The 123498-nt window shown below is 38.2% G+C and overlaps 3 protein-coding genes across 4 annotated transcripts; 2 read left to right on the top strand and 1 right to left on the bottom strand.

The window, feature by feature from the left end:
* Positions 1-3166: 3166 nt before the first annotated feature.
* Positions 3167-50706, top strand: CRYBG1 (crystallin beta-gamma domain containing 1). The gene is made up of 21 exons (XM_063096856.1): positions 3167-3182; positions 3719-5325; positions 9907-12241; positions 15363-15410; positions 15498-15616; positions 17113-17275; positions 19691-19830; positions 26636-26762; positions 28510-28545; positions 29319-29476; positions 30193-30319; positions 30409-30554; positions 35803-35929; positions 36116-36148; positions 37226-37338; positions 38990-39119; positions 42039-42178; positions 43315-43438; positions 43865-44023; positions 45616-45778; positions 49887-50706. The coding sequence occupies exons 1-21, from the start codon at positions 3174-3176 to the stop codon at positions 49973-49975; spliced, it is 6093 nt and encodes a 2030-aa protein (XP_062952926.1). The 5' UTR covers positions 3167-3173; the 3' UTR covers positions 49976-50706.
* Positions 50707-53212: 2506 nt separating this feature from the next.
* RTN4IP1 (reticulon 4 interacting protein 1) lies at positions 53213-90779 on the bottom strand. 2 transcript variants are annotated; one of them, XR_010023650.1, is made up of 10 exons: positions 90060-90779; positions 84319-84470; positions 83444-83512; positions 82348-82472; positions 72658-72706; positions 70047-70183; positions 66695-66878; positions 62942-63034; positions 60656-60731; positions 53213-53342 (listed from the first exon to the last, which is right to left on the bottom strand). XR_010023650.1 is itself a non-coding variant. In XM_063097689.1 (9 exons), exons 1-9 carry the CDS (start codon positions 90331-90333, stop codon positions 53235-53237), a joined length of 1191 nt encoding a protein of 396 aa, XP_062953759.1. In that variant the 5' UTR covers positions 90334-90779; the 3' UTR covers positions 53213-53234. The 2 variants fall into 2 exon arrangements, 1 of the variants encoding a protein (XP_062953759.1); XM_063097689.1 differs by lacking the exon at positions 60656-60731.
* A 108-nt stretch (positions 90780-90887) lies between these two features.
* QRSL1 (glutaminyl-tRNA amidotransferase subunit QRSL1) lies at positions 90888-118503 on the top strand. Its single transcript, XM_063097171.1, has 11 exons — positions 90888-91008; positions 98575-98734; positions 99045-99143; positions 100163-100259; positions 103843-104019; positions 107684-107859; positions 107941-108053; positions 109471-109663; positions 110172-110289; positions 115805-116010; positions 118242-118503. The coding sequence occupies exons 1-11, from the start codon at positions 90976-90978 to the stop codon at positions 118460-118462; spliced, it is 1593 nt and encodes a 530-aa protein (XP_062953241.1). The 5' UTR covers positions 90888-90975; the 3' UTR covers positions 118463-118503.
* Positions 118504-123498: the final 4995 nt, after the last annotated feature.

The raw sequence follows: 123498 nt of genomic DNA on the forward strand, positions 1-123498 counted from the left end.
GGAGGCCCCCAGATTGCATGGGCTCTCAGAACACCCAGCCTGAGAACACTCAGGACCCTGTCCAGGCCCAGACGAAAGCCTAAGAGAGGTGAGTCTGGGGCAGCATGAAGAAGTCAGATGGGCCCTGGTGGCCTCTTTGCAAAACATTCCCTTTCCTAACATATTATCGTCAAGGCTGAGGGAGAAGATGCTGGGTCTGTGGCATCCCATCCTACGTTTAAGAGTCCAACTCCAAAGGCTTGTATCTAAGAAGGTGCCTACTACCACTCTCCAACAACTCGCAGGGCATCTAGTTTTTCATTCTCCATCTGCCATGCATCCTCCATGAGCATTGAAAAGAAACAATCCCTGACTGAAAAGAAATATGTGTTGTTTAGGAAGGGGTGTTCCTCAAAGATGTGACTTTACTCAGGAAGAATGGGGCATTCTGAGCCCTACCCTGATGATCCTGTTCAAAGATATAATCCTGGAGATCCACAGAGATCTGACCCGTTGGGGAAAAGCCTGCGTTCGCCTGTAAATGAGTCTGTCCTTTGAAATGGCATGAGACCTCCTTTTAAGAACTGTGAAATTTTTGACAGACTGCACCACACACTATATTTCTGTTCTTTATTTCCCAGGCAAAAACTTTCTTTTTAAAGCAACTTTATTCAGATATAATTTACATATACCCATTTTGAATGTACAGTTTGAGTTTTGAAAGATATGTACATGTGTGTAAACATCATCACAATCAAGCTATAGAACATTTCCATTACCTGCAAAAGTTCCTTTGTGCCTCTTCCCAGTCACACTGTCACACTCCCTCCCCCGCCATCCCAGGCCCCAACCCTCATGCAACCACTGATCTACATTCTATCATTATAGATTAGGTTTGCATTGTCTAGAATGTTATATAAATGCAGCCATATGGTTTTTAACCTTTTGAGTCTAGCTTCCTCCACTTAGCATAATGCTTTTGAGATTCATTCATGTTGTTACATGTTTTAGAAGTTTGTTGTTTTTTATTGCTAAGTAGTATTCTGTTGTATGGATGTATCACAGTGTGTTTATCCATTCACCAGAGATGGACATTTGAGTTGTTTAGTTTGGGGCTATTATGAATGAAGCTACTATGAACATTTGTGTATGAACAAATAAAATTCTGGAATTCTAGGAAACAACAGAACAGTCGGTCAGGTGATAAACAGGCTGCCCCTCTGGGAGGAGGAAGAGTCAAGTAGGTGATGAGCTGAGTAGAAGCAGCATTCAGTTTTGAAAAAACCAGCTGTAGCCATAAATGAAGAAATGCCTGTACTGGACACAGAGAGGATTGCTGACCAGGCATCTTCACTGCATGGGAAAATCGGATTGCAACATCATTGGCAGGACAGAATAATACATACACTTAGTTCTTTTATTTTGACAGGGACTGGAATTGAGCCAGTAGACTCAAACCTATTTTCCCTGGCTACTTCTTCAGGATATATTAGAAGGCCTGTCCAGGCCGTAGAAACAAAGAGCTCTATGTCAGCTCAAGTCAGAAAGACTTTACGGGCTTTGGGGCATCAGAGGAGGATAAGGAATCTCTACAAATAGGCATAAAAAGACTACCTACCTTAAGGGCTGCTGGAAGGATAAAATGAGAATCTATGTAAATCACTTAGCAAGTATCTGGCACGATAAGCATGGCTCAGTAAACATGAATTATGGTTTAAAAATCATGTAATACTTTTCTGACTTGTAAAAGAATCCAAATGTTTCCTTAGGAAGTCAAAATATTTTAATGTATTTTTCTGAAATCACACTGTGAATTCTTCCTGTATTATTTATGTAACCAAGGAAGAGCTGGATTAATCAAAATCTAGTTAGATTTTAGAAGCCACAGAAGCTCTGGGTGGCTGCACCAGTAGTCCATCCCCTCAGCAGCAGCTGCTAGTTCCAAAGCTTCCAACCAGGTGCTTCTCAGACCAGAAAAATCGCCCCAGAAGTTTGTGAGCAAATCTGATTCATGAGCACTTCCTCAGGAGCTCTGCCTCTGGGGGTGTGTCACCTGAGGTCTATTCCTCTGGCCCACTCTGGTTCTCCCTGCTCACTGAACGTTCAAGTCTCTACAAGGGGCCCCGTGGTGGAGTCAAAGAGCATGGGTTGGAAGGGGAGGACTTGGGTTTGAATCCTGACTTTATTGTCTCTACCCCCAACACACTTTGTTTCTGTCTCTTTATGGTCCGAGCTTCCTTTCCTTATCTCCACTGTGGGGTAACTGCATTACCTCACTAGGCTGTAGCAGGGTTACACGATGTCACAGTGCCAGGATGTCTCAACAAATGCTTGCTGGCCCTGTTAATTCCATGCTTTGCCTTAATAGCCTTTTATATTTCCTACCAAAGTCCATTGGCTCCATGTTACTCAAATGAAATGGAGCTAAGAGTAATTCAGGAATCTTCCTGTAAATAGTCCCGAATGTTTACCTTCCAGGACAGGTGGGGCTCAAGCTAGCACCTGGGCTTTGAGTGTAAGAGATAATTCTTAAGTTATCGTGGCCACACGAATGGGCCTGGTTTCAGTGGAGTCGTTTACCGGGAATACGCTGTCCTCCCCTGGGAGCCAAAGCTAGGCTCCCGGCCCTCCCTTTCCCAGGCCCGCCTCCCCGTCTTCCTGCCAGCCCCGTGCCTCTCGCCTACCCCTTCCCCGCAGAGGCAAACCCGGGCGCACCGCTCGCACTGATTTATTCTGAGCTCCCTCCTGGTTTCCGGCGCGGGCACCGGGTGCAGGCCGTTTTGCTCCAGACGACTTACGAAGCTCAGGTTTTACCCCTTGCCAGGAGCCGCGCGGATCGTTCCTGAGGCTGGGCCCAGCCCCCCGCGCTGCTTTCCGCCCGCGGTGAGGGTGTGCTAAGGCGGCCGCCCCTCCACGTTCCTCTCCATACCCCCCCATTCATCCCCTTCCCCACCCCGCCCTCCCCAATATTTACACTCCTGGGAGTCCCCGAGAGGCAAAGCCTCCCGGGTGAGCTCGGAAGAGGCGGGATCGGGCGGGTGGGGACCGCGGGCGTTTGAATGCTCGCGCCCCTCTCCCATTGGAGGAGCGCCACGCTGCCCCGCCCCGCCCCGCCCCACCCCGCCCCGCCCCGCCGCCGCTTTGCTAGGGGCGGGCGCAAGCGCTGCACTGCTCCAGGTTTTCCTGACGTTTCCATGTTGCCGGTATGAGTACGTTGAACCGGGTTCCTTCATGTTCTCGAGGAGAACGCTGCCATTACTGTTTTTCCTGGTCCTCCTTCCCTCCTGCAAAAACAAAGGGCTGTGTTTCAGAAAAAAATTCTGTCTTAAGACAACTTTAGTGTGTTTACTTCTGCCCTGTAGTCACACATGGCTGTTTTGAAATTGCATCTTTGTTGAGGAAGGAGGTCAAAAGCAAAAGCTAGAGAGAACTGGGATTGTGTATTTTGTATATGTGATTTTGGGGGCCTTTCTAATTTCCCTTTAAAAAGTAAGAACTATAGTTAAAGGATTTAAATGCTATTCTAAGTAGTGCCAATAAGTAGTGTTTGAGAAAAATTCAAAAGTAAAACCAGAATTTATTTGGTCGGAATGAATGTAACAAAGACAACTTTTTCACTTTCAATTAGAAATTCTGGTCTATTATCATTTTGGCTTGTGGTTTGTAATATACTACTAAAGCGGGGGGGGGGGGGACGGATTCTCATCTTTTCTCTCCCCATTTCCCTTTTGTTTTTCAGTCCCGAGCACAACCACCAGAAGAGAACAGAAGGAAGCCAGTTTTGGGGAAACTTGGCACTCTCTTCACAGCAGGCAGGAGAAGGAGCAGCAGAAACGGGTTGGACAGTCCCACCAGCTCAAGGACTGTCAAATCAGTGTCTCCCAAAGATGCAACCTCTTCTGAACTCCCTGAAAGAGAGTGTGAGAAGAGTAGATCTCAGAGCAGCCAGCCAAAGCAAACCGACACGAGCCAGGAGGGCTCCCCGCAAGAGAAGCCCCAGGAGGCAGAGGGCGAGCACGCCGAGAGCTGTGTCCAGGCAGCCCCTCCTGACGCCGAGCCGTCGTCACCTTGCTTGAGCGGCAGTGCAGCAGCTGTGCAGCAGTGCCATGATAGTCATTCAACCCAATTAGAATCTCTGGAGGCTGAGGGAGTGACTTTCCCAGATGCCACCACCACTGCCAAGCAGCTGCATTCCTCGCCAGGTAATTCCTCCAGGCAAGAGAACGCAGAGACGCCCGCCCACAGTCCAGGGGAGGACACTTCGCCAGGCGCTGGCCGTGAACAGGAGACAGCCCGGGGTGTGAGGGCTGTGCCAGGGTCGCCCACCGGGGAGAGACCCTCGGGAGGACTAGGCGAGGTCCCTGACGGAACTCCCCGCGCATGTGCCCAAGAAGGCTCTCTGGGGCCCCTAGAGGCACGCAGCCAGACCCCCGAGGACGTGTCTGCCCCGCCAGGTGACTGTCCCGCTGAGGGCGCCGAGAACAGGGCTGGCTCGGGGCAGGCCAGCGGCACAGCCCGGCCGGGAGGGCGCTCCCATCCCTCCAAAGTGTTAACTTTGGACATCTACTTGAGCAAGACTGAGGGGGCGCAGGTGGACGAGCCGGTAGTGATCACCCCCGGGGCAGAAGATTGCGGAGATTGGGACGGCATGAAGAGGTCGAGCGGTCGCAGGTCGGGGAGGCGGAGGAAGTCGCAGAAATCCACCGACTCCCCCGGCGCAGACGCCGCGATGCCGGAGAGCGCGGCGAAGGACGACGCGGTGTTCAACTACGAGGTGGCGCCAAACGCTGCTACCGAGAACGTCTCGGCGGAAAAGAAAGTGAAATCTCCGCGCGCGGCCCCCGACGGGGGCGTTGCCTCCGCTGCGAGCCCGGAGGCCAAGCCCAGTCCGGGCCCTGGGCCCAAAGGGCAACTCCGAGGGGAATCGGAGCGGAGCAAACAGCCGCTCCCGGCCTCGTCCCCCACCAAGAGGAAGGGCAGGAGCCGCGCCCCCGAGGCCGTGCCCACGCCGCCCGCCAGCGGCCCGCGGGCTCCCCCCAAGGAGTCCCCACCCAAGCGGGCACCCGCGCCAGACCCCGGTCCGGCGGCCAAGGGCGCGGCTCCCGAGAGCGGGGAGGAGGCGGCCCCGGTCATCCCCCGCGAGCTCACGGTCAAGAGCAGCTCGCTGCTGCCGGAGATCAAGCCCGAGCAAAAGAAGGGCCCGCTCGCCAATCACTTCGACGGCCGGGGAGAGGGAAGCCGAAGCAGGGAACTGGGCAGATCGGCTGGAGCTTCTGACGCCGACGGCTTGAAGCCCAGGAACCATTTCGGTGCGGGCAGGTCGACTGTGACCACTAAAGTGACCCTGTAAGTAGCCGCGGAATTGGTCGGGGCCGAGTTTCGTGGCCGCAGACGTGCGGGGGCGGGGGGCGCTCTGAGAGGCTCAGGGTCTGCGTTTGTTTAAGAAGCGTCTGTGCACTGAATTTCCTCCTCTGTGTGGAACTTAAGATAGCGAAGTGCTAGTTTACACAGCATTTAAGAAGGTGACACGTGTGGCAGCCTCATCGGTTAATTCCTATTTTAATGTAAGACTTAAATTATTATATCCTCTAGGATATCCCTTGAGGCTCAGCGTTTACATCAATAGTGGAGATAAGACTTCACGGCTTGAAACGAGCTAATTCTATTCTTTATTCACAGTGTACACGGACATTCCAGGGTAGGATGTTCTTAAAACACATAAGCCGTGAATTTGAAAATACTAATACGTTCAATATGACCCAGTAGCTTTTAACATACGAGTCTAAGAGAAGCACAGAACTTTTTATGGAACTTAGTGCATTATTGGCCTAAAGCTTAAAAGAAGTTCCTGATACAAGTATCTTGGTTATTTTTTCCCTTTATAACTGGAAGCCTGGTGATATTTTTGCCCCCAGGTCGAAAAGTAGTCTTCAGTTATTCAAATGAAGAAAGATCAGCGTTCCTACTGGAAGATTATTTGTTAAATGAAAGGACACAGAACAATAGACTGTGACTACTTGCTGTTAAGTTTACTGATTTTTTACAAGTACCTTCTGTGCATGGCTCAGTACTATGGGGGGGGAACCCACAACTATGATTCAGCACATTGCCTTTGAAAAGTTTATGGTCCCTTCGGGCACACAGGAAGCACACAAATCAAATAGCAACATGAGGTGATATAGGATTAAACTGCCAAATGGATATTACCATCTGTAAAGGCCGGGAAGTGCAAGGGAGGGAGAATCCACTATTGGTTTTTCAGAGGAGCTGGGATTTGTGCCTTGATGAGAAACGTGATTTGTATAGGTGGACAGGATAGGGAGGGCAGGGAGCTCCATAAAACTGTTAAGATCCTCCCTTCCCACACTCCTGCTGCCCCACCCACCCCCCAGTTAGCACTTGTGAAAAATGATTAAGTGCCTAAGTTTTTCCTACATTAACACATTTATTAAAAGAGCTGGCATTTCACAACATTATCATTCTTGAACTAAATGGATTCATTCTATTTGGTTCTTTGGATTAATAAGCTTTAGGGTAGGAGGTCTGTTTGGTAAATGCTTGAGAGGAAATTGTGCTTAATGAATAACTTGAGCTACCTCACCAGCTGCCAACCTGGAAACCTTTGATATATATAGTCAACTATTTATTCTGTAACGGTAGTGTCAGAGAAATAACCTGGGTGGATGATGCCCATTATTTGTAGAAGGCCAGTGTGACAAAACACCGAAACCTCCTAAGTGTGAGTCCTAGAGAAATGTCTCTGTGTACCTGATTAAATACACTTCACCTGTCTCCCATTCAGAAGACACCAGTAGAAAAACCAGAAATGTTACACTGTTAGGGAGCAGGATAAACAAATACAGGGAAGAGAATCTTAAAATGAAACTCTTCTTCATGAGCTGTTTCTTGTAATAGAACTAAACCAAATGTCTTTTTCTTAGTACTGATTATTTTCTACTTAAAAATTTTCTTTATGACTTAATTTTGTTTTGTACAGTGTCTCGCACATGGTGAATTGCAAACTACTAAAATGGAAAATTAATAATTCTTTCTAGTCCTTTGACCCTTTTCTGTTTACTGATGGGTTTGTTCAGTCCCTTTAATTCTTCCTATGACTGTATTGCAAGTAAAGATGTTATCAGATTATTTTTAAAAACAATTGAGACTGAAGAGTTAGAAAATTATTGTATATTCTCTGAAAAATGACTATGAAGCAGCATGTTTCTTGATGCAACTATTAGAAAAATAATTTCTTCAAGTTGTATACTAAGTGCCGAATGTTGAAATTCCTAAAATGGCATGTTTAGAATAAGAATTTTCCTCCTGAAACTATGGCTTTTTAGACTCCAGATTATTTTTCCCTCTCACATTATAATGAAGGCATTACAGCATGAATTTATAGGCGGCTTCCTTTTAATTAGTCTGAACTAGGTTAATTGTAGTGACTCTTGGTAGCAGAATTTAATAACACAGAAAGTATGGTTGTAAAATGTATTTTGATCTTGGTGTAAATCTTTAATGTGCAGATGTGTGTTTCCTGTCCTTAAAGTAGCTTGTTGGCTAACCTGTAAAGTTTTCCATTTACATCCTAAAATACACTTTTACATTTGACTTGAGTGCTGTTCCTAGAGCTGATTAGTGAGAATTTTTAAAAAGTGTATTCTCTGATATGTGATCATCCCTCATTAACTGTTAGCTTTTAAAAATTGTCATTATCTTGCTGGTTTTAGAATTTAAACTTTAAGGAAATACTTATAAGTTAATTTTGCTTTTAAATTTAAGATATGGACCTATAATAAGAGAGCCAAGATATCTTAGGGAGATTTCGGGGAAAGCAAAGCCTGGGAGAAATTAATGAGCATGTATCAAATTTAGTATTTAAATAAAGTTTAAAAGAATGAAAATCTAAATTCTCAGTGCTGCATTTGAGGAGGACTTGATGGTATCTAGCGCAGTCTTTTCATTTTATCCAGAAGGATAAAGCATCTCACCCAAAGTCATACTTCCTATCCCTTCTAGAGGCTGCTCAGGCCCAACTTTCTTGAAGGCCAAGTTCATGCAGTAGGCAGCATGGAATTTCAGTGCTTCTCCACTTTTCTGTTCTCATTGTCAAGGTGGCCTCTAAAGTCTGATTAGTTTATCTTATAGCTCTCATGGTAACTCAATGACTCCTTAAATGATAAAGATGGAAAGAACCAGGGGAGTTCATTCAGGTGAGTCTAGTCTGATCCTTTTTAGAGAAGCTGAATAGTATAGTGGTGTGAAACCAGAGCACTTGGCTTCAAATCCTGGTTCTGTCAGTTACTAGCTATGTGACCTCAGGCAATTTATTTACCTTCTCTAAGCCTCAACTTCCTCATCTTAAAATAGAGTGTACGAAGTTGTACATCAGGTAAGCCATATTTCTAAAGTGCTTGGCAATCAGTGACTGATAGTGGTTATTATTTATCTCTCCTATTTTGTAAGCCACTAGTTCAGTGGTTTGGGCTTTCTTTTCTTTTCTTTTCTTTTCTTTCTTTCTTTCTTTCTTTCTTTCTTTCTTTCTTTCTTTCTTTCTTTCTTTCTTTCCTCCCTCCCTCCCTCCCTCCCTCCCTCCCTCCCTCCCTCCCTTTCTGTTTGTTTTAAAGCTTTGGAACCCTTTCTTCTAGGAAAGCTTATATAGAAGTGATACATGAGGCAGATAAGTGGGAATGATTCTGGTTGAAAGGAGGGTGGACAGCCCCATCTCTCCATCCCAACTGTCCCCAACCGCAACCCTTGAAGAAAACTCAAAAGAGTCCTTGAAACATAAATTGAGGGGAAATAAAAACAACCCTGTTCTAAACCATCTGTTTTTGTTTTGTTTTGTTTTGTTTTCATAGAGAAGGTAGGGTCCAGAGAGGTAAAGTAACCTAACCAAATTCACACAGATAATTAGTGTGAGAGCCAGGACCAGAGGCAGCAAAGGCCAAACAGAGCATATTTTGTTTCTCTGAAAGAAAGCACTGTGTACATTCAAAGACATTATTTCCATTATGGGGTAATATACCCAAGAAATGTGACAGAGGGGAGTCTCTTTGCCCAAGAAGTGAGTAGTGACAAAACCAACAATTGAGTAATCAGTAAATGAATTATGGTACATTGATAAAATTGACTTTTATACAGACATTAAGAAAACTTTTCAAACAAACTTTTTAGTAACCTCAAAAATGTTAACTGTAAGGTTAAGTATTCCCTTCCTTCCTTCCTTCCTTTTTTTTAAAAGGCAGGATACCAAACTTTGTCTCAATTCTATTAAAAATATTTAACTATGCATATAAGAAGGCTGGAAATGTGCTAAAATGTTAACAGGGATATTCTCTGAGTGGTAGGATTATAGGTGATTTTAAAAATATTTTCCAGATTTTCCCTGGCGAACACACTCCTATAATCAGAGTGGAAAAAGGATGGAAAAATAAAATATCTAAAGAGATCAATAATAGATGAATATTTTTTATAACCTAGGCTTTTGAGATAATTTTTTTAAAGTTATGATAAAAATACATAGAGTAATTGGTATTTGGGGAAAACATTCACATATTTACAGTGTGGGAATGCACTAAGTAATTAAATTTGGTCTAATATTCTTCAGACCTTAGGATGTCTTCCAACTCCAGTGCTGAGTACTGTGCATACATAGTAGGTAGTTGACAATCTTGTTAAACCCTTATCCCTAGAGTTTTCTAGCTATATAATCTTCTCATCTCTCATATACAAGCAAAACATCCACTAAAAATAGTTGATAGTGTACTTAGGATTGTTTAAAAATAGTTTTATTTAAAAACAAATGTTATATACCAGGAGGATGTTGGCTTTTCATAGTTTTGTAATAAGTCGATTTGTGTGTTCACTTTTTAAAAGTAGGTCAATAACTTTATCTTACTGCTTTCTTTTTTTTTTTTTTGGCAGCCCTGCCAAGCCTAAACACGTGGAACTAAATCTTAAAACCCCTAAGAATCTTGACAGTTTGGGAAATGAGCATAATTCATTTAGCCAGCCAGTTCATAAAGGAAATACTGCCACCAAAATCTCCTTATTTGAAAACAAACGGGCAAACAGTAGCTCAAGACACGCTGACATTCGAGGCACAAGGAACACTCCTTCTTCTAATAAAACATTTGTTGGGAGGGCGAAGCTGAATTTAGCCAAAAAAGCCAAGGAAATGGAGCAACCCGAAAAGAAAGTAATGGCTAACAGTCACCAGAATGGTGTGCTGGTGGAGGAAACCTCTGCTGAAACCAAAGTTTCTCTCCCTGAAGAGATTCTACCAGCAACCAGAGGAATGGAAGGAGAGCCCAAGAATCAAACTCTGGGTCCTCAGCTTAACCAAGGAGATAAAGCAGATATGCAGGCAGATGCTGGCTGCCCTTCAGAACAAGTGGCTACTGCTCTGATTCCTGTCAAGGACCATAAGCTCTTAGGAGAAGGTGACTCAAAGACTGCTGACAGCAAAAGACTTGTACTTGAAAATACGACTGATATAGCACAAGACATCTCCACTGTTGTTGATACCAAAGATTCACCTCCAACGGCCATACCAAAGCCACAGGATAAATTTTCTGACTCACAGCCCCCAGCTGAGTCATCCAGTGGGCCTTCTCTTTCACTGCCTGCACCCATTCCTGAGGATGTTCCCAAAGAAGCATGTGTTCAGGCTCCCATCAGTTTTCCATGCACTGATCTAAAAGTGTCAGAACACCATAATGGATGTATTTTGCCTGTGTCTCATCAGAATAATGAGAAAATGCCACTCTGCAAACTTGGAGGAGCAGAAGCAAACCCTTCTTTGTCCACAGAGCACAGCTCAGAAGCTGTGGGAAATGAGTGTCCATCCAAGGTCCTTGTCCAGGTCAGGTCCTTTGTGCTCCCCATGGAGAATACCCAGGATGTTAGTTCCCAGATCATCTCAGATAGCTCTGAAGTTAGAGAAGTGCAGTTGCCAAGTTGTCACAATGATGAACTTGAAGTGGTTTCCGTTGCAAGTTGTGCTCCCCAGCAAGAGGAAGTGCTGGGCAATGAGAGCACATCACCCAAGCAAACTCATTTCAAAGAGGAACATGTGGCAGAATCTGGCCCACAGGTCGTGCCGCCAGAATCAGAGAGAGCTCTGCCTATCCAGGCTCAAAGTCAGGATAATGGAACACACCCAGCAGCTGAATCCAGCCCCTCCAACTCTCCCAGCAGCAGAAATCGTTTAGAAACTCCTCAAAGGCCAGATCAAAATGTTGTGAATGGCCAGGATACTCCTGCTAGTCTTTTGAACATCTCTGCTGGTAGTGATGATAGTGTATTTGACTCTTCTTCTGATATGGAAAAATTCGCTGAAACTATAAAAAAGATGGACAGCACAATTTGTGTGCCCCAGAAGAAAAAGAAAGCCAGGGTGCCAAACTCTCCTGCCCCTCACTTTGCCATGCCTCCTATTCACGAAGACAATTTAGAAAAGGTGTTTGATCCCAACGTGTTTACCTTTGGTTTGGGGAAGAAGAAAGACAACCAGCCAGAAATGTCACCAGTTTTACATTTAATGCAGAACCTTGACACAAAATCCAAACTGAGACCCAAACGTGCATCCACCGAGCACAGTGTCCTCTTCAAGTCCCTGCACTCTAACATGAATGGTAAAGATGAACCTGTGGTGACTCCAGAAATAAATGACAAAGAGAACAGGGACATTGCAGATGGTGGAGTCAAGAGATCGAGGCTAGAAAAAAGTGCACTTTTCTCAAGTATCTTATCTTCTTTGCCACAAGACAAAATCTTTTCTCCCTCTGTGACATCAATCAATACTATGACCACATCTTTCAGCATTTCTCAAAACGGTTCTCTATCTCGGTCTTCAGTGTTACAGCCCATGACTGAGGGTGCCCCGCCCTGTGATTCAGACAAAGAACAGCCAAACCTTCCACCCGACAACTCCTTAAAGGTCTTCAATTTCAGCTCGTCAAGTACATCTAATTCGGGTTTGAAAAGTCCCAGCCACATGGAAAAACACCTGCAAAAAGAGGAAACCAAAGACGATCTGGATTCACGAAGCAACCTACGTTTGCCAGAAACTAAATTCTCTGAATTTTCAAAACCGAAAAACAGTGATGATATGGAAAAGGCTAATCATATTGAAAGTGTTCTTAAATCAAACTTGCCAAACTATGGAAACAGTGACACCGACTTCATGGGTCTTTTCAAATCAAGCCGGTATGAGCCAAGCATTTCTTTTTCTGGAATGTCATTATCAGATACAATGGTAAGTAGCAACATATTATCATTTATTTGGGGGTATTTATAAAGTAAGGAGAGAGAGAGACAATGAGCAATTCATGTTATCCTTTTAGAAATGCTTATGCTTTTGTACTATAGTTTTCTATTCATTCATCACATATTTGAAAACCTACCATGTACAAGAGACTTTTAGGTCCAAGAAAAAAGGTACTAAGATCCTTCTCTCAAAGTGTTCGTAGCCTAGCAGGGAGAATAAACTACAAACATTTTAAGGCACATGTGAATTTACACGTCGTATTATGAAAGGTATAGATAAGGTGTTTTGAGAGTTCAGAGACAGACAAGATGCTTTTTCTTAGCTATTCTGTGTAAAAATGCTCAGTACTTTACTTAGAATTTTGGAGAGCTGAGAAGCAGCTACCTCTATTTGGAAAGCCCCCAGCCAAGGAAACCTTTTCCTCCTCCCTTCTTTCACGCTGTGCTCTTTCTTCCCATGAGTAGCAATATGTGTTTAATCTCATGCAGTTGAGAAAGTATTTTCTGTTTACTGGGAATTAGTTTCATCAGGGAATTTGTTTCCTGCAAAATTGTGGTGAGTAAAGAATTTTGGCTTACACTTGATCTTTCCTTTAATATTACAGAGAGGACAGCAAAATGTGAAGGTACTTCGAAAAGTTCATAGCAAAATAGAATTAAAAGGTAATATGAATCCATGAACTTTCTGAAGTACCCTCAAATGATTTTTGAAGAACAATTATGAGTTCTCTATCTTATTTTATCTGAATGCCGGAAGTTATTTTCTTTATTCAGTTTTTGATGTGGATTTGTGCCTTTTTGTTACCAAGCTTGGTACTCAAGTTGAGGGAGGACAGTGAAAGAGGAAGGCAGAATATGAGGTTTAGAGATCACTCTGCTAGTTTGGAGACATGAGTGGAGCTTGTATTGCAGCAGCCAACCCCGTAACCCAGGCTCTCTGGCAGGTGCAGACCATGATTCAACAGTGTTTATCCAGGCGGAAAATACCTTGTACCTTTCCTCATCTGTGCAAGGCACCGCAGCATGTTTCAGTGTGTTGTATTGGCTTTTGCTACAATCCTATCACAGGATGTGATTTTGCAAGCTCTTTCAAAATGTATTGTTGTGTTTCCAGCAGGGGTGCAGATCCCCTTTTTCATGTGGTTTCATAAACCAGTGGGTTTCAAATTTGTTGGTCTTGGATCCTTTTACATTTTAAAATTATTAAGAACCCCAAAGAGCTTTTGTTTATAAGGGTTATGCCCATCAGAATTTACTATATTAGAAATTAACACTGAGAAAATTTTAAAACCAGAACACACAAGCTTACATTCCATTAACCATCAGCAATGATGTGATCACACATCATGAGCCTGGCACTCTACTGTACACTTGAGAGAGTGAGAGAGAAAAGGTACCTCACCTCTTGTTATTATGAAAGGAGTTTTGATCTCATGGACTCCCTGAAAGGATCTGGGGGACCCCCCCAGAGCCTCTGGGCCACACTTGAGAACCACCACTGTAAACAAATAAGACAAAATCAACGTACAGCACTCAGAAATCATAATATTCTTAACGATTTCTCTCAAGCACAAAATTTCCACTAGACAACTTCCCATTCATTATGACTTTGTTCTTTTTGATTATTCTTAGATCACTTCTCTTATTTGGCTACAGTCTGATGAGTCTAACAACAGAATATACAGTTTCCCTATGAAAACCAAGTCAAGTGTAGTAAAAAGGAGAAACAATTCTTTATATTTTTTCAAGGCCTTTTTATGGATTTAAAAAATTTTTTGTCTTTCTTTAGGTCCTGGACTTTGTTGATTATATAACTATTATATCTTTAATGTTTTACCCAAGTTTTGTTTTAAATTTCAGGGTTTTTCTTCAGTTTATCTACTTCTAATGTATATATATAAATAAATAAGTACATGCCATTTTGATTTATCACAATGTTTTATGGGCCTTCCTATGGTCTTCGGGGCATATTCTACTCTGGTATGATGCAAGAGCAATCAGATCAAAGGCAGGCCTTAGAATAGGCATCCTGGTCAGCATTGAAAGTAGTCCATGTTTTGTAATATCTTTACATGTATGATTGCTATTTTTATTATCTGATGCATTTGTGGTTTTACTGGTCTTGTCAGATGGTCTTGCAAATGATTGGTTTTGGAGCCATATGGAAACACATTCTGTCCATCAAAAAAGGGGAATTAAATATGCCATGTGAAGTGTACATTGTGAGATGTACCATAAACACTTTTATTTAGACTAGTAGTTATATGATGGGAGATGTTACTCAAAAAAAAAAAAAAAAAGATTCTGATAGGGTATGTATATGAACACACAAAATTGACTCAGCTCTTTTTATTTTTATTTTTTTTATTATTTTTTATTTTTTTAAATTTTATTTTGTCGATATACATTGTAGCTGATTATTGCTCCCCATCACCAAGACCTCCCTCCCTTCTCCCTCCCCCCTCCCCCCCAACAATGTCCTTTCTGTTTGCTTGTCGTATCAACTTCAAATAACTGTGGTTGTTATATCTTCTTCCCCCCCCCCCGGTTTTTTTTTTTTGTGTGTGTGTGTGTGAATTTATATATTAATTTTTAGCTCCCACCAATAAGTGAGAACATGTGGTATTTCTCTTTCTGTGCCTGACTTGTTTCACTTAATATAATTCTCTCAAGGTCCATCCATGTTGTTGCAAATGGCAGTGACTCAGCTCTTTTTAGATAAATGATTAATATGTTCTAATTTCTCTTTATTTATTTGAGATTATGCTGAGATTATTTGATTTATGATATCTTAGATGGGTTCTTATTCTGTGAACTGACGTAAAACATAGATCTGACTTTTGGACCCTGAATTTTCTAGCATTGGTGGAAATATCCTAGACATTTCAATGAGGAGAAATTGAAATAGCAAATTCAGTTAGAGGAAAAAGAGCTCTTCATTTAATAGAATTCAAATTCAAAGAGAGTTTTAATGTAACTCTGGCATAGATCAGGGTGGACTTGTTTCAAGACTTACAAATTGTGATCTTACTGAAAGGCATGGGTGGAGCAAAGAGGACTGTTATATAAAGTTGTAATTATTTATTATGTTTTTGTTCATCTGATTACAGACACTTAGAGGAAGTGTTCACAATAAACTCAATCCCCGGCCTGGAAAGGTAGGAGGATTTTCTTTTTCTAGTCTAGATTTTATTTTGGCCTGATAGAGTACAACAAAGTGTGCCACCACTTTCATTTTCATGTAGGTGGTGATATATCGAGAACCCGATGTCTCTGAGGAGTGCATTGAAGTTTTCGGTGACATCCAGGATTGCAGTGCTTGGAACCTGTCTCCAGTGATCCTCCTAAGAATTGTTAGAGGATGGTAAGAATGGCATTCTACGTTCCTCACTTACAGTGTTTGAGCTTTGCATCCTTAATTACCTTTCTACTTATTTCTACCTCCTCACTACTTATTTAAAATTATGCCTTTAGCAATGTAAAGTGCAGAAAATACTACTCATAGTAAGATAAGGAATTCATATCCAAGAATTGGTTTTAATCATGTTTCTGATTATGAGAATGATACATGTTTGTGTCAGAAAAATCAGAAAGTGCAAAACAAACTTCTTTTTCCTATATATCCGCACATAACAATGCTCTGGGCTAATCATACATAAGGGTCTGTAATATTCTGAGTTTTAAATGAGGTTGATAAGAATTGCACTAGTCATGTTGATGGGCCAGATGTGACTATTTAAAAATCTGTAAGGAAAGACATTTTTGCTAACTTTTTTATGATAGTTCAGTGAAGGACTAACCTAAAATTTAATTTACTTTATAATTTTTCAGCAAAAGATAGTTTCAAGAAAAGAAACAGGTGAAAGTATAAATACTTTGACAGTTTCTAAAATTGTTTTACCAGCTTAATTTCCTCTTGGAAATATAAGGAAAGTTGAATAAAGAAAAGCAACTCTTAAAAAAAATCACTGATCTGGCATAAATACTTATCTTTGGTACCTGTTTATTAAATTGTTTGAAATAAAGAGGGTAAGCTCTAGATATTGACTGTTTAAAAAATAAGTAAGGTTTTCTTTTGCTCTCCATTTAAATATGCAGCATCTTTCCTATTAGGTTTCTATATATTTAATATGTTTTTCTATATAGTCAACATATTTGTTAGAAAAATAGAATTTGCTTTTATTCTTAAATTTGAAACTGAAAATTGCACTAAAAACATTTTGTGTAACAATTTTGTTTTTAATCTAACAGAGCTTTTTTCTTTCTTTTGCAACTTTTGTTGGCTTCTTTCTTTTCTTGAAAGCATAAGCACTTAGCTGCAGCACCGTCATATGTTGATCTGTGGTTTTTCTTTAGTATTTGACTGTTGCTGGGAAGAATAGTTTTTAAAATGCTTTGCATTAACATGCATATCAACATATCCATTGATACATTAACATGCATATCAACATATCCGTTGATACAACTCTAATATGTAAATGAAAATCTCTCCTACAGAAATGTTTTCTGCACATATAAGGAGAAAAAGAAACATTATAGTAAATACCCACTTATTGAACATATTATCATTTGTAAGTCTCCACTAACAGGAATTCCATAGAACATTAGTTGCTCTATGACATTCATATTAATAACCCCAAAATTCTTTAAGACCTTGATACACTTCTTGAATTATCATCAGAGGCTTAACTATAGGCAATAACATTTTAGTTTTAGGGAGAGCTTATGCTATTTTAATTGCTAGAGAATTGTTCACTGATATATGATATGTCTAGTGGCTATTATCTGGAATATTTGAGTAATCAAAACCTCTCTTATTACCCAAGACTAGCTAATGGTTTTGGTGTGTTTAATTCTTAGTTGGATTTTGTATGAGAAACCAAATTTTGAAGGGCACTCCATACCCTTGGAAGAAGGAGAATTGGAACTCAGTGGTCTCTGGGGTATGGAAGATATTTTGGAAAGAAATGAAGCGGAGTCTGATAAGCCTGTGGTGATTGGTTCAATAAGACATGTGGTCCAGGTAGGTTATGGTAAATCTAGATTTCCTTAATTCATTCAGCAGATATTTATTGAATGCCAAGATGATTCTTACTTCAAGGGAAATGTTCATTTTATTAAATAAGTGATTGGGAAAAATATTTGATTGGTGTTTTAAGTATATATTTTTTTACTATTTAAGTATTTGTATATTTACCATGAACTAGAAAAGTTATTAATTGGTTATTTTTTCCACAATAAATTCTTAAGGTAACTCTCACTCCTAGTTATCTATTCCCATCTTCCAAATGTATTTTATGTAGTAACCTGGTTTTGATGAGTTCTATATGAACAGATTTTTCTTTTACTTAGGGTTTTTTTGTTTTGTTTTGTTTTTGCTGCATGAGTTCTGATTACCTTCAATGGTTTACAGGCATTCTACTTTAGAAAAATAAATAATCAAATATAATTCAGCTGTTAGTTCAACTCTGGAGTTTTACATGGGTTTAAAAAGTATTATTTGATATATTTGAGACCACTTTATGGATTGGTAAAATTTCCTGGTCTGTTATTCATTGATGAAGAAGGTGTTATCAGAGTCTTTCTTTGTGCCTCTTGGATGATTCTTATCTCTTAAAAATGTAATTAATGGTGTCTTCCAAGTGGAAAATTAAAATCCCAGTGTTTGTGATAGAGATGAGTGTCAAGGTGCAATAGAGAAAAAAGGAAGGTTCTAAAATGAGAATAAGTAAGAATGAGTAACAGTTTTTGGCAGAGGAAAGCATCACCTATTTCCTAGGTCAACATTTCTGAATGACTTAGGTGATATTTGGTATTCTAAATGATTTTATCTTTTAATAATTTTAAGTATATAATGTAATAAGCTATAAGTAAGACATAAAGAGCCCTATTTCAAAATGTCCTTGTTAGTGGAATATTTTACGTACAGATTTATTTATTGCTCAAATAATATTGGTTATAAAGCAACACTTAAAAATATCATCTAAATCCCACCATCATGAAGTGTTCTCTCCCTTCATTTTTTTGAATTCTCTTCTTGTTGGCCATATCCTAATCTTCTTTTTCTGTAATAGTAATCATAATACAAGTATAATGTTCTGTTTTTTCCCCTTAAAACTGTAGTTCTCAATCCTTTTTCTCTCTATTATACCACATTCCTGAAGCTCATACTCCCCGTGGTAACATCTCGCAATGATTTTCAACTGGAGGTGGTATCAGAATCTGGTGGGGTGAGGATTTGGGTGCATCCAGGAAGGTGGGGTAAGAGAAATGAAGCATTTTGGTAAAGAGGTCTGCTGCTTCACCTGGTAATAGCAGACTTAACGTAGCAAATGCTTTTCATGTTACTACATGGTTTGGAGTATCGCTGAGGTACGATCATTTATTTATTGTTTATTCTTTCAGTGGATCTTAAGGTTGTTTCTAGTTTTTTACTATTTAAAGTAATGCTGTGTGAATTTAATTTTTGTGCATTTAATAATTTATAATTTTCTGATATATTTCTTTGGGTTAAATTTTTCTGAATGGTGTCACGTTAAAGGGTAGGAACATGTTTATGGCTCCTGATATATCATGAATTATATTTTCTTTACAGATGTGTGCATGGTTTCTTGACACAAGAAACATAAGTCACAACATGTGTTCAGGAGGATCACTTTTTTAGTTCATTAGATTGGCTCCTTTTGGTAATGTTTGAAAGAGCCTCACCTGAACTAACCCAAGTGTTACTGTTTTCTCTGTACCTCAGTTTACCTTGTTTGGCAGCATAGGAGAGGTTCAGTGAGTATCCGATTCATGCTTAGGCACTCAGCCAAGACCTTTTGAAGAGTGTTTGACATGCCATAGACATGCAGGACATGGAACAATTACCAAAATGCAGAGATTTGTAAATCACCATGAATGTGTGCTTTTGCCTTTTTGACTTAGACCAAACCACCATCATAGAGGCTTAGTCATAGTCAAGGAGAGTTACCACAGAGGGCTAATGGACACAAAACAAGAGCTGAGGAAGATTCCAACTGCAACCATTCGATAGAGTCTCTGGACTTGGATGGTTATATCAGAGCAAAGGAACCAAAACTCCTGTGTCCACGGAGAGCCAAGTGAGGATGAGCAAAAGAAATATGTCCCAAAGTTCTAATAAAATGCATTTCTGATGATCTTTGCTTGAATGTAATACTGAGATGTATGACTAAATCAGTGTGTCTGCCCCAAAAGGAGGTATTATTAAGTCATGGGTGAAAACAGGAAAGGAATAAGATGGCAGGTGCTCTGCGAAATGTACATGTATATTTAAAGCTTTTTAAAATTATTTTTAAGAAAAAGAATAATGAGCTTACTATAGCGTTAAATACATTAACCATTATTAATTAATAATTAATAATTATATATGTATATTAATATTATATATGCATATATCTATATATTTTTTTCTCAGGATTACAGAATTAGTCAAATTGACTTATTTACTGAACCAGAAGGCTTAGGACTCCTAACTTCCTACTTTGATGATACTGAAGAAATGCAGGGATTTGGTGTAATGCAGAAGACTTGTTCCATTCAAGTACACTGGGGCACGTAAGTATTTTATCTCAGATACAATTTTAATGAAGCTTTTTTTGTGAGTGTAGTACTGGGAACAGGGCTTAAGATATTCTTTGTCTGATTTGTTGCCCTATTGGATAATTATTGACTAAAAGGTATTTTTTATAAGGCACGTAAAATTCTGATTCATTTGCGTCTATGTTACCATGTTTTACCTCTCTTATAAAACAATGATGATTTATTGGAGGAAGTATGGAGGGAAACTGCATTTTAAATGTAGGGCTTTCCTTATTGCAGAGGAACCTGATTCATTCAAAGCTGAATAACAGATTATAGCTTCTTGGTAATTCAGAGGAGGTCATTCCAGGCATGAACCCTGGATATTTCAGGTGGGATAGAAGCCAACACACATGGTACTTCCTTTAGCATGTTCACACAGTGCTGTCCAAAGCCACTAGGATGTTGGTTTCATAAATCACAGGAAACAGCAGGAATATTTTGAAGGAAATGGGAATATCTCAGATGGGAGAGAAATTAGGATAGAAAGTACAGATTTCAGTACTAAAGAAAGTGGTTGCTAAAGTAGAGAGCACAGCCCAGGGCATGTGAAAGACATCCACTGATGCAGGAAAAAACATTAAAGCTTCTTTATATTTTATTAAAATATCCTCCTTTTAAGATTTTACTTTTGTGTTTGTTTTCTAATATGTGTAATGTATTTGTGCAGTGGTAATGTATATAATTTATAAATATTCATATATTCAGAGAATGCTCAAAAGTTTTTAGTAGTGGGATACGCAGTCAAAAAGTTTATAGTCTATCTCATAAAGTGACATAGGATGTATCTGCAGTGAATGATAAGGCATTCCTTAATCATATGTTTTGCATTCTATAGATTACTAAAAGTCTTGGTTTACTATTGTTCTTAGAAAAATGATTTGATTGTGCAATAGGAATTAGGTAAATTAGAGATCACAGAGTCTGATTTTTGGCCCTCAGGAATCAGGAAGTAGGAAGTGTGGCTATTGAGACTTGGGCTTGGGAGTAGAAGTTTTCCTCATATAGAAGAGAAATTGGACTTGCTCTCTGTTATTTCATAGGAGGCCTGGGGGCGCAGGTTGTGGAACAGTAGAAATTAGGAGATAGCTTTTAATTTGATCCAGGGAAGAGCTTTCTAATGGTTAGAGTGGTTAAAATAGAAGTGGGCTGCCTTTCCAGGTGGGGAGTTTCTCATCACAGGAGGTATTCAAGTAGAGAATGGACAACAATTTATCTGGGGTTTTGTAGAGGGAGTAAAGTATGAGTTAGACTTCGTTTGTGACTGTTTGTTTATTTATTTATTTGCCTTTAACATTATGAAATGTCACACACCTAGAAAAAAGTTTACAGAGGGTAAATGTACAGTTGAACAAATAATAAGTTGAGCACCCAGGTAGGTACCACTCAAGTCAAGGCCTAGAACACTCCCAGCACCCTAGAAGCCCCAGAGTGTTTCTTCCCTATGCCAACCCCCACCTCTTGGAAAACAACCTCCTTCTACCCAGATAAGTGAGATATATAGCAAGGAAAGACTAATCATAGTTTGTCAATACACAAAGCCATACTTATTAGGGCAGAATTTAAGGTATAAAGAGTAATATTAATTAAATATCTCCTTTTGATGTATAAAGTCATTGTTCAAGGACAGTCATTTTTTATACTGCTTTTTATATAGTGTCGTACATTTTGAGTTATGTCAATTGGTACCCTACGTAGGCCTTGTAAGGCTGTCAGATTTCGAAAGGTGATTAATTTAGAGGTAGGAATTAGGAAAGGCTTTTTCTCAGCATATCCAAAGTATGACAAGGAATTGGGACTTTAACAAATGTAAACCCAAAACAGTGTCTATGAGATGTATATGTTTCAGTAAATCTGTTAATTAATCAATTAAGCATCTACTGTGTGCCAGGTTCTTTTCTGAGCACTGGGAATACAGAAATGAGCACATGAAATAATGTCCCTGCTCTCATGGAGCTGTCCATCTAGTAGGAATAGACAACACAAATACACGTGTAATATGTCAGGTGGTAAAGGCTGCAAGAAACATAGCTACAGAGAGGTACAGGGGCAATGCTATTTTAGATAGGGTGGTGAGGAAAGGTCTCTGGTGACATTTAAGCAGGGACCTGAAGGAAGTGGGGGAGGCTGCTGTGGGGCTAGCTGAAGGAAGAGGGGAAGGGGGAGCTTCCCAGGAAGGAAACACAGCATTTCCAGAAGCCCTGCTGGGTGTGCTTGGGTGACACCAGAGGCCAGGGAACCTGAGCAGAGTCAGCTAGGAGGATAGTGATGGGAGGCAGGCTTCATGCCAGGTCAGGCCTGGAAGGCCTTAGGAGGGGGTTTAGATGTATTCTAAATGGCATAGGAAATCACTGGAGAATTTGGATCTAACTTGTGTTTTAGAAGGATCATTCTGACTGCTGTGTAGAAAACAGACTGTAAAAAAGCAAAGGTGGAAGCAAAGAAACCAGTTAGGAGGCAGCTGTAGTCATACAGGCAGGAGGTGATGGTGGCTTGGACAGTGTGATAGTGGTGGCAGAAAAGGGGCAGAGTTTGGATGTATTTGGAAGGTAGAACTGACAGCATTTATTGACAGATTTTATGTGGGGTGTGAGGGGCCGAGAAATGTCCAGAGTTTGGAACCTCAGCATTTATTGAGATGAGAAGACTTGGAGGAGCAAGGTGGAAAGGAGAGTGACACTCAGGAATTAGTTTTGGACAGATTAAGTCTGAGATGCCAACTGCTTACTCAAATAGCAGGGCTGAAAGGTGATTGGCTTTGTGAGGTTGGAGTTCAAGAAAGAGGCAGGAGATATAAATTTAGGAGTCATCAGCATAAAGAAGGTATTTAAACCAGCCCTGAGATGAGATCCCAAAGGAAGTCAGTGTAGTTAGGGGAAGAGAAGCCGTATGAGCCTTAGGCACTTTTATATTTAGAGATTGGGAAGAAAAATAGGAACCTAAACAAAAGAAGACATAACATTTATATGTATGTTTATATGTATGTCTGTATTTACTCTTTTTTCATTGCTATATAGTAGTCACCATGTATTTTTCATTGTGGAGTATACCATATCAGAGCCCAATTTATTATTATGAAGGTTTTCAAACATACACCAAAGTGGGAAGAATAGTTCAGAGAACAACCATATACCATCCACTTAGATCCAATAATTGCTAATATTTTGCCATTTTACATTACCTTTTTTTCTCCTGAGCACTTGAAAGTAAGTTGCAGACATCATGACGCTTCATTCCTATATACTTCAGCCTGGATCTCTTTATGATGACATTCTCCTGTGTAACTATCATTATTACACCTAAGAAAATTAACAATTTGTCCATGATCATATCTAATCTGTAGCCCATAACCAAATTTCCCCAGTTGCCTCAGGAATATCTTTTATAGATTTGTTTTTTTCTAATCAGGATCCAGTTAAGATTCATATAAATTCATCTGGTTGTTCTGTCTCTTTAAGTCTCCTTTATTTATTTATTTATTTTTTGGTCTTTTTTCGTGACCGGCACTCAACCAGTGAGTGCACCGGCCATTCCCATATAGGATCCGAACCCGAGGCGGGAGCGTCGTCGCGCTCCCAGCGCCGCACTCTCCCGAGTGCGCCACGGGCTCGGCCCTTAAGTCTCCTTTAATCTCTGGAGTACCCCCATCTTTAGTTCCCATGCTGCTGACTTTTTAAACAACTTAGGCCAGCTGTCTTAGAGAATATCCACATTCTGGATTTGTCTGAGTGTTTCCTTATGATATCATTTAACTTGTTCCTCTCTTGCCTGAATTTTCTATATAGTAGGGGTTAGGTCTAGAGGTATGATTAGATTCAGGTTGAACAGTTTTGGCAAGGACACTTCATATAGGTAGTATCATATATTTATGTTGCATCATGTCAGGTGGCATGTGCTAACCAGCTTACCCATTAATGATACCAAGTTTGATTGCTTAAAGTGGTGCCTCCCACATCTCTCCATTGTAAAGGTACATTTTCCCCTTTGAGATTCACAGCCCACTCTCTTTTAAATAACCTCCAAGTCGGCACATTCATATTTAATCTTTCAAGTATCCAGTTGGTTTCTGTGAATGGCCAACATTCATGTATAGCCATATCTGGGGAGTAAGACTTACGATCCACCTGGAATTACCGTTTCTGGTTTAAGAAGAACAAGTGAACAAGATAAGACTGATTTTTCTTGCATGACTCAAAGGTTATTTCTAAAAGAGTAATTACACAAATATTTTTAATAAACGCATAGATGGCCATTGCTATTACTTTAACAATATTCATTTGTATGTGTGCATTTGTTATATTTGTTAAAAAAAACTCATACTTCATAGTTGTACTGTTTAAGTACCTCCTTAAAGTCATACTTTTTTGTGTATGTAGGCAAAACTCTTGTAAGTGCATGGGATAGTAAAAGAGTACCTTTAGAAACTGAAACAACACTGCCTGAAGATAGTTTGCCCCTCTCCTCATGGCCTCAGGAATAATGTATCTCGTTGGGACAATTTAGGAAAAATGAATCATACTCGGCATATGAGTTTCCAAATTCCAAAGTCCACCCAACATTCATAAATGTCTGAGTTACCCAGCTGGCCCTCAGCACCCACTCACTGAGGAAGTACTCTCAGAACAGCAGTCTCTTCACATGTATCAGTTTTTGTGTTGGGTTTTTAAACAAATTCCCCTTTACCCAAAATTTCCTTCCTTCTATAAATGTTATGTGACTAAAACACATGCTTCAAAGAGAGTGAAATTTAATATCAGATGAATAAATCTCTTCAGAACTCAAACTATAGAAGGAAAGACTTCATGAAAAAGGTAGTTGATTAAGCATCATTTCAAAATCTCAGAATCACTTACTCATGAGCCATACATTCTGCTTATGAAAAATTAAGCCTGTTCTCTTGTGAAGGAGTCAGACTTCGAGGCCTTCTTGACTTGTTTACCTAATAACACAATTTATTACAGAACTGCCATTATTTAGTTAGGGCACAAATTCATGTGTAGTGTGCCTGTGTTAGGTTGAGCTCCAAAAAATATGTCATGCTTTAAACATAAGGAAGTTTAAAGTACTCCATTCTTAGCTTCTATTTTCTTGAGGTTTAGGAGCCTTACAGTGGTATTTAAAAGATAAGCCTCTTTTTTCCTTAAATGTTTTTGAAGTATAACATTTGTACAAAAATGTTCACAACAAATTCTAAGTGTATAAGCCAAGTGAATTTTCACAAAGTGAATACACAAGGTAACCATCACCAGAAAAAAAAAATAATAGAACATTAACAGCATTGCAGAAACCCCTCATTCATGCCACCTCATCATCTGCAAGTCCCTTCCCCCGTCACCATCATCCTGACTTCTAACAGTGATTAGTTCTGATCCCCCACCCGTATACCACACCCAGCCTTCAAGCATTCTTTTATGTGTTGACAAATCATCAGTAAGATTCTGGTTGTAAATCCCCGTATAATTTGTGGATCTAAAGAAGTTACCGATTTGTCCAAGAGAATCTTTAACAAAAACCATCACCAGAAGAGTGCCTTGGGCCAAAATCGGGAACAAGAGAAAAGCAAAGAAGGGAGCCTCAGACCCATTTTGTTGGTAAAATATTTTATTTACAGCCATCCTCTTCTTGGCATGGTGTCTGGGAACATGGTGGAGTGCCACAGGTGGAGCATTTTAGTGAGACTAACAAAGAATTGGAGTGTATAGGTGATCACCAAGAATTCTGTGTTGGTTTATGAAGGGGGTACATTAACACATCTCTTATATAACAGTTACTTCTCCAGCAACCTCACCTCCCAGAGCCCTCCCAGGAACTAAGAAGTTTGCAAGAAGACTTTGCAGACTTTAGAGACAGTTCTAACATGCGTGATTTTCTGATTTCTGGCACATTGGAGGAGGGCGGGGTTGCTGGCTCCCTGACTGAAGCAGAAGGGACAGATGACAAGTCTGAGAGAAGGGTGTGGTACTGAAAAGCCGTAAAATCAGAAACAAGAACTCAAAAAGCTTTGTGGAACAAGCACTCCTACAACTTTCAAAGACTCCACTGTGCATTAAGTAATGCTCACAGTGATGATCTTGAGTAATTGTGAAAAGAGTAAATTATGTTCAGTGCACTCCCAATGGTGAGAAAAATTGCCATCAGAAAATGATTAGGAGCCCAGTTCTGGAGTCACCTTGTATCAGCCCTGCCTTTGGTACTCACAGCTGTGTGGCTTTGGGCAATTTACTTACCTTCATCTGTAAAATGGGGACAATAGTATTCCTTCCTCATGGCATCGTCGTGAGGATTAGATGAAGTTGCGAGTGGCATTCTGGTAACCTCTGGGGAGATGTTAGCTGATATTAATTTTTGACGCTGACAAATGATTAGGTGAAACATCCTATTCTTTGGTTATAAATGAGATGTTACCTTTTAAAACAAGACTTGCGATTTCCTAACTAGGGCCTCTCTAAATACATACAGTGCAACAAGATAACTACTTTTATTACTTGGAAGTAATAGAGACATTTACACTTAGAAGTAATTCATAATATAAATTAAAATAAATGGGCAAAGCCAGCCAAGGAGGAAAGTAAAAGACCAAGAAGAGGAGCATAGCATGGCTTACTCCTCCTCGAGTCTGACATTATCCTAATACCTCTGTGTACCCGTCCATCAGGTGGGTCCATATCCTCTCCTGTTCTTTCCCTCCCTTGTCAGTAGAGTCCTATGTACCAAACAGGAAGAAAAACTGAAATAAATGATGAGTTGTCTCCATTTCATTCTTTCCTTGGTGGTTATTTAGATGGCTGATTTATGAAGAACCTGGATTTCAGGGTGTCCCTTTCATCCTGGAACCTGGTGAATACCCTGACTTATCCTTCTGGGATACAGAAGCAGCATACATTGGATCCATGCGGCCTCTGAAAATGGTAAAAATGAAATCAAAGTGTTCTTGAAGGCAGTGAGTCTTTCTCAAGCTTGATACTGATCATTCATAGGATGTGACTTTGAAGCAATGAAGCTGACTTTTTAAAAACCAACATTCATGGAAAAACAGGAGGAAGGATAAATAAAATTTCAACTTGTGGGTGATGTGACAGAGAAAGAGGATAGGTAATTAGGAAAGCTTCATGATAAATCAAGTTGGGTCTTAAAAGTGAGCAGGATTATTTTAGATGGAGCTGTCAGAGAAGGCACTGTGTGAGCCCAGCTGCAGAGCTGGGACGGCAGGGCACGTGGAGGACCAGCTAGTTGTCATGACAGGTGGCTAAGCTGGGCGCAGCTGGGGAGGTGCTGAGGCTGGATGTCCAAATGAGCGCTGTCCTCCCAAGTACTTGTCATAGAAAGGAGACCTGTACTTCCTCTGCCTTCTCCCATGTTTTGCCTTGTTCATTGTCTTTTTCTGCTAGACTGTAAGCTTCGGGAGGAACCAGGCTGCATCAGTCTTGCCCCGATGTTGAGCACCATGTGCTCAATGAATGTTGAGTGCCTACGTTCAATTTGAGACAAATTAGAAAGTTGGGAAGACAGTTTTGTTTTGATCTTAATTTTATCCCTCTTTCCAAAGCATTTGGTTTAGTTACCTGTATGTTTGCTGGTATTAATGCAAATGATTTGGGCTTTTTATTTTTCTAAAATTAAATCCACTTTCAAAGAACAAAGTTTTGTTTATTTTTGTGAAAAAGCGTTGCCCCAGGTTTTGAAAGCAGTTTTAAAATTGAATTTTACAGCTTTCGAAAAGGATTACTTTTGAAAAGCACACTTACTTGGTTGTATGTTTGGTTTGCTGATGAAATCAGCCACATTCCTTTGTAATTACAGTTCATTTGGTACATTTGAGCATCTTTGGCTACACTTTTTTAAAAGCTGTTAAAGATATATTGTTGAAAAATATCCTTCTGACTTTCCCTGACTGATGATTTTAACTTTCCTATTGCTGATCTTGCGACGTGATTAATATTTTTATGTAACACGTTTTCTCTGTTTATTTTTAGTAAGTTTTTTTTTTTAATTTTTAAAAAGCCTTTTATTAAATGAGTGTGACAACCCCCCGTAGACCTATCCTTTGGGATGTTTTAAATTTTATCTAATAGTTTATGTGGTTATTCCAGAGTTTTCCAGATTGTATTATGTGAACATCAATAGTTTTATGGGCCAAGGGTTGCAAAACCAAATGCCTACAGGGGCCAGGCAGAGACTTCAGAGGAGTGAAGCTGGCTGGGAGTTGAACCAAAGGGAGTGTTGGAGACGGTCACACTGCAGCCTGTGCCCCGGCTGAAAGACAAGCCCAGTGTAGGATTCATAAGCAGAAGGTGAAGGTTGCTGCCTGTGAAAATTTGGGTCCAGAGATATCAGATCTTAGGATGGTTTTTCAAGAGAAGTGAGAAATACGGATTTTTATGAGAAATTTTCTGAGTTAGAAAAAAAAACTTATTAGGTCAAAAAACACACCAAACATGCAGATTCAGCTTATAGACTACCTGTGTGAGACTCTGCTCTAGACCATCTTCCTCTGCATTGTTCATCATTTTACAACTGTCGCACGTAAAATAAAACAAACTGGAACAAAGTCACACTGGAAGGTTCGATGGCTTACCATATACTGCTATGGGCAGCATGATATGGTAATGTGTCAGTGAAAAACTGTTTTTCTTACTATGTTATTTTTCTTTTCAGGGTGGTCGTAAAGTTGAATTTCCTACAGACCCAAAGGTAAAAACTGTGTGTGTGTGTGTGTGTCTGTGTGCACACAACATGTCTTGTACATGTATATTCAAAATTTTATTCCCAGACCATCTCCATAAAGATAATGCTTGTGTTACTTCACATATAAGCCATCAAACACAATTGCAACCAAAGGAGTTGTCCCAGTTTACATGTGCCACCCTTCAGGCTGGAAGATGATGCTAATGGCACTAGTTATCACTAACAGTATGTGTGGCCATGGCTCAAAAGTTCATAGTTATATAATAAGTTTATAATTTGTGGTTGTATTTACTAATTGCAGGGCCTGTTGCTACTTTCCAGTTAGCCAGGAAAAAAACTTTCTTTTCAAGAAATGAAAAGATGAATGAAAAAATGAAAAGAAATGAAATGCTCTTTCTGCTATTCCTGCTTCCTATATTTATGCCACCTACTTTGATGCTATAGTTTTTTTCATTTTTAAAAAGAATCCTCTGGTTCCTTAATTTGGCCCAAGAAAAATTCTAAATATCAGTTCTAGACATTGAACAAAAAACAATTATTTAAAAACTGCCTTTTGAACCATAGCTTTGGGCTATACCACACACCACATCAGGAAAAAAAGCCTGATTTTTTAAAAACTATATTATCAGATGCTATTATTTAGTTAATTTTTAAAAATATGATTAGAAAATTTTAATTTGTGTTCTAGGACTCGGTGATATTAAATGACTGACTTAATGTTTAGCTGTTGACATATTTAACTTCTTATAAATTACTAGTACATCTCATTTCTCCTGTAGGTTGTTATTTATGAAAAGCCTTTCTTTGAAGGAAAATGTATGGAACTAGAAACAGAGACGTGTAGTTTTCTCATGGAAGGAGGTGAAACAGAAGAAACAACTGGAGACGATCATTTGTCATTGACATCAGTAGGGTCTATGAAAGTTCTAAGAGGCATGTAAGTAGATGGGGTGACCTGTAAGGATTTCTTTTTTCCTTAATAAAGTAATACATTTTCCTCTTTTTTATCCTCAAAGACAACATTCCTGATTCTATGGTAAGGTGAGTTTTGACAGCTATATCCATGTTCTCCCTAGCCTATTATGACCTGGATTTGAGAAAGCAGTTTAAGGAACTGGAGTGGGGTCAGTACACCAACCAAAGCTGACTGATTGGCCTATCTAGATTGATCAAATCCACAATCTTGCTTATTAGAATTAGGGTGCAAACTATCGAACTATTAGTTTGCTTTCTAATTTTTACAATATTTTTACATTTTATAGATCTTACACATTTCCTATAGAAATATACACTGAAATTTTTCTTGTAAATAGTCAAAAATTAATAATATTTTAATTATTATTCAAAGAAAGTTTATCCAGACTTATTTGCTGAGGTTCTTTTGAATCAGTTTTTGTTAAACACAAACACACACGTACACATACATATACATACTCCCCTACACTCCTTTACAGAACTCTGATGTATGTTTCTTAGGATGTTTTCTTGGGACCATTCTGTTATTTTCCTAAATTTTAGAGAATTCCAATAATAACACATATGTTGATGTCTAGTTTTATAACTATTTTCATTTGTTAATGAGACTGATACGTACATTGGAAAAATTTTAACATGTCTGAAAATTACTATTCCTTCATGTTCTTTCTACTGCAGTTGGGTTGCTTATGAAAAGCCTGGATATACAGGCCATCAGTATTTGCTAGAAGAAGGAGAATACAAGGACTGGAAAGATTGGGGAGGTTATAATGGCGAACTTCAGTCTTTACGACCTATATTAGGTGTAAGTTAAAGAAAAGCTAATGGCTAATACTTGGTCTTTTGGGGATAATAAATGGCTAGCCTTTTAATTTTGAGTTTTTTTCTCAATAGGATTTTTCAAATGCTCACATGATAATGTACAGTGAAAAAAACTTTGGATCCAAAGGTTCCAGTATTGATGTATTGGGAATTGTTGCTAATTTAAAGGAAACTGGATATGGAGTGAAGACACAGTCTATTAACGTACTGAGTGGAGTGTAAGTGAAATAATCCAGTTGCGATTTTAAACATGGGTTTCACCTTGGTTTGTGTTAAATTAACAGTGTCTGACACAAAGTAGGCACTCAAATGTCTCAACAGCTGAACATTAAATTGGTCACGTAGTATTTACTGCCATACTTTCCTTACTTCTTTAAAAAATCTTTCTCGTATAATCTTTTTTTTTTTTTTTTTTTTACATGTAACACAACATTGAAGTAGGCTTTTGGGTGTCATGATAGAAATCTACAGGTCTGCTTCCATTGTCATTCTGCATGGAAAGATCATGAATTTCTCATGAAGGGAATCAAATAATAATAGTAATCTAACATTAAAAACTTGAGGTTGGGACAAAGTCCCATTAGATTTTCCTATGGTCCTACACCAGCTCCAGTGTATTTCTTCACTATTATTTTGACATAAAAACAATTGTTTCGGTGTACCTAGAGTTGGCAATTGAGCGCTTTATTAACAGTAAAGCAAGTTTTCATTGAAAGATGATCAGTCAAGACTCTGCGATGCAAGTTACTGAAAGTCAAGCTAAATTGGCTCAAGTGACAAAAATGGACTGGCTTATGTAATTGAGAAGCCCTGGAGATTTGCTTCAGGCGTGGCTGGATGCAGAGGATCACACACTATCATCAGAATTTGGTCTCTCTCTTGACTGGGCTTTTTTATGTTGGCTTTACTTTAGACAGGGCCTTTTCATCTTGTGCCTGGTGGGTGCATCTGGCTTTTGTTCTCTCAACTCATTTCTTGCAGTGGAAAGAGCTTCTGTTTCCTTCACAAGTTCCAGGTTTCTTTGATTCTCTAGGCTTGGATCATGTGCACGTGGTTGACACAATCGCTATAGCCAGGGAGATGGCTGTACCTGGGCTATGTGCCCTTCCTAGAGCTGAGATGTAGGGTCTGTCCCATAGGAGCCACTCAGATATCATTGGGGTGGGTGGAACATCAGAAAGAGTGGGAGTAGATATCAGATGGGGGTAGATATCAGATGGGTAAAAACAGCAGCTGGCTATTATAGGGAGTTACATAATTATTCTTATGATCCAGGCTGATGTCTGTTCTAATTTGTTACAAGTGAGTGTATTCTTAAATGATTATATGAAATGATTTGACATTGGTTCTGTTGAAAGTGTGTTAGGTTTTTGACGTCATGAGTGAAATAGGCTATTTGAATCATTGTAGCCTCAATCCTATTGTATTTCATAGGGCTTCCCACAGTAGCCCTGGATATTTGAGATTTGTCTATAGTGTACTACTTTCAATGTTAGTCATATTCACTAAATCTTTGTGTAGGCTGTTGGTTGTGATGCATCTTGGCAGAATGACATCAGTGACTTGTGGTCTTCCATTCTTAGCAGGAAATGCTTTCTGTTGGGTCCTATTCTGGAGCCCTAACATTTTAGAATTATAGTTGGCTATCTACAAAAGGCAGAAGTCATCTGAAATGTTGTGGCTTTGCAGTATTTTAGCTTGCCTTTAAAGCTAATTATTTAGAAGGAAAATATAGTGACTGACTCAATCTGGTGAAACAGTTGTATGTTTTGATACTCATAGGAGTGTTACTTCCATTAGTCAGAGCCCAGTCATCCACCCTAGCAAAAGAAGGAAAAGGATGCTAGGTAGAATTCCCTTAGGACATTTATGTAGATTACTGTTAGCACAGGTAGAATTATTGTATCCTAGGCCAACCTCCTTTTTTTCTTACCCAGCCCTTGCTTACTTGAAATCAGTTTCCTTTATAAAATGTTGCTTTTGTTTCTATTTTTAGTAATTTCTAGTTGTACTTCCTGGCTTGGGCTTTTTCTGGTTGTGGCAGTTGAGTTTGGTACTGAAGGGAGGCACATACACATATACTCACACACACACACACACACACACACACAGAGACACACACACACACACACACACACACACACTCTCTCTCTCTCTCTCTCTCTCTCTCTCTCTCTCTCACACACTCACACACTCACACGCACCCCACTTCCTTTTAAATGCCTTGGATGTGGAAGGGCTTCTGTATTTACCAGGGCCAGCTGCTTCCTCATTTTCATTCAGTTTGTCATTTGACAAAATGTTTATTGAGGTCTGTTATATGCAAAGCATTACATAATGTCCTCAAAGAAGTTACAATAGTTGTGTAAAATATAATTACTGCTACAAAAGAGGTAGAGATTAAATGCTTTGGGACTCCGTAGCAGAGAGAGATGAATTTCCAGTCTGGACACAGGGGAAGACTTTGTGGAAGAGGTAGCATTGTGGGATAGGAAGGTTGAGATGTGCCGAGATGAGGGAGGAAGACTAGCCTATTCATTTTTAATAGTTTCAAAGAAAAGTAGTTTATTTGAATGGCTTTATTTTTATTGGTAAATAGGCATTTTAGTTTGGTTCTTTATTTCTTAGTATGGAACGCAAAGTCAGAAAAAAACTTTGAAATTCTTGTTCTGTGAAAGTGTCACAGGTGTAATAAATGGAAAGTGAACTCATTATTAGCTCTGATACAGAGAACAGCCTTCGGGAAGGATGCTCATGAAACAATCAGTTGAGGTTTTTAGGAACTGCATTTCCTTTCTTATTGGAATGTCCAGAGAAATTCTCTTACACAGTCCTGCTTACCAGTTCTATGCTATACTCTTGCTCAAATAGTGGGAATTGGGCTAATTTTTTTAGAACTAAGAGCAAAATGAAATATTTCTAGAGTTAAGATAAAAAAAATAAGCATGCTGTTGTTTTAAATTCTTTTTCCTTTGGCCTCCCCCAGAAAGGCAGTTTTGCCTGCTGCCCTTAATTCAGAGCAATTATTCCACCAGGCTGGGACCTGCTAGTACCTGAACTTGCCTCTCTCCCCCCACCAATTTTTAAAGAGAAGTGTTGATTCATGGGTACAGAATACATTTGAACAAGGACAGAGAGGAATTTACTCAAAAGTCCCAGATATAGGTTAAGAGTAGACTCTAGATCATAAATAAAGCAGAGAATCTCAGATCCAGGTTTTTGGGTTTGTCCTTCCTCCTCTCCCCGCCCATATCCATGCATGATTCATCTGGGGCTGCATCTTGGAAGGAAAACAACACTACTGTCAATCTGAGAAACATCTTAATTGTTTTTCTGCTTCAGCCTCAGTGAATTAGATAGGCTTACCTGAATGCTGGGTTTTGCTCACTTTATTTTACTTTTAGGGGGGATAGTGTACTCACACTTGTTAGTTTAAAAAAAAAAGTATTAGATAAAACTGATTTCTGGACATGCCCAGTTGCTGCCTCCTCTCCTGTGTATTCAGTTTTTCCATCTTCCCTGGCTTTTTCCCCTCCGAACCTTGAAGTCAAACAAAAAGGCCTTTAACCCTCTGTTTCCTAATTTGTTACAGACCCAGAGTTTTGCCTGGAACCCATTTATGTGATATGACTTATCCTCTTTAATTGTTGGGTTTTTTTAAGTCCTGGTTTTTGTAGATTTCCTTGATATGCAGACACTCTTCCCCACAGCCTTGTGCTCCTGCCCTGCTGTTGCTTCCCTGCATAAGGTGTGAGAAGCTGAAGCCCATGTGGGCAGAGGCAGCGTGTGCGTCGTGCACAGGTACCCATATGCTGTACAGCCTCGACTTGGCCAACTCCCTTACTTACAAATGAAAATACAAACTTTCACACAGGTTAAGTGACGTCTTCAAGGTTATCTGAAAATTAATGTCATGACCACAGCTGATAAAGAATACGTTTTTTAAATTGCTAATGAAAATTCTGAAGTGGGGCAGGGTGGGGTGCAATACATTCTGAAAGAGACTGTGACTGGTGCTTATAGCAGTTTCTCCATTCATATGGCCAGGAGTGAATGTACAGATGTTAGCTCTCACAGCTGGTTATCCCTTGAGATTTATGCAGTGTCCTTTTTCTCCTTGATGGCTGTTCATTTCCTAGTAATGACTATACTTGAATATTTGTTTAAATCAGCCCTTTAGATAGTAAAATTGTAATCTGTTCAAATTATGAAGTGTGTGGCCTGTTTTAGGTATGATTTAGTAGAATAGTAAAAGAAAGGAAACTTTATAGGGCACATGGCAGTTTGGGTCACAACGTGAAGAGAGCCTAGCGAGCCTCAGGGGATATAGGGTCAATGATGTTCTTGCCACTAATTGATAGTGTCACCTTGGACAAGTCACTTTCCTTTCAGAACAAACACCAACGAATAATTCCATGTGATACTTCTTACCCATCTGTGAACTTTTGAGGGCAGGGATTTTGTCTTATTTCATCTTTGTATTCCTAGTGCCAGTCTAGCTCCTGGGACATGGCAAATGGGCAGTCATGTTTATTGAATGAATAGATGAATTAACTTTCCTGTGCCTTTAGGTTTTCCCATCTGTAAAATGGGAACACCAGTACCTCCCTAGAAGAATAAATGTGAAGATAGATGTGAAAGCATTTTAGAAAATTCTGAGTGCTATATGTATATGGATATTATATGGATATTATTCCTTTAATCTGTGAGAGGATCATTAGAGCAGTGAATTAATTGAGTATCACTTGAAGATAACAGAAAGAATTGAAAAACTTTTTCCCCTTCAAAGATTTTATCTTTGGGTAAGGAATAGCATCAGTAAGTTGGTTTTGTTGATTTTCCTCTCTGAGTGTAGATCACTTAAAAGAAAAATGAAAACATTCCAAAAGATATTTGTTTTTAGTATTTCTGTGAGTTTGTTCAATTTTGCTTATTACATAGTTGTGTCGTGTTGGAAATACTGTTTGAAAGAAAATTTTGGTTACTTAGCTGCTTTTTTTTTTTAAGCATTTCTTCTGTTAACTTTTTTTTTCAGTGTGGTTTGTTGTGTAACAGATGCATAGCGTCTTGTTAAGATCTTTCTGAAAAAAGATTTTAATGTTGCTAAGAAAAAGAATTCTTGCTTGTTTATTTAAAAAAACCAGGTTCTTCTTAAAAGTCCAATTTGTTTCTTAGAATTAGGATAAAACACAGAGAAGTACACCCATTAGAGCTTTCTCAGGGAATAGGATTTGATAAGCAAGAACACCAAAAAGTTCATGTAAAGATACTCTTGTACTTACCATTTTGATTTGCCATATAGACAAATCCATCTGTTCCTAAAGATTAATGGAAAATCAGAAAAATTAAGATTACGAATTAGTAAAACAAATGAAAGTTTCTGTATGATACATATTTGCCCAAATGTGTGTGATAGTTTTATATGTAAAATATGAACTATAACAAATCAATGTTGTTTTTTTTTAGGTGGGTAGCCTATGAAAATCCCGACTTCACAGGAGAACAGTATATACTGGATAAAGGCTTTTATACCAGTTTTGAGGACTGGGGAGGCAAAAATTGTAAGATCTCTTCTGTTCAACCCATATGTTTGGTAAGAAGTTATATTTCTATATGAGAATATTTAACTGAATTCTGGATTTCCTTAATATGTGCTTCTGGTTCATGTAATATTGCTACAGAAAATATTCTGAGTAATTGCTAATAATCTGGAAGAAAAAACTTTTTCAACATGTCTGCTCTATTTATTTCTTTTTCTCTTCACTTTAAAAATTTTTAGGATTCTTTTACTGGCCCAAGAAGACGATATCAGGTAACTTTAAAAACTTCTATTTTTTATAATTAGGGGCCTTCCATTGAAAAGCTGAATTTATATAAAATGTCAGACATTTGGAACATTTTGTTAGTTTTACCCATTTTTATGCCTCAAAGCATAATTGTATTTTTAAAAGAAGATTTAAGTTTACTTTAATGCTTAATTGATAGCACTGACCCATGTCTAAGTATTTCTTATAAAGTGCTCTTATCATGTAAAGCTGAATGTTATTTATTACATTGAATCACAGTTTAAAACACTAGGATTAATATTTCAAACAACAGCATATAGTTATTGTAATAGTAAAATGAATTTTAATATTTGCTGTGTCTGCATCAGACAGGTATTTTATATGGTCTCACTCAAGCCTTTTGAATGCTAACTCTACATCAACTGCAGTGTTACGTTCGTTATTTTACCTTTAATGGAAGTGTTCATACATCCATAGTTATAGAGGCACAAACACCATGGTAGCATCTTTTATTGACATATACAAGATTCTTTTTTTTTTTTCCCGAAACTTCAGATTTTTTTTTTTTTTTGCTCTTTTTTGCCCTTTTTTAGTACATACATGCATATCACTAAATAGTCTGTTTGTTACACGTGAAACATTCTTTTTTTAATTTTATTTTGTCGATATACATTGTGGTTGATTATTGTTAACATATACAAGATTCTAATAAGTCAGCAAGTATCTTCCACTGAAAGGAAAACTATACTACATGTTTCCAAAGTACAACTTAGTGCTAATGTTAGAACTGATGAACAACTACTTTGGGCAACAATAAAGCTTTAAAATGCCTGACAGCTTGTTAACAACAGGGTGTTTTACAGAAAGTTAACTCTGTGGTTGGATTTTCCTTTGATGTTTTTGAATTAAATAGTCATGAACGGTGCAGCCAATGTGTTTCTAATTCCTCATTAATGTAGTAGAAAATGAAAGGATTTATAAAATTCATGCCAGTTTACTGTTATGAGAGCGAATGGGTCATGTTTGGGTCATCATTTCAAAGGCTGAATGAGTTATCGTGTTTACGAAAATAATTTTATGTGTTTCTGTTTACTTTTTCAAAGATTCACTTGTTTTCAGAACCACAGTTTCAAGGTCACAGTCAAAGTTTTGAAGAAACAACTAGTCAAATTGATGATTCATTTTCTACCAAGTCTTGCAGAGTTTTAGGGGGCAGGTAAGCAAAACAGTGGACTGGCAGAGCCGAATCCCTGGGGTAAAATAGAATTCACATATCAGCAAGTATGTAGTGACACCTGTTAGGTGCTGGGCACTATATGAAACCACCATCTCAGTTCAAGAGTCTGCAGTGCAGCACTAGATGTCAGAGGACATGGACGTCCATGTAGGCTGGAGAAGGTGACAATCACCTCACTGTGCAGTGGAATTCAGACCAGGTTCTATGTGCTCAATGCCTGCTCCATCATCTGTAAAGGGAGTGTAAGGTTCTAAATCTCTAAGGTAGCTCCCAAGTTAGATTTTTTTTTTGTAGGTAGGTAGGAGTAGGGTAGGCACTCTGCATGATAGGAAGGTGAAGAAGAGTGTACGGCTGGAGTGCAGTTGGTGTGCATGCTGATCAGGGGGCACCCCACCCTCCCTGGCTGTGAGGGCTTTGTACTGGGGAGAAGGGAAGCCAGCTTGGACTGGGAGGGTAGGCAGGATCAGGGTGTGAAGACTCCCCCTGAGCATATGAGTTTAGATGGATGCCATAGCAAACACCAGACACAGGGGAAAGGAAATGGGCACAAAGTGGTATGCTGACAACAAGAGTTTTACAAAAGCTTCTTTAGAGAGGGGAGAGCCCAAGGTCAGGGAAACTAAGTCAGAAGACCCTTAGAGCAATCTGTGCAAGAGATGATGAAGAATTAAGTCTAATAATGATGATGATGATGATGATAGTTATGGTGCCTTTAATCATGCAGTTCTTTAGGGTCTAAATAGCACTATCATATTAGCATTGCATAGTGAAAGAGCATTGGCTTTGCTTTCACATACATAGATTGACAGTAAAGCTTTGCAGTTTCTTAGCACACACCTCCACTCCTATCATAGTTTCTCCCTTATCCTCTACCCTGCCTCATTTATTACTGCCAGACATGTACATTTTTTTGTTGCTCATTTATTGTCTGTCTCATGTCCCTGGAGTACAAACTTCAAGACAGCAGGGACTTTGTTTTGTTCTCTGCTGTATGCCCAGCAATGGAAAAGTACCAGATACACAGCCCTCAGTAAGCATTTGTTGGATTAAAGAAAGCAACAACAAATCACAAACCTCTAATAGACAAGCATGGTAAATCACCATTTTATCAATAATGCTGAGGCCCAGAGAAGCTAAGTGACTTGCCTGAGTCACTGTGGTATTTTGACTTCTGGCCCAGTCTAGAGGTATTGGAAATGAGCACAAAGAGGAGTGTAAGAGAAATTTTGGGAGGAAATCAAAAGACCTTAGAAAACAAAGTGACTGGCCAGCTATGAAGGTTGAAGGATTATTCAGAAGGCTTGAAGCTATTTGCTGGGAGAATGGTGGCGCCCATGAGAGGAGCCAGGAAGGCTGGACGGTGAAGTGAAAACATGGGAAAATTCATGGAGAAAGAAGTTTATTTCCCAAATAAGTTTATTTCCCAAACTTAACTGACTTATGAATGTTTTAATTTGTCACAAGATGAAATGCAGTAAATATATCCAGATATTTTTGAAGAAAGAACAGTGTCAGCCATAGCATTGTGTTTATCTTATAGCAGGCTGCCTCTAAAAATCAGACTTCTTAAATAGGAATACTCAAATTGCATACTGCGTGTGTGTGCATGTGTGGTTTTTTCCTACTGTAGCTGGGTTGCATATGATGGAGAAAATTTCTCTGGTAATCAGTACGTGTTGGAGGAAGGTCACTATCCTTGTCTGTCCGCAATGGGATGCCTGCCTGGAACAACTTTCAAGTCTCTTCGTTTTATAGATGCTGTAAGTATGTCAGTGTGAATATAGTGTTATAGGAATATACGATTTACACAGCTGATGGTCAGGGCAAGGAAACAAGCAGGTAGAACTTACTCAGTGCTTAAAGTCAGAGGCAGAAAAACAGTTGCAGTAGAGCTTTCCATTCCTTTAACTTTTTGATCTCTTTTTAGATCTTTAACATTTAAATTGTTTTTATTTGCTGTTTTCTTGGACTTCAGGTGTAGGGCATTGAGTTAGTCTTTCATGGCCCACAGTCATCAGGCGTTAGTTCAGGGCTCCCTCCTGCCTTGTTTTTTTCTACTTCATACCTGATCCCTATTGCCATTCCTTTCCCCTTCACAGGTACCCATTTTAATGAGTTTGGCATACAGCTTGGATATTGTTGTAAAGTGTGTTTTTTAAAAATCTGTATGTTGGCTTTTGACTCATGTAAACATTATGCTATAGTTCTTATTGTGTTATAAGCATAACTCAATGCTTGCATTAAAAATTTTTGAGAGCTGTCCATTTGGCCGTATGTACACCTAGTTTGATTCTAAATGATACAGGTATTCTGCCTCCCTGTTTTACTTATTTAATCCTCATATGCATGTACCTATGGACCCAGGTGGGAGCCTCTTGGGGCTATATATTACAGAGTGGAATTGCTGGATTTCGTATGTAGGAACAGGCAATTTCACTTGGTACTACCAAATCCCACCACCTTAGACTTACTTCCACTGGCAGTGGCTACAGGTTCCTGCTTCCCACAGTATTGCTATTACTGAGTTGAGTATTCCCTCTTTCTAATTTTTGTCAATTTGATAAATGAGTAAGAAAGTATTATCTCATTGTTGGGTTAATTTGTATTTCACTATTAGTGAAGTTGGTCTCTCATATACTTATTTATCATTTGGGTTTTCTGTTCAGTGAATTACCTATTTATATCGTTTTTTATTCAGATTTCTGTATCTTTTGTTGTTGTTAATGATTTGCAGAAATTCCTCAAGGGTTTTTAATCTATTGTTAATCTGTTGTTTTAGAGTTTTGCAATCAAATAACTTCTCCCAGTTTATCACCTACCTATGTGCTAATCCAGATTATAGTGCCCCCTTTTGGAAGGAAGTCTTTCAGTTTGATGTAGTCAAAGCAACAGTCAATAGAACAAAACTTTTTTTTTTTTTTTTTTTTTTTTTTTTGAGATATAAATGTGAAAACATTTATTTTTTATTTATTTTTTTTTTTAAATTTTATTTTGTCGATATACATTGTAGCTGATTAATGCTCCCCATCACCACAATAGAACAAAACTTAAAGATAACGTTCAGCTGTTAAAGTCTGGGTGTGTCTGGTTTTGGAAATTTTTATTAGGTTTTGGTGGCTGATCTTTCTTAAAAAGCTTTAAACACATGTAGTTGGTGATTTTGGTTTTAAAGATAGGAAGAACATATGTTGGGTTTATCTCATCCCTGCCTGCATGTTTAAATAACTAAAATGCTATTGAGACATGAAAATAGTAGCAGTGAAACATGGAATGATGTGGTAAGATTCATTAGCTTACAAGTAATGAAATAAGACTCTTTGAGAGTTTACCTGGCTAGTATTCTAAAAGCTACCTATGTATATATTTGAAGCTTTCAAATGCCTTTCCTCAACCAGAACTTGGCATATATACGCTCACATCATTCTGATATTTACAATGTGCTTTTATGGTTTATTTATGAGGAAATGAACATTTTATCAGTATTAAGACTGTACATCTTTAATTCTGACTTAATACCTCACAATTACTTGATTTTTGATACTAAACTTCAGTGTTTAGAACATTTCTGGCATGCTATCTCAAAGAAAAGTGCAGTGAAAGTGCAAAGTAGTAAATGCTACTACAATTTTGTGTTGTTTTCCTCCATGGATGTTTTATATAACTAATCCCTAGACCAAAACATCTCTACACACTAATCTACTCTGTTCATTGATGGACAAAATCTTTTCTACATGTCAGGACAAATCCACAAAAATGAAGCAGTGAGGCACCACACCCTTGCCACAAAGCTTTAAGCAGGTAGGGAAATTATGAACCCCACATGCTTTTTTCGATGTATCATTTATGATCTTAAGACTATTATTATTAGAGAACTTCATGTAGGGTCATAAGGTCTGTAACATGAAAAAACAAACATAAGCTGCCAGCTTTTCATTTTGCTGAAAATCGGTGAACTTTTTAAAAGTGCTGTTGTCCCCTTTAAAGTGATTGAGTTTGAACATAGGGCTTCCATCCTGTTTTTTTTTTCCTCCTCTTCTGACAATGATTCCTACAGGAAAGTTTGGGAGCATGAGTACACAGATTTGTTGTCTTATTGACAATTGAAACGAAGAAAAAGACATTTGTACATATAAGGGGAAGGTTCCTTGATGAGGCAATGCTGTTGTTCCACTAGGCCACTAGACAGCAGACTGCCACAGCCCTTTGACCCTCGTCATTTATGTCCATGGCTTTCCGGTCCCTCCTTGTCCCAATGAAAGTGGCTAAGTCGAAAATCAATTCCATCACAAGTGTTGGTACTCCAGGCATATACCCATTTCTCTGCCTGGGATATTTCCCTGCTTTACAACACGATATTTACCTACCTTTCTATGCAATGGAAAAACTTCCTGTCCCTCTATCCTTTCTCTCTTTAGCTTTGAAATATATAAACTTCCTGACTTCTGGGAAAGGGAGTTTACAAATAAGGCCAAATCTGGAAGATCTTGTGCTATGTCCTCATAACAAGATGATTTTCACATAAGTTCAAGTTACTAAAGATGAAGGGCTGGCTGGGTTCAGTTGGTTAGAGGGTATGGTGTTGATAACACAAAGGTCAAGGGTTCGGATCCCCATACTAGCCAGCCACCAAAAAACCCAAAAAACAAAAAACGAATAACAGAACATTTGCTCTTAAACAGGAATTTTCTGAACCAACAATTATTCTTTTTGAAAGAGAAGACTTCAAAGGAAAAAAAATTGAGCTTAATGCAGAAACAGTTAATCTCCGATCCCTGGGATTCAACACACAAATACGCTCTGTTCAGGTTATTGGTGGCATGTGAGTGAGTTACCTACTTGTTGATTTAATAAAACAGATTATTTTTAAAGATTAAATTTAATCAAATTTCTCTCTCCTGCATTACCTTAAACTAATTGACATATAATCCCTTATTTTCTGTTAAGGGTTAATCATTATGCACCTTCATAGTATACTTTTCCCATTGGGAAAAGACATGTGTAAAGCATCTTTTATATCCTTATCCAGATTTCTAGTTTATTTAAGGTAAGAACTTTGTATCACTTCTCAGAGTCCCTAAGGAAATGGTTTGCACACAAATGCTCAGTACATTTACTGAGCACTCTTTTTCAGCAAGTAAGAAAGAATGAGCTGATTTTTCTTATCCCTTTGAAAGACCAAATCCTTTGATTTTGGAGCTGAATGTCATGATTTTCCTTGAGCGAGGAATCACCAGCATATGCTGTGCAAATGATTAACGGGCAACTTAGGAAGATTTTTTTTTTCTCAACTTTGAATAATTTTGAAATTAAGATAAAAATGAATAAGTACCATCAATGTAATTTTTTTTACAGAAACAATATGTATGGTCTACCTGTATGCATCACATGTTGGGGGGGACTATGGCCATTTAAAAAATAATTATGGAATATTACGGTGGTAGAAATATGGGTGATTTTTTTCCAACAGATTTTAATGAATATTTTTTTTATAAGATGGCTAAAATGATAACATTTTAGAGTTCCAGGATTAAAAGTAGAGAACATTCTTCCTTGATGTAATATATCAGCAGGAGAGGAGGGTTGCTGGGTTACTTATGTGCCAGTCTGTGCTTGAACCCATACTTGCTCAGGTGTGCAGACCAGCACCTCTGGCTAGAAGGGACCTACCTGAATATCTTGACCAGTTTTCTGGATTTGATGAAGATTACTCTTGTTTTAAACAAACATTTATTAATTTTTGGCATAAATACTAATGTACCCAAAATTTGCTATTTGGCAAGAAATGGCTGCTTTAACTGTTCTAGAAAATAAGACAATTTCATTTTTTTCCCAATGTATATTTAAAATATAAAGTTCAGTCTAGAAATTGAAATCATCCTACAAATAAATGTAATTAGGATCCGTTGTCAAATGGAAATTGCCACTTACTGTGGCTACTACTTTTTTTGTTTTCAGATGGGTTACTTATGAATATGGCAATTACAGAGGTCGGCAGTTCCTACTGTCACCAGCAGAAGTATCTAATTGGTATGAATTCAGTGGCTGTCACCAAATAGGTTCTCTACGACCTTTTGTTCAGGTATTTTTTTCTTATTCATGCTGTGAGTAGACTCTTCTCTGAAATTTCTTTTTTGTAAGTACAATTCAACTTTTTAGTTTCAATTTAAGGTTTGAAATTGGCCTTGCCCCTGCTCCTAAGTCCCCCAGAATTTGGGCTGTTTCTGGTGCTAAAAAGTGTGGCTGCTTCAGAAATGCTATCAAGCCCAGCATCAAACACGGTGTGTCCCAAACCCTGGGTTGTTCACAGGCGGGCTCCCTGCCCCAGGCACTTTGAAATTTTGTCAAACTCTTCTCGTTGAAAAAATCCTAAAATGTCTGAGATTCTTAGGTGTAGTCATTATCCCTAATCCTTACCTCACTTTGGATCTTCCTGATACTAATGCTTGTTCAGTGCTTCTAACTGTATAAATTGTACATAACTATTGCTGGCGTTTTTGTCTTCTAGAAGCGAATTTATTTCAGACTTCGAAACAAAGCAACAGGGTTATTCATGTCAACCAATGGAAACTTAGAGGATTTGAAACTTCTTAGAATACAGGTCATGGAGGATGTTGGTGCTGATGATCAGATTTGGATTTATCAAGAAGGATGCATCAAATGCAGGGTGAGTTTTTAGGATTTTAGAAGGGGGTCTATAATACCTTTGCTAGAATGCTACTCATCCTTTAATATGCTTTTGAGCTTTCTTCAAGTAGATGCTGTTTCATACTTCCTGGGACATTTTTAAAAATAAATTTGAAGTTTTTTTCATTAAAATGTTTCCTATTTCTGATAGAACCAGTCTAGGAACTTAAAATGGGAGGTTCTATCTCCGGTCCAAGATAGAGTACTTATAATAAAAAAAGAAGTGTTTCCCCATTTGTATAATCTACTTGTTATAGAAACAAACTGTTAAGCCCCAGCACTATCAGCAGAAATCACTCTTGGTTTGTTCACATTTGGAAAACTCCACAGAATAGAATGCAGGTGAAGAGATGCCTCGTGTGTACAACACAGTCCATTTCCTAATTGTCCCACGTTGCAGAGTGGAAAATGGCCCACCTCCCTCTCGCATCACTCCTGCCATAACAGACATTTAAAAGCTGAATGTAGCAAGGTTTTATGAGAGAAGCTCACACTTCTATTGTAGGTTTCTTTTCTATTCCTTGATTTTATTGGCTTTGCTGTTTGCTCCTTTTTTAAAAAACACTCTGTGCTCCATGAGTCAGCAGAGGGCAGACAGCTTTGTGAAAAGGAGCACAACTTGTTCACTAGGTCTTTTGTACTTGAGGGAGAATCATGCTTTCAGTAAACATAAGTACTGCTGAGACATGCATAGAAGAAATAGCATGAGAAACAAGTAGCTGTAATACAGAAGCATGGAAGGAAGTCAGCTTCTGCCTCTGAATTATCTTAAAACAATTCAAGAAAATGGTGCCTTTCAGCAATGATTTCTAAGATTTCAATGATGTTATTTAACAACTTTGAATTCAGTAGGTCAATGAGAAAAAGTATATTTTCATAGATTATCACAATGCTTTTGTCTCAATATAGAATAGCGCGCTTTTAATTTGTTATAGGAGTATGTGTTAATGGCATGTGAACATGTGACTACCATACCTCGTTTATATATTAAGGGTAGATTCACTTCAGGGAAGAGCTTATAAAATCTTTACATTAAAACGCCCTCTAGTGAGTTTGTCTGTTTAGAAAATTTTAGACATTTCTGGTAAAGGAAAGACAAGAGAAGCTAATAAACACAATTTCAAGTTTTAAAATGATAACATGCCCTTTAGCCATTCCAGTGCTACAAAATTAGAGGTGCAGTCATATACTGGACAGTCAGGCCAAGCAGAGGTGGACATGTCAGGGTAGATTTAGTTATAGTCCCAGCCTCAGGTCACAGTTACTTGACAGGGAAAAATATGATGGGCAGTTTTAATGTTCTGAGGTTTTCCTTACTGAAAGTCTTGCAAAGGGCAGAAATCTCTTATGGACAAGAATTGAGAACTTCCCATCACTCGGGTCATCTGAAATAAAGGACAAATATTTGTTGTGTGATTCTAGTTACTCTGGTAAAAGCTGAAATGCTTCATGAGGGGTAAATGAAGACAGGAACTAAGATAATTTAAAAAATCAACTTAACCAGGAAAATAATTGCTATGAGACTTAAATATGTACCCATCTCTAAGATACCTTGTCTTTTTTACTAAGCAGATAGCAGAAGACTGCTGCCTGACAATTGTGGGAAGCCTAGTAACATCTGGCTCTAAACTAGGCCTGGCTCTTGACCAGAATGTGGACAGTCAGTTCTGGAGCATGAAGTCGGATGGCAGGATCTATAGCAAGTTGAAGCCAAATTTAGTTTTAGATATCAAAGGTAAGGACCATTTCCTTTATTTTCTTTACTGTAATGTGTCTTTCTTTAAAGAAAAATCTGTTATTAACTTTTGAAAGTGAGTGTATTATTAATAATAGTAAGATAGCCCCTACTGTGTGCCAGCCACTGTGCTAAAAACACTTTACATACATTATCTCGTGATCTTCACAGCATCCCTGAGAGATCTGTCATCCCTACCTCCTTCTCCTCTCCTAATTTTACAGCCAAAAAACTGAGACTGAGAAGGATTAATCAATTTGGCCATAATTTCACTCCTGTAAGTGGTGAGCTGGAATCTGGACACCTGCTGACTTCAAACCATTTGTTTTATTATAACAGTGTTAGACTAAAAATCACAACCTAAAAGGCTGTGATCTTGCTTAGTCGGTATAGTTGATGATTCTCGTGTATATACCTGTACACTTTCATTGAAAAGATCTAAAAGGAATTAAACACAGCCAAGATGATTTCAATGGAACATGTGTTCGATGAAGTTAATCCAGAGTGAACTGATGGTGCTCAGGAAAGAATCAGTTTAGGCTGGTGGTCCTCAAACAACTTTTTTTGCATCAGAATCACCTGAAGGGCATGTTAGAACACAGATTGCTGGGCCACATCCTCAGATTTTCTAATTCAGTAAGTCTGGGGTGAGGCCTGAGAATTTGCTTTTCTAATAAGTTCCCAGGTGTTGCCAATGTTGCTGATCTGGGGAACACACCAGGAGAACCACTGATAGTAATTTAAAAATAACATAAAGCAAGAAAAAGTGACCTAACATATACATGGAAATTCAGTGAACTAGTGTTGTTGCTATTGACAAGCAAATGAAGTTAGTGTGTTTTATTCATGTCATCTGGTGTAATTTTGCTTTAAAGTATGAATGGGCACTTTTCTATTCCCTATTAGAAAAGTCAGCATGATTAAGTTTTATAAATTTTTGAACTGGTGTTAATGTAACCATACTACAGTACATACTCCATTTTAAATAATCTCTAGAAGTGTCTCAATATTACTTTAATCAGGCCTCTAGACCAATGCTGTCATTAAAAATTAAGATGCAGGGGTAAGGAAAGAGCTGTAATCTGATTTTAAAAATCTTTTCTGGATAATTATCATTGGTGCTTTGATCGCGAGGGGAGCAGAAGTGGCTGTCACTACTGGATAATCTGGGTAGAGTGGCCAATCCACTTAACAATGGGATTACAATCATAAAGAACTTGAAGTTGGAAAGGTGCTCAAAGGCAAACTAAGTTTAATGAAGGCAAAGGCAGAGTACAGCACTTGGCAAGCACAGATCAAGCGATGTAACTACAGGCTGAATGGAGAACCAAAAAAATCTCAAAATGCAAGTAGGGCTCTTAGATACAAGAAAACAAATGCAACATTCAGAAAATGAACGGTAATATATAGTATACCTCTCTCACATTACATTGGGTACAAAAGATTTGTCAGTGTGTAGACAGGTAAAATATCCACTTTATAGATGATCACCTGAAGTTCAAGCTGATTAAGAATCACTGACCCAGACCTTTCTGTTATTCTGATCACTTTTGTTGCACTGGGGCTCCTCAGTCTATACAAAATAGTTTCAAAATCTCCAGAGAAAGAAATGTGACTAAATTGGAAAAATGGAGTTTTTTAAGGAAGTGTTAGAAAAATTAGGATATTTGGTCCCAAAAGGAAGGTTGAGCAAACCTTCATGTTTCTTACATATGTGATCAGTTTCCTGTGTCCAGGATTAAGGTCGCCGTAATTCTTATACTATTTCTTCTTTTATTCTACTAACATGTATTTACTGGGTACCCACTATGTGGCAGGCTCTGTGGTACACAGCAGGGATAAAAAATGACTATTACCTTTGCTTCAGGAGGCTTACATTCTAGATGCTCCCAGCATATAGGATCTCCCCCCCACTTACTACATTAGAGTGGACCAGAAGTAAGGACACCTGGCTCCTAGTCTTGGCTCTGACTTGAACTGCGGGACTCTAGGAGGTTCACCCTTAGGGTGGCTTTACTTTAAAGCTCCAAGGCTCCTTCCTAAAATACATTATAAATTAGTCAGGTGCCTCTTGAGTAAGGATAATATCCTGTATATTTGTGAGCTCAGTGTCTAGTATGGTAGCTGCAATAGTCTTGTTCAACTAAATTTAAATTTCTCAGGAATGTGGGAGAATGATGCCATCTTGTGGACACGAGAGAGTAGGACTGAACATCCCACATACTTACCCTGCAATGGAAACAACACATTCTTTAGTACTCTTAATAGAAGACCTTAATTTTCATTAGCTACAACTGTTGAACTATTTTTGCCAATTAAAATTGACATAAGACTTATTAGATCAGGTGTCTTTCTTCTAGCCCACGTCCTTGTGTTTGGGGAGTGAGTAGTCCTGGTAGATATTCACGTATTCTTCCAGACCACATACCTTATTACAACAGTGGAAGCTAATTCGTGTGCACTTTAAAAAACATCAAAAGTCTGAGATGATTTAAATTCTTTCCAAAGGCAAAAGAATGAGTCAAATTATTTCTCCAGAACTTTCTAGTCTTCATGATCCTAATTAGAATTGATGCAATATGCACAAAAAGTATGTTAAGATACTATAATCTTGAAAAATGAAAAAAAAAAAAAAAGACAACATTGTGACCTCAATACTTCCTGAAATCTCAGTGGGGTGTTTGTGTGTGTGTGTCTCGGTAGAGAGTGAGGTTTCCTGGTGGTGGCCACTTTTTTTTTCTCACTGCAGACTTACACATAAAAGTCCCAAGGCCCCTTGCCCGTTGTATTTTATACTATAGCTGGTTGTATAGCGGCTCTAGATATCAGTAATGATAAACTGATTTCTTAACAAGAGATGGATAAGAGAGATGATTTCCTTCCCCAACTACCTAGATCTATTGTGTAAGTTTTCAGACCTTTTTGATATTTAGTCAATGCTTTAATGGAGGGAAGAATGTTTATTTCTTTGCCTGAGTATGAAGCAAGATTTCAATACCAGTCACCCCCTGCATCTAGATACACATTTTTATTTTGATGGGGTCCTTGGTGAAGAGGCTTATGCTAAAAAAGGATAAGGTATCTGAAAGGATGTTTATTCCACACTGGAAAAAAATCAGATGACCCTTTCTTTTGTTAATGATACTTACCCATTGAAAGAAGCCCTGAAGCTGTTTTTAACACTTAAAGATCTGAAATATCGAGTAGCAACCCTAGGAAAATCTTACATTCTTGTGAAAGGGAGTTATGGAGTTCATGATACTAGTTGTACAGTACGATGGCACTCAGTATCTTAAATGCTGTCAATTTTTAAAGTTTTTTTTTTTTTTTTGTCTTTTTCGTGACCGGCACTCAGCCAGTGAGTGCACTGGCCAGTCCTATATGGGATCCGAACCCGAGGCGGGAGCGTCGCTGCGCTCCCAAGTGCTGCACTCTCCCGAGTGCGCCACGGGGCCTTAAATGCTGTCAATTTTTATACACCACCTGTGTTCCCAGTAGAGCGCTACCCTGTCCCTTTGCATACTTCTGGGTGTCATTTAAACCTCCCCTTTGACTTAATAATACAGCCATTTTTCACTACTTATACAAAACCTTGTTCCTCTGACAACCATTCCTCTTACCTTTCTACTACTTCCAGGTCTGCCTGCTTTTTCCTTGCTGGGATCTCAGTCTCACCACTGAATATATCTTTAAATATACACACACACACACATATTTATATACAGATATGTGTCTCTGCTCCTTTTCCCTTCTCTAGATTTTGCCCTGTTCCCCTCATTTTCACACATCGTAAGAGTGACTTTGGATTAGCTTTTAAGAACTGGGTAGAAAAAGGATTCTGGTGAGGCAGGATATCCTGTGTGAAGCTGCTGGTGCCCCTGTGATAGGATCCTAACAGATTTGCCCATAGCAGGGTGAATCTGCTTCCATAAAGGGGGAGGGGGGCATTCAGGGCTTCTCTCCCTTCTTTGTTTCCTTGAGGTCCGCAGTTGTTTTACCTTGTTTTCTTGTGCTATAGTGGTGTTGGGATACACTGCTATCTTATATTGGATGTCTGCTATAGCCCCTTTGCCATGGTCACATTTCCTTTTATTTTCCTTTCTTTCAGGGGGTGTACAGTACGATCAAAATCACATTATCCTCAACACTGTCAGCAAAGAGAAGTTAACACAAGTGTGGGAAGCCATGGTCCTATAAGCATAAACAAAGAATCTTTCTGGATGTCCCTCCAGCCATCTTTCTTAAAAAAAAAAAGAAAAGACAAAACTGATGGAAGAGCCAAGTGGAAAGTGAATCTAACTCCTTCTCCAATAATTCTAAATTCACTCTTGAATCATACTGCCATGACTGGGAGAACTGTCTCATCTTTTAAAAAGACTTTAATAGTCTTAAACCAATAGTTTGTCCTCCTTTCATTTCTTTTCAGTAGCTGTTTAAACAGATTGCCTCATTAGCAGCTTTTGGGTGTTTTTTTAAAAAGTTATATCAGGCTGGCTGGTTAGCTCAGTTGGTTAGAGCACAGCCTTCAAACACCAAGGTCAAGGATTCAGTTCCCTGTACCGGCCAGCAGCAAAAAAAAAAAAAAAAAATTATTTCAAGACTATGTACATTTTAAATTATTTCCGAAGATAGTGACAGGAGAGAACAGGAACAATTTTACCGTCTTTGTGGACCTACAAATCCCTTATGCTGTAAAGAGAATGATAAAAGCTTAAGTTTGTAGGGTAAAGGATGCTTAGCATCTAAGAAATACTTTGTTAGGCCTCTAATTTTGGTCCTTGGCCTTAAGTTTTCTGAAATCATTAATGATGCTATGTAGCAAAGTGGGAAAGTCTATATATTCAGACATTTTGAGCAACTCAGTAAGTATAAACAAAACACTATTTTCTTTCAATAAATATTAAAAATTAGTAAATTTACAAAATTAACATGTCCATGTCTGCCAACGTTTATTAGGATTAAACACCCGTGGGCTGGTCTACACTGTCACACAAGTGTTGTTTAATAAAGCCTTTCTTATAGCTGCTCCTGGAACAGTATTACCACGACCTAAATTATTAGCCCATCCTTAACTCATCTACAACAAGGGCTGAAAGAATGTTATACAATTTTTTGCTGAACTCAGATCTTTTAGTGGCCTGCATGGGGTGTCTCCCTGTAGTGTTCCCTGGCTGTGCTCTGGTGGGACAGCCTCAGGTGTGGGGTTCTGTCCCTACATCACTTCCTTTTGGCAGCAGAAAAGAGAGGTGTGGAAGGCTCAAGAGGGTGACCAGCAATTCTCTCCAGAAGGTGAAGGAAAGGAGACCTTAAGGGTTATTTGTTGGTCAAATCTGAGAACTCTAGAATGCAGTAAGAATTTTAAGAATGTAAATTGAAACTGTTTGCAAACAATACACTGGCACATACAGTGCTGTTCAAACGGTGGGTTCTACTTTTGAACAAAATTTCTAAACATTTCCTTGAATACATTCTTCCTCCTTTTGGCCTCATCGCCGAATCCTGGTGCTCTGGTCACAGGGAGAATATACCTTGTTTCAAGTGTGTTTCTGATTCTAAAATGTTGATCTTTTCTGGAGTCTCTGGTAGGCAATTATGGTCATTAGAATAGTTTATCTTCAGTTTTAAAATAACATTTGCTCATGTACAACAGCATCCAACATGTCTGCTTGATTCTTAGATGTTGTAGAGAAAATATAGGAAAATGGTCAGGGCCCCTCAGATGTTCAGAATCTTGCTAAGCATTTGATGTAAATATGCACATGTGCCCAGGTGTTCCTTGGCTATTGTCTGATGTAGATGTGCATGAGCACCCAGATGTCCTGGGTTATGGACTTAAGCATAAAGGATGAGTGGCCCGGATCCACAGTGCCCCCCCCCCGCCCAAGAGGACCACAGGGAGGCTACTACTGCTGCTGGAGGCTGTTGCTGCGAGGGCCTCCAGAAGGCTGCTTCTGCTGAGGAGGACTGAGCTCATGTCATCTGCCAATGGCTCCCATGACCTTTCCCAATTACCTAGCTTGTGGACCTGCATGTGAGGGGTCTTGTGACCCAGTCCGTACAACAGGCTTGAGGGGTCTGTGAGCCCTAGCAATACAGATGTCAAGCTCTGATTTCAGGCCCTTTGTGTGTATCCTTACATACGGTGGGGTACGATCTTCTCCACTAGCCTGTGCTGAATTTATCTCTTGAATAAACTAGTTTCTGGTTAACTATATTGATGAAATCTGACAAAGTGCATTTGGTAGCCCTTATCTAACACTTCAAAGAGAGTCAGTCAGCAGACTGGAAAAAATGTCTGACAGAGTAGGGCGAGGCAGGTTTGAGCGGTGCTGGTGTACAGCAAGCAAAGTTCTGACCCCCCTCTTTCTGGACGCAATGGCTTCTGAGGGTGTGAACAAGGGTGAGGCAGGTCCTGGCTCATCTTACCTTCCTCAAGTAGTTCACTCCTCACTACCACCTGGGAGCCCTCAAGGGAAAAGAGTTGAGACTGCTACAGATGGAAGTCAAGAGAAGCTGGTATTTACAACTGGAAAAACATTTCCTTTTGAAATAAATTTGTACTGATAAGACCAGCAATTCAAGGGAAAAGCCCACATCCAAAACACTACCAAATGAGTGTCTAACAGGAATAAACCACGTAGAGAGTTTCTTAAGACAGGTCTACATCAAAAGCTAGAAACAAGTATCACAGGTGCAATAATGAGGACTAGTGCAACGGGAAATAAACACCACTTACCTTAAGAGGAGACAGGCTAGAGACTGAAAAGTGCACACTGTGACAGGTTTAGTGATGAGATACCTAAATGCACACATTTGAAGCAAACTGGGCTTAGTTTGAATAGCTGCAATTTCCATGGAAAAGCCCTCAGAGAAGCATATTTCAATTTTTGAAAGAGGCACAGCTCTTTGGCAAAATGTATAGGTTTTTAAAAGTTAGAAACTTTAAGCCTTACCGTTGAATATTAAGAGCAAGCAAATGAATCACTGGCCAGATTTTTATATATGACTGTAAGATATTCACGGCTGTGATGACCACGTTAAAGCAAGAATAAAAACAAAAGGAAACCTTGGCCAGTTAGAAAAGTGCTCATGATGAATTCAACAAGAAACTAGCTTAAATAACATCCATCCATCCATACACCAAAACTTTTAATATCTCACAAACATTAAGAGTTTGAGCTACTAGAAGAGAAGCTGCCACAGCAATCTGCAAAGCTGGTGTGAAAGAACAGCTTGAAAAAGACAATATGCAATTCTCACTGACCATAAGTCTAAGTGCTGATATTTTTGTATCAATTACTGGCACATTACTGGCAAAAAAGGTGTGTTCATTTTTTCAAACTTACATCATGGAACTTACCTGGAAAAAATGTTTGAAAGGGAGGGGGAGAAAAAAGTTGGCGCCCAAAGGCTCTCAACAAATAAGACAGCCAAAACCACAAAACTGCGTATTTATTTAAATGACATTAATTACAGTCTTTCCTCGTGCATGTCCCCTTTCCACCTTCAGAAGGGCTTCTGGAACTTTAGAAAAAGGAAAGGTTTGTTCAATAACTGGCTGAATCTGTAAAACACAAGAAGAGGTTGACTTGTGGATGAGAAAGCCTATATCTTTCAAGGCAGACAACATCTGTAATTAGTTTCTTCATACCCTCCCTCAGTGCAGGTCTATCTCCACTTGGACCTAGGTCAGGAGCTCACGCCCAGCCTTGACACCTGCCTCTGCTCCTGCCTCATCGCATCTCCTCTCTCCAAGGCAGCCCATCTCCACCATCGCTCAGTCTTACTTGGACTCTATGCTGTTGGGTCACTCTCTTACGTAGAACCATTCAATAGCTCCCAAGCCAAAGACCACTGCCATCCCAGCCTCAGCCCTCATGCAGATTCTACGCTTTACCAAAAAGGTCTAGTCTTTTTTCTGAACATGGTAAGTCTGTGCCTCTGCTCATACAAGTCAATCAGCCCAGAAATCCCTCTTCTCTGAAAATTCTACCACCCTTCAGGCACAGGTCTCACACTCCCTTTCCTAATCCCCTAGTTTGCAGTGTGCTCCCCCTGTGAACTACAGGAACCACGCGGCCCTCTTCAGGGACTGCGCTTATAGCTCAGTACGTGTCTCAGCCACCCTGTTGTGTATGGTAAACACCAAAGGGGTAATCCCAAGGTCCTTGCTGTAGGTATCCCTGTGGTCCACTTACAACAGTGTACAGAATAAGTATAGATTTTTTTTTTTAATTTCTTAAATGTTTGGCATATCTACTCGACCACAGCGTAAGGCACCTGGGGTAAATATAGGCCACCTCTTTTGTATGCCCCACAACAATCAGCATAACACTAGGCATATAGTAGGAGCTTAATAAATGTCACTTAGGTAAAAACCAATGAGATAAGTGAGCTCTCTGGGCTTCAGGAGACCTTGGCCAGGCTGGAGATGCCTTGGGAGGCTTAGCTAAACAGAGGCACAGCTGGTTAGAATTTACAGGAAAGCCATTCCAGCCAGCTTATAAATATTTGAATGCTGCTGGTTCTTTTTACCATATCATCAGTACTGCAAGCAACCTCCTTCTGTAACTAGGTCCCAGGTAACACCCCCTCCCTCCTCATGCAAAAATCCAGCTGAACTCTTCCTTTTCAAAACTTCAAGCAAAAAAACAATAATTGTCCACTGGGTATGTTGGTGGCCTGCCTCCCATAGCTCCACTGGCAGGGATAAGTTATCAGAAGGCATAAGCCAGCTCATACATTTTACAATCCTTTTCCTTTTAAAAGAGGAAAAAGTGTTCCTGTGACCTTCAAATGCATCTGATGAAACTTCCTCTCATGTGAATTTCACAGCCCAGGCACCAGAAGAGATCTCAGATTCCAGAAGTTCCCTTCTCCAAAGGGCTGAAAATTCTTTCATACCCACAAATCATAAGCTCATAATAAAAGTAGCAGCTGTCATGTATTGTTCTCACTATGTGCCAAGCACTGTTCTAAAAGGCTCTAAATATTTTACCTTGTTTAATCCCTAACCACCTTCTGAGGTAGGACTATTATTACTCCCATTTTACAGATGAAGAAATGAAGGCACAGAGTTAAATGAACTCCCAGCATCACACTATTGCTAAGTGGTAAGGCAGGATTCAATCTGGCACCACTGTCTGCTCTCACCACTATGCACTGAGCCTTTCATATATCATCTGCTGTATTCTATGTCTACCCCTAAGATCATGAAGGGAAAGGTAGCCAAGGATTATAATGATTTATCACAGCCTGCATCTTAGCCCTCCTTCCTTGTGCCAGCTGAGGATCTGGTCTCTAGGGCCTACGTCTGGGCCACCAAAATGACAGATATGTGGCACATTTGCCAACACTCCCATCTGTGCCTATGGAGGACATCACTAATTGATAATTCCCAGCAAGCTGAGCATGACCCCAGAATCTTCCTCCACCTCACAGCCACTATGAAGTGATCTGAGCTGGCTTGTTAGAGGAAACCTATTTACCTTTTCTGGTAAGGGAATGGAATGCATTAAAGTCATTTCTTGTATGTCCCACATGAAACCTTCTGAACCCTTCACTCTCCTTAAAGCCCCTGGGACATTGTCTTCTGGATGCTGTTTAACAGGGAAAAAAAATCACCTGAATGCATGCTTAAAATGCAGAGTCCTAAGCCTCCTGTTAGAACAACTAAATCAGACTCTCTAGAGGTGGGGTAGAAAATGTATTTTAAATAAGCTTACCAGGTGATCTGTATGCACACTAAAGTGGAAACCACTGTGGCCTTTTGCCTTATTAGTGTCCCTAACTTGTTTTGTACATATATTCATCCATTCCACAAAGCCAAAGTGTCTCCCTTCTAGGTGCTAGGCACTAATCCAGAGCAGGTATACAAAACAGGCTTGATTCCAGAATGAACTGCCTCAGCTCATCTAGCTATGTTCACTTTAGAGCTCTGATCGGAAACACTGAGCCTGAACTGATGACGCAGGCAGCCTGCAGTTACTGCACATTTAATCTGGCTGGTCAGGCCTATTGTGGCAAATAACCCAAGAGGGCTGACAGTGGCATAATGAGTCATTCAGCAATTCCCATAAGTGACAATGAAAAAAAAAAAGGCTTTCAAATTACAGGCAGGCAAATGCCACTGTTGGTTGAATATGTGACAGCAAATGGAGATTAACTGGATAATGAGACAGTGTCTATGTATAGCCTGACATCGGACCTAGAATGCTTGTTTGTTGAAGACAAAGGGATCAGAGTTAAAATCCAGAGAGGGGAAAGAAAGGTTACTCACAGTGAACTGGGGACATTTATGTGATGACACTGCTATAGTCCACCTGGCATAGGGAGCCCTGTTATAAAGCAGGCAGACTCAACACCACACTGCCCACTGCACAGACACACGGGGCTCACGCTGACCAGAGATGTCCACAGCAGCAGCCCTCATTCAGTCCTGGATTCAAGTGTGAGGTCTCTTGATTGTGCCTTACCATCCTTAAACAAAGGCTGTACCAAGCCAGGCTCCAGGATTTGGCATTTGCTGCCTGATATCCCTTCTAGGAGAACATAGAGACCACAGGAACCTCAACCTCCCTGGATGTGGCTTCGGAATACTGCAGCTTACCAGCCACTGGGCAAGTCCTCCTTCCCTCTGAAATCCTCAATGCCCCTTGAGGGGAAGAGTAAATAAAACCTCCACCATGGCAAGGGCATGGGATTGCTGATGGAGAAAGGACATCATCTAGGCAGGCATGGCAGCAGGCAGATAGGTTCCCCCCAGTTCCCACTTTCCCAGCAAGAAGCACAAAACAGTAGACCCAAAAAGGATCTCAATATCTGAGGTAGCCTGTTTGGATAGACTGGGAAACAAGCACAAGTGGTTGAGTGGTAAGTGCAAGGTCAGAGCTGTCCATAGCAGAGCCAAAATTAGAATCTAGGACTCTGGATTTCAATACTGCATAGGATGAATACAGCTGGGGAGTTACAGTCTGTTCCAATTCTTCCCCTAGACCCTCAGCCTCATCCTCCACCAGGCACAGCAGCTGCAGATCTCAGAGGGTGGGGTATGTGAGGAGAGACTGACAGATGACAGACACCGAGGAAGACCTAGGGACTCCTAGTATGAGCACCTGGTCTGCAGTTCTAGCACTGCCTATTGGACAAGTATGTCCTTGACCTGTGATAGGTCCAATATTTCCAGGGTAGGGGCAAAGGTGAAGAAGGGGCTTAAACTAAGTTCCCCTAAATAAGAAGAGGACAAAAGGAACAGGTGAGTTTTGCTCAGATTTGCTATTTCTTACAAACTTCCTGTCCCCAGATGTAAAACTTAGCTGGAAGATAGGTGGTAGGACGGGAGGGGATGGTGGATGGGAATACTCTCCCAGGGAGCGAATGTGCCCATTTTGGAAAGCATCCAGGACTTGTCCCTAGGTCCCCCGCTCCTTCTAGCCAGAAGGCAAGAGGAGATATTCAGTATATATTTCCTCATATAAACAATTTCAGTAGCATCAGAACAACTTCAGAAGCATCAAGGCTGTGAGATCCATGAGTTACTTGCCATATCTGGCAAGGTCACCCTCTTCTTGTGGTCGTAGGGATTCAATCCCCATCACTAATTCTGTCCACAGAGCAAAGTCCACTTGCAATAAGGAACTTAAAGTTTATAATGTAATTCACTGCTAAATTAGGGCCTGGCTATCCAAGAAGGGTCTAGGAAATCACCTGCTTCAGAACTCCTTACATTTTTCTCTAAAGCTCCAGTGTCCAATGTGGTAGCCTCTTGACATATGTGGCTATTTAAATTTAAATTAATCAAAGCTAAGAAAAAAAATGAAAACCTCAGTCTCTTGGTTGCATTATCCACATTTCAAGTGCTCAACAGTTACATGCGGCTAGTGGCCCCCTTACTGGACAGTGCAGAGAACATTCCCATCATTGTAGAAAGTTCTAGTGCACAGCGCAGCTTGGAAAGGTGGCCAACACACCTCTCTGCACCCTGCTGGGTGAAGTAGCATGCTAGTGGACCCTTAGTAAAGGTTTTGAACTGAACTCAAATAAGTCACATGAGAATTATTCTGATGCTGGCTAAAACAAGGAAATAAACAGATAAATCTGAATCATTGCTCAACTGAGAAGCTTGGCTGATCACCTAGGATTTTGAATAGACCTGTAAACATTGAGTACATGACATCAAAGGGCTTTAATCATTATATAAAGAATATATTTGTGCAAATAAACATACTCAAAAAGATAAAAGGCTATAAAGAAAAATCTTCCTCTCATACTTGACCCCCAGCCAGAATCTGCCTCACCACCTCCTCTCAGTCCTGAAAGACACTGAGAAATATAAGAAGCTATCATAAAACACCAAGAACTCAAACTTCACCTATATAATGTTTGGATGACTATTAAAGCAAGCAAAAAATATCGAAGGCTGTATAAGGGATTAATTAATTAGTACTGCCTCAATCTTAAAGGCAGCAAAGGCCAGTGAAAGCAACTGTTCTAGGGGTGAAAAGGCCTGGGCCCCGCCTCTCAGTGTGACCTTAAGCACATCGCTTACTTTCTTAGGGCCTCTGTCTCTTCAAACATGACATAATGGCAGGATGGGAAGGTGAGGACAGCAGACAAGAGAAGTGCCAGGTTTTTCTATTTTTAATCTATGAGTATGCTAATTAATGATATAAACTTGGCCTGAGTATAATTTTTGCTATGGGCCTCCCACCCCCACACCAAAGAAAGTTTGCTAAAACTAAATAGTATAAAAACAGGAAATGTTAATTGTGCTTAGGAAAAAATGCCAATAAACTGTTTGTAGGCACAAGACACAATTTCAGTAGCAGCCCATGCCCTCAATGTGCTAATTATAAATCATTCTTTTTGAGACTGCCCAGAACAGTGGTTTTCAAACTGGTATCCGAGAGCCCAGAGTCTCCTGGAGCAGCTGCAGGGAGAGAGAGAAAATACTGGCACGGGAGGCTGCTCCCTGTCATCGTTTCACCAGCAGGGCAGCTCCCCTCTGCCTGTTCTAGGGACTGGGGCTTGCCAGGACTGGGCTCCACGGTTAAAAATCACTTAACTACTAGTCTAAGATAAGGATCAGCACTGTTTCTATAGAGGGCTAGAGAGTGAATATTTTAGGTTTTGCAGGCTACACATGGTCTATGTTCTTCTTTGTTTTGTTTTTAAACAAATCTTTAAAACTGTAAAAATCACGCTTAGCTCAGGAGGTGTACAAAAATGGACCTCAGATTGGATTTGGCCCACTGGCTGTAGTAGTTTGCTAACCCCTGGCCTAAGATATAATGAAAAATACTGTATAATTCTTAAAATTCAGACTGAATCAGTGCCCAGTTAGGATAAATATGAAATCCTATTGTGTGCAACAAGCCTTCGCGATGAGTCAAGTGAAAATAATGCCTAAGTTTGGATTTCTAGGAGAGATGAATTGTGAGGTCCCCACATGCCTGTGAAACTTCATCTCCTCAGTACTTTTGAGAGTGACAATGGTGGGCACATTAAAGGGTAGGAGACCTAATTCCAAAAATATCCACTGCATGCAGTAGTTACCGCGAGAAAGCAAAGGCAGGGCTGGGTCCATAAAGAAAGTATAAGTAAGTATGATGCTACTGCTGGACCAACCCAGAGTGCTCATTATTGTGGATATTAGCTCTGTGTTGTCTCCATTTTTACTGGGGCACATAGGGCTAATAAGCAGAATTCAGACTCCACCTATATTACTCATTAATCCAAATACTATTTTAATTAGGACAGTTTAGGTCACAAGTGACCAGTGTCAGATCTTCATATCCCGAGAAACAGTGAAGTAAAACAGGCAAGAAGGCAAGAAAATGGGTAAAGAAAGAAAGGGACCTAGAAGGTAGGCCACAAGGGAAATTCCAAACACTAAATACATAAATTAAATTTTTAAAAGCTGGCTATTTTAATATCTACCGAAATTATAAATGCATATAATCCTTGACTCAGCATTCCCATTTGCATGAGTAGAAATGGGCATACTCACAATTAGGCACTTAACACAAATACCGGGTTATCCACTGAAGCATTATTTGCAAAAGATTGGAATAGTTAAATAAATTATAGCACATCCATACAATGGAATACTATGCAGCTACGTACAAGAAAAAAGAATGAGGAAGCTTTTTACATTCTGATTTGAAACAAAGCTCAAGCCATGCTGTTTAAAAAAAAAAAAAAAATGCAAGGTGCAGACAGTATATTACCCGTTTCTGCTAGGAAGGAAGAAAGAAAACATAATTTTTTCCTGTATTGAAATTGATTTTTTCCTGTATTGAGTACTCTTTGGAGTACTCAAGAAACTGGTAACATTGGTTATGTGACAAGTAGAATTTCAGTGAATAAGGAACAAGGGTCAAAAGCTTTTTTTGGTGGGGGGAGAGCACAGCCGGCTGGTAAAAAATACTTCTTGAAATAACTCTTCCCACTTTTTTGAATTTTGAACCTTGTGAATATATTTATTCAAAAAGGTGGTGTGATTCTTTCCAACTTTTCAGCATAAATAAGCAATGACCTCTTGCACCCACAGGGAAGCAGGGACACAACAGCACAGCTGACCTCACTGTGGCATCCAGTGTCACGTATCACCTTGTACAGTCCCAGAGCCCTTCACTATCAGAAACGACTCCCAAGCCCAAACAGTCTGGGTGGAAGGGAGGAGAATCCAAGGCAAAAGGAACATTTCCGGGCCAAGCCCGTGGCGCACTCGGGAGAGTGTGGCGCTGGCAGCGCGGCGATGCTCCCGCCGCGGGTTCGGATCCTATATAGAACTGGCCGGTACACTCACTGGCTGAGTGCCGGTCACGAAAAAGACAAAAAAAAAAAAAAAAAAAAAAGGAACATTTCCTCACTCACCCTCCTTCAAGGACACTTCAAGGGCATCTTTGTTCTTTGTGTCCTCTTCTAGCCATTCTACCAGTTATCTGCCAAGCTTAATAGGTAGATATATACAAGTTACCTCTTATCTCTGTTGGGTAAACAATAATTTCCAGGTAAAGAGAGAGTCACAATATTTTGAATACAAAAAAGCAATGGTAAGCATGTAGTCAGCTGGAGCAGACATTAGGACAAGCACAATCGTGTGGTGTATGTACTTCTGCAAGGCAGAGGCCTCCCTAATAATGGGGCTGTGCTGTGGACTGAATGTCCCCCCAAACTCACTGAAGCTTAATCTCCACTGTAACAGTGTTAAGAGGGTGGGAAATCCTATTATGGTAATTGAAAGCTGGGGCCTCGAAGAGGTGATTAGATTGTGAGGACCCTTCCACAGTGAACAGCTTAATGGTGGTCATAGGCATGGTTCTGAGGGCTTTAAAAGAAGAGTGAATTAGGAGGTTACTCTCTTTCTCTGGTCTGCTGCTGCCACGTGAGACCGCTAGGTCACTGTTACCACCACTGAGGCCCTCACCAGATGTGTTCTCTGGACTTTGGACCTCCCAGCCTCAGAAACTGTAAGAAATAATTTCATTTCTTACAAATCACCCATTCCAGATATTTTGTTATAAGCAACAGAAACAGACTAATACAGGCTCCAGCCACATGAAGCACTTATTTGATGATAGTTTATTAACTTCTTCCTAGAAACAAGATAAACATCCCTGTGGGATGTGGGAGAACCCTATAAAAAGGCACTTATACAGTTACAATAATGCTGAGTCCCTGTCACCACTGGACACACCAAGACTTAGAAGTCCAAGAAAAGGGACCAAACTTGGAACCAAAAAACTTGGGAAATAATAAAAGGCCATCCTTTATCACATACTTCCTTGACTGTAATAGAATAAAAAGCCTAAATGCACAAAAAGGAGCCAGTAGTTACTAAAATCATTCCTTTCCAAAACCAAACTGGAAAGATGAAATGGGCCAGCAAGGGGCAGTTGCCAGCAGAAGAAAGCCCACCTCAAGGGGCTCTTTCTAAGCACTTAAACTTGTCTTAACATGGATCATGTGATTGTAATGCTGGCCCTGCTCCAACCCCTTTCCCTGCCCATTGCAAAACGAAAAGGACAAAATGACGTAAGCTGAAGTCCCAAATCAGCCTCAAGCACTAAGAATGCAGATGAATGGTGAAGGAGAAAAATCACGGGACTGGGTATCAGGATGTGTGAGTTCGGTTCCCACTTCTGCAAGCTTGAGTATATCCCTTTTTCTCTCTGAGCTAGTTTTCTCATCTGTAAAATGAGAATAATTGTACCTAGGATCTCATGCAACTCTCTAAGGTGTACAAGGTTCTCCATCCTATAATTCCATATAATTTCTCAATAAAATCACAAATAGCAGCATGAGAATATGAGTCATATTCTGCATTATTCCTCCAGAGATGGAATATCAGGGCAGTTAAGACCATGTAAGAACCCAAATAAGCAGGTACCAGCTGAAGAGCCAAGAGCCCTGAAAAGCCTTTTGACACTCCAAAAAGGATGGCCAGAATATAAGCAACAATCCCCTTCCCACAAAGTCTACTGCAGAACAGACACTAGTACTCAGAGAACACCAACCAGCTGTCTCCACCCAAATCTCTATCAATCCTCACCCACATCCTGGCCATTGACCTTTTCAGATTAATCATTTATTTGCCCTTGACTCTATTACACTAGAATCAGGAGACCTGGGGACCTGACTTCTCATCCAGCCCTGCTGGGATTTAGATTCCACAATGTTTATTCCACAGGTTTATCTCGAAACCTGCTTATCTCCAGAGCAGCCTCACCCTTGGACTAAGAAGTTCCAGAAGCAGTTCTACCAGAAACTCACATAAGTGTGTTCTTACCTTTATGCAGAGATCGCCCTCATGGTCCCATCTTTTCAGGACCACTACCAAAATATTAGCAGCCCAGTGTAGATCCAAGCTCTGCTCCATCTACCAAGTGTTTTTGAGAAAATCATATAGCCTCCCTGGGAGAGCCTCTTCATCTATAAATCAAGGGGGTTGGACTAGATAGGGAAAGCTCTTTTTCAGATGTAGTAACCTATGCCTATGATTTCCGAGGGGACAGAACAAAAAATCCAGCACTTAAATTTGGCCATGTAAGGCAGTATATGTACTGGCTGAGCCTACCTCTGGAGAGTTCCCACTGACTAGGCTTGGTGGTCAGGTCTACAAGAGGTGCTCTTGCAGTGCAGGTTTCCAGATGCACGTACCTTTCCTTCATCCACCAGTTCTGCGATGTCATCTAGGCATGGACCACTGGCCATGAAAAAGGCCCAGCGATAATGAACTCCTTGCCAGAAATGCTAAATAGAAGAAAGCAAAACATGTCAAATATAGAAAAGGATAAAATCCAACTAAATGCAAATTCAGGGAAAAGCATTTTCTGGATGATTAAGACACACAAACTGATTTCCCATTTCATGCTGACACAATGAGTTGCATACCTAGCACCTTAGCACAGTGACTGACAGATAGTGAATGCTCCATAAATGTTTAATAAATAAATGAATGAATAAAGATATGCCTGTGTTGACTCAGATTTCTTCTCCAAGCTGTGACTGATGAGCAAGTAAGCACAGGAAAGCTCACCTTAAAATGATAGTCTACATAGTCCTACATACTGGACTTCTTCCCTAAGAAGAATTAGGGCCTGAGACTCTAGGCTTTCCCTATTAAGGTTTGAATAAAGCTCAGAGGCACCAGAAAAGAGATTTTTACCAAATTCAAAAATGCTTTGGGGGTAATCAGGCATCAAAATATGATCTTAGACAGAAATCTAATCACAAAATTTTTTTCTGGCTCTGACAGGAATAAGGCAGCCTTAAAGGCATAACCAAGTGTCAAGTTCCTTGTGCATCATGGCTGGGTCTTCCTCTGAGTTATGGCGAATACCAAGCCATCCACTCTATCATGGGAAAAAACCTCCAGATGAGGATGAGCAAAAATCTTACACCAAGAGGGTTCATGACCTCTCTACTGCCGTATACCCACTCATAATTGTTATTCTTTATGTCAGAGGTTGTCAGAGGTAGTGGGCCATTACTGAAACAGCAAGAGAACTGAGGTTCTCCATGATACCTCAACAACTTGCCCACCCAAACTTCATCAGATGGGAGCTAACCAGAGGTAGTTCGGGTCAGCCAGTACCATGTCGTGGCCCTCCCCACACTTCTTTCCCACTGAGCTCACCCTCTGCCTCACAATCTCTCAGCATGGTATGAGCTACTACCACGGCATGAGGCTGGCAAGTGCAATGGAATTCCCCTACTACCCTAGCTCAGGCATTTACCAGTTCTGTCATTTTGGTCAAGATACTTATTTCAGCCTGCTTCCTGGCCTGTAGAATGATGATCCCACCACCTAGCTCACAGGATTGTTGGAAAGACTGTTGGAGAATGTATATAAAATGCCTGATGTAGAAGGAATTCAATAAATATTTGTCGAGTGCTGAAAGTAAAGCTTATTGAGAAAAGACTGGGACAATACCAAATCAGAGTTTAATGTGGAAAGAAAGAAGAAAAAACTAAGCTGTTGCCTAGGCAAAGCTTCCCAACTGGTGTCCCGGGAATGGCTTACTGTTTTATCCTATAGTTTACAGTTTAATATATAAAAATTGTGAGAGTTAAAGAAGTCATCATTACTAATTACCCCAAGACAACATATAAACAGAGTCAAGCTTACCCTAAAAAAGGTGACAAGATATTGACTCCCCCCAGCCTTCAGGGTAGCATGGCAGAGCCAGGGCTGGCAGAAGTCTCCAGATAGTTTGCTCTGGGACCAGAGCAGCCTCAAGATGCTGTCCCAATACTATCATTTCCTACGTGTGTAACAGCCTGAATGAGGTTGGAAAGCACTGGTCTAGGCAACTAACTTAAGAAGAAAAGAGAAAAAAATACCATTTGAAGGCTATGTGGCTAGATACCAGAAGCACTGAGAATGTCCCAAGCTCACAGTGGGCCCAGTTAAGGACAATCACAAAAGACCCATTCAAGTACTTCTCCCTGTGGTCTGGCCTCATGAACTACAATTAAAACATTCTGGTAATTGTTTAGGGTATTAAAGAAGGAGAAGAAATGGTCACAACTGCCACGTCTACAGTTCTTCATAGCATGTTACCCTGTAAAGTGAAACGTGTAGTTTGCAGTAGCAGAATTTTTATATTCTGCTACAAGGGGTCTGTATTTTTTTTCGTAGGCCGTTGTAGGAGAGAAAGTAGACCACGGCATGCAGGAGAGTCAGAAGCATGACAATGAAGCTTTAACTGCACACAGTCTCAGAAAGACCCTGGAAACTACTTAAAAGGTTTTCACATGAGATTACCACTATCATCTTTCAAGCAGGCGCAAAAGAGAAGAGTTGTGCCTGTTTTACTCTCAGAGGACAACTCTGAAGGTTAACTTGTAAGGCATCTCCCTGGAGCACAAATTGTGAAATCCTACAGAAAACTTAAGCTTACAATTTTTTAAAGCACTGGAAAGTCTGGGTTTTGTGAAAAGAGAATAAGAAGCAAAGGACAGCTAAGATCCCTTTCTCCGCCTCAAAGTACCCTGGGGACACTGTTTCTGGCTGCTGTCTGAGTCAAACAAAGATAAAGAACGCAAGAGTGCAGCGCTGGGTCTGTTCGTCTCTATTACCCACACATAGTTTGTAAGAATTGAGTCGTGGTCTTCTCTATCACAGCCTTTCCTTACTACCTCTAAGTATTTAGTTAGCACACAGAACTCAAGAGACCAGAGTCCTAAATTTTGCCCTCCAGAAGGTCCCAAATTAATTTCTAGAATAAAGAAGCTAAATATAATTATTAAGACAGTCATCTCACAAACTTGGGTCAGTGTTGGCTGGGCTGACACAGTGACTCACAATCGTCTCACCACTGAGGAACCTTCGAGTGCCTTTTTCCTGAGTCTGAAGTATTTTGTCCAATTACAAAAAAGTAGAATTTAGCTTTATTTTTTTTCTATCACGTATTCCATTTCAACACTAATTCAGATTTTCAACCAATGATCTATAATTACCAAGGGTTTGCAACGTGAAATCATTTAAGCCTCTGCGCCCACCATGATGACAACAGGCTCACATTAAGTAGAGAGCAGACTCCCAAGCTCTGCGATCAGTCCTATAACTAAGGCTAGTCTCCAAGGCCTACCACTCACTGGATGTGTTCAAACTGGGTGATACAGCTCCACATAGCCCTGGCAATAGTAGCCCCATTAACAGAGTCAGGATGACCAATCAAGTCTCAGAAACTTCCATGATGCCATCATAGCTACAGTTGCTTATTCACATGGGATATGCAGGGTCACACACGATGGTTCTATTAGCCTTTGTATCTCATTTCCTTCAGAGTACAATTTCTCTCAGGTTTTCGAAATTCAAAATAATGCCCACAGACCACTAACAGTCTGAAAGCCCCAATCTGGGAATCACTGGTATGTCCCAATGCTACTACCATGAAAACAGCAGCTATACACTGTCTAAATAAAGTTTCTACCTTTATATACAAGAGACTCTATGTGTTAAGACTGGAGAAACACAGAAAGGGCCATCAGTACAGGCAAGAAGGAAGCAGAAAGTGTACCAGATGGAATCAATGAAGGTAATAATAGCTAATGATAAAGGCTAACATGTAATAAGAACTTCTTATGTACTAGGTATTGTGCCAAGTTCTTCACATGGATTATCTCATTTAATCCTTACAACAATGCAGTAAGGTAGATATATTATCAACCTCATTTTATAGGTGAAGACATTGGGGCTTAGATATGTTAAGTAACTGGAACAGGGTCACACAGTGACTAAGTAGAGGTCAGAATTTGAATGCAGTCAGTGTGACTCCAGAGACCATGCTTGCAGGCACTGTGCTATGCTGCCTCCAAGAGAAGGGAAGCCAGCGAGGCAGCACACCAATTTCCAGCAGCATGAGGCTCCCTCTTGCTCTCACCAGCCAACACTCTGCTTCCTACCTTTAATGCCTTAGAACCCACAGTGACTCCTGTCTGCAACATGCCATCTGCTATGCCCAATCGGTCCATGTTCAGTAGGAAAGGAGTCACCAAAGTCACATAGGTGGCTCCTGACCATTTCTTGAGAAAATTCAGAGCCCACGTTTCGGTGGATCCGCCAACATTATCAAGGATAAAATCAAACCTGGAGAGGAAGAACCAAATCAAAACATCCTTGTCAGTCTTCAGGCTGGGCTGATCCCTCTTCACTCCCATTACCAGTTGGCTCTAGGGTTTATTTCAGTGACAGCTCACAAACCCTGCTGTATGTACTGCACCATCCAGCAGAAGGGTAGTTGCTTTGACAGAGAAGAAAGGACTCACCCACTCACTGCATCTATGGTTTCCTCCAAGGTAAGTCACATACGATTAATTTTTTGTCATAAAATCGTATCTTTTTCTAATACTTTACGAATGACCTGAAGTGGTTCTGAACCAACTGTGATTTTGACTACCTAAAATAGCCCCTTACAACAACAAAAATTATCCAGAATGTCAGCAGTTGAGAAACTAAGGTAGCCAGGGTTGAGAAACCCTAACTTAAGCTTTGTAGAAAACTGCAAAGCTGTCATTCAACGTTAAGTCAAAGTATTCTTTAATGCACATAAATACTTGAAGGAAAAGTATGTAAGGTTTTCACCCATAAGAATGATTTGCTTTTATTCCATAGTCAGAAATGCTTGTAGAAGCATCTTCTTCACCTTCTAGAATTTTCTATTTTGGTTTCATACATTGCATCAGGATAATGCATAAAAAGAAATCAACAGTCTGCTCTCAGTCTTCAGTTCTGCTCTAACATGCCAAAAAAAAAAAAAAAAAAAAAATCCAGTCGTAATGGAATACACGGAACTGACAGATATCCAGCTCCTTAAATCTAACCTAAAACTGCTATAATCACTACACTCTACTTAAAGGGAACAAAAACCCAATGAAGCTTTTAAATGTTTTTGAAAACGAAGATCTATTTAGAAAATACATGCATATAAATTAAGCAAATCAATTCATGAATTCCTTTTTGGTAAATCTTTTTTCCCTTCTAGATTCATCTGGATGAAGTCAAACATCAAAGCTTCTAAAACCAGCTTTGGCCAACTTCATGGATCTTGAGTCTTTCATGGCACTAAACTAAAGAAGAACAAATAAAAATTGAAGGACATGAAATGCAGGAGAATGATCTTACTAGATGATTATTCTTCTTAGAAAAGTTTCTACTTCATTCCTAAATGTTGAATAAACAAATATAAGGATACTACTTAATTTAAAGAAAACTTAAGGGCAGCCTGGTATTATAGAACAGGCAATATTTGGAAAAAAAAAAAGTCTGTAGACCAGGTTGTAGACCCAGCTCTCCCACTAATGATTACTGGCATGACCTTGAGCATGCAAAAAACTCATAAATCCTCTGTTCTTCATTAATCTTCTGTCCCTAATTTCCTCAACTATAATAAGATAGGGTTGGACTGAAGGATTTCAAAGCCCTTTCTTGCTGTAAAACTCTAAGATTAAATATCTAAAAAGCTGCTATCTGGAAGGAGGAACAAATTTATTCTAGATAGATTCAGAATTTACTCTATTCTAGATAAAGATCAATTTAACTAAAGCTGTTAAGAAAAAAAGGAGCAGTCTGCGTTTGTAAGCGAGTGGGGTCCCACTATGAAAGTCCAGGCAAAAGAGGTAACACCACTTGCCAGAGATGCCGAGGAGGGGACTGTGGCACTGAGTTGGGAGGCTAGACTGAGTGTCCTCCAGCCTCCCATCTGTCAGGTTCTCCTGTTCTCTTGCAACAAATTCCAGACATGTATAAAACTTAAGGTAGACAAAGGGGAATGGTTTGGCCTTGCCCTCAGTGTCATGCTGCTATTCCTAGCAGCAGAAGATACCAGATTAATCTAAACTATCACTATCTCGAAGCCAGATCTCAGAGGCCTGTCACGCCCTCACTTGATGGGGCCCAGAGAGGCTTAGGCCCGACATGCAGGCAGGAGGGTAGCTGACAAGACCTCTGCAAGGGATAGAGTTAGTCCTCAACTGTGCAAGCATGTTCCTGATGCAGGAGCTTGATATTTGCTGTTATCTCCAGTTGAAACAATTGTTTTCTTAGATTCTCTCAATAATTAATTAAATATTGCTGAGCAACTACTATGTGCTACTACACTGTTCCAGGTGGAGAGATACAGCAGAGAACAAAACAAAACAAGAAAATCCCATTCATGTGGCTTGCTCACTGAAGCCTCAGCCCAGACGTCACTTCCTCAAAGAGCATTCTTTAACCGCCTACGTGTAACAACCTCCTCTCCAGTCATTTGTTATCCCCTTTCTCTGCATCAATTTTCTTCAGAGCACTAACCACTAAAACCTCCCCAACTAGAATGTATACTCCACGAAGGGGACAATTGTCTTGTTCACCACTGTATCTGGTGTTTAGAACATCACCTGGCAAGAGTAGATGCTCCATAAATAGCTGCAGAAATTATGAGTTGGCTGGCTGCTCCTCAGTGCACTATCTTACTACTGTTGGGAGCTGGTGGCACTGGCTGAGAAAGGACAGGCAGTGTCAGGTGGGGGCTCCCTTTCTTTTTTCTTTTAACCCAGGAAATATACTTCTGACATGGGCAAGAGTAATTGGCTTCTGAAAACTAATTAAAAAAGGAAAATCCTTTGAAATAGAAGCAGTAAAAGAGCTTTCCAAATACTCCCTGGTTGTTCCCTCAGCTTTAGCTGTCTTAGCTCAATGAAGATCAGGTAATAAGCTGGAGCCACAGTGAGGATCAACAGGGCTTGAGAGAATTCCTGAATCTGTTCCTGTTGCGTACATCAGGCCAAACCACAGCCTGTTCGGACATACTGAGAATGTCCACAGTGCTCCCATTACCAATATTTACACTTACTTTGTTTCTCTTAAGCCCTCATTAAGCCAAAACCCTAAAAGCGTGTTTAGGTTAATCATATCTTTTCATGCACTATTCTATATTCTTCCTGTGGTGACAGATGCCATAGAAGGGAACATACTTCCAATTTTGCCTTCAGGCCTCTTACAAACCAGCAATAAAAGTAAGTTAACTTAAAAACTAGCAAGAGACAGTACAAACAAAATAATTTCCTCAGAACATACCATATCATGGTACTGTACTGTATTAATATCTGGAATTAAAACAGAAACCAACCTAAATAACTTGTAATGACATGAAATGTTTTCATAGATTCTTTGCTAAGATTCCGACATGACTTGTAAGGCCATCAAACCATCTCAGACGTACAAAATCAACTGTCCTTATTCACACCTTCCCAATGTGAACACTGTCGTAATACATACGGTTTTACGGATTTCAACTGCTCTTCCACATTTCCAGATTTGTAATCAATTACATCATTGGCCCCAAGCTTCCTTACAAGTTCACTGGCATCTTGAGAGCAAACTGCTGTCACATGTGCATTCCATGCTTTCATTATCTGCCAAAAAAAAAAGGTGGGGGGGGAGTAGAAAAACTGCCTTTTAAAAAAAAGTTGGCACCATGTGTACATATATCATACTGATCTCTAGAGAACTTTAGGTACCTTGTCTTACCAAGGACTATAGGAAACCATCTGTCAGAGACTAGTAAAAATGATTAAACTTTTTTCACTAAGAGAATCCCAAGAAATAGATCTCCTTTTTCCTCTCTTCCAATTCAGTCAGCATGAATGGGAAGCCCCTAGCACCATCTGGGTCCTCAAAAGGCATAGCACCCAAACCCTCCTTCCTGGAAAGGCCTTCTGCCCCATATAAAGGAGGCTTAAGAAGCCCTGCTCCCTAATGAGCCAGCCAGTTAAACACCTGACCACAACAGCAGCAGCCAATGGGCTCCATCCTCTTCCTGGAGGCTTGGGACACTGGTTTTTTTGTTTTATTTGAGATAAAATTCATATAACATAAAATTCACCATTTTAGCAATTTTAAATTATGTAAAACAGTGGCTTTTAGTACATTCATAACATGCAACAATCACCACTAACTCCAGAATATCTTCCTCACCCCAAAAAATACACCTCACACCCATTAAGCAGTAATTCCCCATTCCTGCCTCCCCCTTAACCCCTGACAACCACTAATCTGCTTTCTGACTCTAAGAATCTGCTTATTCTGGACATATGATATCAAGGAAATTATACAATGTGAGCTTTTGTGCCTGGATTCTATTACTTAGTGTAATGTTTTGAAGGTTCATTCATATTGCATCACTGTAAAAAGATTCACTCCTTTTCATGGCTGAATAATGGTCCATCATATGTACATACCACATTTTGTTTACCCATTCATCAGTTCACAGACATTACAGTTATTTTTACCTTTTCACTATAATGAATAATGCTGCTATGAACATTAGTGTACAAGTTATTGTTTGAATGTATATTTTCATTTTTCTCAGGTATATATTGAGGAATGGAATTCCTGGGTCATATGGTAATTCTAGGTTTAAAATTTTGAAGAACCAACAGTCTTCCACAGTGGCTGCACCTTTTGGTATTCCCACCAGCAGTACATGAGGGGTTCCAATTTCTCTACATCCTTGCCAACATTTGTTATTTTCTGTTTTTGTTTTTATTTTTATTACAGTCATCCTAGTAGAGATGACATGGTATCTCATTGTTTCCATGAACTTATTGGCCATTTGTATATATTCTTTAAATGTCTATTCAAGTTCTATATATATATATATATATTCTATATAAATATTCTTTAGATGTCTATTCAAGTTCTTCGCTAATTTTTTAGTTGGGTTGTTTGTCTTTTTGTTGTTGAACTGTAGGAGTTCATTATATATCTGGCTATTAGACCCTTAACAGATTAATGATTTGCAAATATTTGCTCCCATTCTGTGGGTTGCCTTTCCACTTTCTTGACAGTACTCTTTGATGCACAAAAGTTTTTAATTTTAATAAAGTTAAATTTGTCTATTTTTTTCTTCTGTTGCTTGTGCTTTTGGTGTCATATCTAAGATCTGTTGCCAAATCTAAGGTCATGAACATTTACTCCTATGTTCTAAGAATTTTATGGTTTTAGCTCTTATATTTAGGTCTTTGACCCATTTTGAGGTTTTTTTTTTTTTTTTCATATAATGTGAGGCACAGGTCACATTTCATTCTTTTGCACGTGACTATCTAGTGGTCTCAACAGCATTCATTGAAAAGACTATTCTTTTACCCATTTAATGGTCATGGCATCCTTGCCAAAAATCAATTGACCACAGATGCATAGGTTTATTTCTGGAAACTCAATTCTATTCCATTGATTTATACGTGTGTCCTTATGCCAGACCACATTATTTTGATTACTGTAGCTTTGTTTAGTACTAAGTTTGAAATCGGGACATGTGAGTCTCCAACTCTGTTTTTTCTCAAGATTGTTTGGCTATTTGCGGTCCCTTATAATTCCATATACATTTTACAATAAGCTTGTCCATTTATGCAAAAAAAGGCATTTTGATAGGGATTGCACTGAATCTGTAGATCACTTTGGGGGAGTATTGCCACCTTAATAGTATTTTGGCTATTGCATTTCTGTACACATTTTAGAATCAGCTCATCAATTCCTACAAAAATGCCTGCAGAAATTTTGACTGGAAACCAGTATTGGTTATTGGCATTGGTTGTTTCCTACCAAGTTGCAAACTTCCATCTTCCCGCACTACCCATTGTCTGTCTCTGTAAAAGCTTTCCTACGTTTGTTATACAGGACATCCACACATCCACTCACATAGTAACCACTGGAAAGGTTAATACTTCCCTCTACATTAGAACATTTCGTTTCAGAAGAGCAAGCTGAAATTACAGTGCATTACCAGACCTACCTTTCTCTCAGCTTTTAAGGAAAAATAATTTATAATGTGAATTTATAAATTCATGTAAACAAAATCTTTCTATTCACAGGATTAAAGTTATTTTACCTGTATAGCGAAAGTACCAACACCACCAGAAGCACCTAAGATTAAAACACTGCAATGCAAAAGAAACCACAATTAATAAGAATTGTAAGCAGATATAATTTGATAAACAAATGTTTTCAACATGTAACTGTTTCAATGATAAACAGTCCCAAAAGCAAATAAAGTGATTTAGCTTCCCAAGATTATATTACACAAGGAATTTTATTTTAGGTTCACCAAGAAGCTTTAAAGTTAGACATTGTATGAACTCTACCAACAATATCAAATACCAAAAATACCAACAATTTTATACATTTTTTAGGTAGCTCAAATGGTACTTTGTAACATCTGCCTCACAATTTTTCTAGGCTAAAATTACCATAGCTTCCTCTAGAAGGAGATTTGGAGCCCTTTAGCTGTGATAGACTTAGTTGCTCTGTAAGAAAAACCACATTTCTGACCACATTCCCAAGTGGAATAAATGTCTTTTGTTCAGACATGTCCTATCAAGCTCACCAGCTTTCATAAATGGAAATCAATCTCATCCTCAATTTGGCTTCCTGTTAAAGCAGATGAATGTGTCCTATCAGCACAACCATCCTTGTCTTCCAGGTTCTCACTATGTTTACTTACTGTAGTTCTCCTGTTACTCAATACCAGGAGGGCTTAGCCTGGAGCTTATGCATGAGTCAGGTGAGGGGCCAGGGTGAGGGATTACGAACCCTCTGAAAATGTGAATTTCCTAAAATAACACGCAAAATGTGGTGTGATCATGTATATGTGCATTGGCAAGGAGCGGGATCTAGACCTATCACCCATTTCCCAAAGAAGGGTATGATCCAAAAGAGAATCAGTGGTCACGAATCACTGCTTTATTCACTCTTACATTTCATTTTTGAATTAAGCAAGAACTTCAGGAAATTGCCTACTTGGTCTGCATGGTTTCAGGTCCCCCCAAAATTGTACTGAACTGCACTTTGGTGCTAGAAAGTGCAGAGAATTTTGCCACCTATCTCTAGCAACTACTTGGATCTTGGAACATGTATTCTATCTACAATCTTAACCCTAGTTTCATTTCATTTTTTTTTTCTCTTATCCAAATCACAAGAGGCTGGTTTTTACCCTTTATATTTTAAAAGTTACTACTAAAATTTCTGAGCCAGTGGTTCCCTTTTAAATTAATATCATTAAATGTAAATAAAACAAGTCCCCTTGCAAATTATGTTCTTTCTAAAAGAGTAACTTTTAGTTTCACAGAATTATAAATTGTGAAGAACAGATGAAACTTTAAAGATCCACTCCTCCAAAACCCTCCAATTCACATTTTTTATAGCTTTACAATTCCTAAATGGGGGGAAAAAGCATTAAAACCACCTCACAGATATATCCCAAAATTAATTCGCCCATGAAATATTTTACCCTTACTTTTGCCCATTCTTATAGAAAGGTAGCTAGTCAAACTCTCATTTAAGTTCTTCACAATCTAATCATTTCAACTCTCTAACTTTTCCTCTCACTACTCCCTGAACAGAACTATCCTATTCAAGAGACTCCAGTCTCCTCGCACTTCCCCCCAAAACCTGTGCACACTGGCCCATTCCTCTAGGCTCTAGAATGCCCTGACTACCTGCTAAGGTCTCCCTTCCCTTGAAGGCCCATGTCCTGTTTTCCTCCACAATACCCTTGACATAGCCCAGAACCTGATATCTGTGCAACATACTTGGCATTTGTCACACTGTTAACTTACATACATTCTGCTTCCCAAGCTATTCTGCAAGCACTCAAGAACAGAGACCTCATGTCATACCATGCACTAGCCATACTACCCTGAATGTAGCAGATGCCTGACCAATGTTTCTTGACTTAAAAAATCATCCAGTCAGCATTATATCCTACAATCAAGGTAACAATTGCTACTACCTCAAGTGAGGGGATCACCTGGCTCCTTGAAGAACTGCATTAAAGTTTCTTCCAGTAAAGAAAAGCTTGAAATTAATTCTAATTTTCTCCCTGTGAATGCTGGCTATTAAACATAATGGCTGCTTAAGGACCAATTGCCAGACCCAACTGACCTCATTTTTGTTAGTTCCTCTTCCCCCCATAATCCTTGATCCAATGAAGCCTTATTCCCTCAAAAAAGCAAAAATGTATTTCATAGCAGGGTTTGGCAGAAGAGGGTGTGGTTCAGCAACAGCAGCTTCAGTTCCTGACATGGCCACCTGATGGCGCCCCCAAAGTGCAACACAGGCAAGGAGCAGGCCCAAGGAAGTGCTGTTAGCTTGTAAAGATGCCCTGGGGACACATTATTCTCTGATACCGCAAACTCCATTCTTTGTGCAGGTTCAACTAGGGACCATATTTTTCTTCAAAAAAAGAAAGTCCTCAAAAGGACAGCAGGCAGAATAAAATTTCAAGGCACCAGCAAGTCGGTTGATCCTCTAAGGGTTGAAGTCGTGTGGCTGAACTAATTCTTGTACTCTTCAAAGCACTTTAGTGCAAAGGGAAAATGCTGCTGTTGCTTACTTCCTGACAGCCCTTCACTTGAGTACTATACCATGGGAATACTTTTTACCTAGCTTGCTATAATGGCCACCCTACATATTCAAACCACATTGAAGTAGAAGCCTATTTGTTATAGTGAAGAAAGTTGTATTGTATTGTCTGTTGGTTTATATAAAGTGCCCAGGAAATACGCTACCTGCAAAAAGCACTACAATGCAAAATTAGCAAGATTTTTAATGACATGTCTCTTTATATTTTACTTTATTTATGTTTTTATTTTAATTAATCAATATACAATGTAGTTGATTTTCATGTCCCTTTACCAATTCTTCCTTTCCCCCCTCTAACTTCTCCCTCCCCCTATCAACATCATATCTGTTCACTTGTCTTAACCAGTTCAAGGAATTGTTGTGTTTTCTCTCCACTCCCATTTGTTTGTTTGTATATTTATTTATTTACATATTTAGTTTTAGCTCCCACAAATAAGTGAGAACATGTAGTATTTCTTTCTTTCTTTCTTTCTTTTTTTTTTTTAAGGATAGTCAAGTGAGCAGTGGAAGCTCTTACTTCTTAGGCCCACATATAGAGCTTCTTTTGAAGTCAGTGGGGATTACACTACTGGCAGATATAGAAAATATGGAGAAAATACAAAAATGCTGCTTATGCATTCTTAAACCCTAAAATCTAACTTGCTCTGTCATTTGTCTCATCTCTGAATTCCCCCTAAACATACATTAAGTTACTAAAGCAATGTTGGCTTCTTTTCCATGATGAATCACTTTTTATTTAGCATTTGGATACCTATGTCCTCTACAATCAGTTTTCAGTATTATGATCTTATGAGGCAAGGCATCAACACCTTAACTGCCTTACAAATAAAAATATATGAAACACACTATAAAACAGCAGGAGACGCAGAAGTATGGAACCATCTTTCAAGTTTCTATATTCTAGCTTAGCCACAGAAATCTTTGAACACAGGGCTGAATATCTAGAGACCTGGGTTCTAGTCTCAACTCTTTCACTAACGGAATCCTTAGGCTTCCTATTCATCACCTCTGAAATGATGATCACAGAGGTGTACTCTAGGAGTCAAACGAAAAATATGTGGCACTTTCAATCTAATTTAAACTTATATTTTGTTTCTTCACCTTTCTAACACAGAAGTATATGACATTCATGATTCCCCCAAACCAAATACTTGTGGGGGGAAAAATGCCACATCACAAGATTAGAGTGTCATCTTTTAAATTCTAATGGCTAGAAACAAAGATGACTTAAGTGTGGCTAAATCTTCCATCAGTAGAAACAAATAATCCTTAAAAAATGAGGGTGATGCTAAAGATGTATCTCATTTTTCAGCTTCAAACACTACTTTTAAATCTGGGGGGAAAAAAGTCAGTGAAAGATAACAAAGCATATCATAATATGCTAAGTATATTCCTTAAAGCAAGTGAGAAACTTAATCTGTACATTTGGGATAAGAGAGCTACAAAACAAATCAACCAAACATGACCGAGATTGCCTGGATTTGTGTGTCCTCCTCTAACCCTCTGTAATTCATGTAGTCATTCCCCAATTTACAGAAGAGTTCATGTGTGAATTAGCTGTTTGGAACTTTAAACACATTTTCCCATGAAAACAAAGCTATTTATAATACACTTTGGCAAAGTGCCCAGAGTAGCAGTTTATAAAGGTTTAGTTAACCTATAATAAGCCAGGAACTTCATACACAGGATACAATGGTTCTGTTATCTGAAATGTATTTAGAATTTCAGCCAAGGGTTCTGGGAATGTATCTCCCCCAATGGGATAGACAGTGAAAACTGTCCCAAATCACTGGTTCCTTCAATCTTGCATAGCATCAGAGGAAGGGAAGGAATGTTTGTGATGGGCGGCAACAAGGTGGATGAGAGAGAGAAAGTAGCATGGTCAGAGAAGGATTTACCATGGAGCCAGTAAAGCCAAAGCTTGGGGCCCCGCACATTTGCAAGGCCCTGAGAGGAGCTCTAGCAATATATTTGCATAGACATGTTTCGGCAAAATTTGCAAAAGTGAGATATACTAATCACAATCAGTTATGACTGCTGTCTCTTTCCACTCCTACATTCCCTCCCTCATAGTTCCCCTCATGTCACGTGATATTAAATTTGGTTAAAGGGAAGTTGATTTGGAAACACATTTGCTTTGGGTTTAGTAGGAAATACTGATGTGGTTCATAATCACTTCTGCCAAGAGTTAAGTTATCACTAGCTGTCCTGGGTTAAGAATGCCTTTGGGAATGGTCCTACCTTTCACTAAGTCAACTCACCTAAGCATCGTGACATTTTATTAAGATAAGACTGAGTACCACTGTGCCCAGCCCTGGATTATGTGAGCAGTGAAGGAGAAATAAGGTTAAACAAGATTTGAGATGTATGGAACCAAAAGCTAGTCTGTGGAAAAATCTTTCAATTAAAAGACACAAAAACTTACAATACATCATTAACAAACTTGTTAATAAGGATTGTCAATTAAAATACAATAGTATTTTAGGTTTATTCACTACACAAGAAAATTTGAAATGCCTTGAAACCCTACAGCTCATATATAAAAGAAACTTTGAAGACATCGTTCCAAATTTAACAACAATCCTAAATTGTACATGACATGAACAATAATGAGCTGTGCAGTGGGAGGGGAGGGAGCAGGGTTTTAGGAACAATATCTAGTTTTGGCTTAAGGTAAATCACAATTAACTGACATTAGGAATATAGAGGAAGAGTCAGGGTAGTAGTCAGCAAGCCTTGTCATGCACAGTTGAGTCTGAGACACAAAAGGGGACATCTAACTGGAACTCAGGAGAGAGATTAGGGTTAGAAATACAGATCTGCAAGTTACCAAAATATAAATAGAAGTGGGGAATAGATGAGATAACCCTGGGAGACAGAAAGGAACGATGGAGTGGAACACTGGGAAAATAGCACATTGAAAGGACTGGAGGAAGGGGGGGCACTTTAAAAAAAAAAATGAAAAGAAGTGGTCAAAAAGGCAAGGAGAAAACTAAAGGAGTCTAGTGTCCCTGAATCAGAAGAAAGGGTGAGTATTAAAGAAATGGTCAACAGTGCCAGATACTGCAGAGAGGTCAAGTAAAATAGGAACTGAAAAGGGCCATGGACTTGGCAACTTAGCCAGTTATGACCCTGGTGAGGGCAGCTGCAGTTGAATGGCAAGGCTAAAGCTAGATTACTGTGCCTCGAAGAGTAAAGGACCTCTAAACCTCCCAAGACAGCTACTGCAGTCACTTAGAAAGCTAATCTGTAAAATACAAATTGCCAAGAGTGAGGTTTTTACCCTTACCTTAACTGAGCCCTCCCGGGGTTCCCTGGAAGGAGGCCTGGGAGCCCAGCAAGACTTATCTGCATAACACTGGCCAGGCCAGAGCCTCCATCCTCCTCCCCTCTTCTCCCCCAACCCCACAATTTCGTCCTGCAAATAAATGGCAGGCATTTTTTTCTTGTTCCCCCTTCCGCTCTCACTCGACCACCAATGGGTGGCAAATGAAAACCCAAAATCCACGAGAGTGGCAGGAGTGGAGAGTGGGGAGAAACAGGTGGGTAGCGGGGTGAAGAACAGGCATTAGAAAGCATGTGAAAGAAGGAAGCTGCTATAATAACCAGGCGGTCATTTTAATTTCAATGTAAGCACAAAGGTGGGGGGTAAATCCAATGTTTTTGAGTTTATAAACAGAATTAATCAGATACCTAATTTACACCTATATGATAAAATTTTACTGTCATAAAGCCTAATCTCGAAAACGAAACAGAGAAAAGTATTCCTAAATTCTCTGCATTGAGTTTTAAATGTACATAATTTAAAAGTGAAATTTATTTTGTGGAGGAGGAATAGTTAAATTTCTAACACTTTAATATTTCCCTAACAGAGTGAATTACAACTTTCCCAGCAAGAGATGGATTTCAGGCACAGCATGAGAATATTCAAGTGCACCCATGACACTACTAATATATAAAACTATCAGATAGTAGCATATTCAAAAAATATCAGGTGAAAAACTTTTTAAAAAATTTCTACTCATTTTGAGAGCCTAAATTATCTCTGTATTCCTACTGAATAAATCATGAAGAAACTACAGATTGGCTAATAACAAGTAATTTCAAGTGACGTGTTCTAGTGATGCCAAAGTGTGGACAAAAATGACAATATCATATGACATCAAGATTAAATTATCCCCTCAGTTCACCGATATTCTGTTGTTGCAAAAATATAATTATATAACAAAAAAGGAAAAGATAAACACCATTGAACTCTTAGAAAGCTTTGTCTTAGTTTCAAAAAAGCTGTTATAAAGAAATCCTATAAAATATTCCAAGGTGCTAATGGGTGTTTTTGTCTTTTTTTTTTTTTTTTTTTAAATTAACTGGTTAGAAAAAACAGACTGTTAGTCCTTGATAACAAACACTGACCTGCTTTGTGTAGACTAAAGCATGCCTCAAGGCCAATAGCTAACAGAAAAAGATTAATTATTGCCTAGAGAAGCCAAAATGTGCTCCATCGATCACAATGAATAGTCAAATTGAAAAATCAATTTTTTGAACACTGGAACCTCTGAGTTTAAGTATAATAAAATCCCATTATGCAATGTCTACATTAGAAGTATTTTTACAGCATATTAAGGTGCTCACATCTCTCATGTGATTCTCACAAGTAGTTGGAGAGGTAGGCCATTATTAAAATCCATGTGTAGTAATTTCAGTAGACTAATTTCAGTAAACTAAAATTTCTGAGAACACCAAGTGCCAAGTGCTATAGCCTGAATGTTTGTGTCCCCCATATTTCATATGCTGAAATCCTAGCCCCCAATGTAATGGTATTAGAAGGTGGGGCCCTTGGGAGGTCATTAGGTCATGTGAGCACAGTCCTCATGAATAGGATTAGTGCCTTATAAAAGACACCCTGGAGAGATCCTCGCCCCTTACAGCATATAAGGAGAACTGAGAAGTGCTGTCTATGAACCAGAAAGTTGGCCCTAACCAGACAGGGATCTGCCAGCATCTTGATCTCAGACTTCCCAGCTTCCAGAACTGTGAGAAATAAATTTCTGTTGTTTATTAACCACCAGCTCATGATATTTTGTTATAACAGCTTGAATGGATTAAGACACCAAGCTCTCAACTGCGGATCAGGACATATGTATCCTACAAGTCACTACGTATATAGGAATGTAGCAGAAATCCATGATGTGAATTACTAAGGCTCTTTACAAAGGACTTCATTCTACTTTGGTTGACATGTGGCTAAATCAATGAACAGACTCAATACAATATAATATATAATCGCCTTATAAGGTATAAAACTTTTCCAGTTCTCAAAGCTCTTCTTACAACCTACACTGCCCTACAGTAAATCAAAGGAAAATGCAAAGAGACCATAAATAGCATGTGGTCACCTGGTTAATGGGAGAGTGGAGAGTAGGACACAGGGCTCCAATTTCCCATCTCCAGGCTATTACTGCTTAAACAGAAGGTAACAGAACAACAAAGAATTACCCACAAAGCCAACAATAAACTGAGGACTCACACCTATGTATATGAGACAGCTAGATCTCTCTCTCTCTAAATCATTTCTACAGGATACTAAAAAAGAGCCCCAAACCAGCAAGAGGAATGAGAGTTCTCTAACCATATTGAACATATAGTCATGCAGGCATGGAAAATCTAATGTTTTTAAAGGACAAAAAAAACCCCCAAAACAATACAATAAAACAGCAATGTTGTTGCAGAGCCTACAATAATAATAAAGGTCTAACAATCTTGAATAGGATTTTTGCAAGGTTATTCACTAAGACAACCATTAGAAAAGTCTCTGTGGTCAAACTAATTTAATTTAAACAAACTGTTTGACCCAAATGGCAACTTCAGGAAAGATAAGCCACAAAAGCTTGAAAAATAAACAGGGTTGACCTTTAGAATAAATATTTGCCTTGAATTCTAAGATAAAGGATAGCACCTGATTAGATGAATAGTCCTCACAATGCTTTCAGAAAAACAGCTATTAAACGACAGTACTTTCAGAAATATAGTGATTAAACATTCTTTCAATTCAATGCTCTATCACCCAACACATTAAATGAAAAATGTGATGTTTCAAAATAGGAGTATAGCATGACACAGATTTTATTTTACTTGCACAATCCTTAGTAATAAAAAAGCCTGTTATTTAAATTTATTATAATTTGACCTATAGCTCTCTCCTTCTGTACAACCATTAAATGGTTCTTAGAACCCAGTTGTCTCACCAAAAATCAAAATCAGTCTTCCCTATGATGTCAACTTTCTAAAATACAAAGAACATTATAGTCTCCTTGCTAATAACGGTAGCCAGTTTACTGAGTGCCTCCCACGTGCCACGACCTGTGCCACCAGTTTTATGGGTATCTCATTTAGCCCTTAAAACAAACTCACAGAAGAAAGTGACTGACTTGGTCATCTGGCTAGAAAGTAGCAGAATCGGGGTATGAACTCAAGCACATGTCACATTTCTCGTCATTGTGTTGTTGCTAACTCAAACAAGCACATTCAAGGCACTAGAGAACCAGAATTGACCTAAAAGATATCAAGCACTGCACTAAAAGAACTCAAGAATATTCAGTAGTGTTTTGCAGTCCCTTTATATCTGGTTTTCCTAAAATATGCTAGTGTGGGACCAATTCTTGGTAACATAGTAGGAAAAAAAACCTTCACATCATTCTTCAGAAATTTTAGGGGTAATTCTTAACCTTTTTAGGAATTTGATAAAAGCTATGGATCTTCTTCTCAGAGATTCACATACAAAATTGTACATTATTTTATTTTACTTTTAGCAGCTGGCCAGTACAGGAATCAAAGCCTGGACGCTGGTGTTATCAGCACCAAGCTCTAACCAACTGAGTTGAATAATCAGCCGGCCCTACATTATTTTAGAAGGTTCAGACTCCTAAAGCCCATCTACCATCTCAGTTTAAAAACTCACATTTAATTGGGCTGAGAATTAACAGAATAAGGTTAAAAAAGTCCAAACTGACACAAATAGAGTTCTTTGGAAATTGTTTCAAATGTTAGAATAACTCTGCTCATATAAGTGATTCTAATTTCAATGCTTCTGACAAATATACTGCAAAGAAGTTACAGAAGGAAAGAAGAGAGGTTTAGATGCCGCCATGGATACACTCACCGTTTTCCTGTGCAATTCTTGTCATTCAGGCCACCAACCTTGTTTATGGCAGACCAGGCTGTGAGAGCCACATACGGCAAAGAGGCGGCTTGGATATGAGTGAGTGATTTGGGCTTGTGAGAGACCTAAATTTGAAGACAACAGTCAAAAATATGAAATGACTTACAAACCTATAAACACAATTAAGTACATTTACCTTCATAGGAATCCAACTATTATCATAGATAAATCTGTAAAATTCTTCCAGTTTCGGTGTTTATTGCATATTCTACTCCAAGATTATCTCTAAGGAATATTCTCCAAATTGCTCTACCTGCTTCACAGAGATTCAGTAATGTTTGTAGGCTATACTATCAGATGGAGCTACTTCACTGTGTTTTTATAAACAGTGAAGTAGCTCTATCTGAAAACGTAGCCTACAAACATTATTGAATCCTTATAAAAACTGGTCTTTATAAAAAGACTACACTCAATAATCCCATGAGTCCTGACTATAGTGAGTAATAAATCCAAATAAACCTTGAACCCTCATAAACACATTCTAATTCGTTTGAGATCGACAGTCTCCTTTACTCCCACTTTCTGGAAAGCAATCTCTCTAGGTTTTTTCTACTCTCAGTAATGTCCCTTTTTCTCTTCCTGCCCTCCCTTCTGTAGCCAATTTCCTCAGTAGTAACCTCTTTCTCTCTATTCAAATTGTCAGGTCTCCTGACTATATTTGGTTAGACTCTTGCTTTTAAAGTTATTCAAAACAGCTTGATACTTCCATGCCTCTGCTATGATTAATCTGTACTCTCCACTGGGTATATTTGGTTTCAACTACTTATACTCGGTAAAACCAAGTAACACAGCAGGGTTCTAGAACTCATTCCAAATCCTTGTTCCATGAGACAAAGATAATCACTTTGGCAGGCAGTGTTATTAAATGACACCAAATACTTTTTAATCTTTCAAAAATTCCTGTTCTCTATCTTAGCTCTTTCGAAACTGCCCATAAAACATAAACCTGATCTGAAAAATGACCAATTATTTCAGAGATATTTGTCAATCTCTGTTTATACTTTCTAATAGCATTTCAGCTGAGTTGGTGAGTTACCTCATTCCCACTGACTACAACAAACTCTGAGAAAGTGCCTTGTTTCCAAGGAGGAACTGCAGCCCAGACCTGAAACATACACAAAAACACAACTTCATTAGAAACAGATATTTTCTAACAAAAGCTAAGTATGAGGATGTTCCCTAACAAATGCCCTGCCCTGAGAAAAAAAGCACAAGTCAGCAATACACCAAGCAAAAGAGTTACTTTCACATGATATAAATTACTTAGTATGATTCTGGATTTATCAAGACAAACCACACTGGAGTGATGCCAGTATATCCTGGTGCATTTACTGACTATTTAGAGTTCCAATAAGACCAAGGTCTCTGGGTTTTGAATCCTGACTCTACCACTTATTAGCTGTGAGGCCTCTTTATAGCCTGGCTTCCTAATCTGTAAACTGGGCCTAACTGTACCTACTTCACAGGAATTAAATGAGTTATTCCATGGAAAGCAACCAAAAAAAAACAGTGTTAGCTATTATTATGAGCTCACTGTAATTCTGTGACACAAATGTTCAAAATGACAAGTGACAGGTGATTACACCAAACTTTAACTATTTTAAAGTCATCTAATCCATAAAGTAGCAATTGTCACTTAAAGACTCTTTCAAGAAAAAAAAAGTCCCAATCCTACATATTTTAAAGTCTTGCAATTCTTAAGCATTAAGTTTACAAAACTCAAATACAGTCAAGCTATTTTGGAAATGTTTGTAAAAAATGTAACAGAATCAAGAAAATGAAGGTTCAGTCAAAGCTCAGTACATTTACTGAAAAGAAGAAAAAAGGTCAACAGTACAGAATATGTGTACTTCAAAAAACAGAATGAAATTTGCACATTTAGAAAAGGAATATCGACGTTTCCTAACTCACCTCATCTCCAGGCTTGAAGTACTTCACATCCAGCCCACACTCCATCACCACGCCAGACACGTCCCGGCCCAGAGTCAGAGGAAATTCTTCACCTTTGGTTTTAATATGTAAAGGATCACGCTTCATATTTAAAGCTGTAGCTCCATAACCACCTATAAAAAAATACAATTAATCTGTTTCCTCCAAAAGTAAGAATGAGATAATTTTAAAACTACTACAGGATTATAGGCCAGGTACAATTCTAGATCCTCAAGATATAGAATATAAAGTAACCAATCTTATCACTTTTTTTGCCATCACACAGGAAAGCATAAAAAGGATGTGTTGTTCCTTTCAAAGGAAATTACCTGGAAAGTCATAATCACTCAGTAAACTAAAGCTACTATTGCTGAAAATGTTACTGAAATTCCAATTTTAAAATGGGCTTTTATACAGTTTCAGTACTTTCTTTTATACAGTTTTACTTTGTTCTTTGAAGATTGTTTATATACTAATTTATTCATTCATGTGCTTTTTAAACAACAAGGTTGATAAGTGCCAAGTGTGGTGAAGATGAATGTTAAAGCTGTTTGACGTTAATAAACAAATAAATAAGGTATGGATATAAAGTATTTGATACACTGGTCTATGAGTAATGGTCTCTACCTCCTAAAAATATTTCTAGAACATCATCTTTGGAATAAATGCATAGATTCCTGAGTGGAAAAGAGCCACTTGGCTGCATCTGTTCTGACATGTGAAATTAGGTTAATTTATTATTATATATTTATTATATATATTCTTTTATTTTTAAGAATATTTACATAAATATCAGCTAAATAAAACTGAAAACATTCTTCTAATCATAATTTTTTTGTTCAAATTGGCTACTCTATCTAAAATAATCCAAAGTAGTTTATTATATAGCTTCAACATATAAAATGACTTTTCTAAGACACAAAAGTATCTGTTTTTCTCTCTTCTGCTTGACGTTTTCCTGAGGACATTTCTACTACATGAGGTTCTCTAAGATAGGCACCCTGCCTACCTCTCCAGTATCATGTACCACTCCCTACCTAACAATGCACACTCCAGAATCACTGAACCACTCCATAGTCTCCTCGCCGACTCCCAGGGGTGGGTGGATGGGTGCAGTACAATGCTAGATCTCGAGGATGAGGAGAAACCAGCAAAGGATCCTGAGAAGGCCTGCCCTGTGAAGTAAGAGGTGTCCTGAAAGCCAGCTGAAGAAGGTCATTAAAAGAAGTCAAACGCTGCTGACAGGGAAGATAGGTATTCAAATAAGGCCAAAAGCTGCTAAGAGGCTTTTAAAAAACAAACAAAACTGGATCTAACACAGAGACCTCTGGTCACTCTGAAAGGTGCAGTTGCTGTGGCATGCTGCACCTGAGAGAAAATGGGAAGTGAGGAATTGGGGGCACTGAGAAAATTCAACTCTTTCAAAGAGTTTTGTTACAAAGGGGAGCGGAGAAACGGAGCACTACCTGGAGGGGGCAACTGAGATGGAGAAAGGATTTTTGAGTGGCCTTTTTTTTTCCTCTTAAGAGAGGAGAAATAACAGCAAATTTGTATGCTAATGGGAATGATCCAGGAGAAAGGAAAAAACTGATGATGAGGAGAGAATTGCTGGAATAACACCCAAGAGCAGGTGAGAGGGGAGGGGATGAAGAACACAAGGGAGAGCTGGCCTTAGATGACAGCAATGACAGTCTACACAGCAGGAGCAAAGGCAAAGGGTGCAGGAGAGAGATGGACAGTTGGGTAGCTTACAGAAGTTGTTTTTCTAATTAAAAAAAAAAAAAATCAAGACATGTGGGAGAAAGTGTTTAAACGTTGGGATAGTCCCAGAAAACCTAAGCCAGTGTCCATTATGCCAACATTACACATCTGCCCTCTGGCTAGTTAGGACTGCGCTTTGTCAGGGGGAAAAAAACTTCACATGTAATGCTCATAAAAGTCACATGCCTAACTTTTCCTGTCTCACATTCCTTTTCTACTGCTAAAACATAATTAAACAATTATTCAATGAAACCCCTACATGGTTTGAGCAACAGAAGTGGGCATTCAGCCATGTCAAATTTTAGCTACTGTTTCAGAGCTGCAAAAAGGTTTCAGTCCTCTTAGGGGTATAGAGTCCTCTTTGAGGTACACAGCTCAAGGCTGTTTATAAACAGTTTTCTTGGTCACTCCGATATGCTCATGCATCAACTAAATAGCCCTGGCTCACTGGTACTATCTGAAGCAGCCCCAAATCCAGAATACAGCTAGCTGGTAGTTAGTCATTGAGAACCTGTTTGGTGACACAAATGAATGGGGCCATTAAGAGTTTCACCCCATTGACAGAGGGCCACTTTGACTTGTTCAGAGAGTTGAGTTGATTTGGAAAATCCTAAATCTGTCATCAGTTTCGAAGACTTTAATCCTATCTAAAGAAACCAAGCTTTGTTAGTATGATGCTGTTGGCTGTGGGATTTTTTTTTTTTTTTCCTGTTTTTAAAATTACTCATTTCTTTAGCCATTTCTATGATTTATTACCTTATGTCCAACAGTAGTGGCCATCTATAAAAAACAAGCTAGCCTTCATCTATCAAATAAAGTAGACATGTCTCTTACTTCCTTGCCAAGGGAAATAACTGCTTTCTACAATTTACAATCTTCTACTCATTATTTTATTTCCCCAAGCTATCATTTCAGATATCTTTTGTAATAACAATAACACATTCACAAAAAGAAACCGTGGGCAGGAAAAAAAGAAGATAACTTGCAAATAATATTACCAAGTCATAAAAAACACAGACTCTCAAAAGTACTACATAAAAGTAAAATGTGTTATACTATTATATGATTAATAGCAGTCAAGAAAAGTCCAGAGGCAGCCATTCTACTGAAATGAAAATGTACACAACACGAATTACTCATATGTATTCAAAGAAATGAAAAGCCAACACACCAAAATGAAGACAAAACGTAAAAATCACTCATGGATAAAATACTGTTAATTTAAGTTTGCAAACTCAAGTCAAAATGAAAATATAAAATGGCATTAACAATAATGACTGAATGACAACTACATATGTGAAGCACTCAGACAGGCTGAGAAAGCATGGGATCCACCTTCAAACAGCTTATAACCAAAGGAGATGAGAAAAGTAACCACTGGGTAAAACCTACCACTTAAAGACATATCTTATAAAAACTAAATTATCTTCAAGCACATCATAAAAAGAATATAGTAAAACAACATACTCAACTAGTAGTAGCAATTATTACTTCAAAACAAACGAAAAGAATACAAATTGCATCATAGCAAGTTCATTTCAATTCATTCTTAACAGAGCTTTCAAGCCACAAATTCTTTCCCCAAACCTCTTCCCCCAAAGAAATGTGTACTGACCAAGTAAACATCATTTATCCAAAATAGTTGGGACAGGAAGTGTTTCAGTTTTTCAGATTTTGGAATATTTGCATATACATAATGAGATATTTTGGAAATGGGACCCAAGTATAAACACGAAACCCACTTATGTTTCATATACACCTTATACACATCATCTGAAGTTAATTTTATACAATATTTTAAATTACTTTGTTCATGAAACACATGACCCCAACACATGAGGTCAGGTGTGGAATTTTCCATCTGTCGCATCAGGCCCGCACTTGAAAAGTTCCAGATTTTGGATTTCAGATTAGGGATGTTCAACCTATAGTAGTTATCCCATCACATTGTCTAGATAGGTTCTGTCCAAAAGAAATATAATTCAAGCGACACATGTAATTTAAAATTTTCTAGAAGTCACTAAAAAGGTAAAAAAAAAAAAAAAAAGTGAAATTAATAGTAGTAATATTTTACTTAATACATCCAAAATAGTATGGGGATCCAAACCTGTGACCTTGGTGTTTACAGGGCTGAATACAAAATTCTTAAGCGACATTTTACTTTTTTTTTCTTACTAAGACTTTGAAATCTAGTGTGTATTTTACACTCACTAGCCACATTTCAACTGCTCAATAGCCACATGTGGCTAGTGGCTACTATACTGAACGGCACAGGTCTAGATATACTAACTTAGAAATAACAGCATTCAAAATTAGTCAAAGAACCTAATTTTGGACTTTATTTCCCTAATACAGAAGTTCTCCAAAGTTGGTATGTCCCAAGATCTTTTCAAGGAGTCTAAGAGGCTCTTTGTTTTCCAACATTCTATCTATGTGGGGCTGGCTTTTCCTCATTACTTCAGATATCATATATATTGCAACAGACTGGCTATAGACGTAAATATGAAAATCCAGTTGTCCTATTAAACCAGGCAGCAAAGAGATATGCAAAAGTGTAAAACCATACTAGTGTTCTCACTAAATGTTTTTACTTATTTTGGAAAATAGTTATTTTTCATTGTAAGCTCTTTGAAGGTAGATTCCGAGGCTCTAGCAACTCCTACCTGTTTCAGTGCTTCACATATACCTTTTAGTCATTATTTTTATGTCACTTTATATTTTTATTCTGATTTAACTTTGTAATGTAACACAAAAGGAGTTTACTGTACTGTAAATAATTTGTTCTAATTTCTAATAAGGTAAATATTGATAGATACAGACACATAAACAAAAGCCCAATAATTTTTAAGAATGTGAAGAGGTTTCAAAACCAAAAAATTTGAGAATTGCTACCCTAATCTATCATACCACTCTTGGGGAAAAAAAGAGAAGAAAGGAAAAGAAGGTATATGAACAAAGAAATTAAATTCATCATGCACAGGTCATATACGAGAATTGTTATTGAGGCAATCTATTCAATATATCTGTAGGTCTATACAGAAGCTCTTCAAAACACTGACCCATGGTTAAACTGCATATGGCAGCTTACTTAAAACATTGAAGTTAACTGACCTGTGACTAACACTGAGGATAATCATACCAAAAGATGTTTTTCGATTTCTTCATAAAACACGGATGAGTTCCCATAAGCAAGACTGATGATATTGTCATTATTTTACAAAGTTAAAGTAATTCACAAATCCTAATAATCTTTTCAGCACTATAATAATTGCACAGTATATATTTAAGGAATATAATGCTCTCCAAGCTTGGTCAATATCCTGTAGCAGAAATTTAGACGATAACATAATTCCCATTTAGGATGGAGAGTTACAGGAAAGTGTATTTTAACTGCTGAGGGCAGAATGCAATAGCAGGACTGAGGAAAGTACTGGGCCTATATCCTGAAGTCCTGCTCTGTTGCTTTGTCTATTTGACCAATAATGGAAGCTGTGAATAAGGGGAGAGCAAAGAGGACAGGAATTATTATAAAAATGCAATTGTTATAACACCAACGTCAAGGGTTCAGATCCTTTGGCCATCCACTATCAAAAAAAAAAAGGCAAATTCTGAACTGATATGGAAACATAGCCACACCTTTAAAACCTGTAATTTCAGAATATCACAAAGCCCCCAGAACAGTACACCATAAAGTCAACTGTGGACACAACTCTTATGTCCCAATTTTCATTTTGAGGAAGCATGGAAACAATCAAACTTACATTTTGTAAAAGTATACCCTGGCCATTACAATTTCAAAGACTTTGGAAATAATACTTGAATAAGTATTGTCAAAAACCCAAATGATTCCTTTGTGTTAATCAAAGAACTGTAGTCAAATAACAATTGATGTTTTTAACGTGTGTGCCTGATTAAATTCTGATTTTAAAAAAAGTAACCAAGAATGTCTTTTGAAAACTTACTTCTCATATTAACATCTATAGGATTTACACTCGCAGCATGGACTTTGATAATGACTTCATTTGGATAGTGTATGATAGGTAGCATCATGTTCTGAGTGAATCGAAGCACTTCATTGTTCCCGTATTTATCTATCACCCAAGCGGGCATAACAGTGCTCCTTGGAGAGGTAGTACTAATCTTTCTGTTTGAAGGCTTTTGTATAACTTTGTTTCTCCAGAAGCAAACCGCGGTACATGCATTTCTTCTAAGTACACAAGTCTTCAGAAATTCCATCGTGTAACTGTGGTTGAATCGCGTGACCCAATTAAAATGCACCTGGATTGGATCAAATTCTCACCCCCAAGTTCAGTAAAATCCTGCCACACACACTGGCTAGTTTCAAAATTGAGCATTCGAAAATGAAGTTAACCTAATGCAGCAACTGAAGAAAGAAGAATATGAAACTGTCATTCTGCTCTTCGCATCTAAAATGCTCCAGTTAACGTCCCAGTCAGTATTCTATCCATTCTGCTCCCTCCCTTACTCCTTCCTCCCCCTTAAAAAACGAACAAACAAAAAAACCAAGGTGTGCAACCCCCTAAATCCTTGTCCTGTCCTGGGAACCCTCGATGGGAAAAGCAGACACCGCTAGCGATCCCGACGCCACCGAAGATCCAATTCTTGGAAATTCCCGCCGCGACCCTGGCCCGGAGTCTCCTTGCCTGCCCTCTCTCCTTGGCCGCCAAGGGTGGCTTTGCGGCGCCAGCCAATCAGGTGCAAAGATTATTTCCTCGGCTGCAGTTCGACCAATCCAAGTGCTCGGTGCTGAAGGGTTCGTTGATGAGCAAAGATGGCTGCGCCCTTGTAATACCGCTGGCGGCCCTTGACCTATTTTTTTCTACCTTGTCACCTGACCCCTGTGGTGGCAGGCTGAGCATGAGGACCATGCTAGGCCGGACCCTCCGAGAAGTGAGTGGATTGGACTGCTGAGGGCCCCGGGAGGGCGGAAAGATTCGCGGACTCCGTAGATAAGGGGTCCCCGGTTTGACACGCGTCATGGTTGGCCTGGCCGCCTCCTTTCCTTAAACTGGGTGGGGGATTCGGAACCTTCGGTCTTTAGGCTGTACTCTCCTTACCCATTCAGGAGTTAGGGCCTCATCACGGGAAGCCTCTGCACCGCGGAGCTGTGGGGTGGAAGTGTATATCCATCCGGTTTCTCGAGATTAGACGTTTGCTCAGGCTTGGGTCGGGCTCCGGATGGTCTCTCAGAGTGGGCTCTACCAGATAAGGGGGATTTTGCTGGTCCACTGCAGTCTCTTTTCTGTCCCCGACACTCTACTGATGCAGTTCTGGCTAAGGGGCCCGGCAAATTTGCAGTTCGCAAAATCCAAACGAATAACGTTTGGCTTTTTTTTTTTTTTTTTTTTAAACTAGGCTTCAGCTATCACTCAGATACCATTGAATCCCTAATCCGTGTCTCCATTTCCTGGTCGTCATTTTTGAACTCTAGGCTATACTTGTGAATGCCTTTTGGACATCTCTTCCCATAACCAATTCACACTTACTTTAACCAAGGTTGAAGTTGTCTAACAGGACCGCTCCTTACCTCTCAACCCCCATCTTAAAACGCACACGCAAAAAAACTGATTTTTTTGGAATTCTTAACAGACTCTTTTTAATGACAGAACTATTATCCCATTTGCTGGTAGATTCTTCCTCATCTTTCGTATCCAACAAATCACTAAGCCCTGTTAAGTCTATCTTGTAAATATGGCTGGAATCTGTCTTATTACTTTACTTCTGTTGTAAAGGCTTTAATTAGTTGTTAGTGCTTTTCTGGCCCGGATCTCGCAACCTTTAGAGCTGTCTGCAGACCCACTGCTATCAGAATCATCTGGAGCCCTTGTTAAAACTACAGCTGTGTTTCACTCTAGACTTAATCGGACAAATCTGTAAACTAAGTCCCAGAGTGTGGTTTAACAGAGGCTCCAGATGATTTCAGGTTATAAGTATGGATTGAGGACCTATCCTGCCTTACATCTTCCTTTTATATCTCCACCTGAGAAGTCTTTTTCCCCCCAGCTGGCAACCTTTTAGAAAGTTATAAATTATAATGAAACTTTAAATCCATAGGCTTTAAATAACAAATAGTTCTTCCCAAAAATACATTATTGTTTTACCGTCTTAAATGCCATCTAGAATATACTGTAAGTAAATAATCAAATTTGTCCTCAAAAAAATTCAAAACTTGTTTTAAAATGAAATACAACCTTTAAAAGTAGAGTAATTCCGTTTTCTGCTTTTTCCCGCTTAAGCACCACCTTTTTTGTGTCCCCTTTTCTAATGTTGAGTGAGCAATTGTGAGAAACAGCTTTTGCCTCCTAGAGGGAAAAAAGAACCATTTAGGGGAGCTGATCCAAGGGAAGACCAAGATTGCATTGGTATGATTGCTTTCACTTAATCTCTTTTTTAAACAAATATTTATCAATGCCTACTGTGTGCAAAACATTATTTGGTGATTATTTTCCTAGCCCAAAAAGTATCTTCTGTCCACTCTATTTTTTCACTTCACTGTACTGATGTCCCAATTCTACCAATTAGAGATTGATTAATTCACTACTCATTTTCTTTTAAATATGTACAGGTGCCTGGGAGGGTTGAATGATTTGTTCACCCATTGTTGTAAATCATAATAGTTCAATCAAATTTCTCTCCTTCGTAACACACTAGTTGAGATAATCGATTAAAGAAAGGGAAAATTTGCTAGGGAGGAAATTAGGAAAAATGGCTGCACACTCGGGTTATCTGAGGCAATTTGGGAACTTTGGTGGAGGTTTAGGGCAACAGAGGAGCCCTGGAAGCAGGCACTAAAAGGAGGTTAAATACCAAGTAGGAGGTAAAACTCTTTGTACTGTGAAAGTTGATGAAATCACTTCTGTCAGACCCTGACAAAATAGGGCTGGGAAAGACATGAAGAAGGCTGGTGCTTGCTTGTCTGAGATAGAAACCGTTTCCAAGGACTTTCTAAAATCCAGCAGAAATCTCTTCACATTCTTCTCACATCTCCTACTTTACACGTATGTACATATTTATGTGACAGTTTTAGCATTAGACATTCTTTAGAACTTCAGTAATTCAGGTAAGATTCTCTGAAAGAAACTTGCCCAGGTAACAGCATCTCAATCAGTGAACTGATGAGAATCTGGTTTGGAGCCTCTGAAACCAATAAACTGTTTCCAAGCAGCGTGTGTGAACCTCTCCCTTTTTGCCAATAAAAATTTTCTCTTATCCTTCCCTCACTGAATGCACTTGTGGCTTGCCATGGTGTACATTCCAGATTTTAATCCTATTTTCTATTCCCCAATAAACTCAATATGTTTGGAGATATTTTTCTCTCTTTTTTTTTTTTTTTTTTAGGTTATCAGTAAACTTTACCCAGGTATATTCAAAAGGGGGGAGGAGTCTCCCTTTTATCATTCTCTTTTGTGGCATGATCCCAGTGTTCTAGGAGCCAGACACCAGGCTGGTATTATTAATCTTAAAGTTTAATTACTGATATATTCAGTTGGCTACTTGGCATCTAACCTAAGAACATTTAATCATTGTCCTACAGGGAAATAGATCCAAATTTTAAACAACTCAGTTATTCATTCACTCAACTATTGAGCACCTCTGTGTTCTAGGCACTGGGATTAGCACAGAAGACAGGCAGAAGTACCTGTCTTTGCGAAGCCTACATTTTTTGTATGGGAAAGCAGGTATTACATAAGCTATGCAGGTAGTATAAGTTCTATGAAGAAAAATTAAGCAGGTTATAATGTGAGAAGTAGTTGAGTGAGCTGAATGTTTTAGAGTAGTAAGGGAAGGTGTTTCTGTTTGAGTGATCGATATTTAATAAAGACTGGAAGGATATAAAGAGTGAGCCCTGGGAAGATCTGGAGAAGAGTGACCCAGGCAGAGGGAACAGTACGTACAAAGACCCCGATAGAAGAGCAAGCTTGACATGTTCCAGAAACAGCTGGAATGCTAGCAAGCCTGTACAGAAGCGAATGAGGAAAGTAATGGCAGATGTGGTTAGAGAGAAGGGAGGAGCCAGATGATGGAGAAACTTTTAAGCCATAATAGGGAGTATAATGGAAAACCTGGAAAGTTTTGAGTCTGTGGACATGATCTGATTTAAAATTTTAAAAGCTCCTTCAGGTTACTCTTAAGGACTACAGTCCTAGGAAGCAGGAAGACCCATTAAAAGGCTGTTGCATTGGCAGGAAATGATGGCAGGATGGATAGGGTGGCAGCAATAGAGATGTTTTTTAAGTTAAGGCTTGCTGATGGATTGGATATGGGGTCTGAGGGAAAGAGAAGAATCAAGAAGGATACTTAGGTTTTTTGCCTGAGCAATTGGCTAAATGGTAACATTTATCAAGACAAGAAAGGCTCTAACAGGAGTGTGTTTGGAAGGAGGAAGTTATCAAGAGTTCTGTTTTGGACGCAATAATTTTGAGATGCCTCCTAGATATCGAAGTGAAGATGTCAGTTAAGCAAGCAGGTGAATAAGAGTTTGGAGTTCAGAAAAGAGACTAGATATGAGGATATTAATTTGCCAGGGTATGTAAGGTAATTAAAGCTATACGGGCAGATGAGGTCATCTGGGAAATTGAATGTAAAAATAGAAGGCGGCCTGAAACTTTCCAACACTAAGAGGTCAGCGTTAAGAAGTAAAGTAAAGCCAGCATCCATACCAGCCAGCTGCCAAAAAAATTTTAAAATAAAAAATAAAGCTAGCAGAAGAGACTTGAAAGAATGGCCAGTGAGACAGGAGGAAAACCAGGATGGTGTACAGCCCTGAACACAAGGGTTTCCAAGAAGGGAGTGATCACTTGTGTTGAATGCTACTGAGACGTAGTGTAAAATAAGAATTAGGCATTGACTACTGGATTTAGGACTGTGGAGGTTGCTGGTGATCTTGACGTGCAACTTCATGGAATAATGAAGGCAACAGCGTAAGTGGAGTGTGTTAAAGAGAGAAGGGTATCCATCAGCTGGACACTCAACTCTCAAGAGCTCTCCTAAACCTTCAGCCTTTACCAAGGCAATTTTTTTTGAAAGCCAGTTTTTTCCTAAGTGAACCTCTGGTGTTATCTGTTAATAAAATTTTTCTCCACTTTGTTATAGAGGAGTAAATGCCACAGTGCCTTGCATAGAGAAATATTATAGTATTGTGGTTCAGAGCATGGGTTTTGGAAACAAGATCAGGCCTCAGTTGAATCCCAGCTCTGCTACTTTCTAGCTGTGTGACCTCGAGGAGGAACTTCAGTTTTTAATCTGTGAAATGGAGATAATAATATCAGACCTTCAGTGTAGATATAAAGATTAAATGAAATGTAAAGCATCTAGGACAATGCTGAGAACTAAGTGCTAGCTATTATTAACATTAATTTTACTACAGGGACAAAATCACTAAATTATATGTGGTACTTCAAAAAGTTCATTGGAAAAATAAAACTGACAGATAATACAAATCTTTCCATGAACTTTTTGAGGACCCCTCCTATATATTTGCAATTTTCTTTTCTCTTACTTTCTAAGAGTGGTTCCTGAGGAAGAGTTCTTAATTTTTCTAAGGAAGTATATTAGTTTTCTGTTGCTGCATGTCAAATTAGTATATACTTTGTATCTTAAAATAACAAAATCTTACTATCTCGCAGTCAAGAGTCTGGGCATGGAGTAGCTGGATTCTCTGCTTATAGTCTTACGAGACTGAAATCAAGGCGTCAGCCAGGGCTGTGGTTTTATCTGGGCTCAGGGTCCTCTTTCAGCCTCACTTGTTGGCAGAATCCATCTTATGGTTGTGTGACAGAGGTCCTCATTTCTCGCTGGTTGTTTGGGTAGGAGATGTGAGATGACTAGAGTTGAATTCAGGAGATTACACAGATATTGGTAAGGATGTAGTCTGGGCTATGACAAGGCATGTTGGTAACTGGGGTGAGGTGAAGGAAAAAAGTTTGTGTGAAGTGAGGTCAAGAACTGAGAGGCCAGGCATCAATGTATGTGGACTTGAAGTTTTCAGTGAACAAGAATGACAACAGTAAGAAAGATGACTGCGAGCTGGGTGCTTAAAATCGTCAGTGAATTGAAGGGAGTACCAGGGAGACTGTAGATTAACATAGCAGGGAGAGTGATATAATCACCTCCAAGGTATGTGCTTCAGATGAGCTGGGATCTGGGGGGGGAGAAGAGGGAAAGGCATTGAGGAAAAAGGAAGACAGCTGCCTGCACACACCCCGTTCCCCGCTGGACTCTGGTACACGGTGAGTAGGAGCTAAGACAGGAGAAGCAGTGGCCTCAAGCAAATGCCTACTTTCCCCTAGAGAAAAGTACCATAGAGATGGATTTTTTTTTTTTTTTTAACAAAAGATTTTAAAGACTTCATTTTATATTCAGATGTGACACCTGCAGTTTTGTCCCAGGGGAGCAGTATGATTCAAACTCCATGTGTTCAGTCTATTTTAGCTAATTAGCATCTTTGTTTTCACTTCTCTTTCCCAATTCCCTTATTGATTTTTCTCAAATCCGAGTTCCTAAAAATGGTCCTAATGAATATCAGCACCACTTAAAATGACTGTTCCTAGATAATCTTATTTCTTTCTCTTTTAATCAGCATTGTAACTATCTAGCTCCTATTCTCTTACCAGTTGGTAAGTCAGAAAGTAGCTAGAGGATAGTAGGCATTAGGGGACTTGAGGGGCATCAAGGAAAGAGAAAAAGTGGCAGACACAATTCCTCATTATTACCACTGCCATGGGATAGGCCTGTCTGTATATTTCTGTCTTTCTAGCTTTGGGTTTTTGCTAGTCCGACTCTCTTCCACCCAGCCTACCACTGTCTTCTTTCTTCCCACTCCATATTCACAATATTAGAACACAATTCTATCTTTACTTCTGTCTAGCTCCTTTCTTCTAAGGATTTTACATTTCATACAAACCATGCAACAGAAATATCTCTTGTTACTAAGTTACCTCCTTTAAGTCAAGCCTAGTTGCCACTCCCCATCCCAGAATCATTCCCACAGCCTCCGCATTGAAGTCCTTTTCCTCCACTTGTCCCTGAGCATTAGGGGTCCTCTCAGTGTCCTCTCAGAATCATTCCCACAGCCTCCGCATTGAAGTCCTTTTCCTCCTCTTGTCCCTGAGCATTAGGGGTCCTCTCAGTGTCCTATTCCCACTGCTTTACTCATTTAAAACCCTCAACCTTAAGAATGCCATTGCTTTGATGATTTATTCAATAGACAAGAGCAGATCATTTGCAGATTTTTCCCTCAGATGCAAACTCTTGTTGCTTGATCCATATGGGACATATGAAAATACAGTCAACTTGGAGAACAAACTAAGCTTCTAATAGAAAAGAGATAGAAATGGTGAGAAGCTTATATTATGAAGTCATCCTATCCTTTACTATTTGTGTGACTTTGGACAAATTACTCAACCTCTCCGAGTTCACTTTCTTCATCTGTCAAATGAGGTTAATAATCCTAACTTGTGTGGTTGTTTTAGTGTTAAATGAAGTAATAATGCATGTAAAGCAACAGTGCTGAGCTCTTGGTAAATACTCAGTATTACTCCTTCCCCTATCCTTTGTCTCTGAGATCCCATCTTATCCAACACTCTTTTCATAAAATCTCCAAAACTTTGGTGTCATCTTTGACTTCTTGTTATTCATTTCTTTTACCTGATTAGTAAGTTCATATTATTATTATTTCCTATAGGAAATATTAAACATTCATCACTTCATCTCAGCCCTTACTGCCTATCCAATATACACGTTCCAGTCACTTCTCGTGCAGTTTATTTTAATGCTTTCTTTACTAGACTTCCTAATGCGTTAGACACACAATTTCAGAAAGTTTGTTTTTAGTTTCCTCTTGAACCTATATTTTGTAAGCATTTCTCTCAATTTGTAGTGGTGCTTGCTTGAATTCTCCAAGAGGTATAAAGACCTCATTTAGAGCCATAAAATCCTGCAGTGCTTTGTCACTTCTGTTTTTTCACATTGGACTGCCTGCATTGCAGCTAAGCTATCGTTGTATGTAATCTACCCCATGCCATCCTTCACCCATGCTATACCTCAACTCCACCGGGATGGGATGGTTTACCTGACCTGTTGCTATTGTTTGTACGATTGACTTAGAAACAGCAGATTAGTCAGCTAGGGAGAAGAACGTTGTGTACTCCAGCCCATTCTCTAGCTGATCAATGCATTTCCCTCCATTCACTACACTAAGTAAGGAGTTGATGGGTTCTCTTGATTTTTTTTTTTTTTTTTTTTAATATGATCAGTAAGAGGATCTTAACCCTTGACTTGGTGTTGTCAGCACCACGCTCTCCCAAGTTAGCCACGGGCTGGCCCTGGGTGTTCTTGATTTTGAAACCCAAGCTTCATTTCAAAATTTTATGTTTAGCCACTCTATTGCCCCCCTTAATATAATATTTGGAACTTCTGCAGACTCAGTAAAAAGTTTTTGAATTGTATATACTATAGGTTTCTGCGGCACTGAAACAAGGCCAAATTACATCAACAGAGCTCTGTCAAAAATGTCTCTCCCTTATCAAGAAGACCAAGTTTCTAAATGCTTACATTACTGTATCAGAAGAGGTGGCCTTCCAGCAAGCTGAAGAATCAGAGAAAAGATATAAGAAAGGTAAATTATTCTTAATTATACTTAATTGAGAAAATTAAGAGAAAGAATTTAATTGGATGTAGCAGTCTCCATTTGGCAAGTGAAGTTTTAAACATAAAACATGCCCTTATTTAAAGAACTTGCCATGAGGCAAAATAAAAATGAGACTAATGGATATGTGATGCTTTATAATATGTAATCATTTCTAACATAAATTTGATTGCTGAAGAAGTATCTTTGCCAAAAACTAGTAGTTATTGTAATAACTAGTATTAATGTGTCTGTATTTTAAACTGTTATCTCCTATATCACTCTTGGCTTTTTAATGCAGGTCAGTCACTTGGGGATTTAGATGGAATTCCTATTGCAGTAAAAGACAACTTTAGCACATCCGGCATTGAGACAACATGTGCATCAAATATGCTGAAAGGTAAAGTTTAACTGAGCAGAGCATTAATAATTTTGTAAAAGTAGGTGTTTGTCAGTTTAAATTAAACGTAAGATATTAAAGCACCCAGATAATCTCAGACTAATTATATCTTTGAAGGAGATACTCAGGATAGAATATCCTTTTTACTGTTTGCTCTTTCAGAATGCAGAAGTATTCCTTAGAGGTAGACCATCTTAATGAATAAATGCTATTTCAGAAGTTTTACAGATCCTATTTAGGAAGACTCAGTAACTGATCACCACAAACATCACTGATAACATGGAAACAAATATGAACTGGCTATCATCCCTCTTCTCTTGAAGATGATGTGAGGATTCATTAGTGTCTACCAACCAGTTATTTTTTATTTCCTGACTCCTCCATCTCTTATAGTGCAATGTAGTGATGTTTTATTCTTTACAGTTTAGTAGATCAAAAGGAAGCACGTTTATCAAGATGTTCGGATCCTTGGAGGAAAAAGAAATGGAAAAAAGATTATTCAGAGTACTATACACTAAAAGTAATATCCTATGAGGAATATGCCCCAGGTTCCGTAATGGGTAGGCTATTATTAATTATTTTGGAATATAAACGAGTTCTTCAACAGATAGAGGAAATTTTAATTGAGAATAAAAGATCTATTTCTAACTGAAAATACATAAAAATTACTGTGTGATATAACATCATCTGAGAAGTAAAAGTCAAGTACAATGAGCAAAATAACAATTTGTGATTAATTAATTGGATACATCTATCATGCAATATTTTGTAGTACTAACTGTTAAAGTCAGTGTTTTTAGATTATAAAACAATGAATTTACAACTGTCTATGGAAAACATATAGTTAGCAATAGAAAAAATTAACTCTTAGAAGAAAGTACAACCTTCTACTCAAATTAGGAATAATTAACACGTCAGTATGAATTGCTTAATTGCAGTGTAAAATCTTGTTTCCAGCCAATGATTTACATGTTCACTGTTTTGTCTCCTGTAGTAAAAGGAACTGAATTTTTTTTCAGGTTATGTACCTCCTTATAATGCTACAGTAGTTCAGAAGTTGTTGGATCAGGGAGCACTACTAATGGGAAAAACAAATTTAGATGAGTTTGCTATGGGGTAAGTAAAACTGAAATTTTCTTCTCTTGTGTTTCTTCCATCTGTGCCTTTATTTTCATTAAATGTTGGTACTAAAACTAGAGAGATGATTTCTTGATTCTAATGCCGGTTTCTTAGTTCCTCTGTGAGCTTATGTTCAGTTATCTGATAGGTAGTCATATCTCATTTTGGTTTTAATTTGCATTTGCCTGATGACTAATGATATTAATCATCTTTTCACATGTTTATTTTGCCATCATATCTTCTTCAGTGAAGTATCTGTTCAAATCTTTTGCCCATTTTAAAAATTGGGTTGTCTTATTATTATTGAGTTGTAAGAGTTCTTTCATATATCTGGATTCAAATACGTTATCAGAAAGGTGATTTGCAAATATTTTCTTCAAGTCTCTGGCTTATTTTTTCATCCTCTGAACATGCCTTTCAAAGAGTACAAGTTCTCAGTTTTGATGAAGTCTAGTCCATCAATTTTTTTCTTGTATGATTTATGCTCTATGTATCCTAAGATATCTTTACCTAACCCCAGGTTACAAAGATTTTTTTCCTACAAGATTTATAGGTTTAGCTCTTACATTTAGACCTGCAATCCATTTTGAATTAACTTTTTGTATATGGCGTGACTAAAGTTTATTTTTCTACATATAGATAGCAAATAGTTCCAACACTATTTGTGAAAAAGGTTATCCTTTTATCATTAAATTATCTTAGCTTTTTTTTTTTTGTCAAAAATCAAACACATATATGTAGATTTATTTTTGGACTCTGTCCTATTTCTATTTACTCCAAATCAGACCATCTTAATTATTGTGGCTTTATAGTAAGCCTTGAAATTAGGTAGTGAGAATCCTCCAACTTTGCTTTCCTTTTTTAAAATCATTTTACATATTCTAGGTCCTTTGCATTTCCATATAAGTTTTAAAATCACCTTGCTAATTTCTACAAAAAAGTTTGATAAAATTTTAATTGTGATTTTGTTGAATTTATAGATAGACTTGGGAAGAATTAGCATCTTAATATGTGCCTTCTAATCCATGATCACCTTTTATCTCTCCTTTTATTGAGATTTTGTGTTTCTGAGCAATGTCTTTATGATTTTTTGCATATAAAACTTGCATATAATTTGTCTGATTTATCCTCAAGTGTTTTTTTTTTAATGCTATAGAAAATGGTATTTTTTGGTATTTTTTCGATTTCTAATTGTTTATTGCTAGTACATAGAAATATAATTAATTGATTTCTCTATATTGGCTCTGTATCCCATGACCTTGTTAAAGCTTACTTGTTAGTTCTAGTTGATCTTGTGGATTCTTTGGAATGTTTTATGTAGATGATCATATAGTCTGCAAATAAAGACAGTTTTATTTCTTCTTCTTTCTTTTTCTTGCCTTACTGCACCAGTTAGTTAGGACCTTTAGTGTAATGTTGAGTAGAAGTTATGAGAGCAGATATCCTTGCCTTGTTCCAATCACGGGGGAAAGCGTTCAGTCTTTCACCAAAAGCACTTTATATTTTTCTTTTTATAACACTTGTCACATATTTAATATTTGCTTAGTTCATGTTCCCTGTTTCACAGAAACAGAGTCCTTGACTTTCTTGTGCACAGTGGTATCTCTTGGTACTCAGTAAATATATGTTGAATGAGCTAAACCGTGAGAGTAAACTTGGGCATAAGTTCTTAGCACATTGCCTTCATCAGTGGATCAAAATTAACATCACCAGCAAGGGTGAAGTGGACTTCATGTGCCTCCAGATGTGATTCTGTGAGAAGGACACACCATTGCATATGTAATATTCCAGCTGAGAATATATAACCTGAATCTAATAACAAGGAAACAAAAGTCAAATCCAAAATGAGAAGCATTCAATTAAAATCATATCATAAAAACAAAGAAAGGCTGTGAAAATGTTCCAGATTAAAAGAGACTTAAAAAGTAAAATCTAAAATTATAAAACTTAGAGAAGAAAATATTGGAGAAAATCTTTGCATCCTTGAGTTAGGCAAAGGTTCCTTAGATAGGACACATAAAGCACAAATCCGTAAAAAAAAAAAATTGATAGATTAGACCTTAGTAAAATTAAGAACTTCTGTACTTGGAAATATACTATTAAAAAATGAAAAAGCAAGCCACAGACTAAGAGAAAATGTTTGCAAAACATTATCTGATAAAGAACTGGTATCTAAAATATATAGAACTTTCCCAACTCAATAATAAGAAAACTACTTATTTTTTTTTTTTAATTAGGGAAAAGATTTAAGCAGACATTTCATCAGAGAAGATATACAGTTAACAAACACAGTTTTAAACTGCCTAATATTTGTCATTAGGAAAATGCAAATTAAAATGACAATGAGATACATGTACCTATTAGAATGGCTTGACAAAAATGACAGTATCAAGTACTGACAAGGATGCAGAACAATTGAGTTTCTCGTGCATTGCTGCTAGAGAATGCAAAATGGTATAGCCGTTTTGGAAAATAGTTTGCAGTTTCTTTTATAAAGTTAAACATACACTTACCATGTGATCCAACAGTCTCAGTCTTAAGTATTTACCTAAGAAATAAAGACTTAACGTTAACACGAAAGCACTGGCTAGGCCCTTTCACTACAATATTTATATTGGCTTTATTCATCATGGCTAAAAACTGGAAATAACTCAATGTCTATTGGCTGGTAAAGAATTAAGAAAAAGAAAAGGAAAAAAAAGGGGGTGGGGGCTAGGGATAATAACTAAATGCAGTACCTGACTCTAGACTTGTTCTGGAAGAGGATAAAATGCTATGAAGTACACTGTTGGATCAGCTGACAAAATTAGATTACATAATCTCACAGTAGATTAGATAAAAGTATTATATTGATGTTACTGAAATTGATAAGTATACTGTGATTGTAGAACAGAATATCCTTATTCTTAGGAAATACATAGTGAATATATACTAAAGTATTTAGGGGTAAAGGGCCATGGTATGTATAATTTACCCTTTACCCTTTAGTGGTTAAAAAAAAATGTGCATATATGTACATATGTTTACAGACACACAGAACAGGCAAACTATAAGTAAATGGGATAAAATGTTAACAATAGGTGTATCTGGGTAAAGGGTATAAAGTGCTTTACATGTTATTTTTGCAATATCTGGGAATAAAATTATTTCAAAAATTAAAAAATAAGTTATTAGCATTCTACTTATAACGCTTTTGTTAAATTTTCTGATTCAGGGAGGGGCTACTTCAAAAGACTTTATCTGAATGTTTGTGACCCTTTTCAACTGGAAAACTTTAATTTACAAGGAAGATCATCTTTAGTTGAATTGGATGATCGATTGAGATAAAATCTTTTCTCTGCAGACTAGTTTTCTCTACTCTCTACCACAGATGCCCTTATTTCCCATCCTCCACCTCAACTGTCTCATTAACAAAAGCAAAGCTACATCTGAATAAGTTTCAAACCTTTTTCATTTCAAGGTACAGTGGATTATTAAAAAGCTCAATGAGTGTCAGAAGCAAATAATATACTCAGGAGATGAAAATTTCACATCATATGAAAGTTTTACTAAGGTACCTTGCTTCACTTCTTCATCTCAGATCTGGAAGCACAGATGGTGTATTTGGACCGGTTAAAAACCCCTGGACTTACTCAAAACAATATAGAGAAAAGAGGAAGCAGAAGTTGCCTGGTGAGAAAGAGGACTCAGATTGGCTGATAACTGGAGGAAGCTCAGGAGGGAGTGCAGCTGCCGTGTCAGCATTCACGTGCTTTGCGTAAGATGTATTTTTCTGTTTGTACTTTACAACCTATCCAAATACAAATAGTCATAAATCACATGCATAATCCAACAATAGAGTAGTTTATGTGTTGGTGTTTTTATTTCTTTTTAGTGAACTATTTGTAATCAAAAGAATATCAAAATTTTATCTTGTAAATACACTCAACTATACAGTACACTGTGTATTTTCTACATTTATCTTTAATTTAAAATAACATTTAAACTTTTCCTCTATAGTATCTGGTTCTCTTAAAAACATGATTTTAGGGATCTTGCAGAATAAAGCATTGAGCATGAATGGACCTCACTGGATTTCATTTTTTAAATAATTTATTTGAGTGTCTGCTCACTGATTGTACAAATATTTGGGGACTAACATACCATGACTTTAGTTAAATGCTGCTGAATTAAAAACTGTTGGTAATCGTTTACCCTTCAGCTAAACTTGACTTTTGCAAAAAAAAGAAAAAGAAAAAAGGAAAGGAAAGAATAGAAAAGCTGCTACTAATATGTATCAACAGGATATTTAAGATAGTGTTTTTATAAATCTGCAACTAAAAATATATATCAGAAAGTGAAGTTTTTTCAAGCTTGTTAGGATCTGATTCTGTTTTTCTGTCATATTTGTGTATTTGGTAAGAATCCATCAATCATACTTCAAGTCCCATTTGTAAAGCATTTCTTAACCACCTAAAGAAGGGCAAGTAAATATGGCTGTTATATTTATTCGATCAGTCTCAATTTAACCAAACTGAATGCATTTCTTTAATAAAACTGTATGTATTTTATATCTCCTTAATTATCCAGTAAAACTAAGCTCTTCCATACACATCGCAACCGATAAATTATTTATATTTTTTAGAGCTATGGATATTTGGATTCTATAGATTTTTTTCTTTAGTTTTCCTGAAATCTTATTAACCAGTAAAACCATTGCACTTTATCTTTGTGGAATTTTATAGCATTGCATTAATATTAATGAGAGTTCTGACAGGTTAGGACTGCAGGATTAGGTGCTTTTTTCCTATCCTCATCATCCCACTTAGTATTTATCTTTCTGAATGTGCTTTGAGAAAGATGGCATTTTGACACATAAGTCCTATGGAAATGTAAGTTTTACTTTTACACAGCCATCAGTGAAAGCTAATAAAAAAATGTATCATTTAAAATTGAGAAGGCAATGTTCTGATTTTGTAGCTTGAATGGACTTGGTAAGAAAGGAAATATAATTTGCATTTTCTGTATAGCACAAGCGCCTTGTTATTGTTAGGGTGTTGTTCAGCCCAAAGCTTCACTTTAAATATAATCAGCAAAAGCACAGACCAAAAGTAACTTCAGATAGAATGTATCACAAACTGTGAAATATTCTGTTTTTGTTTCCCCCCTTTAGATTTGTCTCTTTTGTAATAGTTTTAAAAATATGAAGATTCTTGGAGTACTATGCAGCCACTAAAAAGAAAAGATAGAGCACTATGTAGTGACATGGAAAGATATCCAAGATACATTGTTTAGTGAAAAACAAGTTGCAGAAAAGTATGTATAGTGTGACCTTATTTGTGTTAAAAGTAATAGTAACATACATATATATGTCAGGCATTGTATGGAAGTGTCTGGATTAATGTATATCAAAACTGGTAATGGTTATTATGGGGGCTGTGATTATAATGTATACATTATATAGTTATACAATATTTTAATTTTTATAGTAGATATATATTACTTTTTGTAGTGGATTGAATTATGTCCCCCCAAAACTCATTGAAGCTTGAATTGTGTCCCCCACGTTTTATGTATTAGAAACTTAGCCCCCACCGTGACTGTTAACAGGGTGGGAAATCCTATTATGGTAATTGAAAGGTGGAGCCTTGAAGAGGTGATTGGATTGTAGGACCATGCAGGAGTGAATGGATTAAAAATAGTGGTCAGGGGCATGGTTCTGAGGGCTTTAAAAAAAGAGGAGAATCTGTCTTTCTCTCTCTCTCTGCTCTGTCTGCTTCCACCATGTTGCAATGTGAAACCCCTGGGTCACTTGCCACCACCAGATGGACTTTGGACTTCCTAGCCTCAGAAACTGTAGCAATAAATATCATTTCTCTTTATAAATCACCCAGTTTCAGGTATTTTGTTATAGCAACACAAAACAGACTACTACACTTTTCTACAGGAAAACCTCTTTTTTCCTGAAAGTTTTTTTTTTTTTTTTTTTTTTAATTGTGGTAAAATACAAATAACATAAAATTTACCATCTTACCCATTTTTAAGTGTACAGCTTGGTGGTGTTAAGTACGTTGTTGTGCAACCAATCTCCAGAACTCTTTTCATCTTGCAAAGCTGAAACTCTCTACTCATTAGCCCTCCTCCAAGACCCTGGTAACTATCCTTCTACTTTCTGTCACTATGAATTTGATTACTCTAGGTACCCCATGTAAGTGGTATCATATAGTGTTTGTCTTTTTTTGACTAGCTTATTTCACTTAGCATAATGGTTATTTTTTTATTTTTTGTTTTTAATAAATAAGAACAGCACATACTCTGTAGGCAACTGGGCAAAGAAATAAACAGTCACTCCATAGTTGGGTAATGCAAAGACAAATGAATGTGAAAAATTATTTTAAAATGCACATTAACAAAACTTTCTGGTTATCAAATTAAAAATTTTAAAAACTGCTAGTACTCAGTGATGATACTGAAACATTAAAACAATATAATTCACCGCAATTGTAATATGGATTGGCATATCTTTCTTTTTTTATTTTGTACTTTTTTTTGTTTTGTTTATGGCTGGCCAGTACAGGAATCTGAATCCGTGACCTTGGTGTTAACAAGGCTGTGCTCTAACCAACTGAGCAAAGCGGCCAGCCTCTGAGATTGGTATAATCTTTCTAACAAGTGATTTGACAATATGTATAAAGAACTTATAATAGGCAGATCCTTTTGCCCACTAACTCTACTTCTTGGGAGCTAGCCTAGAAAGTAATCAGACATATCAGCAAAGATTTATGTTGAATGGTGTTTGTTACAAAGTATTTATTACATAGTTATTATTCCAGTTGGAAACAACGTAAATGTTTAAGTAAATTACAGTACATCTCTATCCATTATTCTAAATGGGGTAGCAAAAGGGCTGTATTTGAATTTCTGGGAGGGGTGTGTTTAGTTTGTAAGAGCATACTGAGAAATCTCCATTAATTTGATTTATTTTAAATGTCAACATCAAAGAAAGGTATAAGATTTATATGTATAACTATAGGAGAATGGACTTTAAAATATCAGGAATCACCAGCTTATATATGACAGAATATTATACATACTTTAAATGTTCAGTAATTTTAGTGACATAGTGTATGGCTCATAGTAAGTGAAAAAGGGATGGATGCAAACTTATAATTACAGAACGATCTCAACTATGAAAGAGAAATGCATTTTAAAAAGACTTGAAGTTAATATGCCAAAATGTTCACAGTGTTTGCCTTTGGGTAGGGGAATATTTATTTACCTATTTACACTTTTCTGTGCTTTATGAATCCTCTGAGATGAGCAGGTGTTACATTTGTATAATTGGGGAAAATACAGTTTAAAAATATACATTTAAAAGAGTAGATTCCATCTATAATTAGAGATATCTCATTCTTCTAAAGGGAGTTCTTTTTATATTCCAGGGCTTTAGGATCAGACACAGGAGGATCAACGAGAAATCCTGCTGCCCACTGTGGGCTTGTTGGTTTCAAACCAAGCTATGGTTTAGTTTCTCGTCATGGTCTCATTCCTCTGGTGAACTCGATGGATGTGCCAGGAGTCTTAACAAGATGTGTGGATGATACAGCTATTGTGTTGGGTATTTATATGATACGTACTGTTTGAAACAATTTCACTGTAAAACAATATGTCTGTCACTCATAAATATTTATCCTTACAGATGTACTGGCTGGACATGACCCCAAAGATTCTACCACAGTACGAGATCCTGTTAAACCATTCATGCTTCCTAGTTTGACAGATGTGAGCAAACTATGTTTAGGAATTCCAAAGGTAACTTGTTCCTTTCATTACTTTACAGAAGCACTGTCAAGTCAAATACAGAGCACAGACTTGCAAGGCAGACTGGGTTTGAATCCTTGTCTGCCATTTTTATTGGCCATGTGACTTAGTCTCTTGTAAATTCAATTTCTCATCTGTAAAATTGGGATAATAAAAATGTTGACCTCAGAGATTTGTTAGGATTAATTAGATAATCATGTTAAGCAGGGGGTCTGTAAACTTTTTCTGTAAAGGGCCAGATAGTAAATATTGTAGGCTTTGTGGACCATACAGTCTTTATTGTAACTACTTAACTCTGCCATTATAGTGAGAAAGCAGCCATAGACAATATGAAAATGAAAGAGTGTGTCTGTGTTCTGATAAAACTTTATTTTCAAAAATAGCTGGCTGGTCACATCTGGCCCATGGGCTATAGTTTGCCAGTCCTTGATGTAAAGGACTTAGCCCAAAGCTGTACTTTGCATAGTAGGGCCTCAATAAATGTTGTCTTCTTTACTGTTATTATTATTACTACTACTACACCTATTACAGTAGCAATTGAGTAGTTTCATACATGAATGTAATAATGTTAAATTACTGACCTTTTAAAAATTTTAAAAATGTTAAGCCTAGCAATATAATAATGCTTTATAGAAATCTTTTGAAATGTTAATTTACCCTGCAGAATAATGAGGTTTCTCAGCCTTAGCAAGATTGTTATTTTGGGCTGAATAATTTTTTGTTGTAGAAACTGTCTGTGTGTTGTAAGGTAGCATTCCTGGCCTCTACCCTTAGATGCCAGTAGCATCTTCACCACCACCACAACCCCACCATCAAAAATGTCTGCAGACATTACCAAATGTCCCCTGGTTGGGGAAAAGGAGATGAAAATTGTCCCCAGGTGAGACCAAAGCTGTAGAGAAACACTACTTTCTTTAAAATCTTTCATTAAGGTGATGTCTGTGCCTTCTTTTAAGGATTTAGAAAGCAAACAGGTTTTAAAACAGACCTAGTTTGAAATCCTAGATCCTCTACTTACCTGACATGTAACATTAGAAAAATTACTTAACTTCTTGTCTCAATATTTCTCATTAATAAAATGAGGGATGATAATACCTGCTTCATGTTAAAAGCATTAAATGAGAGTACCTTCGAAAAGCATCTAGCAGAGTATTTGATACATAATGAACATTTAACAAATATGTTCCCCAACCAGATCTCCAATTTTTAATATTGTTATATCCAGCTTTAGGTATCTAAAACTGTGTCTGTCATGCTATAAACACTCAAATAGTTTCAATCTTTCTAGCTACCTACCGGAAATTTTATCAGATTTTCTAATGTATTACTAAAGATCCTGGAGTCAAAATTTTTGTAACGTCATCAATACAGATGTTCCAATTTCTGTATCTTGACTTTTTCCTATAAGGAATACCTTGTACCAGAATTATCAAGTGAAGTTCGATCTCTTTGGTCCAAAGCTGCTGACCTCTTTGAGTCTGAGGGAGCCAAAGTAATTGAAGTATCTCTTCCCCACACCAGTTATTCAATTGTCTGCTACCATGTATTGTGCACATCGGAAGTGGCATCAAATATGGCAAGATTTGATGGACTAGAATATGGTAAGATGGCTGTTTTTTGGATTTTTCAAGTAGTTATCTCAAACATCTGAAAGATTTACTTATTACTGACAAATAAATTATTGCCTGGGATAATGTTAATGATTCAGAAATGTAGAACAGTGAATCATTTTATCTTTGTCATTTTAGAATTTTACTTAATATGATTCACCATAAATGTCTCTGTATGTTCAGTTTGCTTCTCTGGACTGTAAATATCTTGAAGGGATAGTATCTTATTTTTGTATGCTGAGTCCAGCTAACATAGTGCCTAGCACATGGTAGGAGCTCAATAAATATTTATGAAGTTATTTTTTCTTGGTTATTTTCTTCTCTTTCCATGATCGGTCCTTGGGACTGGTCAGTCAGTCACAAGGCAGACAGAGAAAAGGAGCCACCAAGGGCAAGCTCCCTAAATTTTAGTATTTGTCACAAAAATGTGAATCTGGGTCTGGTTTTAGCCAAAACTATACTTTCTGTTCAAGTAGTGTTTATCTTTTTTTGTTTTCAGGTCACAGATGTGACATTGATGTGTCTACTGAAGCCATGTATGCTGCAACGAGACGAGAAGGGTTCAATGATGTGGTGAGAGGAAGAATTCTCTCAGGAAACTTTTTCTTATTAAAAGAGTAAGACAATTAGTTTAAAATTCTTGAAACCTTAAGAGTAAACTAGTAGCATGTCTATCAGGTGTTATAAGGCAACATATTTACTAAAGAAGCAAAATCCTTATGATTTGAGTTAGAAAAGGCCTGTTTTTGACACTTTTGGTTCCTGGTATCCAAAAACAAACAAATATTGGTATTCTATCTAAATGATTAGAGCAAACTAAGTGTGAAGCCCCTAAGGATTTCAGCCTTATTAAACATCCTCTGGCTATTCTTGCAACATTGGCTTATTGCTATTAGAAACTAAAGCAGGGAGTTGTATTGTTGTCTTTTGAAAAAATTAGTGAATCAACTTAGTTTTTACTTGTACTATGTATCTGTTTGCTCCAAAAAGAATTCTATATTACCATGACTCCTACTTAGAATGTCTTCCATATAAGTTTATTCATGATCTTATGAATGTGATTCATCTTGCTCATCACTAAGTCTGTCTAAAAGGACATGAAAAGTATGAATAAGCAAGATTAATTGTTGTAATGAGTAGCTTCCTGGAGTTTTTCTCCATGCCCTCAAAGGCAGAAAGCATTTTATTCATCTGTGCATCCCCACAGAGCCAATAGTTAGGATTATTTTCTCCAAAAATACTCTTTAATTATGTTCCATATTAAAAGACTCATCCATATTGACCAGATGCTTGTAATAACTTAGGAATAGGAAAAGAAAATGAAATATGAGTATTGCTAAGAAGTTTTCTAAGCAAAGACTTTTATTAGGCTAAAGATGGTACATATACCAAATATTACTGGTAAGAATCATTTTGTATATATTAAGGCACAAGTCGATGGATTATATAGGTCATTGTAACAGCATAAGAAGAAATTGAAGGAGAAAAGTCTGGAAGCATCTTCCATGATCACCAGTTGAGGGTACTGATAACTTGGCTCAACTTGTTTGTTTTGGGTGATAGGAAAAATGGGATTAGGGGTACTTTTTTATGTCTTAAAAAGTCAACTTATGTGCCAGGAACTGTGAAAAGTCTTAACATTTTTATTTACATGAAACCTCAGTTTAGTATTTTATCATTCTTCTATTACCTTTTGTTCAATAAACACAGATTTATTGAATTAAGAATCCAGAGTTTATCTTTGTTTTTAATAGGCATAAATATTTAATTTTGAACCACATTTAAATCCGCCTTTTGCTATTTGTCTTCTAATTGTCCCATGTGTTCTTTCTTTCTTTTGACCTCTTTTCCTGACTTTTATTTTTTCTTTAAATAATAATTTTTCTCTTAAATAGATTTAAAATGAGAAAAAAATGAATCATCTATATTTACCTACACATTTACTATTTCTGGTGCTTTTCACTCTGTTATATAGATCTAAATGTCATCTACTTTAATTTTCTTTTTGCCTAAAGAGCTTCCTTTAACATTTCTTGTAGTGCAGTCCTGCTGGCAATGGACTCTTTAATCTTTTGTTGATTTTTAAAAGTCTTTAAATTTGAAAGATAACTTGTCTGTCCATAAAATGATAGGTTAATAGTTTTTTCTTTCATTACTTTAAGGTGTTGCTCCATTGTCTTCTGGCTTTTATATTTTCTGAGAAGTCTGTTGTCATTCTTTGTTATTTTCTTTATAATGTCTTTTTTCACTATGGCTGATTTTAGGATTTTCTCTTTATTGTTAGTTTTCAGAAATTTGACTGTGATGTGCATTGGTGTGGTTTTCTGTGTATTTCTTCTGGTTAGGGGTTTGTTGAACTTCTTGGATCTGTGGGTTTATAGTTTCGATAAAATTTGGAAAATTTTTGGCCATAATTTTTTCAAATATTTTTTCTGCCCTCCCCCCTCCTTCTGGGACTCCATTTACATGTAATCTGCTTAATTAACACTTACATGTTAATCTGCTTAATGTCCCACAGTTCATGGATGTTCCATTCTTTTCTCCCCCCCCCCTCTTTTTTTTCTATGTTCTTCCTTTTGGATACTTTCCAGTACTGTTTTCAGAGTTACTGATCTTTTCTTCTGTTGTGTCAATCTGCTGTCAGTCCTCTCCAGTGTATTTTTTATTTCATATATTTTATTTTTCATCCCTAGAAGTTTCAAGTAGGTCTTTCTATTTGTTTGTTTATTTCTCTTTCTTCAAGTAGGCCTTCTTATCTCTTCAGTTTTTCCATCATTTTAAGTTTTCCTCTACCTTAAACATATATAACATATTTACAGTAGCTGTGTTAATGTCCTTATCTGCTAATTCCATCATTTCTGTCATTTCTGGATCTATTTAATAGCTTTTCTTCCCCCTGGTTATTGGTCATTTTTTCTGCTTCTTTGCATGCCTGGACATTGTGAATTTTACACTGTCACTTGCTGGATTTTTGTTGTATTCCTTCAAACTGTGTTGGGCTTTGTTTTGGGATGCAATTAAGTTACTAGATGCAGTTAAGTTACTTGGAATCTGTTGAATTTTCTCAAGAATTTTAAGGTTTGTTAGAATAAGTCCAAAACAGCCTTTGGTCAAGGGCTGATTTAACTTTAAAGTGATACCCTTGAAAATTTCTCCTGATACTCCATATATTATGAGGTCTTTCCACTTTGGCTGTTGGGAACACAAACTATTTTCAACCCTGTATGAACTCTAGGAATTGTTTGACCTACTACTTTTTGGTGCTTCTTTCCCCAGCCTTAGGGGTTTCTTCTCATGCATGCACAGATGAGTACTCAGCCAAAGACTCAAGGGATCTCTTTGCAGATCTCTTGAGCTCTCTCTGAATGCTCCTCCCTCCTATGCAGTACGCTGCTTTGCAAATTCTAGCTGTCTTTGCCTCCCTGAACTTCAGATCTCTGTCTCTTTAACTTACTGAGATGTCTCCCGCACCCCCCCCAAACTCTGTTTAGGTTTCTCCTCTCTGGAATGAGACCTGAAAATGGCTTCCAGGCATTAAGCTGGGGAAATCAAAGGTCTTACCTCATTTGCTTTCCTTCTCTCAGAACTCTCTCTTCTGAATGCTGTGGTCTAATGTCTGTTGTCTAATATTTTGTTCTCTAGAAGGCAGGGTGTCTTAGTCTATTTTTGTTGTTGTTGTAACAGAATACCTGAGACTAGGTAGTTTATAATGAACAGAATTTTATTGGCTTACAGTTCTGGAGGCTGGAAAATCCAAGATCAAGAGGCCCGTACCTGGTGACAACCTTCTTGCTATATCACCCCATGGCAGAAGGCAGAAAGGCAAGAGAGAGAGCAAGAGAGGGCTGAGCTCACCCTTTTATAATGGCACCAATCCCACCCATGAGAGTGGAGCCCTCATGGCCTAATCACCTCTTCAGGGTCTCACCCCTTAATACTGTTACAATGGCAGTTAAATTTCAACAGGAGTTTTGGAAGGGACAAACATTCAAATCACAGGGTAAATGTTTGTCCCTTCCAAATTCCATCCCTATTACTACATCATGGACAGAAACAGAAGTTCTACTTTTGAACCATATTTAAAGTAGGAAGAAATTTAATAGAAAAGAAATACTTGGGCCGAGCCCGTGGCGCACTTGGTAGAGTGCTGCGCTGGCAGCGCGGCGACGCTCCCGCCGCGGGTTCGGATCCTATATAGGACTGACCGTTGCACTCACTGGCTGAGTGCCGGTCACAAAAAAAAAAAAAAAAAAAAAAAAAAACGACAAAAAAGAAAAGAAATACTTGTTCTTATAAAACTCAGGTTTTAGGAATACTGTTAATGCTGTATTTAAACTACCAACTGTTATTGTTGTGCAAATTACATGTGAGGCCTGCAATGATCTGTCTACAGACTCTGGTCAAATGATAGTAAGGATATTTGCTATTTCTATAGCACTTTTAGGGTAAAAAAGATTTTACATTTTTGTCTCATTTTATTTGGCCCTCAGTAAGAACTTCAGTTGTTATATCCATTTTTTACAGTTGAGGAAACTGAGATTTAGAGCAGTGAGCATCTTTGTCAGCCTTCCTTAACAGCCTTGGAAGGATCTAAAAATTTTTCTTCTTACCTTTCTTTGCATCTCTGATTTATGGTCTCTCCTATGTCTGGCTTTTTTCTTAATCTTTTTAGTAAAATAAGCATCTTTTCTAGAATTTCACATTTCATTCCTGGGCTATGCCTATTCACAAAATACAAACTTAAAAACACTGCAACAGGCCGGCCCGTGGCTCACTCAGGACAGTACAGTGCTGAAAACACCAAGGCCACAGGTTCAGATCGTATATAGGGATGGCCGGTTAGCTCACTGGCTGAGTGTGGTGCTGACAACACCAAGCCAAGGGTTGAGATCCCCTTACCGGTCATCTTTTTAAAAAAAAAAAACAAGAAAGCTGCGTACTTTCCCCAGTTTCTGTTTCCAGAACCTGTTGCCTAAAAGTGTTTCCTAGTGTCTAATTCAAATGGCATGTTAGAATTTTGCAAAACCTCAGAGTCCTTATAATTTTTAGTTATCATATTGCTGTAGGTGAAATAAGAGATTATAATAGAAAGAGGATTGGAACTAGCCTCTAGGACTTATGTTCTAGTCTACTCTACCACTGTCTATCTTTATAACCTTCAGAAAGTCATTAATTACTATGCACTTTACTGTCCTCACCTGAAAATGGATGTTCTGGTTTAGTGATATCACTAGATGTATTAGTATTTTGTTATAATATGTGTAGGATTGCCATGACTAGTGAATTCTGACTGATTAAATTCCAGATAGACGAACTTTTAGAATAACAGCATAGTTGAACAGAATTCATTTTGATGTGTTATATTAATCGGGGCTCTCCAGAGAGACAGAACCAATACGATATGTATCTAATTATATGATTCTGGTTTGTTTGGTTTTTTTGGCAGCTGGCCAGTATGGGGATCCAAACCGTGACCTTGGTGTTATAAAGCTGCATTCTAACCAACTGAGCTAACTGGCCAGCCCTGTATATAATTATGTGAGATGGGATTTATTAAGGGAGTTGGCTCATGTGATTTTGAAGGCTGAGGAATCCAACAGTAGGCCGTCTGCAAACTGAATGCCAGTAGTGTGGCTCAGTCCAAGTCCAAAGGCCTTAAAACCAGGGAAGCCGATGGTGCCGTTGGTGTAAGCCCTGGAACCCAAAGGCTGAAGAGTCTTGAGTTCCGACATCTACACACAGGAGAGCAGAGAGTATCCCAGCTCCAGCAGATAGAGATTCACCTTTTCCTCCATTTTTGTTCTCTCCAGACCCCCAGCATATAGGATGGTTCCCACCCATATTGAAGGGCAGATCTTTCCCTCCAAGTCCACTAAGGCCCACATGCTAATCTCTTCTGGAAACACACTCATGGACACACCCAAAAATGTAGCTTTACCAGGTTTCTAGGTATTCCTTAATTTAATCCAGTTGATACCTAGAATTAACCATCACATGTGTTATGAGGAATCTTAGTGATACCTGCTCATAAAAGCCAAGAATCTAGTGGTTCTTTAACAAGTCTAATATAAGAGAATTCATTCAAAGAAAAATACAAAAAGCCCTTAAAATATCATCTATTTTTTTCCACAGAAACTATGAAAATTATTTCCTCAAAGCACAGAAAGTGAGGCGCCTCATTGCTAATGATTTTGTAAATGTTTTTAACTCCGGAGTAGATGTCTTACTAACTCCCACCACCTTGAGTGAGGCAGTACCATACTCAGAGTTTATCAAAGAAGACAACAGGACACGAAGTGCCCAGGATGATATTTTTACACAGGCTGTAAACATGGCAGGTAAGGATCCCTCAAGAACTTTCTGGTTTTTTCAAATTCTTAGGCAGGTACCCTGGTCTTCAACTTAGGTTCTAGCTAGATTGTTCCCTAAAAGCAATAGTCTGTCCTTCCAGCATGCTTATGAATGTATGTGTGTGTATGTACCACATGTTCACTCTCACTCACATTCACACCTGTATTATGAACCAATAATAGTATATTTTTTAACTTTCAGTTTGAAAACTTCCAGACCTACAGAAAAGCTGAAAAGAGTAGTATGATGAATACTGATATGGTCTTCACCTGGATTCATTCTTGTTAACATTTCGCCTCATTTTCTTTCTCCTTTTTTTCTCTCTTTCTGCACAAACACACACATATACGCTTTGTTTTCAGCTGTATTGTTTGACAGAAAATTTCAGATATCACAACACTTCACCCCTAAATACTTTAGCACAAATCTCCTAAGAATAAAGACATTCTCCTACATAACCACAATTTCATTATCACACCTAAAAAAACTGACATTAAATTCAGTAATAATCCAGATGTATCCATATTCAAATATTCTCAATTGTACCAAAAATGTCTTTTGTAAGTTGTTTTTCCCCTGATATATTACATTTGTTTATGATATCTTTTTAAAATCTAGAATACGCACCACACCTCTCTGGGTTTTTTTAGAACCATATCAGGCTATAATTTTTGTTTTAATTGTCAAACATAATGTAGAAAACTCAAGAAGAAAAGGAAAGTCTATTGTATTTAATACTTTTGCTTACTATGTTCATTTTTCCTTCCTGAAGTACCAAGATTCATTCTTTAACCACTTCCTTTCTATTTGGAGAAATTCCTTCATCCATTTTTTTAGGGTAGATCTGCTGGGGTGACGAATTCTCTTAGCTTTCCTTCTAGGAATGTCCTGATTTCCCCTTCATTTTTAAAGGTTATTTTTGCTCAACATAGGATTCTGGTTCAGCAGTTCTTGTTTTTAGCACTTACTTAAAAAATGTTATGCCTCTTTCTTCTGTCCTGTATGGTTTCTGATGAGAAATCCCCCACCTTTTAAAAATTATCTTTTAAATAACACAGACTTTTCTGAAGAGTTCAGTCCACTTATCCTGTAGGATGTCCCATCCATAATGTGGATTCATAAGATTGTTTCCTCATGATCAGTTTGAATTAAAATTTTTGGCAGAAATACTACATATTTTTCATATCAGGAAACAGTTAATATCAGTTTGCCCCACTTTTGGAAACTAAGTTGATCACTTGGTTCAGGAGATAACTGCCAGATATTTTCTTTATAAAGGTACATTTTTTTTCTCTTTTTTCTAAGCCATCTGTGGGGTGATACTTTGAGACCATGTGAGTATTCTATTCCCCAATAATCTTGAACCCAGTTTTAGCATCCATTGATGATCCTTGCCTATATTATTATCTAGAGAATTACAAAGTGCCGACTTCTCTAATTCTATCATTCCTTCTACATTTATTAGCTGGCAATCTTTTCTAAAGAACTTTCCTTTAAAAAAAAAAATTCAATGTATTATAAGTAATTACTGTCATTATTGTGTTTGATGATCACATTAATTTTTGAAAACTTCTTGTTTTATGGTATAACAGGTTGTCCCAGGATCTTGCACTTTCTCTGTGCCAAATCTGGAATTAAAATCCTGAGCTAGGATTTAAAACCTGAAATTAAAACTTCCCTGAGCTAATTTCTCATCAAACAGATTAGCAAAAATTCAAAAGCTCAACAACACACTCTGTTGGCAAGGCTATTGGAAAAGAAGCACTCATTTTGTTGGTGGGAATCCAAACTGGTACAGCTTCTTCGGAGTGGAATTTGGCAATATCTAATTATATATACATTTATCCTTTATGAAGCAATCCCTCTTCATCTGAGAAATAGGTAATTTACTCGGGGCATTGAAATAGCTAAATATTGAAAACAACTAAATGCCCAATCATAGAAGACTGGTTGAATAAATTAAGATAAAACTATGTAATAGAGTATTATACAGCTATAAAAAAGGAATGAAAAAGGTCTCTGAACTATAGAGAGTGATTTCCAAGATATATTGTTCAATGAACAAAGTATGACACAAGAGAATATAAATAGTGTAATATTTTTTGTTGTTTTTTAAACCTATTTTCTACCTACTAGCACTGGAAAGTGGAAGAAGTCTCTGGTTCTTGGTGTTAGGATGGAGAATTACCCAACTAATGGGTTTCTTTCTTTTCCTTAGGTTTGCCAGCGGTGAGTATCCCTGTGGCACTCTCAAATCAAGGGTTGCCAATAGGACTGCAGTTTATTGGACGTGCATTTTGTGACCAGCAGCTTCTTAAAATTGCCAAATGGTTTGAAAAACAAGTACAGTTTCCTGTTATTCAACTTCAAGAACTCATGGATGATTGTTCACCAATTCTTGAAAATGAAAAGTTAGCTTCTGTTTCTCTAAAACAGTAGTGATAAATATATCATACAAATTAAAATGACTTTTAATATACTCCAGAGAGTCAAATGATCTTGCTCAACTCTTGTAATTAGGTTCATTGTCAACACAGTCATTCCTTGGTATCACTTTTTTAAATTCCTCTGATCCAGTTAATTAATTGTAAATTATCCATCAGCATTTGTTATTAAGCATCCCCTAAGTACAAAGTATAGGATTTCTACTATAAGACAAGATATACATTCCTGAAAAATCATGCTTTCTGAAAAAATGTTCATTAAAAAGAACAAAACTTACAGTAAAAATAGATTAGGGATAAATTTCTCAAAATTTGTACATTTTTGTAACTAAAGCACTAACACAAATGGTAATTGTGCCTCCAGAGATAACCTGGATGGCTCAGACAGGCAACTAACTCATCATGTGGTGGAGACTGCCTCAGGGGATCTTAAAAATGCAAAAAATAATCAAATAGGAATACTTGCTTCTGCATGCTGAGCAAAGCAGGTGCAAGAGGAGCTCTGGACACAAGAGGAAGTGCAAATTGCTGGGGCCCAGAATCATGCAAGACACTTATTTTATTTCTCTAAAAATTGAGTTGAAATGACTGACAACTTTTTTCCTTTCCTCCGTACGGTTAAATTCCAGAGCCCATGCTTAGGAGCCAGAGCAACTCCATGTTACACTGAGTTCATTCTCCTATTTACCAATCACAAATGAGCTCATGATGTCATAGAAACATTTGCTGTAACCTAACAGAGCTTATTGGACTGGAAACTTCGTGGATGGTAGAGCATGATTGTAGCAAGAAGCTTCAAAATACACAAGTAACATACAATCTGAAAAACTTGCAGATAATTTGATGTGGATGACAAAGAGAGGAGGCCCTTGGCAGGATCCACCCTTACCCCAGATTCTCTGTTCCTTATGGTTTCTTTACCCTCTTGACTGTCTTTACAAGTATTCTCTTTTTGGGCCCCTTGAGCACAGAGACATTAATGGAGATCTGTATTCCATATTTGACAAAATAATGGAAATCATATATCAGTTCACTGTAAGGCTTCATCATTGGAATTCTTTGCCTTTGCTAGAGTACCATTGTCATCTAATGTTGATCAGGCATTCAAATTTGTCACATATATTGACAAAAGTAGGAAGCTAAATAATAAATTTACTTTGTTTATAAGAAAAAAATCTTTTCTGAATATGAAGTACATGGAGAAGTAACAAGAGGCAGAACCATCTGCAGAACCACTGGAATGTTTTATTGTAGGAATTTAACCTGACTGTTACTTTTCATTAATAATTTTCTCTCCTCCCTAGGTTCCTCCCACTCCCAAATACTTAATTTGATAAACTTATATAAAAGCTTAATGTGCCTGGCTCACTAGTTTTCTTATGAATTTTGCCTCTGAATCCCTGAAGAGGAAGAAATTCATAAGAGAGAATTGACTTTATGATGAGAGAAAACCATCTTAGTGGAAGGAGCTAATATGATGTAAAAAGCAAGCAAGTAAATCTTTGCCCCAGTCTTTTTTTTATGTATGTATAATTTGAAATGAAAAATTTTCAAAGGATATTTACTCTCTTGTACCTATATCTCTACTTGAGCTGCACTAATGATTCAAATCTGGAAATAGAGAAGTGAAACATGTATTGTTCTCATATAATTCCCAACTAGCATGAGATGATACTTAATTTGTTTTTCTTTCTCCTCCGTTTTTACCCTAAATCTAGTAGATCTCATTTTGCCAATTCACTGTCTGGGAATTTAAGCGGCAATTGATTGCTGTGTCTGAGCTGATTACACCCTGAATTGTTAGCAGCAAAGCTGCTAGAGCAGTGCTTCTGAAAGGCAAAGGTGGCTGTAAGATGAGTTCCTGGAAAAAACCCAACAAGACAAAACCAAACCAACAAACAAAAAAAACCCAGCAAAAGTTAAAATCAACAACAAAAACATGCCAGAGTGAAAAAATGTGATGTGATCACAAAACTTGGCACTCTGACGTCATAGATAGCTGAAGGAGCAAGTGGGAAAACCAGTGTTCCATGCAGGCCCACACTTAGCATTACCAAGAAATTCACCTGAAAACAGGGAGGCAGAATGTTCCCTTTGAATGGCTGACATCAGGTCCTCTGTTAGGGCAATGAACTTGGGCCATCTAGGAAAAAGATGGCGTGGTACAGAAGAGGAGTTCTAAAAATGACAAAAAGTGGTGATTTCTGTTAGGAAATAACCTTCTAATGTAAACAAGTATCTTTACAATTTTAGGACAGAATCCAAAGGAGAGTGAAAAGAGATATGGTTACAGGGTACCAGTAAGTAGACCTTGGGATTCAGCAAGCAAAACAGAGGAGGAAAATAATGGAATTCTTAAAATAACTTTTATTATGAACTTTCATTCATTAACTACTTATAATCTCCCTTCTTTTCATCAAACATCTGATTATCTATACCAAGGCTAAATGTGTGTTGTCTGTGCAAGCCTAGGGTAAAATTTATCTGTTGTGTTCAGAAGCACCACAGGCAGTTTAAAATAGAAGGCTTCCTCAATTATTTCTGTGTACACTAGAACATAAACCCAAAAATTTAATAAAGGCAAGTAACATGAGAAAAACCCAGCCAACATTAAATAAAAGTAGTTATTATAGGATTTCAGAGGAGCCTTTTTATTTCTTTATACCGTAATGGAATATAAATCCAAAAGGATTTCAGGCAGTTTATTAAAAATATATTATTACAGTGGCACAAAAGTAAACAGTTGAGGAAATCAATAGGGCAATAGTAAAAGTGGGGAAGAAGGATAAAATCAGGAATATAAGATTAAAAACAAAAATGCTTGTCAAGGTATTTATACAGATGCTTAAGATTACATAGTATGCGATATAGTGGCAAATTTCCCAGTGGCTTTCCTCGTGGGATAAGATCACCATATTTAAAAGTCACACAAACCTGGGTTGAATCCTGTTACTGCCATTACAAGCTGTGTAACTTCAGTATCCTGATCTGTAAAATAGGGAGAATATCTACTCCATACGGTGGTTGGGAGGATTAAATTTAAATGATGCACTGAAAGCACCTAGCATGATGCCTGAAAGAATAAGCACTCAATAATTTGTAGCTTTAAATAAATGCATGCAATCATGAATTTAAGTCATTTTCTTATAGAGACTTCGTGGTAAACTAAGGGCATATGGCCAAATTGTGATCTACTGAAAGCTTATGCTAGAGACCAGTTATATATGTCCCTGATGATCTGGCTGCTTCTGAAGATAACGTTTAAAATATCTGGAAGAACAGATGGACTGCATAATTTTAAAGCAATTTCCATGAGCTTTTGATAGAGTTGACTGCCACAGGGTTCAAAAACCTGGAGGTCTTCAAAGGCCCTTGTGCTCTGCAAACCACATGAGAGCAGGGCTGACAGGCTCTTTTAAGAATGAAGGCTCCCCAAAAATGGCCACCCCACATTCCTGTGGGAGCAGGAATATGTTTTCAACAAAGCCAAATTTTCCTCAAAAATCAGTTCCAGTCCTACATACAGACAGATCATTGAGATTCAAAAATACTGTATCCTAAAAATAAATAAATTTTTAAAAAAATACTGTATCCTAACCATAATCACTTTAACATGGTAAAATCTTAAGGTAGATGTTACCAACAGCTAACTAGTACATCCATAACGGGAAAAAGTTAATGAAGTACCCAAGGGGCATCTAATTGTAAGCAATTTCACTCCTTGGAGAATGTTCCAAGATAAATTAGTTGCTAAATAGGCGTGCAAGTAAATGAATAATATGATGGAATTGGTGGTAGATATCTGCCAAAATGATAATTGATAATTTTAGCATACATAGTTCACTTAGTAGAACCAGTTGTCTATAGATGCAAATCATAATACTGAATACTTATCTTTCTGTTTTCTGTGATAGGGGTGAATGCATCTAAATTATCCAAAACTGGTTTCAAGTCATTATCATACAAACTAAAAGGATGTGGGGCTGGAATTCAGAGTTTGAAGACTGCCAATAGCCAAGCATATTCTTATCCTATTACTCTATCAGAACCATTCTATAGACAAGCATTTGAAAAGATCTACATCTTTTTAATTACATGCAAATTATTTTCTTAGTGATAGCATTTTATTTCTCCATGGAAATGGCCACTAGGATGCAGGTGATTGGTGCAGAATTCAGGTGGTGCTAATGGAAAAAGAAGAGACACTATAAAGTGAAAATTAGAAAAATTTAGAGTTTAATTAGATTAGAGGATAGGGGAGAAAGGAGTGAAAGAAAAATGATTTTTATCCTAGGAAATGTTCACAACTAGAAGAATGATGTTAACATTAATAAAAAAGGAAAGCAAGAATAATTTGTCGGGGTTGAACATGAATTCTACAATGAAGTGGAAATACCTAACAGGCAGTGAGAAAAGAGGCAATTAAAGATGGAGTGTTGGGAGTCAAAATAGATAATAAAGTCTTTATATTGGGTTCCTTTTTCCCTCATGTTTTATTATTTAAAATTTCAAATATAAAGTGGTGAACACCCACATACTCACCACCTATATTCTACCATTGATGTTTTACTATATTTGCTTTATCATGTATCTATTTCTCTATCCATTATCTCTATTCATCTATTAATCCACCTTATTCATCTATTAATCAAAGTACACTTCCCCTAACTAGTACAGCATGGCTATCATTAATTTGAGTTTGATACTTGTTTATAATTTTTGTGTGAGATTTACATACAATTAAATGCATAAATCTTAAGAATACATTCCCTGAGTTTTGACAAATGCACTCACCTATGAAACCCAAAACTCCATCAACATAAAGACCATTACTATAATTTCTGTCCTGCCAGAGAAATTCCTCGTGCCCTTTCCTAGTCAGTCACTGCCCCCACCCCTCCAGAGACAACTGCTCTTCCAAATTTTTTCCCAGCACAATTTAGTTGTACTTATTCTAGAATTCAATGTGGATGTAATCTGCATTGAGTCACTTAAAAGATTACTACGGAAATGCAAGATCTCAGCTTTTGA

Source organism: Cynocephalus volans, chromosome 5 (assembly GCF_027409185.1).
Source record: "Cynocephalus volans isolate mCynVol1 chromosome 5, mCynVol1.pri, whole genome shotgun sequence".
In the NCBI taxonomy this organism is placed as follows: domain Eukaryota; kingdom Metazoa; phylum Chordata; class Mammalia; order Dermoptera; family Cynocephalidae; genus Cynocephalus; species Cynocephalus volans.

What these genes read in the sequence shown, in the direction of transcription:
- CRYBG1 (XM_063096856.1), top strand. An exon ending in AATTTCCTACAGACCCAAAG is followed by an intron (nt 28,546 to 29,318) that starts GTAAAAACTGTG and finishes TTTCTCCTGTAG; the next exon opens with GTTGTTATTTATGAAAAGCC. An exon ending in ATTAACGTACTGAGTGGAGT is followed by an intron (nt 30,555 to 35,802) that starts GTAAGTGAAATA and finishes GTTTTTTTTTAG; the next exon opens with GTGGGTAGCCTATGAAAATC.
- RTN4IP1 (XM_063097689.1), bottom strand. Translation starts at nt 90,333, where the DNA reads ATGGAATTTCTGAAGACTTGTGTACTTAGAAGAAATGCATGTACCGCG. An exon ending in TTGTAGTCAGTGGGAATGAG is followed by an intron (nt 82,473 to 83,443) that starts GTAACTCACCAA and finishes CTTCAAATTTAG; the next exon opens with GTCTCTCACAAGCCCAAATC. An exon ending in AACTGGTGGATGAAGGAAAG is followed by an intron (nt 53,343 to 62,941) that starts GTACGTGCATCT and finishes TGTGTTTTACAG; the next exon opens with ATTCAGCCAGTTATTGAACA.
- QRSL1 (XM_063097171.1), top strand. Translation starts at nt 90,976, where the DNA reads ATGAGGACCATGCTAGGCCGGACCCTCCGAGAA. An exon ending in TGATACAGCTATTGTGTTGG is followed by an intron (nt 107,860 to 107,940) that starts GTATTTATATGA and finishes TTATCCTTACAG; the next exon opens with ATGTACTGGCTGGACATGAC. An exon ending in ACAGGCTGTAAACATGGCAG is followed by an intron (nt 116,011 to 118,241) that starts GTAAGGATCCCT and finishes TCTTTTCCTTAG; the next exon opens with GTTTGCCAGCGGTGAGTATC.